The following is a 128,301-nucleotide window of genomic DNA, read 5'->3' as shown; positions in this document are numbered from 1 at the left end:
ACACCACCAAAGCATTCCTGACATATGCCTGTCAAGCCTCTGCTTAAAGACCTCCAAAGAAGGAGACTCCACCACACTCCTTGGTAGCAAATTCCACTGTCGAACAGCTCTTACTGTCAGGAAGTTCTTCCTAATGTTTAGGTGGTATCTTCTTTCTTGTAGTTTGAATCCATTGATCCGTGTCTGCTTCTCTGGAGCAGCAGAAAACAATCTTTCTCCCTCCTCCATATGACTTCATTTCATATATTTGAACATGGCTATCATATCACCCCTTAACCTTCTCTTCTCCAGGCTAAACATACCCAGCTCCCTAAGCCGTTCCTCATAAGGCATCGTTTCCAGGCCTTTGACCATTTTGGTTGCCCTCCTCTGGACACGTTCCAGCTTGTCAGTATCCTTCTTGAACTGTGGTGCCCAGTTCAATTTCTCCTTTCACACGTGGCACTCAAGACACCTTCCCACCTCACTCACATTTGAAACCTCCCATTCACTCAGACATACACTAGGCACATTCATTCATCATTCCATTCCATTTTCCAGCTCAGGACTGCTTATCGTAGCAGGGACACGGGGCTAGCTCAGTTGGTAGAGCATGAGACTCCTAATCTCAGGGTTTGAGCCCCACGTTGGGCAAAAGATTCCTGTATTGCACAAGGCCGGACTAGGTGGCCCTGGTGGTCCCATCCAACTCTACAATTCAATGATTCTATGAGCCTTCCAGGGGCCATGCGCCAGTGCTGGGCTGGGCCAGAGGCAAAGGGGAGAGAGGAATAACAAATGTGACTCTTGCCGTTGTACAATGGGCTCCGTTCCTGCTGTGTAAAAGCCAGAGGTTTCTACCCCAACCCCCACAAATTTCTCAATCCTGTTAAGCAAGAAGCACCATCGCAGCTCAAGTAAACATTCCAGCCAGGGGAGAATTCTTGAAGTGTGGAGGGTGTGGAGTAAGGCTAGTGATGAGCACAGCAAAGGGTGCGTCCAAAGGACCAGATCAAACAGTCAGATAGAAGGCTGCATTTGGCCTGCAGGCCAGGTTTCCCATTGGCAGCATATGCCCGTGCTGCCCAGGGCGGGTGTGCTCCCGAGGGTGAGTGGCGTTCTCCAAAGGGGGCGTGGTGTGGAGGGTGCCCTCCCAGGTGTGGGATAGCTGCTCGGGTACCCGGAGTGGGGCGCGCACCCTGCAGCCGGGGGTGGAGCGAGTCACTCATGGGGGCGGAGCAAGCTGCCCATGGAAGACATTCGACGCACCACCCACCCTTGACTCCCAAGCCTCTCCCAAGCTGAAGGGGGAAGGGGGGATGCCGCTGGCAAAGTGGCACAGCTCCCCCCCTTACCCCGACAGCTCGGGGTAGGCTTGGGAGTCGCGGGTGGGCAGTGTGGCATCCGAATGGCATCCCCCTCAGTGAGGGCACCCGGGGCAGACCGCTTCCCTGCCCCCCTTCCTATGCCCCTGCTTACATGCAGAAGATCCCACGTTCAATCCCTAATATCTCTGGCTAGGGCAGGGGAAGACACTCTGGCTGAAAACGTGCCGTGTCTCTGCCACTCAGAATAAACACAGTACTGAGCTAGATTGTACAATATGGCAGCTTTCTGCATTGCTAAACTTCTAGCTGAACTCAATAGGTTGGAATCTACATCAGAATTCTCACATAATTTTGGAACAGTCTCTCTCTTTTTAAGATCCTCACCATCAAATTGCTGCCTTGTAGAAAGGCACCTTGAAAGGAGATGAATTCAGGCATCCCCCCAGCCCCGAATTCTCAATGAGAATTCACATATTTTCTTCTTCTAGTGCTTCGCTCAGCATTTTAGGGGCTGCATATGCAATCAGGCAGTGATTTGTGTGAACAGGACTGGCACAGATAAGTTTCAATGTCACTTGCTTTTCCTCTGGCTGCTCTTAGAGAGATTATCTAGAGATTTTCTCGGCAGAATTCTTAGCAAGTGCTCCCTTCCTCCAGTCTTTTACTTACGCTCAGAATTTCTCAATTCGTTTTATCGGAGTCTGACATTTGGTCTCATAGCTTCTTTGGGATTCTCCAAACGGTTTTCTGATGCCAGAAGAGAAATACATTGGCAGAATGAGAAAGGTGAAGAGAGGTGAGGTGCAAAGGAACCTGGGTAAGATCACAGACACATGCAAATCCAGACCTTTAAAACAGGGATGGGGAAGCCTTCTGAGCCCAAGGACTCAGCTATACAGCTGCAAATAAAACATTTTAAACATGCTGTAAAGTGCAATATACAAATGTGACCCCAGATGGCAACAGTGAGCTATGCCAAATTCAATGTATTTTTCAAAACTTTTTTTTAAAGCATTTTTATATGTGTGAAGATTCCACCTATGTCTTGCTTTCCATGGTGGGGAACATTTTGAGAGCTGTGGGTCAGTGACGGGAAGGGGCAGAGGAAAACGAGGGCAGATCAGTGTATTTGATTCTTACCTTCACACACAATTCACTACTTTCCTGTCATGCAACGGACACCCAAACTCCTTCTAATTCTTTATTAGCAAAAAACAGGATCTGCAGAGGAGTGTCAGGCCTAATGAGCACAGCAACTCATCTCTGGCAGGTCTTGCGCTGCCCCCATGAAGCCATTGCTGAGACTGAATGTCCCCACCTTCCCACAGATGCCTAAGTCCCCTCCTCTCCAGGGTTTTCCTCAAGCAACCTGAGACTAAGCTTGAGTGAAGCTAACTTCTCCTCCGCCCTCTTCATGCCTCTCCTGATTCTGGGAGACCCAGAGGGAGGGGAGCTTGTCACAACAGGAGAGGGACAGCTCTTCACCAGCCTGACTCATCTCTGCCTCTTGGCCTCTCTCCTCTCCTGCTTCAGCTTCCGCTCCTGATTCTGGACTTCTCTCTGCCACAGATCCCCCCTGCCCACTAAGCTCTGTTATCTCTTCAGTTTATTACAACTCCTCCTCCCAGCCTTCTCCCTCTTCTCCCTCCGGCCACTCATTGTGGCAGGGCAGGGCCTGGCAACATCTACAACCATCCCATCTTATGGTGTTTTCCCAGCATGACGGATTGGGTGGGAGAGATAAAGAGAACATGTATCCTTCACAAAAACGGGAAGGAGAGATTAAAAGGGATTTCCCCTCGGTTCCTCTCGGACAAGTTATAAGCATCACTTCATAGATTTGACAGGAAGCTTAGGGCTTTGCAGGGAAGCAAGGAGGAAACTCAGTCCTCCGACTCCTTACACACAAACCCTGGATCTGCCATATGAGGCAATTCCCTTGTGTGGCAATGTCCCTCCCCATGAGAATAAAGACACACAACACATCTGATAGATTTAAATGGGCAAAAAGGCCACAACTTTATTGGTTACGGATGTTGAGCGGTATTGGCTTAGGCATTGGACCCTAACTGTCTATGTCCGACTCCAACCCGTGTGTTGGATGTCTGGGAAGAGTTAAGGAGCCCAGTGATGTACATCAACCAGAACTCCTCCTGTGATCACCATTAGGGGCGTGCCTTACGGCCCTAACCTCCCCAGGCTACCGGAATCCTTTAACGGAATACTCCTCCATTTGCAGGACAGGTGATGGCACTACCTGCCCTCCTCAGCTCTAACGCAATTTCCAATGCCTAACCGCCAAAACAAATAGTTGTGACGAATTGCTACGAGTTAGGTGGAAAAAACCCCTTGGCTAGCCCAAGTGGAAAAAGTCCTACCAGGCCCCCTGGCCAAGCGACCAACCGAAGCCCATAGCAAGGTCAAAGCTAGCCTAAAGGGTGCTTCGCCTGCTTAAAGGAAAGCAGGACACACACCCCGGCCGACAGGATTGGTCGGCCCTTGACTGATGCGGGCGGGAACCCCCCCCCAATCACTCCGGGGCTGAGCTCTCAGCCCCTGCGCGCGTGATCGGGTCGTGACGCCCACAACTCCACCTCCGACGCAGGCGCGGAAGTGGTTTTACTCTACCAATTGATAGGGCCGGCTTTGAGCAGCAGCAGGCAAATACCTCCAGTTTCAAACCAAACAGAACCAGTTCTTTCCTCATATTGGCATCCTTCATTTTTTAAAAGGCCAACAACAGAATCTTCTGCAAATGGGAAAGTGACGAAAACACACACGCAGCTGCAGTTTATTGATGGGAGCCTGCCGGCAGATGATCAACACAAGAAGTTATGGCAACTTGATTCTCCCCCGCCTGCCCTTATTCTTTTTTACTGATATTATTTTAGTGGCTAGAATCCCTCTTCCATTTCTCTCTCTCTCTCTCTCTTTGTTTTTTGGAAAGGGGACCTTGGAACTCATTTTGATATATATCATGAGCACTGCCAAAATGTGACAGCTACTCTATAGCATTTAAAAGCATTGCTCACCTGTCTCCAGGATAATGGCTCACTGGAGATGTGCGGATGAAAATTGAATTTGTCTTCCAATATGTTTCTTGCCCAGATCAGATGCACCTCCTTTTCCAAACCTCAGCACAGGCTGGTGTACTGCCATAAATGGGAGGAGGAGGAGGAAAGCATGCACACAAATGATGGAAAGGTCTTTCCAATGACCTTCGGGAAGGCTTTGGAAATGCAAGCTAAGCATCAGAAGCAGTGCTGGGTCAAGGAGGCTTCAGTGGGATGGCAGAAGATGCTGCGGTCGCTTGCTCCCTCCTGATTTCAAACCACACGTGATTGGTTGGTGGGAGATGGGGCAGTTACAGCTCAGGGGGAAGAGCGTAGCACCCAAAACAGGACATGCCAGGATGGCACCTGTAATTCCGGGGTGTCCTGGTCAAATCGGGATGGTTGGTAAGTATGGGAAAGTGCAAAGCTAGGCTAATAAGGGGTGTAACCTGAGGTCGCTGATCCTGGACTTACAGGGTTGTTGTAATAACTAAATTGTACACATGACACATTTTGAATGCTCGGAAAGTGTTCTACAAATGTCAAATGTCGTTTGTTTTATTTTCATGCCAGGGAAAGCTTCTCTGGTGGCTGATGCTATAGGCCAGGCATGTCCAACAGGTAGATCGTTATCTACCGGTAGATCACTGGAAGATTGTGGTACCGGTAGATCACTGGTAGATCAGCTTCCCTCCTCCCTACAAAAAGCTTAACAACTTTGACCTGAACCCCCCAGAATAAAGCTCAACAACTTTGATCTGAACCCCCCCCCCCAAATGGGGTAGATCACTACCAGTCTTTAACTCCATGAGTAGATCACAGTCTCTTGGAAGGTGGCCACCCCTGCTATAGGCAAAGAAGTAAGCCAAGCTAAAAAAAAGAAAAAGGTTGCACACTCTATGGCAGAGTTGGAAAAGCTGTGTGTGTGTGTTCCCTTCTGTGCAGCCTACTGAGGGCCACATGCCAGTGGTAGGTGGAACCAGGAGTAAAAGTGGGTGGGGCAACTCATGCAAATTTCCCTTTTGTAGTTCCCTTGCCCACCCCTCTGTATCCTCCTTCCAGCCTGCCGAGAGGCAGCATCCTAGTTGAAGGACGTATTCCCACCTGGCAAAAATGGGGGGGGGGGCTAAGCAGGGCCAGTGAGGGATGTGTATTGGGGAGGGTTATGAGGGCCGTGTAGAGAGGCCTCAGGGGCCACATTGCTCCCCAAGCCTGAGGCTCCCTCTAAAGCAGGCATCCCCAAACTTCGGCCCTCCAGATGTTTTGGACTACAATTCCCATCTTCCTCGACCACTGGTCCTGTTAGCTAGGGATCATGGGAGTTGTAGGCCAAAACACCTGGAGGGCCGCAGTTTGGGGATGCCTGCTCTAAAGCATAGCTGTCAAGTTCTCCCTTTTTTAAAAAGGGAAATTCCCTTATGCTGAATAGGCTTCCTCGCAAGAAAAGGGGAAACTTGGCAGCTATGCTCTAAAGTTCTGATCTACGTTTCCTCCTGGAAACATTTCAGCGTTTCCTTCTGATCCCTTCTTTTCCGCGTTTTCAGTCTGTTTTCGGCTTTCTTCATCCTTGCAGCTACTCGTGTCAGTGCTTGGGAGAGAAAAGGGAAGAAAAGCTGTCTGCTGAAAACAACCCTGACTAAGGGGCCAGGAAAAGAAAAAAGCAATAATTATAGGGACCGTTGCCCAGCTCAGCAGTGAAACGCAATTTCTCAGCCAAGAGGGCATCTTCATACAAATATACCGGCGCAAAATCGAGTGAGTCATGCAGAGGGATGTTTTTGATCTAAGGAGAGAGTGTGTCAGGGATAACATGGCAAAATGCAGGGTATGTCAAGGAGCGGGGGGGGGCTTCAGTTAGCGTGAAATTTATGCCACCTATCAAGGCAGGTTAGCCGTTTGGTATTTGGGAGTCAGGATTCCCTCTGCTAGCGAGGATGATTTCGCAAGGCATTAGCATCAGCGGCGAGAGCTTAAGGTCACTTACTGAAAAGACTTTAATTAAAGCGGTGATCAATTCTGTCAGCGTGCTAACAAAGCACATTCTGTTCCCTTCCTGAGGGAAGACACGTCCCACCACCCACTCAGGGGCTTTTCAAAGAGGTGGGAGGCAGGGCTGCTGTGAACTTGCTAGAAATTGTGGGATGCCCTGATAAGCTGGTCCCACTCCTTTAAACCTAAACTGCATGCCTCTCTGCAGCCTCATCCTTGGAGGGGGCTGGGGGCTGGGGGGGGAGAGAAGGATAGGAAGGGGTGCGAGAGGCATTTCCTCCACCAGAGGACTGGTTTCTCTCGCAGAAAGGCTTGGGCTGCAAAGCTCCCCGGCGATTCCTTTCCATTTAAAATTTTGTTTAGAAATTTCCCAGAAATGCAATACAATCAGTTCCAGTGTCCAGTGTCCCTTAGTGATAAACTTCCCTTCTATGGTTTCCTCAATAATTACTGTATTTTTCACTCCATAAGACACACTTTTTTCCTCCTAAAAAGTAAGGGGAAATGTCTGTGCGTCTTATGGGGCGAATGTGTGGTCCCTGGAGCCGAATCGCCTGGGTGCAGTGAGCGCCGTTGCCCTGCCCTCCCGGGTTGCCGGCAGTCTCCCCTTTCCCCTGAAGTCCCAGGAAGGTTTGGGAGCAGCAGGCAGGCTGTTTGCCATTGCCCCACACTTCTGGGCTGCTCTTTTCGAGAGAGGCTTTGCCTCCCCTTTCCCCTGATGGCTCTAGGGATGTTGGCCGGAGGATGGCGAGAAGAGGCAGCTCCCAAGAGAGGGGAGGAAGAGGACATAGAGGAGGGGGACTGAGAAGCGGGGCGAAGGCAGAGGAGGTAGGTTGCCGCAAGTGGAGAGTCATGGTAGAGGGCAAAGGAGAGGCAGCAGCAAAGGGGAGAAATTGCAGAGGTCACCTGAGGAGTTTGGGCGAAAGGAATGGAGGGGAAGAGGCTGGAAAAGGGGCCTGTGCTGCTTGGGGAGGGGGAGAAAAAAGTGGGGAGAAGGAAAGCCTCCCCCTCTGCAGGGATTGCTCTCCTCCCGAGGAGGCTGTAATTCAGAATATTTTTTTCTTGTTTTCCTGCTCTAAAAACTAGGTGCGTCTTATGGAGCAAAAAAAAAAACCAGTATCTATTACTTATGGATATTATTCTATTCCAGGCATCCCCAAACTTCGGCCCTCCAGATGTTTTGGACTACAATTCCCATCTTCCCCGGCCACTGGTCCTGTTAGCTTGTGATCATGGGAGTTGTAGGCCAAAACATCTGGAGGGCCACAGTTTGGGGATGCCTGTTCTATTCCGTCTTTCCTCCACCTGAGTAAGACTCTGAGTAAGACCTCCTTTATCTATGATGAGAAGGCTGATCTGGTGGTCTGTATCCCCGAGACCTGGGTGGGTGAGCAGGGTGGAGCTGGTCTCACCCAGAAGTGCCCCTGGGTACTCAAGGCAGCATCAGGGCAGACTTTAGGGTTGGGAAGGGAGAGTTGCTGTGGTCTATAGAGATTTCCCCCCCCCCTCTGTATTAGGGGCAGTAAAAATAAAATAGAGACACCAATACTCATAAATTGCTAAAAGTGCCACGGGTGCCGGCACAGGTAAAAGAGCTCTCCGATTCCACCTACCCCCTGTCCTGTGTGCTTCAAAGTCAGTATACTTTTGTATAGAATATAAAACCAGCACTGCATCTGTAGCACAAATATGCCCATAATTTTCAGAAGCAACTGTGGCTGTTGACCTTCTGTTTCTTTTTTCTTTTTTTGGGGGGGGGAGGTGGGGAGCAATATTTTTCAGCGTATGGATCATGTTGTTTCAAATGGAAGTTGACCCTTTCAGGCCTCCGGGGGGGGGGGGCAAATTAATCATAGCCTGTCAGTGGAAAAAGATAACCTTGGATGCCTTTGTCACACCTATGTACCAGCCTCGCTCCCTCCCTCTGATCGCTTCCCTCTCCCAGCCAGAAAAGGCAGTGCCTGGTCATGTTATTATTGTTGGAAAGGACTGAGGTGCTGGAACTGTAAGGAGAGCAGCAGATGGCTTATCTCATCCATTTTTATACTGTAGCTCTCTGGATCCAAACTGACCTCAGAATAGCTTCTTTGCTGGTTTACACAGCCGCCACGCCAAGTACGCAGGGTGTAGGGAACAAGCCCTCTGTGATTGATATTGTCCTGAGTGTGCTGACACAAGGAGGAAAATTGCTTTGGTAATCTGTTTTGCCTCTGGGTGATGTATAGGGAACCAGGAGATAGCAATGAGATGGGCTGGTGGGAGGTTTATTTTATTCTGTGGTCCCCCTTCTGGTTGAGCCTGTGGTTGGCATCCAGAAAGATTTTACTTAGAACAGACCCACTGAAATGAATATGACGAAGTTCAATCCATTAACTGGAGTGGGTTTGCTCTGAGCAAAATTTTTGTTGAATACCACCCCTGTGAACTGCAGCTGATCAATAGCTTGTAACAAGAGCCTTGCCAGACTTCTAGAAGACATCTGAAGCTTTTAATGTTTAATAGACCATTGTATTTTTATATTTTGTTGGAAGTCGCCCAGAGTGGCTGGGGAAACCCAGCCAGATGGGTGGGGTACAATAATAATAACTGCATTGAATTGTTCAGATGCACCATGACATCTCTTCTCTCTGCGATCCTCCCAGCGGCCATTCCTCCACTGGCCACTGCTGTGGTTGCCTGACCTGTCTGTCTTCAGGCAGGCACTGCAGTCACTTGCAAGGAATTTCCACATGGCAAGGTTAATGTTGCCAGCCTTCAAGTCAAGGTTGCAGACATCTTTGTATTGCAGACTTGGTCTGAACAATGGGCCTGGTGCCTGAAGCTAGCACCCTGTGGAGGATCCTTGGGGATCCTGCCATCTTCCTTTCTGATGAGGACACAACCTCTAAGGTTTTCCTCATAAAGCAAAGGTTCAATTAAATGGCTGTTGTTGTTGTTGTTTAGTCGTGTACCGACTCTTTGTGATCCCATGGACCAGAGCACGCCAGGCACTCCTGTCTTCCATTGCCTCCCGCAGTTTGGTCAGACTCATGTTGGTAGCTTCGAGAACACTGTCCAACCATCTCATCCTCTGTCATCCCCCTTCTCCTTGTGCCCTCAATCTTTCCCAGCCTCAGTGTCTTTTCCAGGGAGTCTTCTCTTCTCATGAGGTGGCCAAAATACTGGAGCCTCAGCTTCAGGATCTGTCCTTCCAGTGAGCACTCAGGGCTGATTTCCTTCAGAATGGATAGGTTTGGTCTTCTTGCAGTCCATGGGACTCTCAAGAGTCTCCTCCAGCACCACAATTCAAAAGCATCAATTCTTCGGCGATCAGCCTTCTTTATGGTCCAGCTCTCACTTCCATACATCATTACTGGGAAAACCATAGCTTCAATGGCTAACCAAAGGCAAATCAACAGCCCATTCAAATATTCCCTTTGGTGTTCTGTATATACAGAGCTTGCCCTAGTTTTCAAATTGCACCATCGAGCATTGGGAAGGGCTCTCCCCTTGGAAACCCTAATTTGAAGCCTAAGTTAACTGTCAGCTGTCTTGGGACTCTTACAAAGACTTTTAGATAAGAGGTTTACTAACTATCTGAGTTTATACTTCAACAGTAATAGCCAATCAAGCTTTTAACATACTGGCTTTTGATGTTAATTCTTGAAGACCAGTTCAAATTGAGTAACTGTACACTGTCTGCTTATACTTTCTCCTTGGCAAACTCAATTTATGCTCCCAAGGAGGAAAAAGCCTTTAACTGCGATGACATGGTCCTTCACTAGGATGTTGTACATGACCATAAACCTCATGGACAATAGCAACGTCCCTTCCATTTTTCCAGTTGGGTTTTCTTGTAAGACACATTTCCCAATATACCTGCTTTATCTTAGGTTTTCCCCTGTGGAGACAACTATTCCTGGAAAGTACGGTAGGTCTGGAATGCTGGGGGTGCGGCAAATTTTGCAATCTGTGCTTAAGATAAAAAGGGCAGCAAGTTTTCGAGAGATTTGTTTCATCTTTTAATTCCTCTATGCTAAAGTGTTCTTGGTTTAAGGCATACTTAAGTTCTGCTCTGGCTATTCGTTTTACAGCACGGCAAAGTTACTGAGAATGAATATAATCTGTTAAAGTGCAATCCTATGTATTTGTTTACTGCCCGGAGAACTTTGTTGAATGGGAAGTATACGCCTGTCAATGATAAAAATAAATTCGCGCAGAAGCAATTCCCACTGTGTTCAATAAATCTTACTCCCAGGAAAAATATATTTAGGAACATAGCTTAAATGACTTTTACAAGATCCTGGGTCTAAAATAAAGCAAAATTGTGCAGCCACATCTGTCTCAAATTACTCCAGCTTTGCCATTACCGTGAAAATATTTGGAGAAGCAAATGTTTGGTGGCAGTGAGCTTGATCTGGCACTTGGTGTCCATGTTAAAGCTCCTGGCCTGTTTATGAAGTTATGCCCTGGTTGTATCCAAGTGAAAATTCAGCAAAAGAGGTCAAAGTATAATAGCATTTATTTGCTAGTACTGTATACCTCATTTCAGTGATGCCTTTGCATTAGTAAATTGTGGTTCAGGTCCAGCCTCCAGCTCTCACCTGCTCCCTAAATGCTGCAAATAAATTGACAGCTTTTCAGCCAAGCGCTGTGCCTAGATAGAAGAGGGCAGCTTAATTTAAACTTCCTGCCTTTGCACATACTCTTCACTGTCACTCTCTGTGTCTGAGTAGTGGATTCATGTAGATTCTTCTGTGATTGCTGTTATGTCTGCAGTGCAACCTGGAACAAGTTGTGCATGATCAAATCCGCACTGCTAAATTTAGAGGGGCAGCCATTAGTCCGTTGCAGCAAAACCAATGAAGAATCTTGTGGCACTTTAAAGAGCAAAATGTTTATTGGCAGCACAAGCTTTTGTGGACTGGAATCCACCTCATTGATGTAGAATATTTAATGCCAGAATTTAATTCCAAGTTCTCACCCCCTCCCACCTCCATTTTTCTAAGCCACTTAAAATATATTGCAACAACTTCGTTGGGGTGTGTGTGTGAGAGAGAGTCAACAGTCCTTAAAAGCTTCTGCATTTCTAGAATAGAATCCTACATAAATGTTTTTCCGGGGCCTGGTCAAAATGCTTGTGTTTAATACTGGCAATGCCCCATTATGCCCCCTGCCCAAAAAGAATAAGAAAAGAGCTTTCCATTTGCACTGAGGTAAACAAAAAGGTTAATCAAGACTATTAATACCACTCCCATCTAGCTATTATTTCCAAGACAAGCTGCCTGCTGTCTACTGCACTGATCTGGCCTTGACTCCACTGGATGACCCTTGGGCCAAAGGAAAGAGCAATGGAACATCAGCAGCAATTACCACTCTTTCTGGAATCTCTAGTCAGGAACTGAAAGACTGCGGCAAGTTGCAGGAAGCAACTTCAGGTGCTGATACATTTCTCGTCCTTGGAAGACCACTTAAGAGTTGCTGTTTGTATTGAGGTTGCGTATTTGGTTGGTTGAAAGTGAAACATAGAACACAGCGTTGTTCTTCCTATTTCAAATCATGTCCTGGTGACTTTCAAACGAACCAGGCAGGCATGAGAGCCCAATGTATGCTTGACCAGAGAAAGAAGACAGGAGCACTGGGTACTTTTTAAAACCTTCCTCTTCTGCTTTATTGACAAGTAAATTGTTCAAAAATGTTCTCACAATTCAATAATTACAAAGACCTCAGACTTACATTTAAAAAAAGGAGTAAAAACCAGAAAACCCCAAAAGCAGTAGTGTCCAGCTCAAAACTGAGCTTCATTGATCAAGAATCTGAGAAAAGAGCAAGTATTGTCAAACACTTAATGTAACAGGATTAAATGTTGACTAGAGCCACTTGATTTAAAACTAGGGATAAGTGCATGTCCTATACAGTGTTTCAGGAAAGAGTATTAGCCATTGGTATAGCATTAGCCCATAGAACCAGATTTTTTTAAAAAAAACAATTGACATCCAACTGTCATCAAATTGGCACAGAAGGCACACTAATGTGACAATGACAAACTGGATATGCCAGCCACAGAATTAATTACACACGCTTTTTTAAATGAAACATGATCACAATCCCCCCCCCCCCGAAGGGTGTGTGGAGAGGTGGAGGTGGGGAAGAGGGAAAATTACTAAATGTATAATACATGGAAGCATGAGATTAAATATACACGCAATATGTCACCGCTGCACTTGGGCCGTAGCAAAATATACAGGAGTGTGCTGTGCATTTTTTTCTTTTTTCTCTACATGATCAATACTTTTGATTAGCAATCATGGGGTCTTCATGCAGGCGAGGATACAATGAACTGGGGAAGGTGGTGGTAGGGAGAAGATGAGGCACCCTCATATACACATCCTTCAACATTTCCACTTTGGTTACCAATCAAGATAGACCGATGGTTTAAGTACTACTACACAATCCCATCACATAAGCAGCCTTCAAGGGAGCGATCCCAAGAGAACGCTCGCTAGCATATTTTATTTTATCTTAATGTAGTGTATCTTTAATGCTGGAACAAAAGCAAAACAAAAAAAGGAATTACAAGAATGTCCGTGAAGATGGTAGGAGGAAAAGCAGAGTAAAACCTGTTTCACAGCAGTCTTTTTTTTCTTCTCATCTTTTTTTGAAAGCCCTGCCCCGGCTAATGATGAACTGAAGAGGTCTAAAAAAGCAGGGTAAGGATAAAACATCACCGGCAATAGTTTTATGTACATGACTAAAAAGTTGGGAGAAGGACATTTACAAAGCTGAGAATGTATGTAATGGCTAAATAAGTTAAAAGGCCACAAACTAGAACCTCGGTTTTCAACTTCCTGACATATTTCTACTGATGCTGGGAATGGCCCTACAGCTTCCTATCATTCTCCTAAAACTTGAAAAAACACACAACCAGAATATATTTTGAATATATTTAGCCAAGGATGCAAGTAGCCTGCTTTTATAGCCTGCTTTTTACTTCCAACTCAAAAGGACCATCTCCCCCCCCACTAAAAGGATTTCCTGTTAACGAGACATTACATCATCCTATAGAAAAATATTCCTGACACCGCACTGTAGTAAAAAAAAACTACCAGCGACTCTTCTCTATTTTCTTTCCAACTTAAATATGAAGACCGTTTACCAAAAGCCTGTAGTGTATGTCACATTAATATCACGTCTGTGCAGAAATTGATCCGCCATAGGGTTAAGAACAAACAGTTTTGCATAAAAAACAGTAACAACTTGATCCGTGTAGTAATAAAGAACTCGCTCCTCCTTTTTTTAATTCCCCCAAATCTACACCTCTAAACTATAGAATTTACTTTTGTGCAACACTAGAAATTCAGTATCAAGTCTTGGCACAGTTGTTGGGAGACGGGCATCCTGCTCTTGAACACTCCGTGGAGTGTTCCCAGATGCCGATGGTCCCAAATAGGATTTGGGGAGGGAGGGGGGAGCCGTAGTGTTATGCATCGCAGGTCGATTGGTCCAATCCATCAAGCGTCAGCTGATTCCTATGTGGGGAGTTGGGACTTGGGGGCCCGCTTGGGTTCGAGCTGTTGGAAGGAGTCGAGTGTTTGGTGGAATCTGAGTCAGGCTGCAAAAAAAAAAAGGAAAGGGAAAATACTGCATGTCAAGCATCTGAAACCACTAGGAGACAGAGGCAGTGCAACAAGTGCTCCCGAAAGAACTGTGCCCAAATTACACCTCATCACGCTATTAGTGCTGACAGTGTGAAAAGAGGGAAGGGAGAGATGGGAAGAGGAGGAAGGATGAAAAGAAAGCCTGTCTTCCTTCTCAGCATAGTCCTATTGCGGAAGGTGTTCTCAGGGGCTGACTGAGAGCAAATCTTCTGAGCCATTTAGATGGTCTTGGGGGAAATTTCCCAGAGTTTCTGGATTTGGGGGCAGGGGACCCTCAAGCCAACCTGAGGAGAGCTTTGAAAGACTAGCCCATCTCTAGTTCAAGCAGCTGCCTTGTAGGTTTCTATGCATTAAACCCGTCTTCGGTCAGAAGCCAGAGCTCATCATTTCCCAAGTCCTTGCACAGAGAGCACCCAGCCTGCTGTCTTGATAAACATGAAGCCAAAACGGGAGGAAAAAGTGTCCTAGGAAGAGGGGGAAAGAAATGGCGGGGTGAGGAGTGTTCAGCACAAACACCCTCCATAGATCCTTCTGTGCTTTATGCTGCAGCCTTCCTACTTTAGAAAAGTTTGAGGTGAAGTCACTTGAAGAGGCAGGCTTGGATCCTAAGACAAATTAAATTAAGGAAGCTCATGGAAGGAAAGTTTCCTGTCTTTTTCTCCCCCAGAACTCCATCCTACGTTGTTCAGGATGGTGCCCTCATGCTTCCAGAGAGGCTTCTCAAGGGTCACAGATTGCTGAAGAGGGGAGGAGAGGATGAGAAGCCTTCCTTCCATTGTTTGAACTTCTCTTGGGGTCCAAGCTGCAAATGTAGTTTGGGCCTCAGCTTGTTATGGAACTTGGAATAGTCTCTCTCTCTCTCTCTCTCTCTCTCTCTCTCTCTCTCTCTCTCTCTCTCTCTCTCTCACCCCCCCCCCCTGTGTGTGTGGCATAGCAGCACCTCTTTCATCCACAGGGAGAAAACATAATGGGCATACATTCACCCCCACAGATGGGAAAGGAGTGGGGCAGGATTGGACAGTATTAAAGGCAGAGTATCCACTCCCATCTCTCTTCCTGCTCCTGACAGCAGCCTTGGATGGCTGTTTTACATTAAAAGCAACAACAGCAACACACCACCACCACAAACCCCCAGATAGGGGAAAGAATCACTCAGTTGTGAGTAGCTTGGAATAGCAGGGGCAAAGACCGTTATGTAAAACAGCTGATGAATTTGTCCACTGGTTATTTATGTTATGTCCTTGACAGCAAAAAAAAGAAATTGAAGGTTTCTGACTGCAAATGGTGTCAGGGAAGACACAAATGGCAGCCCAAAATGAGGAATTCACTGGACAGTCAGTTGCGCCTATCCAGCCAGCATTATTTTCTAGATTTGTTCTTGATGGCTCTGTGGTGTAGCCCTTCCCTTTTCGCTTCAGCCATTTGCTTGGACATTTTCCCAGCATTTTGGAATGCAGTTAGCTCTTTGCAAAGTACAGCAGAACTGTTGCTGCGCCAGCCCATTTAATTGGGGGAAGAAGAATTTATATTTAGCCAACAGATTAAAAGGCGATATCGCTGAGAAATACCATCAGCAAGGTTTTGCTGTGGGTGTAAACAGCAACTTCAGACAATCATTTAGGCAAGATCTGTTAAGGGAGAGCTGTGACAAGGCAAGGAGCCACCGAGCAGAATTCCCCCGAGTTTCACAGCACACTGTTGATATAAACAGAAGTACAAAACATCAAATGAACAGGCAATAGCTCGCATGCTCTGATCTTAACTATTGGAAGCATAAACTGAAGATGCCACGTAAAAACCTGACACTTATGGCAACCTGCTGGGCAATTCTCAGGGCTACAGCTGCAAGCTTCGCCTCTTATTTGGGTCGCCATGGATGGAGTCTGCAGCAGTGTGGTTTCTGCAGTCCTCATGGGGCAAAATCAACAGAATGGGTTCTTGTGAAACTCCTCAATACATGTTGGACTGCTGACCCACGGTGCAAATGGCAGAAATTTAAAAAAACAACAACCACCACACACCAGTGACAGCCCACAGCTCAAAGAGTGCTGGATCTAGTGCAGTATTCAGTAGAAAAGGGGCAAGGGTCAACAGATATTTGGGGAGTTTTTAGTAGATGCTTTGAAGCTCACTTTAACCCTTTCATATGCACCTTCCTAACACATGCTTCTTTCCCCCACGACACCCACCAGGCACTATTGTTTATTTAAAGGTATTTTTTTTATTCCACCTCTCTCAAAACGGGAAGCACCACCATTAAAGGAAGGAACAGGTGGGAAGGAATAGGAGGCTGAGGGAAGCAGATGGGCAAACATGACCCTCAGAGCCTGATGCAACTGGACTGCCTCCCCCGACATGGGCAAACTGGAACATAGGACGCCAGCTCCCACTCCAGCCTGTCTGTTTTGCTTTGAGCATGTCATTTGTGGCATACCCTTCATTTTATAAATACTATAAACCACTTTCATGACTATAGTTGAAAACTGATATATAAATATACTACCTTAAATTTTGTTTACTATTGGCAGTTACAGTACTTTAGTCCCCCAATGGCTCCTTCACTAACAAAGAGGCTACAATCACTACGTATTCATAAAACAGCCTCATCACTGCCACTGCTAACAGTGCTAGAGGGTATCGGAGGAGGAGGAGGAGGAGGAGAACAACAGATTTAAAAGCTGCAGGCTTCTTAAAAAGGTCCAGCCAACCAGTGACAGCTGTATTCTATGATACAATTGCAAAAATGATTTTGCAAGAGATGGAAGGAAAGCATTTGTGTGAACCCACAAATTAGGAAACCACTGCATGGCTATGTTCGCTCCTGATTTCAGTCCCGGAGACATCCTCCACTAGGACAATCGTCTTCCTTTGATTAGAAAGGGCTGTAGCTTTGCATGCAGAAGGTCCCAGGTTCAATCCCCGGCATCTCCAAGCAGGGCTTGGAAAAACTTGACTGAATCCTGGAGAGCTACTGCCAATGAGTGCAGACAATATAGAGCAGATTAGCCAATGGTCTCACTCAGTACAAGGCAACCTCTTACGTTCCTTGTACATGTCATTAAAATCAGCCATAGCAGCTCCTGGGTTTTCATGAATTAGGAACCAATTTCAAAAATGCAGTTGGTACTGTTTGATAATCTCTCTAACACTCCAGGAACGTCGCTAAAAGTTTATGCAAGGTGGCAGACCAACGTGCTGGCAAAGAGTGCTAGGATAAGGAATCCAGGCTGTGTTCTTCTAAAGCAGTGCTTCCAAAACTTGGGTCTCCAGCTGTTTTGAACTACAGTTCCCATCCCTTGCTAGCTAGGGATGATGGGAGTTGTAGTCCAAAAACAGCTGGAGTCCCAAGTTTGGGAAACACTGTTCTAAAGCTTATCACCTATTTTGGATCCTCAATTATGAACTGTTGCCAAGTGTTTGAGTGTGTGTTTCTTGGGAATCAGAGCTTTCAAAACATATCTCCCCAGTATTTTGTAGTGAAGGAGTCTTCTAGAATAAAGATTCCTGAAGGTCAATGAAACCTGAGATCTGGCACTTGAGATATACACAAACAACCAAACAGCTGCTGTATACATAGAAGGCTCTTTCCAGACTGCACCAATATGAGGAAACCAAAGGGTGTCTACAGATAGATCTCACCTCTTTGTCAAACTCCTGGTCTGGATCAGACATACTCCTCAAGGGCATAGCTGCTCCTAGGTCACTGCCACCTGTAAAGCAAATATGTTTGAGACTCTCCACCGAGAGGTTTACAAAACTGCAGGTTATAAATAGATCCATTTCTACTGTTACCTGAAGATGGCCATGAAATGTAGCTTTTGTTTCTCTGAGGTGCTTGGCGTGAAATGTTGGTCGTGGGAGGACAAGCCTTTTCATCTTGTGAAGGAGGTAAGACGCTCTGCAGCAGAAATGTAGCCACAGACAATTAGACAAGACACTTTCAACGTTATTTTGTTTTTCAGTGAAACATTTAGCAAAGTTTTTTTAAAAAACACCGAAGGAATACTGCTTTCAGAGCTATTGTATGGTGGTACTTTTTACAAACTAAGCTTCGCTTGCTAAAGAGGGCCATTTAACACAAAGGCACATCATTGAAATAACCGACAAGGGGGCAATTTATCCCCCCCCCCCCGCCTCCCAAAAAGCAAGCGAAACAAAACTGAGTCATCAGTCTAAGTTCCTTCCAAGTGCTGGAGGCAGGATAACAGAACTCACCAGTAAACCAGACTGTGGAAAAGAAAAGAATGGAGTTTGACTGCAAATCATGCCTCAAGGTTTTTTCCAATTACAAACATATGAAAATTGTTTTTGAGCTATGGTATATTTGACACCCGGAACAGTAAATACTGCTTTCAAAGTATTCTCTAGTGAGCTTTCCCTTTGCCACCTGCTGTTGGAAGGACCATAATCTAGTCCAGGCATCCCCAAACTTCGGCCCTCCAGATGTTTTGGACTACAATTCCCATCTTCCCTGACCACTGGTCTTGTTAGCTAGGGATCATGGGAGTTGTAGGCCAAAACATCTGGAGGGCCGCGGTTTGGGGATACCTGATCTAGTCTGTGTAGGGGTTTAGCAGGACAACCTGCTAACTCAAGTGTAGGATTCAGAGCAGCAAGCACTAGTTTATATATATATATATATATATATATATATATATATATATATATATATATATACAGGTTAGTAATTCCCTGCAAACTGCTAGTGCCCCCTCCCAACTCTTCTTTAATGTTGGCAGAGAGGCATAACGCCCACAGTCACCATCCAGTTCCTAAAGAGCTGCTCCTACCCTTGCTACAGAAGCAGAGGAGGGACAGGAAGAGGAGGAAAGCAGTGAGGAAGAATGGTCACTCTGGAGAAAGATTTCAGCAGAGATAGGGCTCATGTGATAGACGTGCTCAAAGCCTGTTGGAGGTGATATCAGAGCAGAATGTCGGGAGAGTGAAGGGGAAGGAAATTCGTTCTGTTATTTTAGACAAGACAAACAAGAAAAAGGAAGGAGGAGAGAATAGTTATTTAGAAAACACTATTGCACTCTTGGCAGTGATGCCTGCTTGCTTTCGGTGTCGTGTGCGTGTGCTGGCATTCTCAAAGAGAGTTTTCACGCTGCCTGCTCAGGCACCTGCCTTCCCTCCCCTTCCCCTCCTGGATAAGATTTGTTGCAGGGGTTGGGCTTGCATGCTTGGTCCTCTCACTATGGAAAGACCAGGGGGGGTTCCTAGGAGATACAACCCTTTTTAAAAGGGAGTTTGATTTCCCTGGGTTAGAAGACATCCTACAACTGAATAACTATCCTGTCATTCGCATCACCCTACCATGTAAAGCGAGCTGAAGGAAAGTGGAGAGAGAGCAGGCATGGCCAGGGCCTCCTCCTGATCCTTTCCAAAAGGTATATTAGGCTTGATTAAACATTGCAGCTGCCCCCTGGAAAATGAACAGCCATTCTGTTCAAGCTATAAAGTTCTTCTGCCAGCTTGTTCCCACGATTTGTGGGTTGTGGCTGAGCCTATCTGCTTTCCCTAGGAACAAGAAGTTTTACCAGTGGGAGATCCATGAGCACTTGCATCCCGTCTCCTGGTCCCATATGAGCCACGTGGTTGAAATTGGTCGGATTGGAAATCATTTTGGATCGGAGCTCAGGGTCTCGGAGCATCTCCCTAAACCAACAAAGACATTAAATGATGGTTTGCATAAGTAGAGTCTCCTTTACCACCAATTGCGGTGTGTGTGTGTGTGTGGGAGAGAGAAAGACAAGAGAAATAGTAAAGCCACACCTTCTTTGCTGTATTCTTTCTTCTTCAGGGACTTTAAAGACAAATCTTCTCTTGCTTCTGGTGCGAAGCATTTGCTTTTTGCTGTTGTCGGATGTCTCCGGCACGCTAAGGGCAGCTCCTGCTGTAACAAGACATAATGCAGTTTATATGGGTTCTTCCCCTCTTCAGTATATCCTCACAACAGAACAGCCCTCAGGTAGGTTAGGCAGAAGGTCTGTACAAGCCCTGCTGCGATGTAGGAGACTCATGCAGGAGTTCTTAATGGAATCCTTAAGCTTTTTTTTTGCAGAGGAACCTAGGAATTTACAAAGCATCAGGTGGACTCTTTGCTGAGCGAGGTGGGGTTACAGCCCTCTCTTATCTGATCTACAGAGTTGTGCCCTGCATGCACACGTGGGGAGTGTGGGCTAACCGCATCCACTACCTGCACACAGCCCCTAGAGGGCAGGCTGATGTTGAATGTGGCCCTTTGGACAAAGGAAGCTAGCCACCCATGGGTGCCTCTGTAATTTTTTACATGTGGCTGTAATTCTACACAGGCTCTACTTGCCTTCCCTACATCCCCAACACGTTACAACCACTCTTCTTTATCCCTTTTCCTTTGTGCCCCCCCCCCCACCAAACGCACTAACCTGAAAACTTGTTCTTGAAATAGATCAGTCGAGGAGGTTCACAGTTAAGGAGATTCAGTGTGCCCATCACATTTAGGGGTCTGATCTGGAGACAAAGCAAGGGAAGCTTAAAATTCATCCTCAACACACTGCCAAGAAGTTTGCAGTAAACGAATAAGGGCACTGTGTTTTACAGTACGGGCAAGCTACTTACCCTTCTTAAGCCGATAGTCTGAACCCATTCCATGGTGCTGACATTAAATACATCAACACCGTATTCACTGTAGACCGTTAAATAGAATGGACTGCAGCCTAGAGAGAAAATACGAACGCTGGTTATGGCTGCATACTTCTGAGATAAAGCTGAGCACCATCATTATTTCAACTGTTACTGTTTCTCAAGCCATCTCTCAGGTCTAGTTCTCGCTGATATAAGAAAATGAAAAGGCATTGGTTCTGGCAGTCAGCATATTAAGAACTCTTCCTCCTGACATTTAGCTTTCGGTGTGGGGTAAATTTATTGTAAAGGGAGCATTCCATCATGTGAACACCCTCACCCTCACCCATCCTGCACTGGTACAGCCCAGACAGATTCCTATCTAGGTATTTGTCTATTTGAAACCTTTTTCATACCTCCCATCATTCTATATAGATTTTCAGCACAGTGTGCCATCAGTTATATTGTATCTCAAAGACACTTGAAAAAAGGTCGTGAAGTAGCTTGTAGATCAGGCCTCTCTGGAGCAAGCAATTTTGTTGCAGATATTTCATTACAGATCACCATCACTTTAAATCTGCAGGGTCTTTTCCAATAGCCCCTCTCCACCAGCCTGCAAGGCAGGTCATCCTTCCCATTTACAGACAGAAAACGGAGGCTGGAAGATTTCTCCCAGGCCCAGCCTGACAATCCATCCTGGTGTCTACCAGCTATGCCTTCAAAGGGTTAATTCTTTGAAGATGGGAAGAGAGTCTTATTTTTCAAGAGAGACTGGAAGGCTACAGGAAAGCCAATATTGCTTCATAAGGTGCTTTTGAAGGCACAGTGCTAGATATGTCTAGCAACATATCTAGAACAAGAAAAATATGTTTTTAAAAAAAGTTAGAGATACACAGAACAAGCTATGCCACACACATTCATTTCTGCCTTTTAGAAAAAACAGCCCATTGCTGTAGGTGTTTTGATTTATGGCTTCCAAACACCAGCTGGCTACAACACACTTTTTGGGAGATGCATTTGACTTGCTTTCTGCTGTATAAAAGACACCTGCAAAGAACAACAAGACTGACAAGCCCTTTTACACGGTAGCAAGGCAGAAATACCTATTCCACTGGCAAGATTATCTGCGTAAATACAGAGGAAGAAGGAAAGACATGGTCAGGCCCGTCACTTCCACGAGGAAAGCTAAGACAGTTGTCTCAGGCGGCAGGGAAGGTGAAATGGCATCCCCTGGGCTCTCCGCCTCACCCCCTCTTCCATGCCTTGCTCCGAGGAAGGGTCAAGGGGGACCGTCCTCAGAGGAAGGCATTCTGGGTATGTTAGAAAAGTTTAAACAGAATTTCCAACTGCTCTGGAAGAAAGAAAAGGGGGGAAAGAAGTAAGGAGGAGGAGGAGGTGTGGCATAATCTCTTCTGCTGCACCTGGAAGTGAGGGAAATAGAAAGGTCATTGCACTCAGTTTCTGAATGAGGATGGTGTGAACTCCAGAAGCTATGGGGTTTTCCCAAAGGGAAGTGTGGTGTTCTATGGTCATAGGAAGTTGCCTATACAAGAAAACCCCTTTCAGAAATGATTAAGAGGAAACACAGCAGACCATTTCTCCCCACACGTGGTTGGGTACCTCGTGAAAAAGAGCCCCTCCCCAATAGTTCCAATGTGCAATGGTCTTTACCAATGGTCTTTCAAAATGGGGCACCTGATAGCAACAGTTCTCCTATTCCCGCCTCCCCCCCCCCAGCCTCTAGCTAACAACTACTGCAGGGATGGTACTTTTGTTAAGGACAAGCTCCTGTGCCTTAAATCGTTGAATGAATGAGATGTGCAACCGCTGAAGTATTTCCCATTACTGGAAAAGGTATAGCTGCTGCAGCTATGTTTGCCATACAGCTGCTTAAAGCATAGAAGACTCAGGTGGTGGTGTTTTTTTAAGGGAGAAAAAGAAAAAAAGACGTGGCACGTCTAAGCCACTCTTTAATTTTGTTGACTGTCTTACTCACATTTCTTAAATGTTTCAAGTGTTTAATCTCTCCCTCCCCGCCCAAAATAACTTCCATGATGTTATATAAGCCCACTTTCTTGGAAGCGGTCGCTACAGATCGCAGTTGGGAGGGCAAGCAAATTGCAAGAGAACAAGCCCAGACAGGACTAAGCATGCCATAAAAAGGTCCACGGACAAGGCTGACAAAGGTTTGCAAAAATGTGGGAGGGCAGGGAGGACCCCCTCTGTGCACTAGCACTATCAACACAACAGGGTACACATTCACACAGTACAGTGATTAGGAGAAGATGGGTTAACAATCTGCCTTTTAGAACAAGACATTTGAAAAGGTCAGTCAGATTTTTTAGGGAGTACACATTTACACACTATGCTTGAAGTTGACCGAACTAAACTATTGATTATCAACCTAAGAAGTACATGTTTTAGGGGGTGGCTCATATCTTACAATTAAGCCTTTACTACAGGCATCCCCAAACTGCGGCCCTCCATATGTTTTTGCCTACAACTCCCATGATCCCTAGCTAACAGGACCAGTGGTCAGGGATGATGGGAACTGTAGTCCAAAACATCTGGAGGGCCGAAGTTTGGGGATGCCTGCTTTACTAGGGCAAGAGGCAGCATGTCTGATTGTCAAAACGTAAGAGCAACCACCTATTTTCCCTGCCCATCTCACAGAAAAGCATTTTGCTCTAGCTTGTTAAAGCCCATGTATTGGAAGCACAGAATCTTGCCCTGTCCCTTTTCTTGTCATTGGCTTTGCAGCTAAACCAAGGAGACGCTTGGACAGTGCAAGTGGAACACAATTATTACCAACTTATATTGAAGGTTGTTTGTGTTTTATAACACGTCAAATCATGAAGTCTGATTGCTATACTCTAATATAAGGAAATGATCTACAAGGAGGATGTGAAGAAAAGTAGATAGAAGCTTCATGTATTTTAAAGGTTAATACAGTGGTACCTCTGGTTACGAACTTACTTCGTTCTGGAGGTCCGTTCTTAACCTGAAACCTTTCTTAACCTGAGGTACCACTTTAGCTAATGGGACCTCCCGCTGCCGCCACGCTGCCACCGCGCGATTTCTATTCTCATCCTGGGGTAAAGTTCTCAACTTGAGGTACTACTTCTGGGTCAGCGGAGTCTGTAACCCGAGGTGTTTGTAACCCAAACACCCTATACCACTGTGTAGGGTAACCTGCCTTTTGTACTCACCTACCTCTAAAAGCTCACAAGCAGAATTATCATTACGAAATTAACAAAAATGAGGTAAAGCAAAGTAAAGTGGAACTTACATTGCTATTATGGAATTAATTAATAATTAAATGTGTTAGTTGCTTTATTCTGCCAAGAACAACCCAAAATGACCCACAGACAGACAGACAATATACATATTACTGACAATATACTCTAAAACTCCAGATGACCCCACTCAGAAGTTTTATTTCGATGCCCAACAGCAGGGGAATAAAACGGAACCCTGAGGGAACCCCCAAACTGAAGGCTCCACATGGCTGAGAAGCACTTCCCAAGCATCACCTTCTGGAAATGTCCACATAAGTAGGACCACAAAGCAGTGCCATCCACCCCCCCCCCCAACTCAGACAGCTGCCCCAGAAAGATGGTATGGTATGGTATGGTATGGTATGGTATGGTATGGTATGGTATGGTATGGTATGGTATGGTATGGTATGGTATGGTATGGTATGGTATGGTATCAAAAGCCACTGAGAGGTCGAGGAGAATTAACAGGGCCACATTTTCCACCTCTCTTCTGGCACAGGTCATCACACAGGGCAACCAAAGCAGTTTCTGTGTCAAAACAAGGCCTAAACCCCAATTGAAATGAATCTAGAGAATCAGTTTCCTCCAAGAGCACCTGGATTTGGTCTGTGAACACCTGCTCAAGAACCTTGCCCAAGAAGAGGAGATTGGCAACTGGCCGGTAATGAAGGTTTCCTCCACTGCTTCTCACCCAGCCATCTAGCAGCTGGTATGTAGAGCAATGCAGCCTTCACTTAGCTGTCATAATTAGTAGGCACTGAAAGCCCCATTCAACATGTATAGGTCTATATTAGCTCCATCAAAAACAATGCTGGTATAGCGCAATTTAAAACCATGATGGTTAAAACAGTTATTTGCAGATTATTTTTCAGGCAAGTGAAGCAGCAACAGGAAAAAAAAAACATATACATACTACAGGCAGCAGGAGTTGCAGGCCACATTAGCTCTTGCATGCGTGACCTTCGACCTTGCGCATCAACGTACACTCCCAAAAGGCTGAAGCAAAGCAGGTATTCCTCATTGCTGAGCTCCACAGCACAAAGGGCGTCAAGAGGCTGTTGTGAAAGGAATGCAAGCGATGGGTCATTGGGATTTACCAGGTTTATAGATTGTCCATCACCCTGGATGTTCAACAGAGAGAAACCAGATGGGTAGCCAACACAAAGCCTGTCTTTGAGCACTGTCATCCACTGTATGCTGCCAGGTGCCTGGATTTCACTGAACTTTTTATGGAAAGGTTTAGTCCTATGAATTTCATAGCACAGAACCTGCCGTTTGACTGCCACAAACAAACTTGTTGAAGAGCTCTTCTTCAGTGTCCCAGTTGTAATGAACTGGCAGCCTTTAGTTTCAGGAAGCTTAACATCAAGAGTGCCTTCAGATCCATCCAGAGAGGAGCAGGGATACAAGTGAACATGATGATTCCGGCCACAGATAAGGATAATGATTTTCTCTTTGGGAGCCAGCTCTATCTGGTAGACCTTCTTGCAGTCAGCAGCTCGGACTATCACTGTGAAAACAACAGGTCAATGTGAGTAAGTGATAGGAGTGCAGACAGGCTGAGCCATATTAAGTGTTAGCAATGTAATTACTTATGATATATGCATATTTCCATAGTGATAGCAGCCTTTCTCAATCTGGTGCCCTCTAGATGTTGTGGTCTACAACACTCACCAGTTCCATGTAGCATGGCCAATGGTTAGTGATGATGGGTGTTCTAGTCCTCAACTTTTGGAGGGCCATGGGTTATGGGAGGCTGGTGGTAGGAAGACATAGTTTTGACCCAGTCTCACTCTCAACTTTCCCTTAAAACTGTACACTAATATTGCAATAGAACTTGTTACAGAGAAAGAATATTCTGACCTCTGCTTTGCAAAGCCTATCTTTTTTTAAAAAATGCAATTTCCATGGACCACTGGTATGTTTTAAACATACAAAGCAGGAGTGCATACTCTCATCTTTTAACAATAAGGTATAACTAAACTGTCTCAAATGATCCTATATTTCCCTTTCTGGATTAGCCCATTCAATCCAGTATTTTTGTAGGTAACATAGTACTATGCTTCTAGTTACAGGTAGGTAGCCGTGTTGGTTTGGCGTAGTTGAAACAACCAAACAAAAAATTTGCCCCTTCCAGTAGCTGCTTAGAGACCAACTAAGTTTGTCATTGGTATGAGAGAAGTTGCTGAACTGCTGGTAGTTTTTTTTCAGATCCATGAAACCAAGGGTTTCTTGAAGAGTGGTTTTATCACTGCTGCCTTTAAGCAGGAGGGACCACCCACTGGCAGGGAGGCATTAATCACCTCCCCGGCCCAGCCAACTGTCCCCTCCCTGTTAGTTTTTATCAGTCAAGAGGGGCTGATAAAATCTTCCTTTGTTAACAACAAAATTATAGCCACTTCTTCACAGTGATTGCGCTAAAAGGCAACTTTCTTGTTTTCCTTACTTTCTCTGTCTAGCATTATAAATACTGCCATAAATTTCATTCTGCTGGTTCTGTTTTTTGTACAACTCATTTCCTTGATAACAGAAGCAAACCTATACAATTCCATTGCAGCAGTAGCATGACACTGCTATTGTTCAGTTTAATCACATGCAGAGAAGCCAGAACCGTTCTCTTGAGTAAGGCTCAGGAAAGTATTCTACTTTTCTTTGGTAGAGAGAGAAATGTGATAGAGTTTATACTTTGCTATTCATTAGTTTGCCAGAAAACATGGTGCATCATACAATTATTTTCCTCAGGGGCATGGAAGGTGCATATATAAACACACTCTCACTAATTAATTCTAGTATTTAATGAGACTGTTAGAATAAGGAGAGTCATATTGACATGCAGAATATGGCCACAAGATGTACCCATAAAATAAAAATAAAATAAAATAGCCTCTAACCAGGGAAGAATAGATACTGATGTCTATAGACTAGTTATTCACTTGAGATAGTCAGTTTTCTGAAAGCTCGTTGACAAGCCATGAAGATTTTTCACTTCTACTGTAATAAATGAGAGCATGAGAGGAGAAATATTTGTCTGAAAATCATCACTGCCTTCAGACAGCCAAGTGAGAGAAAAGAATCATTATTCCTGTAACCCAGAAAAAAATGTACCTGTTTCTAATTACTCAAGTCTATCAAGAGTGCACATGGAGCAAAAAGCCAGCAAATTTCAATGACATTTCACATGCTTTCAGAAGTCATGTCTACTCCATGGCACTAGCAATCAATGCTGGGTGAACTCAGCAGAGATGGCCTGGACAACTTGTGACTTACAAAAACAACATAGGGCTGACATCTATGGTTTCACAAAGGGCTCAATAAATCTTCTGGTTTTGTTGCCTGCCTGAGATTACAAAAATGGTGTTTGAGAGTAATACCTGGCAGGTCACAATATACAGCTGGTAGGTGTCGATGGGCATGGTGCAGGCCTCCATTAAAGTTTTTATCACCACCACTTCATTCCCCTTTCACCGGTGATATGTGTGTGTGCTCTATTTGCTATAATATGTAGCAATAAAGCAGGTCTGCAAACTATTAAAACTTTTGCTTCGTGTGCAACGAAGCCCTGCATGGCAAACATGCCCAGCGTTAGCACAAGAGTCGACCACAGTTACATTCTTAAACTGTATTACGCTGCTGCATATTTTGGTTTCAATGTTAGCATGAGCATGGAAGCGTGCAGAAAGAGGCAAAATAGTAGATACCTTTTCTGGCTCTTTCATAGCTGAAAGCTCATCTGTGGAAACTGTATGGGGAATCCTTGGATGATCATTCTTCTAGGTGTCAACTGCCAGGGGCATGTGAATGCTTAGTACTGCAGGAACGCCTTTGCATTTATGGAGTTTGGAAATGCACTTAAAGGGACTTCTAAGGTGTTTATGGGGAACTGCAAACAATCCTTGCCTGCCTTCAGTGGTAAGATGACCAATGAGATTCTCTTCCGCCAAAAAGGCAACTGAGAGTGGCCAGCTTTTGTCAGATAAACAAGTTTTCTGTATAGGATGGATTGTTGTGTAACCAACTTTAAAACGGAACTTTTAAGTGATGGGGCTCAATAAAAAAAAGTGCTGATTGTAGAAAGAACTTCACTTACCATCACGGGTCACGTCTACAACATAGAGGCCTTCTTCAGCACCAATTGCTATTCTATCTCGATCTATTGGTAGTGGGGAGAGGGGGGAGGGAAACCACTATTAATATAAACAGTTTTGCAAATTGTGAGCTTCTGCTGTTCTAATGGAAGGGACCCATTTGACAGTGAAAGTGAGCTGGAGGGAGTTCACAACTCTACCAGCTCCCCAATTTATTTCTGGGCACCAACGAAAAGACATTATTCTAACCTTTGAAATCTCCAGTGGCCAGTTTATCTAATGGAACTAACATTTCTGTATCAGACTCCATGGACGCAGAGGTCACTAGAGGATGCTCTACTCTAAATTCCTTCTCTAATTTAGATTGGTGGGGGGGGGGGAAGAGGCTTTTTTCTGCAGCAGTGCCCTCCCCCTTTACCAGGCTGGTCTCATCTTCACTTTCTGAAGCAAGGAAGCAATTTCTATCCCAGCAAGCATTCAGAGGGCGAAGGGGATTATTGTTTTAATCAGCCTGATAATTTACATTGCTACAGCTATATGCTCTGTGGTTTTAAGCTGCTCTTAATATTGCATTTTATTTATTGCTCCAAAACTGTTTTTATGTGGTGCCATTGTGATAATTTTGGTAGCTGCCCTGAGGCCCATTGTCCAAGAGGCAGGCTATAAATATGAAAATAAATAATACCCCCAAATGAGAAGGCCTGTAGGGAAAATATGCACAATTGCATTTTAAGGCATCATTAGTGTATGAGCTAGCTGTTTTTCCTTAAGCCAAAAAGCAATGGGCATAAGAATAAGACAATCCATTCAAGCACTGCAGATGCCTACTGCAAACAGAGTTAATCATAATTAGCTTTTAAAAATCAATTAGTAAATTTCACACTACTAAGCTTCTCTGGGCACATATGCAGATGAGGAAAAATGCACGAGGATAGCAGCACAGGCAACACATTAGCTCCATCTGCAGCTGTAACAGCAAACATTCAAATGTCTCATTATATTCAACATACCTATAATAGTAGCAGCTAAACTGGCTTTAATGAGAGGAAGTGTGCTATCATAGGCTTCCTGCGGAATATGTACAACTTGGTTTTTGAGTTTATTTTTGTGCAGAATAGATTGCAGCCCCTCTAGGATTCCAACCCACTTTCGCTTCTCGTTCTCATTTTCTGTTAGGATCAGCAGAGAGCAGGTCTTTGAAGGCGAGCCTAAGAGAGAGGCTGTCACCTTGACAGCAAGAGGAAGCAAGATGAAAATATTCAACTGAAATTTGCTGCCTCTCTATTGCCGGAGAAATACATTGGCTAAAGCAAGTGGCAAATACATCACTTGTAACGACTTCGTAAAAGTGACAACTTCAATATACACAAGCCCTTCCACAGTTCCCCTTAAAGTCTTATGTGTAAAATCCTGTTTCGTGAAACCCTCAGTCATGCTAACATTTCCCTTAGTACAATGATTTGGAAATCTTTGCAGAATCCATTTTAATGTTGAGCTAAATTCTCACATTTACGGTATTTCGGGAAGTGGGTGTGGTTAGTTCATAGTACATTACTTTCAGCATGATGCACGTTTAGGGGGATGATGTGCATTATCTTGACCACATTTTAGATAGAAATGCAAGGTTGTGGGACATTAGAAATATTTTCATGAATTTACATTAAATGGGGCCAGTGTCATTTCTTGGCAATGCAACCCAAATCCTGCCTGGGGAAGAGGCAGTGGCAAAGTTGCACCTGCTGCTCAAAAGATGGTGGTGGGAGCAGGCAAATCACTTCAGAGGTGGGGCTGAGCCAGCCCCACTACTGTCACATGATACCACCAGCTTGCTCATATGACTGGGGAAACCAGCTGGGAGAAAAATGTTAATCTTTGTCTGGAGCCTCACTCCTTATTTCCACTGCTTGGCTGGTATGCCGTGCTCCACAGAATATTATGCAGTGGGCCAAAAGCAGCTGGGGGGAACAGACTGCACACTTCTGAATGAGAAACAGTAAAACAAGGCATGTTTCTTGACACGATGCATACTGACCGGAGAATAGGAATATTGCCTGGAGAATGCACATAATGCTATTGAGATAGGCACATTTCCAAGGGGCCTCTTGGAGATTATGGATGCTGATCAAGAAATGTCCACAATTCCTTCTTCATGGATGAGGCCTGGCGGCACGATGGCCAGTTGCATTAATCGTTCAACTTACATTACCCCTAACATGCTTATTATAAAAAGGCATGAAAGTCCCAAATGTGTTATGACCCAAAGCAAACAAATGAAAGGTCGGTAACATCTGTAGTACCTATGATAAGATTACTAGTTGTTGCTAGGGAGGTATATGCAGGTATAGGTCCATTCAATCAATGTATAGGAATCATTAATGAAAAGAGATGCAGTCCCATACAGCAGGGATGGGGAACTGTTGGCCCTCCGGATGTTGTGAATAGTTTTGATTAGTGTATCTAACTTACTTTTTTACATTTTAATAGGCTTCTTTAAATTGTTTATTTGCTCTTTTAAAAGGTGGCCCTTATATGCCAGTTGTCAAAAATTACAATTGCAAGGAAGAGACGGCTAGTTTAGATGCCTACCTGCTACTAGGCAATGCACCCTGCTAATATATTAGACAAGGACAGCAGCCTGGTCTAATGCACGTGTATGGTAGAGTTGTGCAAACCAGGGGTGGGAAACCTTTTTCTGCATTCCCTCAGGGGTAATCTGTTGGGGACCACATACTGGTTCTGATGTGGCCAGAGCCCAATATGGGCAGGGACACCCTTTTTCTCTCCCCTCTTCCAGAAGGTTGTCGGGGAAGGAACATGTATCTTTTGCTAGAAGTCTGAAATGATTGTTTTCAAAGGGATTCTCTTTCCTCCCGTGGCTTCGTTAATTTCAGCATTCCCACCCCTCCCCTTTTCCCTCCTCCCACTCTCTTCATCTCCCTTGGTGCTCCTTCACTCATATGAAATTAGGGCAGGGCGCTGCAGGTTGCCCACCTCTAGCATAAACCACCTTAATGTATTTCAGCAGTGTCCCAATTTTTTTGCCAGATAAGAGCACTTAATTTTAGTATCTGAAAGCAATAATTATTCATATAAAAATTGTAAACACACAGCCTGTCCTTCACAGATCAGTTACAGCGAATTTATTAATCTTCAAGAAACTCCTCTACCTACATGTTAAATGGACGTTTTAAAACTGAGATTTATACTAGAGACAGACAATACAATTATTTATCAATCATTCACTGAAGCAAGGTATGAGAGTAAAATAAAAACCATATTTGAACAAACAGATCAAATAGTCATACCCTGAATATGCAAGGAATATCTTTGCGGGTTGCATGTATAACATCCGATGCTAGGACAGAGCTCACGGAAAAATCTTCATCTCTGGTAAGAAACCAAATAATTCAAGTCACTGGTGTTGGATTTCACACCTATTTAAAAATACAGCTAAAGCAAAAGCTGACAGCCTCCTTTCCCTAGGACGTTAACACATGAACTGGTGTTAATTCTTGGTTGAGCAGTTCAGGCAGACCTTGGGTACAGATAAGCTAGTTATAGCAACAAGGGAAACCATTAGATTTTAGCAGGGAGAGGAGGAGAGGGAACAGACAAACACAGCAACAACATGTGCAAATGCAAGGCTCACTCTAACGTCATTTTGCAGACCAACATAGTCCTTTTGTCAAAAAGTTCCCTGAAATAACAAAGCACAGTACACTATTTTGATGAAGATTAAGGAGTTGTATGCCAATTTCTGATTGCTTTAATTGTATCCCAAAAAAATCCAGCATAAATTTACCATGCAAATGGGGGGGAAATGGGGTTTATCACCAAAAATGCCTACACCAATACAAACCTGAGATCTAGGACTTGACTTGCAACCACTCCCGGCTGGGTGGATTTCCCCTCAGGTACATCATAGAGGAATAGTTTACAGTCACAGACAACTGCATAGGCCCGCTGCCATCCTTTCTTAACTCCTGTTGGCTTTGGAACCTGTAAATAAACAAAGGTGCACATACACCATTCACATCTTAGCAGATAAAGTAGAAGCAGGACCCTTGAGCACATTTCCATGCTACATTTGACTCTGATTTTTAGTGCTACAATTTTTGGTGCTGTAATTTTTTATTATAGTGCTACAATTTCTTGTACAGAATATGAGTTCCATGAGCTTAGATGCATGTGCAAATGTATTGAGAATTATGCTATAAACCTGATGTGCTTATTGAAGGACTTATGACTTCCATGATGAACTCTGGAGTGCTATGGATCATGGAGCTATAAGAAACCAAACTGCATGCATAGTCATATGTGAATTCAAGCATAGAAATGCTAGTGTGTCTGGAAATATACGTAAAGAAACTCCAGGGAAGACAGATTTTTCTAAACATTCCTCTTTTACAAAACATTCCCCTTTTAAAAAATTAACTTCAGGATGTGTGCACTTCAGCCTTGCAACTGGAAAATATCAAAGAGAGCATAAGATGATGAGAACATTTAGCTCTCCCATTTAAAATTTAGCTAGAAACAAACCTCTATCACCTTTCCCAGAATTCTTTCTCAACTTTCAGTCTGTGGCAATCCAGCTGCCAGTTTCCAGAACTTTTTATCAAATCACCTGCTGTGCTCACTAGTATAAAGATTAGCACTAAGGGGATTACTATGAATTGTAAACAAAGCCTCAGGGGCTTTATCATAATTTGGGAAGATGGATGGATGGAGAGAGAATGGGTTTTTGGCACAATTCTAGGGAAGATCCTCTTATGCAGTTTGCCCCTTCTAGCATGTCAGATACTAGTGCAGAAGATACTAAGCCGTACGCCAAAGGAAAAATATTTTTGTAATATACTAAGATTATCAAATGCCTTCCAGCTACTGCTGCTGTAAAGAAGCAGTACACTAAAATGACACAAAGCAAGCATTTTGTTTTCTTCCCTTTAGCTTCTGCATAAAGTTTGTATTTTCAGTTGGGACTTTTCAGCTTGGAATTCTAATGCCCCATCTTATGTGATATCAAACACACACAGATTCTTTTTTCATATATACTTGCGCGTCTCTCAAAAGCAACAGCTATTTTTTACCCTAGCCTGCTGCTTAGTTAAGTGACAAAGCTATTTACATGTGCAACTTTCCATCTAGCTTTGATGCCGGGTGGGCCTCACGAGTTCATAGACCACACCACAATTACAGTATGTTTTTTAGGAGATGCAATAGGAACCAAAAGCATACCAAAACCATCAGGAGATACAACAGGAACCAATATACACAGATGAATTTGGTACACCGTGTTCTTTCAGTACCCTTGCTTCCTGTTTAACTAAACCAAATCCGTTTTTCTAATCTCTACATTTTGCTGAAGTGGGGTATGAAACCTGAAAGAAAGGTGATGTCTTTCTAAAGCAGTAAAGAATAAAATGTATTATATATCTATGACCTGAAGTGCAGGTCAAATAAACAAAGCTCTCCTTTCAGGTTTTATACCCCACCTGAGCAAAATGCAGTGAAGAAATTATTACACAATATACTGTGCTTTTATTGTACACTTCCAAGCTTGAAGGTTATTATTTAATACGGCACTGAATGAATTAATTGAGTTTGTACCTAATAACCTATGCCAATCAAACTACTGATTTTGGGGTAAAAACACAGTAGTGTTTTTAAAGATAGGTGGGGTTCAATTAACACTACTGTTAGAATCATAATTCTCTCCCTGCTTCTGCTCCTGTATAATTTTCCTACCTTGACGTAGCCTTTGTAGGCTGTTCCTATGCCTCTTTGAACATCTACCCCAAGGGGTCTCTTGGCTTGCTCTGGAGGTATAGGGCAGACTTGTGGTGCGCTGTCCTTGCAGGAAACATGGCATGCAAATGAACACACTAAGAAAGAAAAGGTGAACTTGTCAAAGTTCTTTGCTGTTACACAATAAAACCTAAAGTTCAGTTAAAAATAAGGAGCACAGCATCATACAAGTACAGTGTATTGCTATCATGAGGCTTTCCGATTAAAACAGCTGACACATGTGATTGGTAACACAGCTTCAACTCTATGGGTCGAAATGGAATTGGAACCCCTGCAATCCTCTCTTAACTCTTCCTGAAAATTTTATGGGCTCACATTAGTAACATAAATACCGTAACTTTCGCTCCATAAGACCTACTCCCCCCCCCCTCCTTAAAAATGAAGGGAAAATGTCTGCGCGTCTTATGGAGCGAAGACACTGGATGGCAGCGGGATCCCTCGAGCGGAGGGATGCCTCTGCTGCCGAAGTCATGGCTCCCAGCGGTGGCGGAGGGATGAGCAGCCAGGAATTGGGCTGCTCCCCCCTCCGCTGCCGCCGCAGACAACAGCAGAGGGGCGGGGGAGGGGCAAGCAGCCCGAAAGCAGGCTGCTCCCCCCGCCGCCGCCACCGCTGACAGCGGCAGAGGGGCGGGGGGAGGGACAAGCCAGCGGCATTTATTCAGAATATTTTTTTCTTGTTTTCCTTCTCTAAAAACTTAAGTGCGTCTTATGGTCAGGTGTGTCTTATGGAGTGAAAAAATACAGTAACTCGTTTCTACAGCTGACCCTTCAAATGGCGCAAATGACAATCACATTCAGCTCCTTTGCAATCGCTTTTAACTTCTATTTTACATCACCCAGCCTTTTGCTTTAATGAGGCATATAACCATTTCCTCCAGGTAACTGTCTTGCTGCAATGAAGATGTAAACATTATGCTGTTAGGTCTCTGAGTACTTAGAAGACTTAAGCCAACTTACCATCACAAGCGTAGCCCTGTCTAATCAATCCCACCATGAGGGAGGTGCAGTGGCTGCACTGTGTGGGGCTTGAAAAGGATTTGATACTGAGTTGATGAGCTTTAGGCTGGAATATAAATTCAGGGTAAATAACATTTTCAAAAGGTTAATAAAATGACAAGTAATTGTAAAATTGTATCAGTGGCAGAAGTTCCCACTTCAGTGGACCATGATTTGAAGAGGTGGCCCTGGTTACGCCTTCATTTACTTGAAATGGAATTTCAACAGAAACCATTACTCCTGAACTGTGTACTGAAATTATTATTATTATTAATTGGGCATCTTTTTGAAATAATATTCAATGCAACTTACAAAATATGTAGAGATCTAGCAGTTCAAATTCTCCCTTGTTAACCACAACGCTTGTAGGAAGTAATGCTAAAAAATATGCTCTCTAGACAAATCACACCATTTTCATTCCTACACTTAGCTGCATGGTGGAAGCAGTGGACGACACAGTTCTGAGACTGGGACTCCCTTGCTCTGCCACCGGGAGATGATCTCACCACCTATATGAGGGCAGAGAAGTTTGCCCTTATATACGTGGCTTGGGTTAGTGCTACATCCGAACCTAGGCCACTGGTTGCTTTGACTTGTTCTAGATTTCAGCCAAGGTGACTTATTGCTCATGGTTTGTCTAAGGGAGGCAAGCCACAAGCCCATGTTCAGATGCAACTCTATGCCATACCATGACTTAGCTAAGAACGTGGTAAGAATACTGCTAGGTCAAGCTAAATGCCCATCTAGTCCAGATGTCTGTGGAAAGCCCTAAGGGAAGCTCTGGGTAGAGTGGAAGCAGCAGGACCAGGACAGGAGTGAAGTGATCAATATTTTTTACTAAGCCTTGGTTTTGTTTAGTATTATGTGTACAATGATCCACTGTGTTGAAGTTGGTTCTTTCCATGGTTTTTCAGCACTGAAAGCTCTCTCTCCGGTGTGTGTGTGTGTGCATATTTGCTACCCACGCTTCATGGTGACGGGTGTGTAACAATTTTAAAATGAACACAGAAAATATATTGTGGTGGATTAGCATTGAATAAAATTTTGCATCGTGGCAAATTTTAACTATATGTAGACCAAGCAGACCAGACCTGCAACCTAAAGGAAATCTACTCCGGCACCCCAACAAAACTAAAGCAATGACTAAGGACACAACACACAGCAGTGTTTAATCACAAGCCTGCACAACTTGCAGCCTACAAAATCATACCCAGCTGATCTGCACCATACTGGCTTGCTGTGTGCTTAACAACCCCATTGTTTTTACAGTCCCAAGGAGACAGCAGACCTGTTGGGCTGCTACACCTGGCAAATGGGTTCCATAAGGCTTTGTAACAAGCCATGCAGGACCAATTTAAAATAATCCTAACAGATGAAAATGACGAACTCAGACAAAATTAACATACAGATGGCTTATGTATGGGATACAATCCTTTTCATATCTACACCCCCCACGAAAAAAAAAGTTCTAAGCAAAACAAGTCAACAAGTGCCCCCTACCTTTGGTACAGCTAGAGAAATGGACTGAATGGTGGGGGAAGGAGCAGCAGGCATCCTCTGAAGCCGATTTGGTTCCTGAATTGCAAAAAACTACAGTTGAGCAATTAAAGACTTCCAGGATCCAATATGCATTTGGTTTGGCAACAACTCGAGTATCTTTTTTGAAGGTGAGTAAGAGCCGATACCACAAAACGCAGCACTGTTCCAAATTTACTAGAAGCAGGTTTGCAGATCAGAAAGACTCATAGGAAAGCCTGCACTCTAGCAAGCAGCAGAAGGTAAACAAGGAAGAAGATGGAGCTCAGCGATACACAGGGACCCAGGGAAAGGGGAGCAAAACAAAAGGGATCTCACAAAGCATGTACATTTAAACACTGGCGCAAGTCAACACAGAAAGAAGCTGCGAGGAAAGAAAACGTTTTCTTGCAGACTGATGGCTGTAAACATACATTTATAAATTTAGGGCTCCCCAAAATGCTTTAATCTGGATTAATGAAACAACGGCGGCTTACTTCTTGCTGCTGCTGCTGCTCTGCACTCACAACAGATGTCGATGGCGAGACCTCTGCTTTAGAACCCTGCGCCTCCTGCTCACTAACGGAATTTGTCTGCAGAGTGGATTGGAGGAGAGGAGAGAGTAAAGGAAGTTAGCTTCCAGCAACGGATCCCTGAGTAGCAGAACAAAATCAAGTTCACCTGGGGCACAAGAGCCTGTCTGCTCAGAAAATGCTTTGTGTAGAACATTCTGCTGAGCTCTGTAATGTCAAACTAGTTAACGCCTACACTCTAAAAGGAAACCCTCCACCAAAAAAGGCCACAGCTATATTATATAAGTGGAGTTGGCTAATGCTGAAAACCCCAAAATTGTGAAGTTATCAGTTCATTCTGAGATTAAGGTACCGGTAAAGTATTATACATGGCCTTCAAAGACCTTTGAAGGTTACTTCTAACTGACTGTAGGAACAGACAAAATCAGATCTGCCTGGCAAGGACTTACCTCCATACAGTAGGTGTGTGATTACACTGTGTTTTTGTCTCTCTGTATGTGTGTGTATGCACCCACCCAATCACCATAAAATAAGATTTACACAGTACTGTAGCTACTTTGTTCATTATTGTTAAAGGCTCTTTAATGACCATTAGATATGGAGATGGTACACTAATGATTTCTGTATTTTAAAACAAAATGTTAAAAGATGAAATTTCTGGTGGGGAGGGGAGAACAAAACCAAAGACTTAGGAGGAAAATGCAGAAATGTACTATTATGTTGCATCTAAATAAAGGAAATAAAATGTTATAAAAATAACCCTTATTTTGCTGAACTATATGGCTTACTCATTTAAGATTTAGAACTGGGTTAGGTAATTCACTTAACAAAAACAAAAACAAAACACTGTTCAGCAGCTAGAAGATGTAACACACACAAAATTTCATTCAAATTTTAAATGGGAAAATATAGCTATTAGTAGGTGCAGAGCTAAGGTGTATTTAGAAGAATCATTTTTTGAATCTTAAATAATGGGCCTTTAAAAAATGCTAATATTGTTACCAAAATGAAATTCCGCACTTTGGAGCTCTGAAATCTTACATAACAGAGCTAGTCTTTAATAATAATAGTATTTAATAAGATGCTGTTAGAGAAAGAAAGGTCTTAGAAAATAGGTATGCTACAGTAGAGTCCATGTGCTGTTCATCTTATAGCAAGTTTCAATGGAAACAGGAAAAGTTTTGGCCCTGTCACTATTCTGCTGTCCATAATATAAATTGCTTTAAAAGGCATAAAGCACCTTTAATATACATTGTAATTGACACAGCAACTTTAAATGAGCAATTTACAAGAGAACTCTTAGGAAATGACACTATTTCTATTTAGTTGGTTAATCTTCAGTATAATTTAAGAAGCACGTATAAAGGAAACTAAAAAAAAAAGGTCACTAGTTTAGGATGGCAATTTTACACATACAGGTTACAGATTAGGGAGGTAAAGCCATCAGCATGAACTTACTTCTTCCCAAAAGGCTAGCAGAGAAGATGAAGACGAGGAAGAAACATTGTCCTTGTTGTAATAGATATGAGAGGATAAAATTGATCACTTTTTACCCAGCAACAAACCATCAGAGGGGTTATTAGCAAACTAACTAGGTAAGTTAGTAGTTGGCAAAGTTTGCAGACTGCAAAGGCAACATTTTCCTGATATTCCCAAACTGTGCATTACCAATATTAAATATTCCTCATAATACATCTGAATAGTGTTTGCTATCGAATACAACCAACAAAATGTTGCGAGAGAAAACAGCAGCTCTGACTCAGTGAGTGGCTTTGGGGAAGCTCCTAGCACTCAGCCTCCTTTTCCCATCTGTAATACTGGAATATACTGATCTGCCTCAGCTGCTATTGCGAGGTCAAATGAGGTAAGGAACTCAAGAGTAAGTGCAACATACAATAATAAACATTGCCTGCAGATGTATATAATGAAGGCAGATATTTGATCTTCATAAAAAATTCAACATCTCACTATAAAGGGCTTTTAGATCTAATATAGTAAAGATCTTTCTACTTCCCAGCTAAGGTTTGGTTACAGGTAGGTAGCTGTGTTGGTCTGCTGTAGTCAAACAAAATAAAAAAAATCCTTCCAGTAGCACCTTAGAGACCAACTAAGTTTGTTACTGGTATGAGCTTTCGTGTGCATGCACACTTCAGATACACTGAAACAGAAGTCACCAGACCCTTATATATAGTGAGTGGGTGGGGAGGGGTATTACTCAGAAGGGTGGTGGGAATGGGTGATTGGCTGATAGGTGTGGTAACCTCTCAACGACTGTTAACGACTGCAATTGGTCTTACAGGAAAAAGCAAGGGGTGAGATGGCGAAAAAATAGCTTTATCATGTATAATGAGATAAGACTCCAATGTCTCTATTCAGACCAGGTCTCTCCATGGTTGTAAGTTTGGTAATAAGTTGCAATTCAGCAACTTCTCTTTCCAGTCTATTTTTGAAATTCTTTTGCAATATGACAGCTACTTTGAGATCTTGTATAGAATGTCCTGGGAGATTGAAGTGTTCTCCTACTGGTTTTTCTGTCTTGTGATTCCTGATGTCAGATTTATGTCCATTTATCCTTTGGTGTAGGGTTTGGCCTGTTTGTCCAATATAGAGAGCTGAAGGGCAATCACCCATTCCGACCACCCTTCTGAGTAATACCCTCCCCACCCTCTCATTATATATAAGGTCTGGTGACTTCTGTATCTGAAGAAGTATGCACACACACAAAAGCTCATACCAATAACAAACTTAGTTGGTCTCTAAGGTGCTACTGGAAGGAATTTTTTTCATTTTGTTTCAGCTAAGGTTTGGCACAACTTGTGTTTGCATTCTAGTTTGTTTTCAAAGAGGCTGCAGAGTGGGTGGAGAGCAGCACACAGCACATCCTTCTGCAAGAGCAACAAACCAGCGCCCACTTTCTGTGAGATACAAGCAGCCTTTCTACAAAGACTTGCAGCCAATTTATCTTTTCCCTGGCAACCAACATGCAGTTTGAAATGGAAATAAGGAAAGCCAGGAAGTCGCAAGAATAGATATAATTGTGATCGCATGTGAAATCGTAGACCCAAACTCCATACAGGTTTTTATCTGAGCTGGGTTGTGACACGTATCCTCTCTGGGCTTTATGAAATTCCAGATGCAGATGACTAGGCACCTGCAAGTAAGTCATACATCCCCCGAGGAAAGCAAAGTGGCATACAGAATTAGTCATGTCAGGTTAAGCACTCTTGATTTCTACTGACTTGGGAGTTTGTTCTATAAAACATGCAGAGTGGTAGAGAATAAAAAATACTTTCATTAAGATTTCCTTTTTCATCGTGAATATGAATGTGCTGAATTTGTAATATGACTGTACACTGCATTTATTATATTGCTATTATATCTTGTGACCTTCTCTAAGCATTTGGCTTGCAACTGATGAATTATTTGATCGCTTGGTCTGATCAAGCAAGGCAATTGTTAACATTCTTTTATCTGTTTGTGACGGTCATTCCAATCCCATTTCAATCAAGAGATGAATTTCCATGCAATAAAACAAATACGCAACCCATTAAGTATAGATAAGGACACTGAATGCAAACTGTGCTCAAGTATGTGTGTCTGACAAACACAGAACTCATTAGTTTAAATAGGTGAATTTATCAAGAACAGAATATTTATATATTTTCCCGTGTCTAGCTACTAATCTTCAGTCACATCACCTAAAAGCTGAAGAAAGGGCCTATTTTTCCTGTCAGGCAAGCTGTAACTGACAGGTTTTGCAGTCTGCTTGGTCTGCTGGATAATTTAGTGGAGTAGCATAGCTTCGGGGATGCTCTTGTGATTTTATTTTTCTATAACCCATCCGTCTTTTAGTAACACCGTCATGTATCCCTTTTCCAACGGAGAGAGAAATAAATGAATGGAGCTGAGGAACATGTGGCCCTCCAGATGCTGTTAGAATACAACTGCTATCATATCTGGCCCATTCCCAAGGTTGCTGGGACTGATGGGTGTTGTAGTCTAACAACACCCAGAGGGCACAGGTTAACTACTCCTGCTGTATGGGATGAAACACACACACACACACACACACACACACACACACAGAGAGAGAGAGAGAGAGAGAGAGAGAGAGAGAGAGAGAGAGAGAGAGAGAGAGAGAGAGATGGAATACAGATATGAGAGGCCCGAAAAATGGGCACAGGTGGGCTCTCCCTTTGTTTAGCCTTAATGGGAGGTGGGTTTAATAGACAGCTCAAGGGAGGGGAACAGAGGCTAAATAAGCACGTTATAGGTCACGAAGAGTCGGACACGACTAAACGACTAGACAACAACAACAAAATTAATACTGCAAGGTACCCCTGACCGTTAGGTTCGGTATCCACTTGGTTGCATACACTGTTATGATGTCTTACTTGCCTTTCCCCCCTAAACTAAAAAGGCCCAAATGTAACTCCTTGGAGTTACACCAGGCCCTTGGTCATCGTGGCTGCACTCTTCTCAACCTTCTCCAGGTCTAGCAATATCCTTTACAAGGTGAGACAACCGGAACTGTTAACGGTATTTCAAGTGCAGTCACACCATTGATTGATGAAATGGAATTATGACACGGGCAGTTTTATTTTCAATCCTTTCCCTAACATGGAATTTACTTTCTTCATGGGTGCTTTGACATCTTCACTAAACTATCCACTAAGACCTGAAGTCATAGAATCATAGAATCATAGAGTTGGAAGAGACCACAAGGGCCATCCAGTCCAACCCCCTGCCAAGCAGGAAACACCATCAAAGCATTCCTGACAGATGGCTGTCAAGCCTCTGCTTAAAGACCTCCAAAGAAGGAGACTCCACCACACTCCTTGGCAGCAAATTCCACTGCCGAACAGCTCTTACTGTCAGGAAGTTCTTCCTAATGTTTAGGTGGAATTTTCTTTCTTGTAGTTTGAATCCGTTGCTCCGTGTCCGCTTCTCTGGAGCAGCAGAAAACAACCGTTCTCCCTCCTCTATATGACATCCTTTTATATATTTGAACATGGTTATCATATCACCCCTTAACCTTCTCTTCTCCAGGCTAAACATACCCAGCTCCCTAAGCCGTTCCTCATAAGGCATCGTTTCCAGGCCTTTGACCATTTTGGTTGCCCTCTTCTGGACACGTTCCAGCTTATCAGTATTCTTCTTGAACTGTGGTGCCCAGAACTGGACACAATACTCCAGGTGAGGTCTGACCAGAACAGAATACAGTGGTACTATTACTTCCCTTGATCTAGATGCTATACTCCTAGCATCAATACTAGCTCAGATCCCATTGGCATCTATGCAAAATTAGGAGTTTTCTCCTCCATGTGCTTAACTTTACACTTGCTAATGTTGAACTGCATTTGCCATTCTACTCCTCAATTCCTCCTTCTGGACCTCCTTTGGACTCATTTTTTTGCAATTCTGATGGTACCATCAGAAAAACAGAGTTACCTCACTTCTCACTCATAACTTTATGTCATTTATCAGTATAGATCTGGCTATCCTTCTTGCTCCACGCTCCTTTGTAACATCCCAACTCACTATGTTTCGTGTGCACTGCGTTAGGCAAAGGTTTAATGGTGCCAATACTCACTCTGAAAGTTAGATCATGAGCAAGAGGTGATGTATTGAAGTATTCAAAAATAGAATCCTGGAAGTCTGAAAGTTTGAGACCTGGAAAAAGAAAGCACAATTAATTAGCCATCATCCTGCTGTTTTAAATTATTTTTTTTAATTTGCAACTATCATCATGGGGGTGGAACAGTATTAAATAAAATTATATTCCTAAAACAACTACAAAATGCATCACAAATTAGTACTTCAGAGCAAACCATCGGCATAGCTGGATCACCCCTCTGGGAAAGCCTGGGTGAAAAGTTGAGTTTTAAGCAGGTGCTTTAATGCCAATACTGTAGGTGCCCACCTGACGTTTGCTAGAAGCCTACTCCAAAGCCAGGCCTGGCTGAACCTTGTCTGGAATGGGTCTAGATAATGCGTATCTTACAAGAATGTCTGAATCTTGATCGCCTTCCCCCAAACAGGGCATTTTCAACTAGTGGAAAGCTGTCACAAACTGCTTGTATTCGGGTGACCTTTTTTTAAGGAATGGCCTCTTTAAGGGCAGTGGAGTCCACTCGTTTGTGTAAAGGCATGTAAATCACCTCCAGACCCAACCAGTCATACCCTGCTGTCTTGATTTGATTAGTCATGAAGGACAGTGATTGAGAGGGCACTTAGTTGGATACGTAACTGCAAGCAGTTTGAGGCCTCGTAATCTGAAACTGACCACACAAAACAGGGGAAGATGTTGTATTGGAGGCCTCACTAGGAACTGTCATAGTCATGACATCAAGGTGAGTGACTTTTATCCTCAAAGTGCCATGCACAACAGACCTCTGAGGGATCCAGTGTTGATTCCTCCATGGACAACTGTTAGGCCACCCTGTATAGTTCCACTGGAAGACTATTTGAGGATGCCATGGAGGCACAATGTATGTTTGCTGTCCTCACAGCCACACCAGGTAAGAATGATTATAACCAGTGCTTGGTTGACCTCGAAGCTATTTCTGCCACCTGTCTTCTAGTTGTCATCTGGCCTTTTTCATTGCTTCTGGGTCCCCAGAGTACCAGGGAGCTGTACAGTGACAGAGTATCTGAAGAAGTATGCATGCACACGAAAGCTTATACCCAGAAAAAAACTTAGTTGGTCTCTAAGGTGCTACTGGACCATTTTTTAAATTTTTATTTATTTATTTAGACTGCATCAGACCATCACGGCTACCTACCTGAATCTAGTGACAGAACAGTCATATCTACTGTACATTCTACAGCGAGACAAGGGTCTCAACAGGATTTAGTGTCTACATTACCTGCATCCGTCCTGTATTTCTCTTCCAGCTTCTTCTTTAAAGCTTCAACTTCTTCCAAGAGTTCCCGATTTTTTGTTTCAGATTCCTTTAGTTTGCTAAATGGTGAAATGGAAACCTTGAAACATTTGGAACATAATAAAGCAAAACACTTTTCTTTGCCCTGGGGGGGGGGGGCTCCAATGGATGTGGATTTGCTCAAGCTCTAGGTTGCTACACTGCCCAGTTTCAGAAAGAGAAGCCACGTGTCAGATGTACAAAATCAGCTTCAAAAAAGGTTGCCAAAATCGTGACACTTCCTAACAACATGACACTTTCGTGACCCATAATCCTGCACATGCTGGCTGGCTGGAGGAAGCAACAGACATGCTGCAAGTCTCTAACAGGGAGCAGAGATGCCCCAGGGCTTGCTGAAAACAACGACAGGCTATCCAACAGCCCCCACTCCCCTCCCGCATGCACTATGACAAAAGTCAATGCAAGAGCTCTTGGCTAGAATGCCTTGGCTTCCTGGCTGGAATTTGACCTAGGGTCTTATGAGGAAGGAAATGACTGCTTGCTTGGTCACCTTTTTCCTCCGTCTCTCACAATCCCAATTCTTCCTCCTACACAGGAAATTAGGAACAGGGCTACTTCTTCCCTTGAAAGAGAAGCAGCCATTGTGGTGCAGGTGCTGATGGAAGTGATATGGGAAATGGTGCGGAGGTGTGGGGAGGTGAAAGGTGTATTGGGGAGGCGGGTAGAAAATATGACTGGATGGGTTCTGTGCTCCATCCACCCATCATGACTTACAACTGAGAAATGAAAAGCAGGCCATAGAATTACATGCTTCTTTCCCCCAGCTTATGTTGTGTGCAATTCTTCCTCTCTGCCCTTATGCTAATAGTCAAAAACCATGGGCTAAGCGTTATAACCATACAAATGTTAACCATGACTAATGCTTGCCCATTTCAACCCCTGGTTTCAAAATGGTTGACATCCCTATTGTTAAAGCTTAAGAAGGTGTTGCAAGAAAAGCAGGGAGAGGAGGAGGAGGAACCCACAACTTAACAGTTTGCTTTCTAAACAGACTTAAGGGCATTAGCCAGGATACAAAAAGTTACGCAAATTCACCAAAGGGCTTTTTACTGTTGTTTTTGAGAGCGACAACCCCAATGGCAAATCCCAAACTGCTTTTCAAAGCTTCCTCCAGTTTGAAAGAGTTCCTCGTTTTCCCCTTGGGAAGGAAGGAACTAGCTGCATTGTTCTTTGGATCTAGGTCAATCTTCCCCAACCTCTTGCCTTCTAGACTTTTTGGACTACAACTCACCCCTAGCAAAAACTGTGCTAGCTGTGGCTGACAGAGGCTGGTAGTCCAAAACACCTGGAGGGCACCAGGCTGGTCAAAGGCTAATCTAGGCCGCTATGCTTACACTGTAATGCAAGGCAAAGGCTTTGGGCTGCTAGACTCCCTGTCACATACATGTACTTTCAGAAATCTGCATCAAAAAGTCAATTACATAAAGAATTACATGAATGCCATATTTTATATTAGAAAAGCAAAATTAAAGAGTGATCTGAAACATTACCTTTCAAAGGACAAGTTGGCATCTTTAACCTTCCTTAACTCTTCCTGGACCAGCTGTTTGGCACGTATTTCGGCATCGAGAGCAGATTGCAGCTCCAGCCTTGCTGACATATCCAACTTCTGACTACGTCTCACTTTCCAGAGTGGGTCCTATTGCAAAAAGCAATGGTTAATACTGCTAAAGAATTTATCACATGTGTTTAAATATTAAAAGCGATTAAAAAGCTTCAGTTGTATTCATCATCGTTAGCGAGGTAGGGGTGGAGGGGAGATGAGATCTTAAAAGGAAGACGGCATTCAGGGAAGAACAAGATTTGTAATGCATTCCAACTTGAAAATTGGGGAGGTGGGGGTAGAATGCAGCTGGAAAATGTAGCTGAAACACAAACCAAGCAGAGAGCAAAAAGCTGACCAAAAAATCCCCAGAGAATGAATTAAGCAAAATATTGCCCTTGAGGGCCCCTGGTGGCCTGGTAGGATGGATGTAAATACAGAAACAAATAAAGCCAAGGAAAAGTTTAAAAACTTGCTTCAAAGGTGCTTCAAAGAGGCAATTATTGGATTGATGATTTGCCAAAATTCATTTCACTGTGGAACTATCTGCTATCCGTTGTAAACAGATAAAATCACCATTTTCCCATTTTAGCTTTACATTTGACATTTTCTTTCATATTCTAATGTTTTTATACAGATTAGACTGTTACACTAGAGTCTCTAAAGAGCAACTGAGGCAGTAAACAATGACACTGTCCAAAGACTGTACGAGAAAGGAAACTAGCTCTGGGACTCACCCTTCCCCTGGCTTCCAATAGGAGAAACAATTCCTCTCCCTAGGGCTAATTCAGCTGTAACAACCAGCATGTTGAGAAGGGAGATGGGAATGGGCAAAGGCACCAGCTGTTTAAGCCAATCTATTTCCTGAGAAGGGCTGCTTCCTTCAGCTATTGATTGCCAGGGGCAACGCTCTATCCTCATTTGGAACTTCTCTAAGCAGGGCTGCCATGCTAGATACCATCCCATTCCTGCCTTCTAAAATTCACTGAATGATGTGGTTCTTCATTTTCATTGATTCAAACTTTGTACACTCCTCTTCCTTCAAAAAGGTAGCCCAAATTGGGTTGCATTAAATAAGTAAATACAGTGAAACACAGATAGAAGAATAGCCCAGTAATTTTCAAAAAAATACCCAAGGAAATACCCATTGTAGCACAGGAAAAAGTACATAAAATAACATCTAGAACTATCAGGAGGCTGGGGCACCTTTGCTATGAAGAAAGGCTAAAACATTTGTAGGGAGGTTAGTTTAAAACGACATTACCTGGAGAAGGGGAACATGATAGATATTTATAGAATTATGTATGGCATTGGGAAATCAGTAAGAGAAATGCCCCCCCCCCCAGCAGTACAGTACCAATTAAACTTATTGACAGGAAATTCTGTGCAGAAAAAAGGAAGCAGTTCTTCACACAGTATATGAGTCATTTGTGGAACTTGGAGACACAAGATGTGCTGACTACCACTAGCTCAGCTGGCTTTTAGGTGAGTCTATCAATGACTACTAGTCAGGATGGCTCCACGTAACATGACACTGAATAGCAGCTGTTGGTGGAATATCAAAAGGAAAGGGCTATAGCTGCTAGTAGGCTGGCTGTTGAGGACTACTGGCCTGATCCAGCAAAGCAATTTTTATGTTCTTATGGAGAATGCGGGAGGGAGGCTTTGGGGGAGGAATGGTCTGCCTTTTCTCTATATATAACAAAAATATAAGAATGTCATCATGCAAGCGCTGTGGGAGGATCTATAGTGCAGCATCACAATTCTGGATTTGCATGAAGTCAGGATGGGGTAGGGGAGCAATATCAAAGGCAGGTTGCACAACAACATTCTAGATTCATTGAAGATATACAAAATTGGAGGGACCTCAAATTGTAAAGCTTTCCAGTTAACCAATTAAGTTATTCATGCTTACCAATGTTCTTGATCCCAGACTGGAGCTTCTTAAAGATTCAAGTTCTTCTGTCATCTTAGAAGCTAAAGCTTGAAGATAGCCACGGGCATCTTTCTCATCACTCACCCTAGTGCACAATCATAAAGAGTCACTCCTTTATATCGATAAAGGACACAGGCACACACACGCATTCAATAACATATTATCACCAGTCCCAGTGTTTAAGCCATAAAATGTTGTTTTTATTGCATGAAAATGTTCAGGATTAAAGTCAGCAGACACAGCCAGGGTAGTTTTCCCTACAACCATCCTAGGGGTAGACCTATTGTAACACTCGTGCTGTGGAGATAATTGCATTCTGCCAATACTTAAGCAGTAAAGTTTATTGCCAGGGGAAATTTGGAGTTTGTGATGGCCTGTGAATTCCCATCTCTGAGGTACTAAGAGTGGGCCAACCTTGTTTGATGAGAGCTACTCTTGATGGGACAGGCAGGGTCATGTGAAGAGCACTGCAAAGGGGATGAGCTTCCCCTTTAGTTCACGGAATGTATTAAGAACTTGTAAACAGCCCAAAGCAATAATAAAATAACAATTTGCAAGAACCACGAAAGAGCCTAACTGAGATATTGCTGCTTAACAGGCAGTGCTAGTCTGGGAGCAAAGGGAGAAACCGTTTTCTTTGATATTCTTAGTCCACTTGATAGCTCAGTTGGTAGAGCATGAGACTCAGTAGAGCATGAGACTATCTCAGGGACGTGGGTTCGAGCCCCACACTGGGGAAAAGATTCCTGCATCGCAGGGGATGGACTAGATGACCCTCATGGTCCCTTCCAACTCTACAATTCTATGATTCTTTGTGACTCAACAGAAAGAGCTCTTTCCATCAGATAAGACTGCCCTACCCTTACGGAAAATGTCATTTTTTTCTTCACAGTGTGTGTTGAGATTGTGCCTATGTGGTTGTTAGGAGCATTATAAACTCCTTTTGGAAAAGGCTGTGTCTGTGTTATGATGTGAATTTTTTAAAAAAATCTTTGAAGGATATACACTGTCTCATTTATAAGTCTAGCACAGGACTCTTAAGGTTGTCTTTTTTTTAAAAGAAAGAAAGAAGAAGAACGGAAACAAAGAACTGATGAACAGCCAGGCTGCAACCTTTTCATTTAATACAAATTAATTTTTAATGCATGACCTAGACATTCTCACTTTGGTGAAATCAGTTGACATAGAAGGTTAATAAAGTTCCTGTAATGGTAATAAAAACGAGGCAGCCAGTATGTATCAATCAATATTTGTGGCAGGGTGTGATTTCTGAAATGTATCATCTACAAGATGACACATTTCTGTTCTATGGGAGCCTTCCTTCTGCTAATACAGCACTAATTTATTTTTCAAAGGATCCTCAAAATGCACATACCACTGAATAATTTCTGCAATCTGAGCTTCCCAGTGGGCAACAGATTCCTTCTTTGCCGCCAAATCCTGAAGTTCATCTTCTAGCTGCCTGTTTTGTGATGTTAGTTTATCCACAAAGGAACAAAGCTGCAATGAGAAAGTTAGAAGTTTTCATAACTGTAATTTAATGTAACTTTCAGCCTCCTGCAGCAAATGTGTAAAACCTCCTGCAACATTTTGTTTTCCAAACAGTCAAATTAAGCCAACCCAGTTAAGTGGCAAACTACATGTATAAGCAGCACTGAAGGTTTCTTCAGTTTTGATAACAGAGATTAAACACACAGATTTTCACATTCGACATGGAATAGTCAGACTTTCACACACAATTAAAACCACTGTATTATTTAAAAATTATTTGTAGCCTCTCTTGAATTAGGAGCAGGGCAGGGAACTCTTAAAATGGTATTTGAAATATATAGAAATAAAACATAAGATATCTTGGGGTAGCCAACGTGCCCCCCCAGTTGTTGTTGAACTACAAATCCCATCACCCCTTACCATTTGCCATGCATGCTGGGGCTAATGGGAACTGAAGTCCATAGCATCTGGAGGAAGCCACGTGGGCACAGGTTATGACAATTTACCTTCTCATTTTCAGTTGTTATTTTCTTGTTATCTTCAAAGAGCATGGTTCTCTCTCGCTCATATTTCTCTTTCATAGTTCCCACTGTTTCCTCCATCTCACTGTGCCTACAAGCGTGAAATAGTATCATGTAAATGCCATTTCACAGAACAAAGAAACTGTTGCTGCCTTTTATGGAGTTGAGTACATAAATCTTATTTAGTTTTTGGATGCCACATTATTTATAGTGACATTGGGGGGGGGGAAGGATGTTTCCAAGAAAGCAGTTGTACACAGAACTTACTTCTCCCGTTTGGCCTTATCCAATTTATCTTTTAACATCATGATCTCTTTCTGCAGTGCTAGCTGATGGCTTTCTAAGTCATGCACCTCCTTTTTCACATTTTTTACTTCCAAGACATGGGATGCTTCTCGCCTGACCAGCTCCTCTTCGTAAAACAAGATTTTCTTCTCAAGCTCTGACTTCATTTTGGCCAGTTCCTGCTGATGCTCATGCATGGCCACGCCAGCAGCACGACCTCCCTGCTTTATCTGCACAAGAGCAGAAAAAAGCCAAACAGACAATACCACAATACAGTACATTCAATATTAAGAGACTTTAGTTTTGTTCACAGTGACATAAAACACTTTTCATCTCCTTAATACCATGAGGTATAAACGCATGCATATTTATTTGTTCTCTGCATAGCTTAGAGATCTCATTTGCTTCATCATAATCTCTCTGAAAGCCATGAACTGAGAGCAGACTAAAACATGCAGAAAACAGTCCACATCAGACTGCAGGGGAGGGAACTGCATACTTCATTCATTTTGCCTTCATGTAGAAAACTAGCATGTCAAAGGAGAAAGGTTTTACTCTAGTCTCATAATCATGCTGACTTTCCACTTTCTTTAGAACCATGAAGCACACACGAACATACATTATTTGCATCCTGAAGAATTACAGACCACTATTTGGGCATCATTCTTGTTAGGTGTTCCCCATTTACTGAAAGTATTTTTCCCAGCACCAGCCATTTGCAGGAGTCCCAATCTGAACATATTGTGAAAGCCAACTTTTAAATGGCGTTTCCCCCCCTTTAATTACTATTTTAATTAACATATTGTCTTTTGCGCTGCACTCCTGGGCCTGAGGGCCTGAAACACCTAAGCAAATCTATTCACTGTGGTACAGATTTAGGTTTTTTGGGGAGTGGGGCGACCGTGTAAGAGGATACAGCAAATAAATCTTGTCTGGGCTGTGTAAGAGGCTAATTCTGAGCTGGTACACATGTGCTATGTGAGGGTTTTTCCTGCACTACTCCAAACTTCCCAAGAAAAACCCATAACCTGTATGGCAATCTAAAGGTCTACCAATAAAAGAACAAAATAAAGTAGTCAACCTGTGATGGGCATGAGAAATGTGTCAATGTCAATGGTTGCTTCTCAAATTAAAATTGTGAGACAGGGAGGATTACTACCTATCCTGCCTAGATCCAAAAATATCTTGTTGGAATGCCCAATATATGCTGAAGAACCAAATCTCGGGCCTTGTGCATTCTGGCAAGCTGTTTTTCGGAAATGAGTAAGTTGGAACTGTCATGGGACGCCCTGGAGATCTGGATTACTACCCCTTGTCAAGTGAAGCTGTTCTTATATGGCTTAGACGCTTTTCAAATAATGTCACCTTTAGGGTCTCCAGTTCACTTTCAAGCTGCTTAGAGAAACTCTCACTGTGCTCTCGAAGCTTACGCTCTTTTGATGCCTCTGCTGCTGCATCATCAAGTTGGGCTTCTAGCTATAAAAAGGAAAACAGGCCTGGTTATTGAAACTGCTATAGCTTAACCCTTATTATTTTTATGACTAGAGCAGCTACAAAAAAACAGAAAGGGAGACATATGCTCATCTTGAGGTTTACAATCTAGATGACAAGGGTCACAGAAGAAGAGGAGTAGAAGATAAAAACAGTTTTGGAAGATGATATATTCCCAATCCTACCAACTTTCAGAAACTTCCAAGGAACACACACACACACACACACACACACACACACACGTGTGTCTTTATGACGCATCCTCATGCCTTAACCATCTCATGGATGCACTATATTTTGTAGCCGGCTAGGAGCCAGTTACTTTAAAAAGGGAAACATGGAATCCAAGATCAACAAGACAGATCTGGGTAGCTAGGAAACTTCAGTATAAGGAAAGAATGACTGCAGCATTTAACTATAAACATAATAATTTACAGAAAAAAGTTAGTGCTTCTGGTTCTTTCATTGCTTGCTTTCTCTCCTTTACAGACAGACGAAGGGAAGGAGGGAGAGGGAGATGAAAAACAGGAAGCTCAAATTATGGTCCAGAACGTGCTACTGTGATATAGCAGGAGTTTTAGCAAAGTGAATCCATGGAATAGCTGGCTCACACATTATGTCTCTCCACACAACCCCACAGGGCAGAGGGGGTGTGGAAGGACTGCATGAAGAAATAAACCAGCTGCTTGTATGTGTGGAACCCAGCCACAGTAACTATTTCAAGCTAAAATAGCAGCTGAAATCCATTATCCTCAAGTACCCTGCCGAGCTACCTCTTTTCTCGCTTTCTCAGATTTACGGATTTCCTGTCTCATGGAGTCAATTTTCTGCATGATCACTTCCACTTCTTCCTCTTTGTCACGGAGCTGTCGAGATAGTTTCTGCTTGTGGGAGCGCAAGTCCGCCATCCTCTCGTTCAGCTCTGAGAATTCCTGCATTGCTAGCTTTCTTTGTTGATGGGCATCCTTTAGTTCTTTGGACTGTGCCTTTAATCTTTCAGACGCTTCAATGAGTTGCTGGTGAAAAGAAAGGTCCAAACAAGTGTTCAGAGATCAACACTCTTGAGCATGAAGTTAAATCTTATTGCAAAATCACATTTTGACAATATACGTCCTCATCCCTACCTCTCCCCATCCCTGCTCTCAAAATAATGACAGGCATTTTGGCAGTATATAAGCAGTAGTATTTGTATATCATCACCTTGATATCCCAATGTATTGTATGCTTCCATCCTCCCACCTTCCTCTATTCTCCCTCCCCTTCTTTCATACATCCGCCCTTTCCTCTTCTGTCTCTCATCATATCTCTTGAACCACTCTTCCCAGCATCATCCCATTACTTCTCTTCCTCTTTTGTCATCTCTGCTTCTTTCTGTTCTCCTTTTCTCCATTTCCCTTCTTCCCTACTCCTCCCTTTCCTCAATCGTACTCAACCTTCTAAAAAGAAAGAAAAAATAAATAGGATAAATTCTTTTATCCCTGTGTGTGCTTCTGCTTTGCGGTGTTCACTTGCATGTGGTGGGGATCAGAGCCAGTCCCAGGGGCAAAAGGAGGTTATAAGCTGGTGCTTAAGCTTCTCTTGAAATCCCTGGCAGAAGGACGGTCACTCCCACGAGCCAAAGGACACAAAAGGGTTAAACACCACAGGGAACAAGAGCTGATTACTGCTAGTGATTACCCTTTTTCTCTAGAGAGGACACCAGAAACCTGAGCAGCGCTTTAGCAACTCCACCCTCCCTCAAAGGGAAAAGGGGCTGTGAATAGCTTGGGGAGCCCTTATACACAGCCTACTTCCATCAGCCCTTTAGTTTTCTTGTGTTGCCTCTAGCCTTTGCAGTGTATGTCTGGGGTGGGAGGAATGCTGCTCTCTTTTATATGGCTCCATTTTATTTTATTTTGCCTTAAAAAAAACAAACCCTAAACGATGTGTGCTTTATTATTATTATTATTAAACACTGTGCATAATAGGGACAGAATGGGACTGATACTGACACAATAACCTATCACAGTTCTCAGGGACATTCTCAGTGGAAAAAGTGCTACTGGTCAATCCCTCAAAAGTGCTTAGAAATTCTGCCCTATGAAGCCATTTTCTCATCTTTTCCCCTCTATAATCCTTTTCTTTAAGTTATTCATTTACATATACAACATATCAACATTTATATTCCATTATAATAAAGTCAACTCACAACTTGCACAGGGCTTATGTTCTGGAGATTGTGTGTACAGCCCAAATCACATATAGCCGGAACAGCCCCCACACAAGCATCCTTACCTTCCCAGAAGCTTGTGTGTCGAATGGGTCTTGCCCCCTCCTCCCCACGCAAGGTGGAGAGCTTCAATTTATGTGTGTTTAATTTCTGTGATTGCAGTTGGACAGCTGCCAAGCGCATAATACTACAATCACACAAGTTAAATGTGTGCAAGCTGCAAGTTTGACTATATTTCAAACCTAAACAAAACCAGAACGCTAGTATTATGAAGAAAATAATTTTGTCCTGCTAAAGAAACAAAATAACTAATTTCATCTAACACTATTTGGATACTTGGGCATTACACTTGACCACTACCACTACCATTTATTTTTGCTGTATTCAGCAAAAGTATTCCTTCTCATTTGAAACCTATCATGCCTTTGTTTTTGTTGTCTAAATCTGAGATTGTGGGTTAATTTGGACACAGCAGCAAATTCCCAAAGTTTCTCCATCCATTAAAGAATGGATGTGTGTTAGCTGATCTCCATGACTTGGCAAACAATATTCTTGCTGCAGTTAACATCTAAGAAACTAATGCTTTATGTTTTCATACCACCAAATCTTCCCACATAATTCAATAAAAGGAATCCTGGATGGAGAGGAATTCCATAACCTAAGTTCTTTTTTGTTTCTTAATTTTCTTCCAGTGCTTTTTTGACACATCACATCCTTGCCATCTTTTAAGGACCCAGAGGTGGTTCAGTTTTTTTGCATTACGGTGTATTATCCAATGCGGGTTTTGCTGATGTGAAACCAAGAGTAAGCAAGCACAAAGTATCATGTGATGTCTTTGTGTGAGGTACACATTCAAATAAATGCTCACTGAATCCAAACGTAATACTGAGATTCACGTGGGAAGAAAACAATGGTATGAGCTGGATGCATGCATTCGCTGCATTGTTGGTGTGCAGCCAGCAGTCCCTATAACTATACACCTACAGCAACTGCACTAAGTACCCTATTTGCAATGGCGGGGCCCTTCCCGAGGAGCAGTTGGTAACTGGTTTTCCCCCCGAACAAGTTTAACTTGTGCCCCTGCCCAACAGTTTTGGGGGAGGGCTATAGCTCAGTGGCAGATGTTTCCAGATCCAATCCGCAGCATCTTCAGGTAGGGCTTGGGAGTCCAACTGGGAGAGGAGCTGTCAGTCACTGAAGACAAGACTGATCTAGAGAGACCAATGCTCAAATCTGGTGTAAAGGCTGCTTTCCCCCATGTCCATACTACAGCACATGTGGTCAAATGGATGAGGAGAAGTGGATTTGGCTTCTGATTGTTCCCATGAAGCTTGGTAGCATGGACATACTGAGCCTAGCTTATACTACAAATTACAGGTAGGTAGCCGTGTTGGTCTGACGTAGTCAAAACAAAAAATAAAAAAATTCCTTCCAGTAGCACCTTAGAGAAGGTGCTACTGGGAGGAATTTGTTTTTTTATTTTTTGTTTATACTACAAAGTTGATGCAGTGGTAAAATGGGACAATTGCATGTATGCTGTCCAGAGCTCCATGAAAGAAGGACAGGATACAAGTATGACAAACAACAACTCTCTATAGTGAGAGTTCCACATAATGTTCCACATTGCTAGCAATACCACTTTTATACTTGCATTCCCTAGTCAACACCCATTTCTTTGGACTGAAGAATTTTCTATACTTCATACCTTATGGAGATCCTCTTTCTCTTGCCTAAATATCCTGCACTGCTTTTCAAGTCCTCTTAACTTGTGGGTGGAGTCTTCATGTTCCTGCCGCAGCGTCACCGCATCTTCCAGTTGCCGCTCTAGCCTATTTGAGTCTATAAATTTTAAAAGGGAAAATTATTCCATAGCGTTTTTGCTCAGTTGGCATATGCAGCAGTTCTGCATTCTTCTCTGCCAAGAACAATTTACACTGGGTAGTTCAGAGCGAACTCAGTCATTCTTCTCTCTAACATAACACACACTGGCAAAACCCCAAGTCCCATCCACAGCTCAACGTACACGGTGTCGACAAATACAAATACAATCCAAATTCTACCTCAGTCCCAGTACCAAAGAATTCCAAGTTCTGAAGGCAGAATAAATTATGCAACATAAGCATTTTTGCCATCTGCTTCTTTCAACAATACTGAACCTGCTTTCAATACTCATGTTTTCAAGGAATGAGATCCAAAAAGCTATTTTAGATAAGACCACTGTGGCTTTGCTTGAACAACAGTCCCCATCATATCTCAAATTGCGCTTGAAAGTCCCATAGCTTTTGAAAGCAGCTTGTCACATGACTTTTAAGTAGCTTTTAAGAGACACACACGTTCAAAACCCATTTGTGCATGCAGAGCTAGAGAAGAGGGAAGGGCAAAGAAGAGGAAGGGCAAACATTAAGGTTAGGGTCAGATAAGCAGTACAGGTCATTTAAAGGAACAAGAAACTAGTTCAGGCAATGTAATCACAGCTCCCTGCCTACTCTAGTCCGACTTAGCCTTAACCTCCCTACCACCAAAGAGACGTTTCATTGCTGACTTATTTTCAAGTTTCCATGCTAGCACAATAGGACTAGAAACCTTAAAGGAAAAAAGCAGGAGTGGGTATATAAAATAATGCGTCAGAAACTCAAAGTACAATTCATTTTCTCGAGTATAAGAGGGTGGACAGTTTTGGCAGAAGCAGAAGCCCCACCGGATTGCCCCTTTGGAAACAGTTATCTTTCCTTCCCCAATTTTAGCTGCTGCCTATGAGCAGATATAAGCAGGTTACATGATATTACTGCGGTCCTTTCTTTTCTTTTTTAAAGAAAAATTGGATCTTGAATACTCGAAGTAAAATAGAAGATTACAGTGGTGCTGGTTCTGTGGACAAAACTTGCAGGTTTGTTGTCTGTGGATAGCTGTGGGAAAATGTCAGCCCTTCCCCTACCCCCAGTTCAGAAAACGGTTGATCCCTCAAATTCCATCCATCTGATTTTCACCCAAATTTACAACTATGGCTACTTCAACACAGCTAACTATAAACCAGCAAAAAAAAGTTTTATTTTTCCAAAGTTGAAAGGTACCTCATGGGAAATACCTCTACGTGGGGGGGGGGGGGGAGAGAGAGAGAGAGAGAGAGAGAGAGAGAGAGAGAGAGAGAGAGAGAGAGAGAGAGAAACAAGACTACAAGTCTGGTGAGTGTTTACTTGTTAGCAACAGCCACCCCTTGGTTTCTAATACTGCAATGTAGCCTATCCACTCAAAAGCAGCCACTTCATAGGAGATTCAGTATTGTATGCCGCCATTTCTTCCGCCTCTGGGGAGTGTCTCCTCGTGAGCCAGAGGGGCAGGAAGGGCTTTGTTGAGCTGCTCAACCTCCCTGTCTAACAGCTGATATGCGGGGCAGCACAGCAGCAGCAGTTGCTTCCCTGCCCGTCAGCTGATTGGCTCAACAAACAAAGATAATGGCTACAGGCTCTGGAGAGGGTCTCCTCGCAAGACAGGAAGTGCTCCCCATTTCCAACTTCCACTTCCAGGTTCCCAGCACTGAGTGTGTACGCAAAGAGGTCATGCATAAATGGGGAGTTGCCTGTACAATGGTGCCAATCAGCCTGGCCTGTGGATCTGACTTGAGCCTCTGAGCAAAATGATATGTAAATTATAATTTAACGTTATTTATAAATTAAGATTAATTTAAGGTGTTGAATATATTCAATAACCTTTGATTGTTTTGTGTCCCTGTTAAGGTTGCACCTGGAGCAGGTTCTCCTACTGCCCCGCTCTAGTTACCCTACTGTCTCACAAAAAGAAACTTCAGGTGCATACCGTGGATACCTAACTAACTAACTAACTAACTAACTAACTAACTAACTAACAAAAAGAGAGTCACCAGTTACAAAGGCATAACCATATAAAACTGAGGGTTCTCAGAATGGTGAATGGATGAAGGACCACATCAAACAGCCAGTTTCTCACATTTCCTCATAGCTGATGTAGACATCATAAGCGATATATTGTACACTGCATCTTAAAATTTTCCAAATGAATGGCACTTGTACAAAGTTCAAAGCTTGCCCCTTTCTGGGGGAAAATATTAGAAGAGGATATCCTGGGATTTTTATAGAAAGGATAGAAGTCAAAAGAATTATCTAAGTGAAGCCGAACAAATTGCTTTTTATTCTTGGCTCCCCAGTGGGAATAATCTGCTATCAAGTAAAGGAAGCTTTAGAAGAAAGATAAGCTTTTGTTCAAAAATCTAAATGCTGCTTAAGGTTGCACCTGCCACACTTTCCAAAGCTGTATCATAATGTAATATTTCATGCATTTACACACTGAGCCATCTTGGTATTTGAGCTAAATATCCAGAAGTAAAAAAGAATGAGGCTCACATCTAATAGGCTGCTATGATGATTAGCATTTTACCACTGGACTTACTTTGGTTTTTTGTTTTGTTTTGTTTTTTGAAAAATAGAGAAAAACTTATTAAAACATGCCAGACACATACCTGCTATTTTGTTTTTCAAGCGCTCAATTTCCTCATTTAGCTTTTTAATTTCTTTATCCCGGTTTGTGTTTGCTGTTATGCGAGCAGAACCATGAAGGGACTGAACAGCCTGGGTAGATTCTTTAAATTGAACCGGAAGAACAAAGCAAAACAATTTGTTTAGTCCAACCTGGAAAACATTCTGTTGCTCCATCACAAAGCAACATAAAAGGAAAGTGAGAGGGCGTACCTTGCAACTTCCTGCTCAGCTCCAGCTTCTCCTGCTCCAACCTTCGTATTCTCCTTTCGTATGCCTCTATTTGCAAGCTGTTGTCCAAGTCACGCTGCACATCCTCATCTTTGGTTATACCACTGGACTGCATGACACTCTTTAGCGAGCCTCTATCAGAAAAACAACTGGAAACCAGAAACATTGGAGAACACGTTTTAATCAATTTATGCTCAACCCTAAGTAGCAGTTTCCTGTTGGAAACTCAACAGAAGCAGAAACCTTGGAACATCTGTGAAGATTATATAACAGAGATCCTTGCTTTAGTACTATCTGAGCTGGCCTGCAAGTAAAATGGCAGCAATGTGCTGTGTGATCTGTTTTCTCTCACTCCAGCCAGCACAGGCTAGCTTATCGGGGAGGAAGCAGCAGCAGCAACTTTTAATTCAGGAGAGACTGGAAATGGAACAATGCTGCTGTTGTGACAATTCTTCCTTAAGTTTAAGAGTACTATATGGACACACTACATTTCCCAGGAAGGACAGGTAGACTGCCTTTGAAAGCTGAAGGAACCACAGCTCAGAACAAGCACTTTTCAATAAAAAGTAGCAGGTTGAACTCCTAGAATCTCCAACTGAAAGGATCTCTGCCCCAAAACCTGGAGAGCTACTGCCAGTCATATCAAAGTGCAATGGGCTAGGTAGAATGATGATCTGACTGAACCTCTTATAAGCTCATGTGCATCTATGATATCAGCCTGTCCAGGCCTTTCACCACTCCATATGCCCTTTGATCCGCAAGAGAACCACCTCCTCAACATTATTTTCACTACAAAAACCGGCTTTTAAAAAATATTCTGCAACTCTAACCACATGGAAAGCCAGTCTATCACGCTTCCATTATCACAGCCAGTGTAGTATAGTGGAGAGAACCCAGACAGGGAAATCCTAGTTTAATTCCCTGATCAGCCCTGAAGCTCACTTATAGGGAAGAAGTATGGTGATGTTCAATTCACCTTGAGGCTGGAGACTGCAGATGATGGATTCTCTTTGTGTTTAGAACTACCGGTTGGGGCACCAGTTAAGTGATTACCTTGACAAAGCGCTCTCGCTCTCTATTTTATTGCTCAACTCCCTTTGTCCTCGTTCCCAATTTAAATTGTGCTTAAATATGTGGAAGTGTATTTGCTTTAATTTACCCTTTTACCTTACCTTGCCCCTTCCTCACTTTCCCAGCTGCTGAATTGTAGATTTCAAGCTCCCTGGGGCAAAGACCTGTCTTCTGCTGCTCGGATTACTCTTTAAAGCACCATATCCAGTGATGGTGCTCATATAAAGAAATCATAAGCAACAAAAAAGCACAGGAGCCCAAGACACTCAGGGGCAAGCATTTTAAGCTGCAGTAGAATACGTTAAGAGAAAGGCAAATGACGAGATCTGAGTGTGGCCCTTTCTCATATGCCCATATCCATGAACATTTTTCACCTACCTCTCAGTTGTGTAGGTAAAGCCAACAAATGGTAAATGCAGTCCAGAAAAGCCAGTGTGAGAACCAGGTGGTATCATTTCCTGCACAAAAAGGAATGCAGGATGAAAACCAAGTTGAATCTGGAAGGACATGTTGGCTTTTTTGTCCCTCGCCTCAGGGACAGGGAACAGCCACCACGCTCCTTCATCCACGTGTACACTGTCCATCCCATGTAAAAAGGGCCATAGTCATATAAATGTTATTTAGGAAGATTAAGTATTCAGATTTATTCATTTAAAATAGGAATACTTCACTCTGGACTTTATCTGTCAGTGTTTTCACTATGCACCAAGGAAATATCAGTGAAATGTTCAACAATGGCAGAGCACAGCCACAGGTGAGCATTGAATATGTTCTCAACTGCATTCAGTTCATGCAGAGAAAAGATGAGGCCCAAGAGAATTAACATTAACCTGGTGTGCACATTAGAACTCTCCCCAGAATCTCCTGGGACATACAGAAGTCCTGTCAGTGATGAAAAGGTTTGGTTCAAAGAAGCAAGTTTGAAAACTATTGCCTTTAGGAAGAAAATAAATAATCACTCACAGGGTTTCTTAATACATCGTCGTCTACATCAAAGTTTGATGTGTCCGAAGGACTGCTAACTTCTGGAATGTAAGGTGCTTCTAAATTTCGGATATTGTCCCAATTTAGCCCTTCAAAAAATGCATGCGCCTTGAAGTCTTCTATTCCGTTCTGCCCCAGACGACGTTCCCTACTGCAAATAAGCCTCTGGATTAGGTCTTTTGCCTCTTCAGACACATCACTAACATGGGATGGAAACTGGAATCTCTCCTAAAGAAAACAGAACGGGGAAGGGATACATGGTTTCAGACTTCTACAATGAGAAAAGGCTAGCTAAGGGACTGTTTTTGAATGGGCTTATGGTAAGTCGGAATGCAACCGAAAATGTTGTGGAAATTTGAACAATAATAATAATTAGGGTTCACAAACTGTGCCTAAGTTTGGTAGCCAACCATTATTTACACACCAGAATATAATTGTGTTTGAGCACACACAGTTTCCTTTCCATGGGAAGGAACTGCCCATCCATACCCACACAGAATCAAGGACAAGGTCTTATAGAAGAGACAACAGAAGTTCTTCAGAAATTAAACATTGACTCCACTTGTACTCCATACATTAGGGGCAGACAGACCTCATGCTTGCATAATCTACTCCTGTGTATTTACTAGAACTATCTATCTATCTACTGCAAAAATCCCAAAGCTTCCAAAAACATATATGTTCAAGATATAGTTAGTACATAAGAGGAATGAGCATTTTAGTGAATGCATAGTTAAATAGCTCTTACTTCATGATTCATAATCTTCCCGTAGGTTTCCACCAGCGACTCTGCATAGAAAGGTGTTTCACCATACAACATTTCGTACATGCAGACTCCCAGGGACCACCAGTCACACTCAGGCCCGTATTTCCCCATGCCATCCTCCATCGCTTGCAGTATTTCAGGGGAAATATAATCAGGTGTGCCCACTGCAACTGAAGATTGCACCTTCAAAGTAAAATAAATACCCAAGTCTTAAGATTAATTCATCTACACACACTACATTAACTATATCCTAGCATGAGAGAGGGCTATGAATCCCTGTGTAACAAAATGTAATGAATTGGATTCCGGGAACCATAAGCAGTAAGGGATTTTCCCATTCTATCTACGACTCCACCCAGCAGCCCCATGTACCCCCTGGAAAGCCTCTCTAGAGGATCAGGAACTCTCCTGGACAGTGTGGGATGGGGTTCAGGCAAAGGCACTTTGTGGGAGTGTGCAGAGGGCTTCAGAAGGGAGGCTTGCAGTTTTCAGGATCCAAGCCCATGTGGCTGAGTTAAGTTCTTAAAATCTTCATTTTGAGTGAACACCTTACAAAAAAATGTCCTGGAAGCATGTTAAAAAATTTCCTCGCCCTGAAATCTTTAGTTTTGTTTTCAGTTATTACATACTGTATCTTCCCAAAAAATATGCAGATTAACATGGAGCAATTATGCCACAAAAATGCACAAAGTTCCATTTGAAATAAGTAACCTAACATTTTATTGATACGTACAGTGCCATCTTCACTCATCTTCAAACACGATCCAAAGTCTGCCAGGCGTATATGGCCGTTCATATCCAATAAAACATTGTCGGGTTTTATATCTCTGATTTGAAAAGAAATTATTATTTTCATACAGTATGTACATTAGGTCAAGCAAGAACTTTACTGAGCAGTTAGTAATCTAATTTAGAAATAAACCATATATTTTCTCCAGTAATGCATTCTGTTTACTTGGCTATAAATGAAAATTATACATACCTCTTTATGATGGTACTGGGCATTTAAAAATGGCATGCACCAACTCACATTGGTTGGAAATATACCCAACTTGCCAATTTCATGGAAATATGTTAATGACATTTAACTAAATATGCAAATATGTAGACTACTGATTACTTTTGAGACATCCTCAACATTAAAGAAATTGCCTTTTCTGTCTTTGGATTAAGAAACCAGGTGTATGCTTCCCATACTTCATAATTCCATGCGTAAGATAATTGCTTTTCATAGTTTTCTGAGGTGGAAGGTCAAAGCAGAAATGACTATATAAATTTCCAATATGAAACTACTTTACTTTTCTTCCAAATTAAAGAGATAATGCAATTAATTGGGGGGGGGGCAGTGTCACTTTCCATTTTCACATCATACTGAGGCAACACTGATCAAGTGTTTCGCCTTCTGTTTACCGAAGATTCTTCTGGAACATGCATTGCTAACAGCAGTTCAACAATAAAAATGTACAATGTGTCCTTTGCCTTCCATTTCCTTCCCACAGGAAGCAAGGTGATTAACTATTGGAGAGTGTCAAAAATGAATTCTTCTATTTTTTAAAGCTTTTCTTGAACATGCAGGCACCGCCTTTCCTCACAACCAGCATGCAAAAACAAGTTTCTTTTTAGTAAAATTAAATACAATCAAGCAGGTAACAATGTTCTTAGACGACTACGTTATACATCACATTACAGATTCCCCTCCCCCGTGGCATTTTACATTTGTTTACTCAGAAAACTTGACTTAAATGCCAATTTTCTAGCTAGCTCAATCCCAGACAAAGTCCTAAAGTGATTTCCTGAGGGAGCAGTAATTTAGAAAGGTCATTAAAAGCCATGTTATGTTTTGCAAGATAAAAAAATACTTTAATGACAAAATCATGGCACGCTCATCACAAAGAGATGCTAACACAATGACCAGAAGTGACTTTAAAAAAGGGTTAGACAAATTCATGGAGGATAAGTCTATCAATGGCTATCAGTCATGATGACTGTTATGTTACCAGGATCAGAGGCAGCATGCCTCTGAGTACCAGTTGCTGGGAAACAGCCATGGGAGAGAGATAGTTGCCCTCATGTCCTGCTGTGGGAAGTTACCCTCATGGTATACTAAACTGTGTTTTAAATCATCCCAACATGAGCCTTGAGATTCAGTATGCTCATAAGCATCTGGATGACCACTGTGGAAAACAGGATGCTTTAACGCCTTTTGTGTGATCCATGTACTTCCTATGTCTCTCACATCCCCACCAGTGGTGGGTGTTTTTTTTTGTGTGCAATCGCTTCAAACAGACAGCCATGTTGAAATTTGTCTTATAAAAGAATTCAGAATGGGGGCATCTACCAAATGGCAGACTCGATTTTTGATGGCTGCCATGTTATACCAATATATACTGAGCCACTTCCCAAAAAGAAATTCCATATCCCAACAAGTACGACAGAAGAATACACAATTGTCTAATTGCCCCAGATTGTAATTAATCTCTATTAGTTGTTCTGATATTCTTAAACTGTAATTAAGCATGCAAACATGGAGTTTACTTATCAGTAAATATTGTTAGGCTTAAGCTGTGACATCAAAATACAGAGGAGTGCATATTCTATATACATATGCCCCAAATTAGTTTGGTAACTTCCAACTCTTCAGATGATCTTGTAGTAACCCCAAATTATTATTTTTTAAATTGCCACACGGCCTCAGAATCTGTGGGCATTTCTATTAATAGAAAATATTAGCTGATCTGTAGTTTGAGCTTCCTTGCTCACTAATCATGTAGTGATACACATTAAGAGGTTTTTAGATGAGACAACTTGACATTTCTGATGCCATGCCGTTAATTTTTCTTTCTTTCTTTTTCTGCATTGATTGTGTTCCAAATGCTATTATTTGCTATTGCAAGAATAAAACCATCAAAGCTCAAGAGCACTCTAGCTATCCCCCTCTGTTTCACATATTCAAGCTTCCTTCGTATTATGTACAATTTAACATTCTGGGTGTTCACCCCTAACTAAATGGGGGTCATTTTCTTATATGTGTAACTTTACAGTTGTGATTATTTGTGCCAAGTGCACACTGTAAACACTTCCACATAACGTCACCCTTCAGTATGAGGCTCGCCTTAGTTATAATTCTTATTTTTCTACTTATTATTAATTGGGAAAAGAAATATTATTTAGAAGTGCATGAAATGCATATAAAGAGTTGCAATCTGGAAGTACATATAACGTGTTCTAGTCAGGCTAATCTAATTCTCAGGATCAGAAAATCTGTTTTGCTGAGTCATAGCAGCTGCACAAAGTAAAGATTGGCCAACATCTATAACGTATCACAAAACACTCTCCCCTGGAGAAAGACTTGCAGCATTTAAAAATTTGATGGTGTGTATTTTTTAAAGCAAGTTGGTGAATTACATTTTGACTGTTTAAATATAAAGGCTATGTTTTGGAAAGCTGAAAACATGGGACAAAAAGGACATGACCGACAACAGAACTGGTGGTGGAACCATTGCTACATATGTCTGGAAGAGTTGCTAAGTACAGTGGATGCTTGGGTTGCGAACGTTATCCATGCAGGAGGCACGTTCGCAACCTGTTTGCACACACACGGGTCACGATTCGGCGCAATTTAGCACTTCTGTGCATGCGCGAGCGCCGAAACCCGGAAGTAACCTGTTCCGGTACTTCCGGGTTCAGCGCGGTGCGCAACCCGAGAACACGCAACCTGAAGTGTCTGTAACCCGAGGTATGACTGTATGTCTATCATTGTGAAGACAGGAAGGAAATAAAGATCAACCCACAGGAGGGATATCATAGCTATTCCTGTTTTTACTACATCAATCTTATATTTATTTCTAATCTTCAGGTGAACATGTCAATGCTTATGAAGCCAAAACTGTACCACTCAAAATAAGAGAAATTTATCAGCAGACTTGGTATAGCCACAATGAATGGAGATGTATAAAATGTTTGGTTGGGGGTAGGGGGTTTTCTGTTTTAAGAAAATTGCTTACCCCTAAGTTGTAAGGGTTTCCTCCACAATGTTATTTATTTATTCACAACCAACAAGACAGAATCCTTACCTGTGCACATAATGTAGCTGATGAATGGAATGTATAGCAAGCACCATTTCCCCAATGTAGAACCTGGCCATATCTTCAGGAAGCTTGTCTTCAAACTTGCTAAGTAAGGTCAATAAATCACCACCCACATAGTAGTCCATTACTAAGTACTGAAAAAATGTGAAAACAAAATAAACAACACGGGTGAGAATCAATGCAGAACCCAATCCAACTGATCACATTCAGCAACTGCACAACCACAGCACAAAAGATGTGTCTGCAAAAAGAGGAGTCAAAGAGGCTAATGTCTTTAAATTATTACTATCCAATTTATTACCGGCTTCTTCACCAGCAGGTCCTAGGAAGGGTTGCAACAATTTAAAATTCAGCATTAAAAGTTAAAGCAAATCAGAGCCATGGAAATAAAACACAGAAATATCAAAATGTATTTAAAATGTGCTTTTTAAATTATTAAGTAATGCAGTTACAGGAAAGATGGAAAGTTAAGCTATTTCAAGCTTTCATACAGCCAGTTGCTAAAGTGGGCACAAGCCATCAAACATTTCTCCTCTGCAAGCTTCAGTGAAATATGGGAATGTGTGTGTGAGTGGCATGGTCCCAGGTCAAGAACTGAAGGAAGATGACATTAAGCTAAGCAGCTCTAAGTCTGGTCAGTTCTAGAAACCTACGCTACCTTGAGTCCAACAGATGAAAGGTGGGATGCAAATGTAGCTGAATAAATTGATCAAATACTTGAGTTATAATGAAGGTGCGTGACTTACGGTAATTGCATCCAGTGAAAGTTCTATTTATTAACTCATTGTAGGTAACTGAATAGCTTCCAGGAATATTTAATTTAGAGCATTTACACAGAAAATTGAGTGGCAATATTTTGCTATGAAAATAGATTCCAAGAGCTATGGTTATAGAGTTGCCCTTAGACTTGTAAAATGATGCCTTGGAGACAATCTGCTGGGTCAGAAGTTTGGTGTCATCAGTTCTTGACAGGCAGTTAACTCAAGAGAGAACAGCTTGAGAATATGGGTCAGCCAACAGTCAAAGATACTGACTGCTTGTCATGTAAGAATTCTGGGTCTCTTGGTCAGTACTGACAAAAATGCTTTGTGGAATTTAAACTTTTTTAAAAAAAAAATTGCATTATTTTCTCTGTGCTTTCCTGTCTCCAAACCACAGGACGATCAGCGAAGAAAGATTTTCAAAAAACAATACTTCAAATTAAAAGATACACAGAATAAAATTAAATGCAGAAACTGCGCCAAAGGTGAGAAGGGTTAATTTGGTTTGGAAAACATAACTGTAAAAAAGTACAAGAAAATAAAAGTAAATTTGGCTACTCAATCATTTGGGTACAGTAACTTTGACCAAGGTTCCCAAGAACTGCATCCATTTCATATGGATAAAGTTCCCTTGTCTGTGCATGTCTGTTCCTCAATAACTCTCTTCAAAGACACAAGCAAGGTATTTTTTTTTGCTGCAATTTCTCTGCAATAGCCCTTGGACAGTACAGATGCCCCCTGTTGAGCCCAAGCACTCCAGGGCCCTCCAAACATATGCAATGGCGCTGCAACCCTAGGCATACTTACTAAGAATAAATCGCTTTTAAGTAAGTGAGGCTGGCTCCTGGAGAAGCATGCATAGGATTGCACTCTAAAGTTGTCTGTGTTTTCTCTCAAAAATATTTCAGAGCTGTAACTCAACATTCAAAAAGCCACAGGTGGCCCTCAAATCAGTCGTGCCACCCTGGGTTTTAGCAGAAGCCTTGGGATCTTGTGTATAAAATAACACAATGCAAGTGAGCCAAGGTAAATAACTAGAGAATAAAAGCATTTAATGAACAATCATCCATCTAATTCAATTCACTCTAGCTCATTACGTTTAATGGCAAATCAACATATCAAAAGAGCAAAATAAAGTGTATATGAATGATGTTGGGAATTTGTTTTTCTTCCACAATAAAGACACAAGCAGGCAGGCAGATAATGCTCGAGATTCAAAAAAGGTACCCAACTGAGAAACTAGGAGTCAATGCCCTATTCCTTTAAAGAATTGCAGCTTTCACATACCAAATAGTTTTCATCCTGAAAGGCATAGTGCAATGTAGTAATCCACTGGCAGTCTCCATTCACCAAAACGTCTCTTTCTTCTCGGAAACAAGCAGTCTAAAAAGGGAAAGGGGAGTACTTTTAAATATTTGACATCTTTGCAGAAAACACAGGTGCAAACACGTTTACACCAATTCTGCAACACACCAATATTCATAGCAAGGAACCATTTACTACTTACAATATATCAAACTAACATTTCAAGACAAGTCCAAAAGGCTCAGTATCTTATTATATGAATATTTATAAACAACCAAATTATTAAAAAAATTGCAGTGTACAAGTTACATTTTTGTTTTACAAAGTCAAATATTCCTTTGATCACAAAACTCATTAACCATTCCCAACTGACCAGTTTATACAATGGGTCTGATATAGCTTCTTAACTACTTCAGAATTTTTATTTCTATATTTATTTCCCTCAAAGGGCACATGAACACAGCAAACCCATTTATAAGCCACCCAGAGTTTATATAACAACAACAACAACAACAGTAATAATAAGAATAAGAAGCTAGCACTGTTCAACAGATAGTAAAACCAAGCCATTCAGGGTAGGGAAGGAAATGGTGTCATTTTCCTTTCAAGCATCTGAAGAAGCCATGGAATAGGGAAATGACAGATTCCTAGCAGCAGCTAGGAATATATCTATGGGTGCAGAATAGAAACTATTTCCCGGGACTTCTGACATGAAAAATAAAGTGGTAACTTAAGAACTGGAGAGCTATGGAACTCTTAGATTTATAAAGGTTGTATTGTACCAGAGACTGGATATGGTATCTCTACAATGCAATGCAGTATCCAGTCACATATATGTCTGTCCAATGAAAACTAGGCACTACACTTATATGTGAACTTTGCAACCAAATTTCCTTTATACTTCTGAGAGTTCTTGCTAAATGTCATATATGTCTTGTTATAAATTATTATTGTTTAGTTTTTTGCTAATGCATTCTTCACTGATTCTACTGTGATGCGTACTATGCTAAGATGCTTTCTTCAGCATATTGTGTCCCAGTCTTTTAAAAGGTACAGTGGTACCTCTACTTACGAATGACTCGACTTATGAATGCTTCTACTTACGAATGGAGCTCCATCTGCCATCTTGGATGCTGTTTAGATAGGATTTTTTCTACTTATGAATTTTTAGATAGGGTTGCTTTGACTTACGAATTTTTTCTCCCAATGCATTCCTATGGGATTCGACTTACAATTTTTTCCGACTTATGAATGTGCGTTAAATTCATAAGTAGAGGTACGTTAAGGGTCTATTGAGGCATTTATAAAATTTCTGAACCAAGTATTACATTTATTAAGGGATCAACACTGCTTCAGTGTTTTCCTTTCACAAATACATTCTGATCTTTTTTAAGGAACTAAAAGAATCCTCCCTCAATTAACTATCCTCCTTGAAGACTTGAATTTCAAATTGCACAAACTTACATTCTTTGTCTTGAATAATGCATTTAGCATGTGGTTCTGTATGTCATAGCAACTGAAATCTGAAGCCTCCATGTAGTCTTTAACTTGGTTTTATAGTAAACAAAAATCTGGCCAATATAATTCATGGTAAAAAAAACTAGGGCAGACTGTCTGGTAAACGAATACACAGTATTGCTGAGAACAACAGATGCCTCGAAGGGACTGTCAGACTTGATTGCATTAAAGCATCTCACTTGGGGGGGGGGATTGCAGGGAGGAATCAAGCTCCTATATGCACATGCAGTAATTCTTTCTAATCTGGCAGAAGTTCACTGTGATTTTCTTTTTTTAAAAAAAGAAAAAGAAATATATGAATTGGAAATACTGCACTTACCTCTGCCCTTTTAAGCATTTCCCATTTATTTAAAATCTTCATTGCATAAATGCGCTCTGTGCACTTCAATTTAACAACTGCAACCTAGATTTTAAAAAAAGTGAAGTCAATGACATTTTAGCAATTTTGAATGGATTGATAACTTCTGAAACAAAAGACATTTTCTGATGAAGAAAGAATATCACAATATGAATGTCATCTTACATTACACCCTACTGTAAATTTGGGGGAGATCAATAAGCTACTGTTAATCAGTTTCATATTTAAATAAGGACTACTGGGGAATATACACATGCAAACCTGCACATCCTATAGGTAAACAGTGTGTCACCAAATACTTATGAACAAATAAATGGGAAGCCTTTTATATGAAGATGTGGAGGGACTATACAGACGGCGACCGTTTCAGGCGCGATTACCAATGTGGGTGCTTCTGGACCCAAAAGGAGGCTTAATGGGGCAGGGTATGCTTATACACACTACCGATAAACGTGGTGGTCAGGAACACCTGAGAATTCTTTATAAGAATTCTTATAAATAAATAATTGGGGGAGATTTTTGTGTGTGTGTGTACGTGTCGATTCCCACTTCCCCCTGCTGTTCCCTGAACCACTTCCAGCAGGTTCTGGAAGGAATCCCAACCTGTGGAATAGATTTTCAGGGTACAGGGGGCTGCTATAATGAGAAGGAATTGATGAAAATAATCTTCCCCTGCTTTTCCATTAGCAGAAGTATCTGCTGGATAAAAGGCCCTTCTGCAAACAGAAAAGCACAACTGGATCCAGCCCTATGCCTCTAGGCGGGGGAGGGGGGACTGGATCTGGCCAGCAGGTCAGGTAATTATTTCCACCACCCTTTGTGGGCCAGCTGTAAAGCACCTGATGTCACAATATTGGCAAGTGGCCTGTTTCTGCATGCACGGTTTGAAATCAAACCACACTGGCAAAGGCATAATTCACGAAGCACTGACGATTAGCAGCTCATTAGATCTTAAGAAACCACCTGGTTATTGTAGCTTGTGAAGCCACAGCAATTTGCATAAGGTTTTGCAGGTACCTGCACACCTCATTCTGGCTCAGCTGCACCTTTACCTGTGCCACTCCTGATGTTATATATGACTTCAGGTGTAAGGCAGATGGGCATGGCTTAGCCAAAATTCCCTTGGGGCCAAATGGGGAGGCCTGCAGGACCTAATTAGGTCCACCAGTTGGAAATCACACTGCTCCTCTAGTCAATAAGAACTTTATGCAGAGTAATCACACATAAAACAAGAGCTAGAAGGAAACAAATTAGACACCAGTTTGAAGGGAGCCAAATTAACCAAGTATTTGAAAGATATGCACATAATGACCTATATGTGAGTATTTAGTAGCAACATGATTTTACTACAAGACCAATAGAAAACATCTGTCCAAGCTTAGGGTGCACACTCCTAATACGGATCTGCAACCTTTATCACTCTATCATACACAGTTTAGGTGGCTGAAAGAGCTGTAGAGATTATGGACCTGTCCCCATTTTTCAGCACGTGTCAGAATGGCAAAGCACTGGAAACTCCTAGATCCTAGGGCAGCATACAATTTTTAAATGCCTAAGATTTTTCCAGCTCCAGCTCCATGTTTGCAAATTGTACTTGAGAATTTTCTTTAATGCTATTGACTTGAGTACAAGCACAGATAAGTTATTTTAGATTAATTCAATTATAATAAAAGTGATCACACACACACACACCTAAAATGAGCAAAGCAGACAAAATGATAAGAGAAAAGCAAGTTGTGACCCATGGATTCAAATCTGGCTCTAAGCAAAGACCTTGGACGCAAGGAAACATGTTTTATGTTAAGCACCTTAGTTTCTTTCTAGGATTCCTTTGCCCTTGTCTCAGAAGGAATGGTCAGCCTTTTGGCCAGCCTTTCTGGTCACAGCTAATGCTGATAAAGAAGGGATTCAATTCTTTGCCTTTGTCTTCGATTTCACAGCAAAGTCAGCATTGCTGGCTCTCCATCTCTTGCTTTATTCAAAATATGATTCCAATTAAAACTTAGTTACTAACCCAGGACTTAAAGGATGTTTCACTCATCTCCAACAGCTTTACTTAGAAGGCACCAGGAAGCAAGTGATGCAAGAGACTATATTGGGTTAGAAGACCAAATAATTTGACCTGAAATGTGGAGGTTCCCTATATTCCATAGCTCAATAAAAACAACTGTGGATGTCCTGTCAGAAAAAGAGAAGAGAATGCTCTTCAATGAAATGCATTTTAGAGATACTTTGGTGGGTGGGGTGGGCGGAACCCTTTGGCTACAGCTAATGTATCATTCATAGGAAGTTGCCTTATACTGAGTCAGACCTACTGGTCCATCTAGCTCAGTATTGTCTTCTCCAGGCTCCCCCAAACTTCAGCCCTCCAGATGTTTTGGACTACAATTCCCATCATCCCTGACCACTGGTCCTGTTAGCTAGGGATCATGGGAGTTGTAGGCCAAAACATCTGGAGGGCCGCAGTTTGGGGATGCGTGGTCTACACTGACTGGCAGTGGCCCTCTGAGGTTTCAGACAGGGAGTCTCTCCCCAGGCCTACCAGAAGATGTTGGGGATTGAATATGGGACCTTCTGCATGCAAGGCAGATGTTCTAGTACTCAAGCTAGCTCTGCCTCTAGCTACAGCCCTCCCCCAATGATGTTATTTCCTAGGCTAATATCATCACTTCTCCTAAACGAAGTTAATTTCGGGAGAGAACACACACACTACAGCATCTTAAAATCTGGGTACCGTAGCTAAGTGGGAGTGAATCAACACTGTAATGAGTCTTGGCACCTTGACAACTGCACGTTTTCTAGAAATCAGTGAAGCAAGCACAAGCAGGTTCTAAAGAGCAGTAGAAAGTAGGATTAGTTTAGCTTTCCACTAGTGCTGACATACAATTATAAGCAGGGCTGCTTATTCTATGAAATTTCTAATACCAACTGCTTATCTGGTATACGACTGTTTTCTTTTTTTAAATCCAGGTTTCATGGTTGCAGAGCTAAGTTCTAAAACACAGAAGCCACAACTGTGTGTGCCAATAGAAAACAACAAAATGCACTGAAATCCAAATACTACAATTCTTAATAAAAAAAGCTACTTAGCAGTTTCCAACTATATTCCTTTATCCCTCCCTAGCCTTGCAAATTTATTCATTCAAATGTTTATACCCTGGCCCCATATAACACTGTAACTCTACTGACTAGAACATGGGTAGGCAAACTAAGGTCCAGGGGCCGAATCCAGCCCAATTGCCTTCTAAATCCAGCCCATGGATGGTCCGGGAATCAGTGTGTTTTTACATGAGTAGAATGTGTACTTTTATTTAAAATGCATCTCTGGGTTATTTGTGGGGCATAATAATTCGTTCATTTATTTTTTTCTCCAAAATATAGTCCAACCCCCCACAAGGTCTGAGGGACAATGGACCGCCCCCCTGCTGAAAACGTTTGCTGGCCCCTGGACTAGAATGATTTTAGAGTACAGGACAACAAATCAGGATCACTGAACTTAGGAACTCAACTCTGTCTTTGAGACCAACAGTGGTAATCGGAGACCCTCTGAACCAGAGGATGGTAAGTTCAAGGCTGCTGGTGTGGATTCTATATCAGCAGAGTCCATAGAACCAGAGCCTTTGCATCTGACGTTTTTCAACTAGTGGGGTGCAGTGCTTTTCCCCCCTAGAAAAACGGGTGCCACTACTCACCATGAAGTTGTAAAAGTTAAGTGTCACACTTTTTAAGCAGAGATAGATGTGTGCCAGTACTGCGTGCCCTCTGATAAAAAAACAACAACACAGGAGGGGAAAACTGGAGGCAGAGGCCCAAACAATCATAGGTGACCTCTAGCCCTCATTGGAGCAATTTGCTCCATCGAAGCTCTCTATGGTGCTGAAGCAACCAGGCTGCCTTGATTGGCCCCATGGACTCCCCTGGAGCACCAAAATACGGAGGAGCACCTCCGCCTGGCCTGCATGGTGGAACCCAAGTCCACATCTTCATTCAAACTCTTCCAGCAGTTCACTATAGATATTAAACGACATGGAAGACATAACAGAATCCCATAGAGATTCCCTCAGGGCAAGGGAATGAGTAGAAGTTCACCAGCACCACTTTCTGGAACAGCCTCTCCAGAAAAGAATAGAAGCACCATAAAACAGTGTTGTTAAGTCCCAACCCAGCCAGGCTATGCAGAAGGATGCAATAATCAATGACAGGCACTAACAGCCAACAAAACCAAGAAAGGCACACTCCCTACTGTCTGGTTCCTGGAGTAGCTCATCAAAGCGAGACTTGAAGCCAGATTGAAATGGGTCTACATATCATCCAGAAAGGCCAGGAATTAAGCCTCAATGTCTCAGTGTTTCTCTATTTTACATTTTTAAAACTTTTGTTCCTGTTATATTGTCATGTTATACAGGCAGCCCGTTTACACACATTCATTTGTGTGTGAACGTGTATACATATATTGTGCTGAATCCAGAAACGTCATAAAGGTGTCAATGAAACATCACTAAAAGGGTGGGATGGGGTGCTTGCAGGCTTTTTCTAGGGTTTCAATTATACATGATTTCACCGACACATGCATAACCCCTTTGCAAACAGGGGGCTGCCTGTAATTGAGCGTGCTGTATTGACTAGCTTGCACTAGTGCATGCAGTGGATCAGTAGTGTATTCTTAATTCAGTCCTATGGCCTAGCTGTTATACAAACTCCAACCCCAAAATTTTGGAATTGTCCCCAGACAGCTCATATACTTTGTTGGGTAGCTGAATGAGAATTAACTCCTTTGTATTAAGATTATTGCCTATAAACCAATTGAGGAGCATGGGATTATAGCCCTCCTCGAACACACACAATTCCAACATAGGAAGATAACAGAAGAAGTTACTGTAAGGGGTTGGGATAAGGGGTTATGCACAATAAGGTTTTAGGACCCAAGAGGTTAAAACAAAACAGAAATTGATGGATGCTCTATGCCTGTTTCAGCAGCAACAGCAAATGTAGCAGTACAGTACATCTTCCATAGCCAATGTCTAAATCTGGGCACTAGATCAGGCAGTCATTACTGCTTAGATTACATGAGGAATTTTCATCAGTATCTCATTCATGAAAGAACTACACCTTTGCACTGTGATTGGGCACTTAAGGCATGATCTGTATGGTTCATTATCAGTTTTCTGGCCACTGAAAAGCAATCCAGAAAACACAAAAGCATTTTTAAATCTGTCTTCATACTGAGAAAATGGAATAATGATTAGCTATACTGAACTCTTGGATTTTTGCTCTTATTAGGCATGGAATGTACTGTTGCAGAAGTGATAAATAACCTATACAGGCAGCTATCCCTTTATATGATTCCCTGTTCAATCCAATCTGCTGCTTAGTATTTTGAAAAATATACTATTTTTCACATTCTGTATGTGTGTCATTAATCGTTTAAACTGACAACCAAGCTGCTGCCTGTACTTTGAATAAAAATCACTGTCTAGACTAAAATGTGCAAACAACAGCTACCAAGTGTCCTTATTTGCTCACAAAATATATAAGAGTTCTTTTGGGGAGGGAAGAGTCATTCTGCTCTTTATTCTATTGGGGGGGGGAATCAGATTCGAAGTCATTTTTTCCTCTATGTCCCTGTCCATTTTGTGTGACACAATGGACTTGTCAATACAAAGCAGCTGTGGCTTTTAAGGAAGTGGAGCCATGGCTGCATCACACAATCAAAAACCCAAATCCTCTCTGTACCAGAAAATAATGTTTAGAACTTATGGCAGCAAGCCCAAATACTAGGTGTAAATTGAACATTGTGCTTTAATGTGAAGATTGGGCTGTACTGTTTAACGCGGTTGACAAGAGGGGGTAGTTCTGCTTGTTGTTTTTGCTGCAACAAACTTTTGAGCTTTGAAACACTTAACATTTTCTTATGGCAAAAAACAGGGACCAGATTCAACTACCAGTAGCAGGCAGCTCAAGGAATTCTGCTATTGCAATGGTGCTTCCCCCCACATCTACTCTGGAGGGTCAGGAAAAACCCCAGAACAGTGGAATAGAAAAGCTAGGAGCCAAATGGCTTCTGGGACCTGGGTTGTGGGCACCAAAACGGAATGTCTAGTAGCCACAGGGGGGGGGGGACACTTTTTATTTATTATTTTAGTAAGCATGGATTAATATGCAATTAACATTGTTAATATCAGATTTGTAGCCTAAATTGTTAATACATGTTTAATTTGGTGTTTACATCATGTTGGTACCGTACTTCAGTTTTCAAAGCACTCTACTCTTTATTGTTAAACTCCTTAACATATTGTCTATCCTTAACATATACTTCAAGGTTTCAAAGGAAATACATTTCATTAATTCTTGAATGTCAGCCAAACGCAAAAAAATGACTTTTTGAGGTGCTCACAAACAGAAAATATTTAGGTGCAAAATGCACCTGGTGCCCTGCTAATTTCGAACCCTGCCCCAGAATAGTGTGTAGAGAGATGAAGGAGGAAATTGTTGTGTCAGGCAAGCAGAAATGTTTGCACTGATGAAATGACCTTTGTTACACTGAATTCCACCTTATGTATTCAAGTTGCTGCATAATTCTTTGTTTTAATATAATGAATTTGTTTGCCTTTACCATGAAATAATGAACACCAATAAACCTAAAATTAGCCTCAGTGGCTTATTTATATAAAGCATTGTTCTGAAATATTTCTTGGGGGTTTGTGACATTAGCAACTGAAAAAGCCAACATGGGTACACCAACCTTTTCAAAAAATGATTATCATATTAATGCATATTAATTTTCAGCCTTTTTGAACAAGGTTAATTAATTAAGAAAGCTATATAAAGTAAACTAGCACTTGCATAGTCTAAAACTGGTCTAAGCATTTTCACAAACATGCTTTACTGTTTTACTGCATTTCAGAATATATCTAACTTGTATGTACTATATTTGGAGGAATCCTTAAAATACTTCTCAGGCTGAATAAATTTCTAATAAACTAAAACTATTTAAGATTCCATGGATTATAGATGTTAAGACAGCTTTCCAGATTAAAGATTAAAGTACAGCAAGAAAACCTGTCTTCCTGGGTTTGTGGACAGAACTTAAGTGCAGAGTTACAATGCAAAACCTCTTTCAATCAAGGAGAGGGATCAGTTGGAGGACTGTTCCCCACCCCCCCACCCGGGTTAGGGAAGGTAAATCAAAACTACAGTACATGTTCTGATATTTTAAAAATCTTATCATCAATAATAATAAAAGAGGTATTCACTCAATTAATTAATGGAAACAACAGAAATGTAGAATAACAGGATGTCTTTCTCTGTTCCTTTCCCCAAATCGGAAGCCACTGAGAGAAAACACAAAGAGAAAAAGAACATATTCTGTTGCAAATGCTATATGATAGACAAATACATACACCATATACAAGCCAGGAGCTGGTAAAGCTCTAAAATAGGATACAGGAACTCCACCAAATTAGAACAATCAGGGACATCAGGAGCAAAAAACTGACCGATTGCTTCATTGATGGGCTCCTGTTTAAATAAATTTGAAGCAAACCCTCTTTCCAGGACACATTCTACATACTGCATTATAAAAATAGACCATGTGATTGTAAACAGAAATAAAATATATTGATAGTATAGGTAACTGTGGTCTCTTCTTAGTATTTTCTCCTTTATCTAGTCTCCTTTCCAAAACACAGCATCACACATGGCACCTTCTACAGATGACCCAGTGGGGCCCATTCTAAAACACTATAGCACCTAAAGTTAGGTAAACACAGCCACTCTTCATCCATATGGCAGAAAGAGACCATTCCCTTATTGACCAATCAGAAGTCAAAGCAGCACATCATTACCTATACCTTTTCCTAAACATGCAATGCGCATGCACCTGGACCTTTAACAGTCCCACATATATACAAGACATGCACCTGTCCTTTGCACTTTGATGTAGAGAACACCAAAGCAACAACAGTATCATCATCACAGCAAATTTGACTGTTGGGATGGGAGAACATGCATGCTGCTTAGCCACACCATATTAAGCAACATCATTCCACAACCCAAAATGCCATTTTTATTCATTCAATAGTGCTGTAAGCAATAGTTTCTAACCCAAGGCTGAGCTTCCCATTCTGAGGATTATGTAAACTTTTTATCTAACAAAAATACAATGCAATGGTCTGAATTAAATAGTAATAGCTTATTTAGAACAGTGCCACTGCAGGTTCAATCCCCAGCCTCTCCAGGTTGGGCTAGGGAGGGGTTCCTGTCTGAAACCCTGAAGAAGAACAAATCAGTAAAGACAGGACTGAGCTGGATGGACTAGTGAGTCTGATTCATTACGTAAAAGGCAGCCTCCTAAGTGTTCCTGAGGGCTGGAAATGTCCCTTTATAAATTAAAGACCTGATTTGACAGGGAACCGATACCAAGCAATAAACAAAGGCTGTTAACCAAAGGGTGGACTTCCAGTTCAGGGTCTAGGACTGGAAATATACTGGATATACAATTTTCCATTATCTTTCCATTCAGCTTGTGTTTCCAGAAATCAAGGATGCTGAGGCAGGTCAATAATCAAATCTCCCATGGAAATATAATACCAATGCAAGAGATCCAGTTGCACAAGCAATGCCCTTGTTAGTTCAGAACTTAGCTGCCAAGTATCCCGTTTTTCACGGGAAACCCCCGGATTTTAATTCGTTTCCCGCTGTTCTCACGAATGGAGAAAAATCCCGGAAATCCCCCGGATTTCCTACCTGCCAGGGAGCCTCCATTTTGGGTGCCGCTCTGCCCATGTGTGGGCACCGGAAATAGGTCAGAGCAGCACCAGAAGTTGCTTCTACGCATGCCTGGCGGCCACCACCAAAATGGCCACCGGGCATGTGTAGAAGCGACTTCCGGTGCCGCTCTGCCCTATTTCCAGTGCCCACACATGGGCAGAGTGGCCCCGGAAGTTGCTTCTACGCAACTTCTGGTGCCGCGCTGTTGCTGATCCCGCATTTTTCAGCGGGAGACTTGGCAGGTATGGTTCAGAAGCAGCTCCTCATGCTTCCCAAGCAAGTGGTAGCTCCAGCAACTTTTAAAACCAGCTTCTGATGCATTGTAATGAGTTGCTATTGGGAAGGGGGTAGGAAATGAGAACTCCCAGTTCACATACACAAGCCTAGGAAGAACCTAAAGGGATTATGCAACTGCAGCCAAATTCTGCTGATGAATCCAAAGAACACCCTGAACTCTTTTCAGCATGCATTCAGCAACATTCTCCTGGGATCCAGTACAATTAGTTAAGTGCTGTCTGAGAAGGCAGAAGTATTTGCCCAGACACCGAGATAGCCCTTTTACCAAAATAAATCTCACAGTGCTGTATATGACTGAGAAGGCTCTTAAAACATTTATTCCACTCCCATTTATCATGGAAGCATACATTTCCTTGGATTTAACAGGCTGCTATCTTCAAGACTAAACATTACCGTGTTTCTCACATTTTAAGACGTCCCTATAAAATAAGACATGGCACGATTTTCTGGAGGCAATAAAATATAAGGCATCCCCCAAAAATAAGACATGCTGAGTGGGAGCAGTGGTGGGAGCAGGTCTGCATGGCGGTTTTGCAGCGTGCGCCTCGCCGAGCACTGCTGTTTCTCCCGGGTCCCGCTCAGTCGGGACTCTGCGCGGTGCGCACTACTGTCCTTGCCGGCTCCCGCTGAGTCGGGGCTCGGCACAGCGCACGCAGCTGTCTTTGCCGGCTCTTTCTTGAATGAATCCCCCACCCCGAATTCGACCAAGCCCAGAACAGCCTGCCAATCACACCGATGAGCAACCGACGTCGCTTGCTCCCAGCGGTCATGAAGGGGCGGGGCTCCGCTTGTGAGCAGGCCGGGGGGAGGGTGAGAGCAGAAGCGGCCATTGGGTGAGAGGTGTTTCGCGCCTGAAATGGCCGCCGCCGCTGAACAATGGACGAGCCTATGGCAGGAGCAGGGCCCACCGCGGCCGGTCCTGTCGCCATGGGTGGGGAAAACGAGGCTGAAAGCCGGCAAGGCCCCGCAGACCGGGCCGACGGAGAGTCGCGGCTCAACCTGTTGGACACTTGCGGGGTGTGCGGCCAGAACATCCAGAGCCGGCGGCCCAAGCTGCTGCCGTGCCTCCACTCGTTCTGCGTGCGCTGCCTACCCCCTCCGCATCGCTACCTCATGCTGCCGCCTTCCGCTGCACCTTCGCCGGGCGCTGGCGGCCCCAAAGACCCGCCGCTGCCTCCGCCGCCGCCTTTGCTTCAGCCTTCCCCGGCCCCCTCGTCGCCCGTCGCCACGCCGCCCTCGCCGCTGCACTGCAACCCGGGTAAGGAAGCCCGCGCGGCGGCCGTGTCACGACTGGGGGGTGAGGAGGAGAAGGGCTCGTAGTTATCTCAGAGAGGGAGAGCCCCGACCCAGCGGGAGCCGGCAAGGGCAGCAGCGCGCGCCGCACCGAGCCCGACCCAGCAAAACTCTGAAAGCTTAAAAAATTAAAAAGCTTAACAAAAAAAATAAGACATCCCCTGAAAATAAGCCATGGCGGGTTTTTTTGGAGTAAAAATAAATATAAGACATGACTTAAAATGTGAGAAACACGGTATGCATTATGTCTCTTTACCATCACTTTGCTAATTTAGCTACTATCTTTAGATGCGAATTCCAAAATCATGCCACAATAACTAACAAATAATTCTCCACATTTTTCACAATATATCCCCATCAATAAAAAGCTAGCATTTTTTCCTGTGCACTTTTATAATTCAGATTACTAGCCACTACAAACTTTTTGCCTCATGGTAGGCTAGCAGGAATTTGTACACATTATGGGTTGTACCCAATAGTGTCATGGAAGCATCTTTGATCTAGAAGTGGAGGGGAGGGAATTTTTTGCCAATTTCTCCTTCTTCTTGCACATGCTGTCTTTCAACTCTCTGGAGCAGTTTTTTAGGGTTGCAAGGAAAATCAGTGAAAACTGTATTCTCTCCTCTTCCATTAGTGAAAGCCTCCACTGGGTCAAAAGCCCTTCCACAAAATGAAGGACACAACTGGATTCAGTCCTATATGTATGAACTGTTCACCCCTAGGCTACGGCAGCTATAGAGTTAAAGATTCTAAAACGGTGGGGGGAATTGGTTTAATTTAGCAAATACAATAAAGATTCCTGAAGCACCTTAAAACCAAGCTATTTTATTGTGCCATAAGCTTTTGTGGTTTGGAGTTCACTTAGTCCAATGAACTAAAAATAGTTAAAAGAGAAAGAGTTTGAAAGCAAAGCATGCAGTGTATTTACCAAAAACTTACAATAGACAATGTATCTAAAACTGAGCTCCAATGGCATCTTACCTCACCAAATGCACCTCTCCCAATTACTTTTATGATTTCAAAGTCATCTCGATGAAGCTGCATTTCTTTCACCAGCTGAGTAAATGGTTTTGCTGTTGAAAATAAAGAGAAAATCACAAATTAAAGTCTATATATTATCCCAACCTTGCAAGTAAACCCACAAAGGTTACTGGAATGCCATCTCACCTATATTAGCAACCTATGGCATTTTATCACTAATTTACAAAAATTCTCCACCTGAACATCTTCTTTACCTGATACAAGTAACCAGTCATGCAGCTCTTTACAAGCTAACACTACCCAGTTTCAATCAGCATTTTGTTTCTAATGTTACCTTGCATTAGAAATAGCAACAGAGGCTGCAGGGCCAAATCCAGACCTCTGAAGAGTAACACTTTGCCCCCCCCCCCGCCCCAGTTGTCTGCAGGATTATTAAGGAAGTGATTGCTAACAGAGAGCTCTAGGAATGAAATTTGAGTTCATGAGGAGTGGGGGGAACAGGTCTGACCTACTATCTTTTAATCTCTCACAAAAACTAGCTGCAGATCAGTGTTGTACAGAGACTAGTCAAATCAGTGTCCAGAAAAATTGCCTTAAAGCATTACATCAGTCACATAAAATACAGAATGAAGCTGTACTTAGAACATTTCAAGTTGTGCTTAGGAATAGGTTTATGCCCTTTCCCCTATTACAGATAGTGTATGTTCCAATAGGCACACATTCATTCACTCCCTCAGACAAGCACACAAAAATAAGGTCCTACGGCAGGGGTCCCCAAACTAATGCCCGGGGGCTGGATGCGGCCCAATCACCATCTAAATCCGGCCCGCGGACAGTCCGGGAATCAGCATGTTTTTACATGAGTAGAATGTGTCCTTTTATTTAAAATGCATCTCTGGGTTATTTGTGGGGCATAGGAATTCATTCATATATATTTTTTCAAAATATAGTCCGGCCCCCCCACAAGGTCTGAGGGACAGTGGACCGGCCCCCTGCTGAAAAAGTTTGCTGACCCCTGTGCTACGGGAAGTGTCAAAAAATAAGGCATATCTATCCCTGGGTGTAGCACAGAAGTCAGCAGCTTAGCCAACAGGTCTAGCACTTTTCTGAGTGTCCTGTCAAAGTTCTCAATTCAAAAGCAATAAAAGCACCACTATTATGACAACTAAACATATGCATTAAGTACAGCCCATTGTTTTTAACCACAATGGCACTAGGCAATAAATTTGCAATACAGACAACTAAGAAATTACAGGAAGATGCTAGGATCCAGCAACTGTTGCCGCCTGAGCATATTTCTTGTTGTTGTTTAGTCGTTTAGTCGTGTCCGACTCTTCGTGACCCCATGGACCATAGCACGCCAGGCGCTCCTGTCTTGCACTGCCTCCCGTAGTTTGGTCAAACTCATGTTCGTAGCTTCGAGAACACTGTCCAACCATCTTGTCCTCTGTCGTCCCCTTCTCCTAGTGCCCTCAATCTTTCCCAACATCAGGGTCTTTTCCGAGGATTCTTCTCTTCTCATGAGGTGGCCAAAGTATTGGAGCCTCAGCTTCACGATCTGTCCTTCCAGGGAGCACTCAGGGCTGATTTCCTTAAGAATGGATAGGTTTGATCTTCTTGCAGTCCATGGGACTCTCAAGAGTCTCCTCCAGCACCATAATTCAAAAGCATCAATTCTTCGGCGATCAGCCTTCTTTATGGTCCAGCTCTCACTTCCATACATCACTACTGGGAAAACCATAGCTTTAACTATACGGACCTTTGTCGGCAAGGTGATGTCTCTGCTTTTTAAGATGCTGTCTAGGTTTGTCATTGCTTTTCTCCCAAGAAGCAGGCGTCTTTTAATTTCGTGACTGCTGTCACCATCTGCAGTGATCAAGGAGCCCAAGAAAGTAAAATCTCTCACTGCCTCCATTTCTTCCCCTTCTATTTGCCAGGAGGTGATGGGACCAGTGGCCATGATCTTGGTTTTTTTGATGTTGAGCTTCAGACCATATTTTGCGCTCTCCTCTTTCACCCTCATTAAAAGGTTCTTTAATTCCTCCTCGCTTTCTGCCATCAAGGTTGTGTCATCTGCATATCTGAGGTTGTTGATATTTCTTCCGGCAATCTTAATTCCTGCTTGGGATTCATCTAGTCCAGCCTTTCGCATGATGAATTCTGCATATAAGTTAAATAAGCAGGGAGACAATATACAACCTTGTCGTACTCCTTTCCCAATTTTGAACCAATCAGTTGTTCCATATCCAGTTCTAACTGTAGCTTCTTGTCCCACATAGAGATTTCTCAGGAGACAGATGAGGTGATCAGGCACTCCCATTTCTTTAAGAACTTGCCATAGTTTGCTGTGGTCGACACAGTCAAAGGCTTTTGCATAGTCAATGAAGCAGAAGTAGACGTTTTTCTGGAACTCTCTAGCTTTCTCCATAATCCAGCGCATGTTTGCTATTTGGTCTCTGGTTCCTCTGCCTTTTCGAAATCCATCTTGCACTTCTGGGAGTTCTCGGTCCACATACTGCCTAAGCCTGCCTTGTAGAATTTTAAGCATAACCTTGCTAGCGTGTGAAATGAGCGCAATTGTGCGGTAGTTGGAGCATTCTTTGGCACTGCCCTTCTTTGGAATTGGGATGTAGACTGATCTTCTCCAATCCTCTGGCCATTGCTGAGTTTTCCAAACTTGCTGGCATATTGGGTGTAGCACCTTAACAGCATCATCTTTTAAAATTTTAAATAGTTCAGCTGGAATATCATCACTTCCACTGGCCTTGTTATTAGCAGTGCTTTCTAAGGCCCATTTGACTTCACTCTCCAAGATGTCTGGCTCAAGGTCAGCAACCACACTACCTGGGGTGTACGAGACCTCCATATCTTTCTGGTATAATTCCTCTGTGTATTCTTGCCACCTCTTCTTGATGTCTTCTGCTTCTGTTAGGTCCTTACCACTTTTGTCCTTGATTATGGTAATCTTTGTACGAAATGTTCCTTTCATATCTCCAATTTTCTTGAACAGATCTCTGGTTTTCCCCATTCTATTGTTTTCCTCTATTTCTTTGCATTGCTCATTTAAGAAGACCCTCTTGTCTCTCCTTGCTGTTTTTTGGAAATCTGCATTCAGTTTCCTGTATCTTTCCCTATCTCCCTTGCATTTTGCTTGCCTCCTCTCCTCCGCTATTTGTAAGGCCTCGTTGGACAGCCATTTTGCTTTCTTGCATTTCCTTTTCCTTGGGATGGTTTTCGTTGCTGCCTCCTGTATAATGTTACGAGCCTCCATCCATAGTTCTTCAGGCACTCTGTCCACCAAATCTAAATCCTTAAACCTGTTCCTCACTTCCACTGTGTATTCATAAGGGATTTGATTCAGATTGTATCTTACTGGCCCAGCGGTTTTTCCTACTTTCTTCAGTTTAAGCTGGATTTTTGCTATAAGAAGCTGATGATCGGAGTTACAGTCAGCTCCAGGTCTTGTTTTTGCTGACTGTATAGAGCTTCTCCATCTTTGGCTGCTGAGAATATAATCAATCTGATTTCGATGCTGCCCATTTGGTGATATCCATGTGTAGAGTCGTCTCTTGTGTTGTTGGAAGAGAGTGTTTGTGATGACCAGCTTGTTCTCTTGACAGAACTCTATTAGCCTTTGCCCTGCTTCATTTTGAACTCCAAGGCCAAACTTGCCAGTTGTTCCTTTTATCTCTTGATTCCCTACTTTAGCATTCCAATCCCCTGTAATGAGAAGAACATCCTTCTTTGGTGTCATTTCTAGAAGGTGTTGTAAGTCTTCATAGAATTGGTCAATTTCACTTTCTTCAGCACCGGTAGTTGGTGCATAAACTTGGATTACTGTGATGCATATCTCTCTCCCAGGCCTAATAGCCTACAGCAGGGGTGGCAAACCTTTTCTAGCTTGCTAGGTCGGTATCACCCTACCCCGTCAGGTCAAATTTGACAGATGGGTGGGGTTGCTGACCTGCCAACCACCTGGTGTCAGCAGTGATTCCATATATCATGTGGTTGTAGCCAGTGCTAGTCCAACTCAGAACAGACCCACTGAAATTGATGAACTTAAATTAGTCATGGCTCTCCTCTAAGCTGGACTGGCCAGGGATAAAATCCAATGTATTTATACTTCAAAATGAAGTTACTGCTGTGGACTCATCTTATTAAATACAAAGAGATAACTTATTGGAGAGGCAGATGTACTCTGTGCATGCTATTTATTTCTGAGGCTCCCAATTTTAATTTATATATCTCACTGTTCAATTTAAACTCCTTAGACTCTATTAAATGCTTTGACTAGGTAGAATATTACGTGCAGGTTTTCCTTCTCAGTAAGCCAATTGACAAAAGCTTTGTATGACACCTTTTTTACAAACAAATCAAAACATCCCACCAGAAGATCTGGAATGTTAACTAACTCACTCTGTGCTTCCCTCATATTTTCAGACATAGCCACATTTATTTAGGTGAATGAAAAAGGGCCCCACAGACCAGTTCCGCTGTTGCAACCCATACAGACAAGAAGAGCAGAGGAAAGTGCAGGAACCAAAGGCTGCTGTGACTCATTCTCATTAATGCTAAGCCATGGCTTAGCAGTATAGCTGAACCAGATCACTGTGGTCTGGTTCACAGTCAGAAAAAAATTTACTCTTCTTACCGTACAATGACTGGTAACATAACTTTGAGTGGGTTTTTAAACACCTAGGGTCCTAGGGCAAATCACACACACCCCTTTGAGCCCAAAACAGTAAGTATGATAATATGTTCTTCAGGCTTTAGAATGGAGGTGAAGCTTAGTGGAGCCTCCAAACATTATTGCAACACTATTTTAAAAGGTTAGGCTCTCTTGTGAGCCAGAAGGGTACTACTGGAATCAATGTAATTGCACAGATGATAATGTTGACTACTATATAAACTTATATACCACCCTTCATCTGAGGATCACAGAAGGGTTACAGTATAAAAACACAAAAATGCATAACAACAAACAAAACAACCACCCCTTCCACAAATGCAGTTTAAAAAGCCATAGATTGTTTAATTAGTCAAAGGCTTGGGAGAATAGAAATGTTTTCTCCTGGCACCTAAATATATGTGATGAAGGTGTCAGGCAAGCCTCCCTGGGGAGAGCATTCCACCAATGGGAAGCCACCATAGAAAAAAGGTCTCTTCTCTCCTTGCTACCCTCCTCAGCTCTTGTGGAGGGAGCACAGAGAAGGGCCTCAGAGGTAGGTCACAGATTCAGAGACTGTTCATATGCAGTGCACAGTCATTCCTATTGAATTATATGTACCTAGGAATAGCATAACCTAGTGCAACATGCAACCAATCTTGAGACAGAGAGCAGTCTTTGCAAATAATTTTTTAAAAGAGTTTTGCAGTCAAGCCAGAGCTACATATGCAAGACTTTAGGAACCAGTGCAGGACCGCATTAAGACTCTGGAGGCTGATAAGAATGCTGAACAGATTCTGAGGCCGTGGAATTAATTAATACTGGGTATAATACCTAAAGTTACAAGAGATTTCAGGGGAAAATATTTTCTGCTTTAACAATCAAAGAACAGAATGCTGCTTTATGCTTTGACTTCTACTGTTACCCCTTCAGAATACTTCAGATCACTGGCCAAGCCTCTTGTTTACATCATATTTTAGTGTGCTTTCTTTTTTAAGAATGTGGAACAGCAGCATCCACAGTATGCAAGATTAGATAGCTGAGTAGGTCTTAATGGGTCTGGCTACTTCCCCAGCAAGGCATGCTACAACAGCCTGTTCCATGATATTACAGTTAATACTTTCCCCATCTGCACACAGACTCACAAACCTGAAAGTCCAACCCTACCTTCTTGCACATGTGGTATTTTCCAGACACTAACTTGCCTCCTAATTAACATAGTCTAAATCCTAATTAATTTAGCCTAGAAGAGTGAGGTGGTAGGCTCTTGAAATGGTGGTATGAATTGCACCACTCCAGAGTACAAGCAGGAGACATTTTTGACTGCTTCGTGGCATGAAAGACTTCCTGCAAAAAGTAAACTAGTTCACTCCTCAGAAACAGCTACGGTAAAACATTTTCCCCTCATGAACTTATTTAGTTGCTGGGAGACAGGAAGGGAGAGAGAAATGAAGAGGTGCGGAAGTAGATTTAAAACATTACCTTAAGTAAAGGTAAAGGTACCCCTGACCATTAGGTCCAGTCGCGGACGACTCTGGGGTTGCGGCGCTCATCTACCTTTATTGGCCGAGGGAGCCAGCGTACAGCTTCCGGGTCATGTGGCCAGCATGGCAAACCAGAGCAACATGCAGAAACGCCGTTTACCTTCCCGCTAGAGCGGTACCTATTTATCTACTTGCACTTCGTGCTTTCGAACTGCTAGGTTGGCAGGACTGCTAGTAGCACAGTTCATTCTACAACCTGAAGATTCTGCCATTTCAAACTGCTGCATGTATAAGATCAAACTATAGGCAGATCATGATTTAGGATAGAAATCATTTTCCAAGGCATTTCTCCTAGACTTAATATGCAACAGTGATAGCCAATCCCTGCGCTTAACTGTCAGCATGGCATACTGACATTTTTTTTTTAACATTATGTGCATCCTCCCTCTCTTTTGGTATGTACAATCATTGTCAACGCAAGTTACAATGAAAGCATGTTCAGTTCTATGCTCATTTTAAGAACCTTAGAATCTCAAATCTGGGTTCAATTTATCACATGCTACTGCATGATAAGACTGGGTGACCACACCATTTTATAAGTATGCATTATGTTCTCCCTCAGTTTTGTTCTAAGTATTATTTTTAACCCTTTCCTAATAAGGAAAAGTAAACCAGTTGTAGTCCCAAAACATCTGGAGGCACACTGGTTGGGAAACACTGAAGTAAACTATCCTGATCATTTCCGCAAATGAAATGAGACCATCACATATGCACACCTACATTCTAATTAGGAAATACCATGCTGTTTACACAGAGTGATACAGAATGTTAAATTTGTAACATTACTAAGTGGCCTGGATATAGCTGCATATGGTACAAATTCAATCAAGCCTATCACACTGAAGAGATGTTAACTTTCCCTCTCCATACCCACACTCAGTGTGTAGGGTGTCTGTGTATATCTTACTGATCTGTACAGACAACACAGAAAATTATTTAAATAATTTTAAATTAATTAATAAAAAGAGAACAAAGTTTCCCAAATTTTTCCCAACTTCGTCTATCTTCCAAGTCATATCATTTCTGTAAAATATGACATTGTGGTGACGTACCATACTTTATTGAACCATTTGTACTCAAAACTATGCAAGTTCACCATTCAGCTGGTTTTAATAATTGAGTGTTGATGCTATAACCTAAAAGAATTTATAGAGGGCTCACTGATATTCTACGAAATTTTAACTTTTATTGCGGTTTCAGAAAGGGTGAAATAAGATCATATTAGAGAATGTATGCTATGAGGAAGTATCATGGAAACTAAATCAGAACAAAAGATATACACCTTTAATCTGAGTCTCCTTTCCAAGAAGAAAAACCTCTCTCTTTGTAACCAACTTGAAAACTGAATCAGGATTTCCTGGATCTGTCACTGCATCAGTTTACATCTAAGCAACCAACATGCCTACCTTCAACAAACTGCATGCTTAAAAAAATACTGCAACAGTACTTGAAAATAAAGTGAGAGATAAACAACAGAGGGCAATGTGAGCTGTCCATGCGGCATTATAGCTACTACAGTGGTACCTCGAGTTACAAATGCCTCAGGTTACAAATTCTGCTAACCTGGAAGTTACCTCGAGATGAGAACTTTGCCCCAGGATGAGAACGTAAATTGTGTGCCAGCGGCTCAGCAGCAGTGGGAGGCCCCATTAGCGAAAGCACGCCTCTAGTTAAGCTCAGTTTCAGGATAAGAACGGACCTCCAGAAAGAATTAAGTTCGTAACTAGAGGTATCACTGTACTGAATGACCTGAATATTTTCAGAGTGAACTATAGACACATTCATGCTAATTAAGGAATTAACTAGTCCTTATAAATTTAAAATACTGTTTCAAAAGGAACTAAAAGAAATTTGCAAACAGGACTAAGGAAACCCTCACCAATGTTAGCACAGCTGTCCCAAGTGTGTGTGTGAGGGACAGTATTTTCAGTTCTTTTTTTTTACTGATAATAGGAAATTTGTCTTATACCAGATCAAACTCTCTGTCCACCCTAGGGCACTAGGTGTATACAGATCTGCAGCAGTAACTTTTGCTTCTCTTATAACCCTCTACCTGATCTTTTTAACTGGAGATGCCAGCAACTGAACACATAAGGCCCCAGTTTCAAAGAAGCAGCTCCACAACTGAGCTTTGGGCTCTCTCTAGAGTGACTTTTCTAAATTCACATATAGGAGGAGGAATGTACTCATTTTTTTTAATATCCGGGTTGCCAAACCCTTAAACTGATTGTGTTTTGTGGTTATCAGAGGCATAGCATGCCACTGACAATATACCTACTGCATTGTAACTTGCCATAACCTGCTTTAGTTTAATAACCTATCTGATAAACAGTACATCTATACTCATTACTAGTAGCTTTCAAAGCTGTACGGCAGGCAACTCTCCCTACAGAGGCACAGACAGCTGCCAAGGGAGGCTCAAGCTCCTGTGTATGTCAAAACACCAAACCTTATGTTGATTTATGCACTAGGGTTCAGCAGGAAGGCATGTAACATCTTTGCTCCACCCAGCACCTCCTGTATAGTGTACACCTATAGCACCTTCACGAGGCCCGGGGCTGTGAGGGACATAAAGAGCACCCACCTAGTAAGGAAGTCATGGCCTATGTGGGGCAAACTTACAGCTGCTTCAACAGCCAGAAGATTCAGCTGCAGAATGGCATGTGCTGAAACAAAGGTATGGGGAACTTACCTTTGCCCTGCTGGTAGTGACTGTTGCATCACTGTTTATTTTATTGTGTTTTAGAGATATTGTAAGCTGCTACAAGAACTTCAGTTAAAAGGTTGGGGTATAAATACTCCTAAACAAATAGAACAAGCAGCTGTTTTAAAGCTTTCGGTTTTGCACTTTAAGGTACAGTATGTTGTAAGAACGTGGAATACTGCTTACTTACGAGAGAGAAAACAGCAAAATGAACCCGCAGTTGTCTCCAGCCACGACTGTTTGCTATGAGGAGTGGCATCCTTGTGGAGAGTTCCACATCCCTTTAGTCACATCATGCAGTAAAACTTGCTGCATTAGTTCTAGCCACCACTTAAGACAGCTCCCCAGACCAGGCTCCCAGTGCAGGCTGTGTGACACTCCTCCCACAAGTGCCCCAAATAGCCCAGGAAGACAGGGTGGGAGGCTTGTCTCCAGGGCCGGCTCTAGGTAGACTCCCGGTGGTAGGGCCGGTAGGCGGGGCGCTGCGCGGAAACCATGCTGCGCCCTGCGAGGGTGGGGGCGCCGGAGCGATCTCCGCCCCTCAGCGCCAGGGCGCCCGACCTGCTCGAGACTGCCCTGGTTGTCTCCATGTGCTTTGGCAGAGACATAACAATAAGCCTAGCATCTGACATTTGGTTAATACTGAACAGTTCTTTTCTCTAATTAATGAAATCTGAGAACACTTCACTGACAGTCTTTTAATAATAAAAAGAAGAAGGTGGCATTTGGCATTCCTTCTGGACTGAACTGATGAGGAATTCTTATGTTTGTATTTTTTGTGAAATATAACTTTAAATTAGAAATGAAGTTAAGATTGCTTTTTGTAAAAGAGGCAAGAGAACTAACTAAGTAATTGCTGAATAGATTTTCTATAATAGCTGGGAATTACAATACCACTGTCCTGTGCTATAAATATAACTGACTTTCTGAACAGGTGGATACTTTATGCTTACAATTCAGTAACACAGCACGATAAATCTGAAACTAGATGTCTAAAGATTTATATAGAACTTATTTTCTACTAAAGATAACTACCAAAGAGCAATGATCAGAGAACATAGGTGTGGCACACCTTTCTGTTCACTGTACTTTCTCTTAATAAATGGCAATATACAACCAGCCATCTTCAACTCTGTCCCACACCCTGTTTCATTTCCTTAAGACAGAATTCTAACTGAAAGGTTTGTGAAAGTCAAACCTTTGCCTTGGGCAAAAATCCATGAAGACACATGAGAGGCACTCACTGCGGCTATTAGCTGTAATACTTGCAATGATGAAAGCTATCCGAAGACTCCAATTGAGGACTTAACATTGATTAATATTGGCCAAATAAAAAGTTTTACAACACTTTTTGTTTAGCAAACTGCAAGTTCTACAAGAGTGGTGTCCCTTTCTGAGCGTACTTGTTCGTCCACCATTCTCTGGTTTTCATGCTGGCCTACCATTAAGAAATGTTAGCTTCATTGCTGTTTTTATTGTACATTGCCTTAAGACAATTCTGCAGAAGGCAATTAATAAATTGGTGGTAAATTATGTGCGGGTTACATTCTGGGGATTGCGCCTAAAGCCAAAATGGCATATACTCAAAATATATCAGGCTCAATGACAGTGGGGTTGTCAAAGTCATTTTTCCTGGAACCCTGGCTCCCTTTCCAATTTTTTATGTATTTTTTGCCACGCGCATAAAGCTGAATGTGCGTAAGTTAAATGTGTATAAATTGCTGCCCTACCGTACAAGGCAAGAGACTCTCTATTGTAAAGTGAACTGTAATGGGAACTCACAACGTAAGAAAATGACATTCATTTTGAACAGAAAAGTAACCTGAACAAATTATTCAGAATTGCTTAAGGGGTCTTGGTTCTTGTGAACATGCAAATTTTTTAAAAAATAAATTAAAAATAGTAATAATGCGGAGCTAAGCATAACTCTTTACAGGGCACTGTGATGCATGCATTTACTCTAGAAGTTGCCCTTCTCCTGATGAGGGCACAAGCAAGCATTGTATTTAAAAAGAAAAGGTGATGGCAACTCCAACACATTTCACTACAATGTGCAAGAGCCACAGAAAGTACGGCAGCTGAAAGACTTACTAAATTATCCAGAGATGAAGCTAGCTACTACCCAGTTTAGAAATACTGTTGCTGTTGTTGCTTGTGCAATCAGAAGAAAGAAAAAACAAAGAACACCGTTCAGTGTTTGAAGCTGTTCTGCAAACCTTGGTTAAGAGGGAATTCATGGCTAGCAACAAGCCATGTTTAAGCCAAAAGAGGTATGGAATACTCCTGATCTCTTAACAATGGGTAACAAATGGAGAATATTCTGTTTTCGCTAGTCCTTCGAATGGACAGAGGAGGAGATTCAGGGACTATTCTGTAACACACCTCTTTTGGGAACATTGCCAAAGTTCAAATATTTTCAGGAAGCATTATGAGACTTTTCTATTTCAGCAGGTTTTTAGCAGCTAGGATTAAGCCAGCAAAATTATACGAGTTCACAAGTTCTGGATGCAGCTGGATTTTAATTGAATTGCAATGGGATAATTACATGATTCATCTATTTCAAATTTACATACACAGAGAAAGAGAGAAGCAACATTTTCCCTCGTCCTCTTTTGTTTTCCACAATTCCTTCTCCACACATGATCAGAAGGCAGCAAGAGCATGTAGGATTCAACATTATTTGCATGTGTGTTTGTGCACTAGTCTCTTTAGAGCATCACAGATTTGCCCTAACACTTGTTCTTAGTATACACATCAATCCTGGAAAAGCTCTACGGAACTTGAATATAGCTGAGCCATTCCTAAGTTCCTAGCTGTATGATCCAGAAAACTTTTCACATTAAATTAGGTTTAGGAAAATGCAGCAAAAGAGCCATGAAACCAATGTTTAAGATTACTGCTCAGTTACTCTAAAAATTTGTGGATTAGATAACTAGTCTTTCTTGCCTTCCTACAGCGATACAGATACTCATTTGGGTGCAGCTCAGTGATAGATCATCGTTCTGCATGGAGAAGGTCCCAGATTCGATCGCTAACATTTCCAAGTAGGGCTAGGGAAAAACTCCAGACTAAAACATAAAGAATAATGGCAAGAAGGACCAATGGCAAAGAAGGACCAATAGTACTAAAGTACTATTTGAATGGACAAGGGAGAAGCACTTTGTACATGGACAGGAACATAGGAAGTTGTAAGCTGACAATAGTACTTTCAAATAGTACTTTAGTTTGGCCAAGCTCTTCCTTGCATTTCTGGTGGGCAGGGACTCACAAGTACATAAAAAAGGGTTATTTTGCATTTGGAAGGGGGGAACCAGGTGTTAAGTTGATGGCAACACACAGGTTGTGCAATACTTATATATTATGAGTTTTCTTAGTTTCTGCCTCCCCGTTGGCAATTCAAAAGAATGTCCACATGGAATTTCCAGAACCAAATGCCCTTTGTTGTCATGACTTCTTTAAATGAGCTTTCATTCCTGTCCCCAATGCAAAACATGTTCTAAAGGTGTCACAACAAATTTGATGCTCTCAGTTCCAGTAATGGTATTGTCTAGTTTCCAATCTAAGGGCTTTGGATTAATGAATGATCTCATCTTATTTCAATTACGCTTTTCTTGGAAGTGACTCCCTAGAAAGCTGGCTATACTGACGAGTTTCAGCTTTTCATAAGAGGACAAGAAGAAGCTAAATTTCCAAACGCGGTATATTAACACTATCTGCAGTATTATAGTATGTGTTAGAGAGCTCAATGTAGGGCTGCCACACATCTGGAATTCCCTGGACAAAGACAGGCTTCGTCTGGCAAAAATTGCATCCAGGCGAATTTTTCAAAAATCAGTTAAAATGTCTGGGGGAAACCCGGGTGTATGGCAGCCCATATTGGAAGTCTTATTGTTTTTTGCCAAATTTTCTAAAAAAATACATTAAAAACTTACTTTTTTGAAGATTTTGCTCAACATCTGTTGTGTCCAGATTGTCATTTTTTGAAATATAGCAACCCTAGCTCAATGAAGAAAAAAAAACCTATTCCTAGACAGTATATATTATTAGAGTAAAATTAATTCAACTGATTCTACAAATTGTTATATCTAATGCAGCAATGTCCAACCGGTCGACCGCAACTGACAGGTAGATCCCCAGGGTTCTGCAGGTTGATCGTGGGAGTAAAAAAAGAGATTGCCCAGTTGCTCCTTAGCGATCTCAATGCCCCACCGCCAGCACTATTTTCACTTGCTGCCACCGGCACTTTTTTAATGTTTTTATTCCCTGCGTGTGGGGGAAGGAGGGAGTGCTGCGGACTGTTTGGTGAGCTATTTTATGCAACCCTTCCCCCCAAAAGCTCAAGAACTCTTGCCAATCCTTCATAAAAAAGCTCAACAACTCTGGTATCTCCCCCTAAAAAAAGCTCAACAACTATGGTAGATCACTGGCAGTTTTATTATACTGGGAGTAGATTGCAGTCTCTATAGAGTTGGACATGTCATATCTAGTGAATATATTATTGTGCCTACATTCATTATATGTAAAGAAGCTTTTTTTATCTTTCTCACTTAAGACCCAGGAAGAGTATCCATCCACAAGGATTTTCAAGAGGCTGAGAGGGAGGATGCATCCACTCCTCTTCCCCCAACCAAGAAATAATCCATTATCTTCTACCAGCTGTCACCCACTTCAGTCTTCACCAGATGAGCATTTTTGCAGCGGCCCCAGAGACATTTCTTCTCAGGGCTTTCATTTTAACATATATTTTGCAGGTCTTAAACACACCTATGCACTTAACACTGGCACCTGCGGAGTGAAACTGCATGCAATTTTAGAGATTTACAGTATTAAAAAATGGAACTGACTTTTTGGAATGTAAGCAGCAGGAGAGATTCTAAAAAAACAGGTTCACTGTCCTAAAATGAAGAAACTTAATGTATGCAATCTACCAAATGAGGAGGGCAAATGTTGTTCCTATTTTCAAAAAGGGGGAAAGAGAGGACCCAAACAATTACCGCCCAGTCAGCCTGACATCAATACCAGGAAAGATTCTAGAGCAGATCATTAAGCAAACGGTCTGTGAGCACCTAGAAAGGAACGCTGTGATCACTAAAAGTCAGCATGGGTTTCTGAAAAATAAGTCATGTCAGACTAATCTGATCTCATTTTTTGACAGAATTACAAGCCTGGTAGATGAAAGGAATGCTGTGGATATAGCCTATCTTGATTTCAGCAAGGCCTTTGACAAGGTGCCCCACGATATTCTTGTAAAGAAGCTGGTAAAATGCGGGCTAGACAATGCTACCATTCAGTGGATTTGTAACTAGCTGACTGACCGAACCCAAAGGGTGCTCATCAATGGCTCCTCTTTATCCTGGAGAGTAGTGACTAGTGGGGTGCCACAGGGTTCTGTCTTGGGCCCAGTCTTATTCAACATCTTCATCAATGACTTGGATGATGGGCTTGAGGGCATCCTGATCAAGTTTGCAGATGACACCAAATTGGGAGGGGTGGCTAATACCCCAGAGGACAAGATCACACTTCAAAATGACCTTAACAGATCAGACAACTGGGCCAAAGCAAACAAGATGAATTTTAACAAGGAGAAATGTAAGGTACTACACTTGGGCAAAAAAAATGAAAGGCACAAATACAGGATGGGTGACACCTGGCTTGAGAGCAGTACATGTGAAAAGAATCTAGGAGTCCTGGTAGACCACAAACTTTACATGAGTCAGCAGTGTGATGCAGCAGCTAAAAAAGCCAATGCAATTCTGGGCTGCATCAATAGGAGTATAGCGTCTAGATCAAGGGAAGTAATAGTACCACTGTATTCTGCTCTGGTCAGACCTCACCTGGAGTACTGTGTCCAGTTCTGGGCACCACAGTTCAAGAAGGATACTGACAAGCTGGAACGTGTCCAGAAGAGGGCAACCAAAATGGTCAAAGGCCTGGAAACAATGCCTTATGAGGAACAGCTTAGGGAGCTGGGTATGTTTAGCCTGGAGAAGAGAAGGTTAAGGGGTGATATGATAGCCATGTTCAAATATATAAAAGGATGTCATATAGAGGAGGGTGAAAGGTTGTTTTCTGCTGCTCCAGAGAAGCGGACACAGAGCAATGGATTCAAACTACAAGAAGATTCCACCTAAACATTAGGAAGAACTTCCTGACAGTAAGAGCTGTTCGGCACTGGAATTTGCTACCAAGGAGTGTGGTGGAGTCTCCTTCTTTGGAGGTCTTTAAGCAGAGGCTTGACAGGGGGTTGGACTGGATGGCCCTCGTGGTCTCTTCCAACTCTATTATTCTATGATTCTATGATTCTAAGATATTATAAAGCTGAATAATCAGATCCAACTGAACAGCAGAATGAAAATGAAGGGTGCTGGCTGCTGTTTTATACCCTTGCTCCAACACTCCTGCAAGTTCCAGCATGACAGGTTACACTGCACCCATCCCATCTATGAACTGTTAAAAAAACACTTATTAAGGCAAACATGGAATTAAGACCATTGTGCTGCCTCAAAAATGTCCAGTTCCACAGTAAAAATAGAACAAGTACAATGGCACTTAAATTATATTATAACATGTTATCTAGGAGAGTACATTATTCCTTTATTTCTGCATTTCAGTACAAGATATTGCCATCTGAACTAGACTCTTTTTTAAAAGCTCTTGTAACCCATCAAGAGTCAGTTTTCAATTATCTAAGACCTATTTCTTCTAGCATAACCACCTTACACTCTTGGGGGGAAATGTAAGAAACAGTTTTTCAAGCCTAACAGAAACATGAGATAGGGCATACTCACAAAAAACACATATGTATATATGAAAATTATTACATAAGGAAAAATGTACTTGTGCAACATTCAACATACCTATCATCTCATTTAAACTGGATTGCCTCACCTGCATTTGCAGTGTAGCACACTAGACAGTAACCGGGTGTGCAATTTAAATGTTAAGCTGGCCATGTGGCACACAACCACAAAGGTAATTCTTAGTTAAATGTAACCCTGAGCTTTACATCTAACTAAGCAGTATGAAAATGCCTTCTTAAATTATAGCTGTTGCTAGGAAGAAATAGATGTAGCTATCTGAACGTGATCATTATCAAACTGTATCATTGCTTTCCTCACAGAATGGGTAATCACTGCTATTTTCCAAGAGGAATTAGCAAAATACAAGGAAAAATAAAGCAAATATTTTTATTTACACTTCTAGTCTTTTGACAAACATATAACTCAACCTTTGCCTATACACAGAGAAAAATCTAAGTTCTACTTTATTAACGGTGGGTTAGATCCAGAGTTCCATGAGTGGGACAATCCTTCTGAAAGGATAAGGGGAAGTATTTTCATCAATTCCTCCCCACAACCTCATGCCCCTATAAAGCTGCTCCAGAGAGTTGGAGGGCTCACCAGAACCATATTCGAGATGGAGTGGGAAGAACAACAAATTTACAAGCAGACTCCCTTCACCCATCTCAGTTAGTTTCATTTGCTGAAAGGATATTCTGTCCATTCCAGTGTGTATGTACAGTGGTACCTCGGGTTACGAACGTGATCCGTTCCGGGTCGCAGTTCGTAACCCGAAAAGTTTGTAACCCGAAAAGGGCCCGAACCGCTGATTTGCGCATGCGCAATGCGCTATTTTCATGCTTTGCGCAAAGGCGCGCGGCGCTTCTGCGCGCGCACGCGCGGCGCAAATACTTCCGGGTTTGCGAAGTCCGTAACCCGGGTTGTTCGTAACCCGAGGTGTTCGCAACCCGAGGTACGACTGTATAATTTTATTAATATCTTCCAGTATATTTTGAAGCAGTGCTTCATTATAAGAATAACCTCATTGTAAATAGGAAAATTGACATGAATCAGATATAAGACATTTGATCATGTGCTCTTACTTGAGATAATTTAATGATATCAGAAGAAGAAAGAATAGTGTTCAATCATCTGTTTATTCTAATTGTGTGAACTACTACTTATTTAACTGTTTATACATTTTAACTCTTCACTGTTGAAAGTCTCTTGCAATCCAGAGAAATGTTCCTTTATAAACACCTCACCAATCTGAAATCACCTACACACCCATTTTGCAAATATCAGAGCAATAAAATTAAAAATAAATGTGAAATATAGACTAACAGTAAGTTTCCACAAGAAAGGATTTTGCAGCATCATGTTTCAATCGGCTTTTAAAGGCATCCAAGCTGGTGACCATCACTACATCTTGTACTAGTAAATTCTATACAGTAGTTTAACTACATTCTGTGTGACTTCCTATTGCTTGTGCTGAACCTTCCAGCATGATCCAATGTATGAATCACCATAAAACATTTCCTTGGAAAAGAGTTTTGCAAACTTCAGAATTTAAATTTAATAAATAATAATGAAGGCGGGCATTGTTTTTGTTTGTTATTATGGTTTGTATATATTTTTTGTTTTTATATTGTAAACCCTGTGCTCTTTGGATGAAGGGGAATAAATAATAATAATAATAATAATAATTCATTATTTATACCCCGCCCATCTGGCTGGGTTTCCCCAGCCACTCTGGGCGGCTCCCAACAGAAATAAAATGCACTAATTTCTTAAAGATTAAAAGCTTCCCTAAACAGAGCTGCCTTCAGATGTCCTCTAAAAATCTGGTAATTGTTTTTCTTTTTGACCTCTGATGGGAGGGCGTTCCACAGGGCGGGCGCCACTACCGAGAAGGCCCTCTGCCTGGTTCCCTGTAACTTGACTTCTTGCAGCGAGGGAACCGCCAGAAGGCCCTCGGCACTGGACCTCAGTGTCTGGGCAGAGCGATGGAGGTGGAGACGCTCCTTCAGGTATACTGGGCTGAGGCCGTTTAGGGCTTTAAAGGTCAGTACCAACACTTTGAATTGTGCTCAGAAACATACTGGGAGCCAATGTAGGTCTTTCAAGACCAGTGTTATGTGTTCTCGGCGGCTGCTCCCAGTCACCAGTCCAGCTGCCGCATTCTGGATTAATTGCAGTTTCCGGGTCACCTTCAAAGGTAGCCCCACATAGAGCGCATTGCAGTAGTCCAAGCGAGAGATAACTAGAGCATGCACCACTCTGGCGAGACAGTCCGCAGGCAGGTAGGGTCTCAGCCTGCGTACCAGATGGAGCTGATAAACAGCTGCCCTGGATACAGAATTAACCTGCGCCTCCATGGACAGCTGTGAGTCCAAAATGACTCCCAGGTCCTTCAGGGGCACAGTTACCCCATTCAGGACCAGGGAGTCCCCCACACCTGCCTGCCTCCTGTCCCCCACAAATAGTACTTCTGTCTTGTCAGGATTCAACCTCAATCTGCTAGCCGCCATCCAACCTCCAACCGCCTCTAGACACTCACACAGGACCTTCACCGTCTTCACTGGTTCTGATTTGAAAGAGAGGTAGAGCTGGGTATCATCCGCATACTGATGAATACCCAGCCCAAACGCCCTGATGATCTCTCCCAGTGGCTGCATATAGATGTTAAAAGGCATGGGGGAGAGGACAGAACCCTGAGGCACCCCACAAGTGAGAGCCCAGGGGTCTGAGCACTCATCCCCCACCACCACTTTCTGAACACGGCCTAGGAGGAAGGAACGGAACCACTGTATGACAGTGCCCCCAGCTCCCAACCCCTCTAGACGGTCCAGAGGGATGTTATGGTCGATGGTGTCAAAAGCCGCTGAGAGATCCAGCAGAACTAGGAAAAAGCTCTCACCTTTGTCCCTAGCCCCTCGGAGATCATCGACCAGTGCGACCAAGGCAGTTTCAGTCCCATGATGAGGCCTGAATCCCGACTGGAAGGGATCCAAATGGTCCGCTTCTTCCAGGCGTGCCTGGAGTTGTTCAGCAACCACTCGCCCAATCACCTTGCCCAAGAATGGAAGATTTGAGACTGGACGATAGTTGGCCATATTGGCTGCATCTAAAGATGTTTTTTTAAGAAGCGGTTTAATAACTGCCTCTTTCAGCAGGTGTGGGAAGCATAGCTGCCAAGTTTTCCCTTTTCTCGCGATGAAGCCTATTCAGCATAAGGGAAAATCCCTTTAAAAAAGGGATAACTTGGCAGCTATGGTGGGAAGGCTCCCTCACAGAGAGAAGCATTCACCACCCCACGAAGTCCATCGCCCAGCCCTTCCCGGCTAGCTTTTATAAGCCAGGATGGGCAAGTATCAAGGAGACAGGTGGTTGGTTTCACTCGTCCAAGCAGCCTGTCCACATCCTCGGAGGTAACAGATTGAAATTGATCCCACACAATTTGACTAGACAGGACTCTAGCACTCCCTCGCCCCGGCCCTGATCAGACGGTGGAGTCTACCTCTTCCCGAATCTGAGCAACTTTATCTGCAAAAAACTGGGCCCCGAAGGAGCAGGTGGTTTCGCTAAATTGTGAACCAGCTGAAAGAGTCTCCTGCTGCTGTTTTCTGCAGATGCAATAGAGGCAGTGAAGAAAGTCTTCTTCGCCGTCGCTACCGCCACTTGGTAGGCTTGACACTGAGCTCTAACCTGTGTCTGGTCAGCTTCAGAATGAGTTATCCACCACCAGCGCTCTAGCAGTCTCAGCAATTGTTTCATTGCCCTCAGATCTGTGGAAAACCACGGGCCTGTCTGGGCTCCATGCAATCGGAGAGGGCGCTTCGGAGCCAGACAGTCAATAGCCCTGGTTAACTCCACTTTCCAGCGGGCCACCAGGGAACCGGCTGAAAGGCCATCAACATGGGATAAAGCATCCCCTACCACTCTCTGGAAACCATTTGGATCCATTAAGTAGCGGGGCGGACCATCCGAATCGGTCCCACCTCCCTGCAGAGGGGAAGGGTTGTGGAGAAGTCCAGTTGCACCAGGAAGTGATCTGACCATGGCACTTCATTAGTTTCGCTTTTATTTAGTGTCAGATCACCAACATCCATTGAGGTGAACACCAGGTCCAAGGCATGTCCGCGGCTATGAGTTGGGCCAGACTTATTCAGGGACAGTCCCATGGAGGCCATGCTTTCCACGAAGTCCTGAGCGGCCCCTTGTAAGGTCGTGTCGGCATGGATTTTAAAGTCCCCTAGGACAACCAAACTAGGTGTCTCCAGGAGAACATCCGCCACGACCTGAAGCAGCTCGGGCAAGGAATCCTTGGTGCAGCGGGGAGGTTGGTACACCAGAAGGAATCCTGTACTGCCCCTATTGCCCAACTTCCAGAACATGCACTCAGAGAAGTGAGTCTTCCCAATAGGACGCCTGGTGCAAACTAATGACTTCCTAAAAATCACTGCAAACCCCCCTCCCTGCCCACAAGGCCTGGGTTGCTGTGCGTAAGAGAAACCTGGTGGACAAGCAGCAGCTAAAACACGCCCATCTGCTTCATCCAGCCAGGTCTCCGTCACATATGCCAGGTCAAGTCCTCCATCCACGATCAAGTCATGGATGGCAGTGGTCTTATGAATCATTGACCTGGCATTGCACAGCAGCACCTTCAGGTCATGTGGGTATCCCTTGCTGATTCCAGTATCCATCCGGTCAGGACCAGACCCGGAGGCAGGGATAGTCCTCAGACAAATAATAATAATAGTGATTATGTTTTACGCAAAAATCCAACACAAATATTTTTAATTAGAACTTTAACATATGATTTTAAATTAAATGTATAATGATATCAAAGTTATGTGATTGATAATCTGAGCTTTATCCGGCATTAGTTTAAGATGCTCCAAACACTATCTTAATAGTCTCCCTTTCTCACCACTTTAGTCTAGGGATTTACTTCCTTATGGACAACACCAGCTAAATCTACCATGGTTATATGGTGCTGCGCTTTCATTGGTTTCTATTACATTGACGACAGATTTCCACAAGACATGGAAGCAACCATTTCTAATGAAGCTTAAAAATAAAATGATGGTGATTTTAGCATTTGTTCACATTTATACACCACCATCATAATTGTCCCAGCAACATATGATATAAAGTTTGAATAATTATGGTAAGATGATAACTACATTGATTCATGTAAATAAGTATGGTCCAACATATTAAGTAAAAAGGTAATTTCTCAGACAAGGGAAATACTGATGGCACTTAGCCCCAAATCTCCTAATGACTGCCTCCAGGAATTTCAAAAGATATTACACTGCACTGGAGATAAAATAGTGCTCTTCCATATCCCATAGCAAAACTGACAGAGGGCCCAAAAGTACTTTCCCAATGGCACTGTCTGAACTTGGCCATATTGATAGGACTGGAACCACTGTAGCACAGTGCCTCCAATTCCCAGTCCATGGTCTATGTTGTCAATAGCTGTGGAGAGGCTGGGGACCAAGGTCACCCTCCCCTTGTCCTGCAGGGTTTCAATCCCCACCCAGCCATGAAGTTCACTGGGTGACCTTGGGTCAGTCACCATTTCAAAGCCTAACCTATCACACAGGGTTGTTGTGAGGATGAAATGGGGAGGAGAATCATGTACACCACCTTGAAATCCTTGGAAGATAAAGGTGGCATATAAATCTAATTATGTAATAAAATTAATAAGTTTCCATATATTGCTATGCATTACGACCATCCCAGTCATCTAAGCGTAAGCGCTGTAAGTGGGAGAGCCACCATAAGATGGTGTAAGGTGGAAATGACAGCCACAGTCTCATTTTACACCAACTATTGTGTAAGCTTTGTTTATATGTTTATGTTATATATTGATGGTTGAATCTTTTATGGCTGTGTACTTACCTTCTTTTTAATGCAAATTACTGACAACTACTTGAAGAAAATGGACCTGGGCTCTGTAACTCATACTCTTAGTTATAAACCTGTTTAGGGAAGCTTGTAATGTTTAATAGATTTTTGTATTTTAATATTTGGTTGGAAGCCGCCCAGAGTGGCTAGGGAAACCCAGTCAGATGGGTGGGGTACAAATAATAAATTATTATTATTATTATTAAACAGATTGGACTACTGCAGTGCTTTCTACCTATGGCTGCCTAGATAAGAAACAACAACTTGCATAAAACACAGCTGCCAAAATCCTGGGTCATGCTCAACAATCAGATTATAGTGTAATGACTCTGTGTCCACTGTTACTTACACATTTCAGAGCTCAATTTAAAGTGCTGGTACTCATTTTCCATTCTTAAGGAAATCAGCCCTGAGTGCTCACTGGAAGGACAGATCGTGAAGCTGAGGTTCCAATACTTTGGCCACCTCATGAGAAGAGAAGAATCCTTGGAAAAGACCTTGATGTTGGGAAAGATGGAGGGCACTAGGAGAAGGGGACGACAGAGGACGAGATGGTTGGACAGTGTTCTCGAAGCTACGAACATGAGTTTGACCAAACTGCGGGAGACAGGAGTGCCTGGCTTGCTATGGTCCATGGGGTCACGAAGAGTCGGACACGACTAAACGACTAAACAACAACAACTCATTTTTTAACCCCCTTCATGATCCAGAACAAGTTTACCCCCAAGAACTGCCTTCACCTACCCAAATCTTAAAGATGCCCTGCTCTCTATCCCATGAACTGGACAAAACTGAGGACAGGACCTTCTCAGTGATGGCACCACAACTCTTCCTGGAGAACTCTGATAGGGATCCTCTCTTCCCAGTTTTAGGTGGGTTGTGAATGCTTCTTTATTTAGACAGACATTTGCTGTGCAAGTTTTCTATTTTTACCTGTTCCAAGTGCTTTAAAAGTTAGCTTTGTTTCTGTTCACACCATTTTTAAATTGGTTGTGTTTTATAATAATATTCATACAAACAATATAGATTATTTTGGTTTGCTATTTCTGAGTACATTTTATGTAGGAAAGCAAGCCAAAATGGCCTCAAATTGCTACCTTTTAAAAAAACAACACTACTATTAACATAAGCCTCCAGACCATAATTTGAAACTATGGCATGAAATGAGCTTTCAAGCTATGGTTTGAAGGTTAGCACTAACCATAATCTCATTGGGACATCACAACAAGTCTCCTGCTGCACAGATGTGTGTTCAGCTATGATTTGGCTTAGCAGTTCATCCAAACACAGGCTTATAGTCTGTCTTATAGTCTGTCTCACTCCAGACAAGCCATCAACTGCAACCAAGCTTTAGGTTTACAGTTCATGGTTTGTCCAGAGAAATTCCAACTATAAGTCCAGGAGTAGACAAAATGCTAAGCCACAAACCATGCTTGAATCACAGCAAAAGGAAGAGTGGGAGAGAAGCACAGCAGCCATGCTCTCCTCACACTGTGCAAGTGAACTGTATTGTGAGAGGGAAGGAGGAAAACGATGGAGCAGGAAGGCACATAGGGTACTCCCAATCTTCCAAATCATGGATTGGACAATCAGAATGCAACATCTAAACAGGCCAATGTATATGACACCTATAAAATCCCAACATACTTTGTCTTTTCTTGCTTTCTGTGGGTCAGAGTTTCAAATAAGTAATCTTTAAGTACTAAACAGATATGTTGCTGTAGATTTCCAAATTCTCTTAAATGGCTTAAATAGCAGTTGAGCTTTCTGTGCTAGACAGATGTTAAATAATGATGCTACACTCAGCTGTATCCTCCAAATAATGGAAGTGGAGATAACCCATCTCATCAAACTATTTTCTTTCCTTCTGCCATCCCCATTCATGTGTATGCCATTCCACCCCGTCTCAACTTCCATGCTCCGATACACTCAGATGGAAAAATGAAACATTTTCATGCCTTTGAGTCAACCCTTGCAGAGTAAGAACAACGTAGACTCAAACTGTGCTTAGGCACTGTCCTTCCCCAAAGCACTTCATGCTCCATATTTTAACCTACGTACACAGAAGAGCTCCAAGTTCTGTGTGCATGCAGAGGCTACTCAAATCTTCAACATGAAAATAATAAACACTCAAATCGTGTAATAGTTTATAAAATCAAGCATCAGTTTGCTCATCTTTTTTTGAATGCTACCACCTGTTCCAATATGCACTGGCTTGGAACCCAAGCTACCTTTCTGCAAAAGGAAAGGTGCCTTCCATTCACATAAGGGACTCTAACACAGAAAAGGCTCCAGCTGGCAGAAAGGGAGGAAATAAGTTTTGCCAGTTTCCTTTTTTCCCTTGCAGCCACCTCCCATGCTATTCCAGAGGGCCCCTGTCCTAATCTCCCAGAGGAGATTTTCATCAAACCATGAAGAGAATCCACAAAAGTCATCCTATGCCTAGCAAAATAGTTCCACTCATTGGAACTTAGCAATCAAACCCCTGGGTTGTTGTTTTTAATAACTGGAGCACACTTGGGACTATCAGTAATAGCTTGAAAAGGCCAAGATCAAATGTGAACCTTATTGATTCATTTTGCTCAGCTCTGTCACCCTAACATTCCTTTCTCCTGGTTTATTCTATTACCATGTTGAAACCTTGTAACTCTTACAAAAGTAATTCTAACCTCAACTAACAAATCCAGAGCAACAATTGATATCTACATTCTGCTTCTATGAACTAATAAAAAAGCTGTTGCTAGTCATACACCTGAACATACGAAGTTGTCCAGTATTGAATCAGACCATTCATTTAGTCCAATATTGACTAAATGCAGCTCTTGACTGACAGCAGCTCTCCAAGGTCTGAGGCAGGAATAGTTCCCAATCCCGATAACCCTTCAGTTGTAGCATACCAAGGACTGGACCTGAAATCTTCTAAATGCAAAGTATGTACACTTCCACTAAGCTATAGTCCTTCACTATTTGAAATATCTTGGCCGCTGGCATCAACCATCTGAATTAATGTTCAACTATTTGCTAACTCTGCCAGAGTGAAACTAAAACTATATGTAGCTACCATTTAACAGGTGAAGTAATAGGTTATCAATAAGGTATTTCTTCTAAAAAGACAGAAGAGCTTCGCTAAGGGTTTGTGGCCTGTCACTAATAGTTGCATAGTAGAGTGTTGACAAATTTCAGGATGTTCAACAACTAGGAATTTCCCTGTTGTTTCCTTATAAGCACTAGTAGCCTAATGGAAGATGGCAAGTCACAGAAATAACTTGGGCTTTTAATAGAAAATTCTGTTTAGGTATTAGGATAATGGTTTGAAAAGTTCTTTTTTGTAACGGGCTTTAAACACATCCAGTTATCCTGTATAGCACCATATGGTGGTTCACACATGCATTTCAATTGCTTTTAAAAAACTACTTTCACTCTGATGCTATAGTCTGCTAAACAAGGCAAATGTGGGTAGAAATGGGTGCTAAGGGTCACATTATGGGTCACTGCCCACATCAGAATTGAATCAGGATGTTGCACCAATGCAAGAGTTCAGGACAGTGTTAATTAACTACACACTAAAACATGATTTTTGTGTGTGGAAAAGCGGCATACAAATAAAATGAATGAATACCTCCAATTCTTTCAATAACTGCAGTCTTTCTAAATGCTTCACAAGGAACTTTACAGTGAAGATAGTCAGTCTATAAAAAAGGGAACTCCGAGGTTCCTGCAGCAAGTAAGATGGAGTCATGGGTGGTCCTAGGCAGCCCTTATGCTTCTGTTCAGAGATTACTGCAGAAATAGCAGGAGGCAAGTGGAAGCTTTGTTATGCTGCTAGATCTGCCCCAGACTGCTGCAGGTTAGGAGACAAAGAACTCTCCTCTCTTTGCTGACACGATCAAACAAACAAAAAATTAAGATTTACTGACATAATAGTATTATTGGTTTAATGTGCTATTTAACCAGCCTTGTATTTAAACAGTAGCCTGATAGTCACAAGGAACTAGAAATTCCATACAGACAAGTGAGTGGACTGGCAAAGGAGGGAAGATTCTTTGCATTTCTCCACCACCAGTCAGGCTCAGTTTCCATGCTAGTTGTGGGGAAAGCCCATCCCTGAGCCCAGTCCCTCCTTGGCGAACCTGTTTTGTAGAACACTTTTAAAAAGAGCTGCCTGCTAAGAAGGCAGCATCCTGCATTTCCATGCTGAACATGGAAAGAGGACTTTCCCTACTTTCCAGCCAGCAGGGAAACACAGGCTGCTGGCCTCTTATCAGGCTACGAATTTTTGTGGGCTTATTTACAAAACAGCATTGGATTTCAGTAAAGTGTGTAATCAGTTGACAATATTTCACCAGTTGACTGAAGGGAATGCCAAACCTAAACACAGCAGAATGCAAGTATTATTAATTTTCACACTCATATATACTTTTGGTGGCCAAGAATAGAATGTGTGTAGGGCAAGGTGGGAGTTTAATCAGTGTAATTCATTTTCTTGATTAACCTATGACACTATCACAGAGTCTTTAGGATGTAACAAGTCATATATAAAATAAAATCAGTTAGCTAATTTTTATTTCACTAAGTTACTTCGTTTTGAACTGTAGTAATGGCATTTAAAATAGTAGCTGTAAATCTTTTCTACTTTTTTAAAACATTCATCAGTCATACAATGATGATATGGAAGCTACTGCACTGGTATCGGAATATAAAGGTGTTCACTTCCAGAAATATGCCTGTCAATTTCCTCTGTCAACCAGTACACAAAAATGACCTGCACATGCAAGAACACTTTTACCTTCATGAAATTATATTACAGCAATTTATCCACATCAACTGGTTTACACAAATACACAGAACTCATGATGGAGCTGCACCATATTTCTGCCACAAAACAAGCAATCAATGTGGTGGGCTTCCAAAGCAGATGTTGGACCTTGTTTAATTATTCAGTTGGCAATTATTGACGCCAATACAGATGACTCCAGGAAGTGAATCCTCTTAGTTGGTTAATGTATAACAAAGAGCAATGGTCCCTACAGAAATTGAGAGCCAGCTGTTCACATTTTAGAACACTAAGTCTGAGCAAAAAATACTTCTCCAAAATTACATGAAGCTCTTTCTAGGGAAGTTCTGATACTTTTTTAAATACTGTAAGTCTTCCAACAAAAACAAAGTAAAACAACAACAACCATTAGGAAGAAAGGGAATAGTTTTTGAAAGAAGCAAAATGGAGCATTAATACTCTTAAATGTTGGTTCCCCACCTGACAACTTTTTATTGAATGGAAGTTAGTTGTCCTTAGCGATAAATCTTGGTCAAAAACAAATTTTGAAACCATTTCCAGTTTCCTTTGGACCTATCTAGAAGCAGACAAAGTACTTTCAGAATCAAGAAAATGTAACGTGCAGCATTTAAAAACAGTATGCCGATTTATATTTCTATTATTATTATTACAAAGTTAACTTAAAAAAATAATTTCTCTGTCCTTTTTTCCTGCTTCAGCCTGTTTAATTGCTGCACACTTTTCACTGTCAGCATGCTTAAAACTATGATCCCAAAACACAATTATTGTGTATTCTGTATAAAATTTAAATAAAGTTAGCAAAAAATATCATGAGGATTGTGGAAAACTGACTTAGTGCATTGAACATTTACTCACAAACATACCCCTAACAAACCTGACAGAATACGATATGAAATACTGTTGAAACAGTGGAACTTGAATGCCTACTTCTCCTTTCCTCTCCCTCCACCCATTCCAGGTAGAACAGGCTAAGAAAGGTCATGGGATTAACTTGGCATTTCAGGCTAAGCTTAGCCTGGCACCAAGCCGAGGATATTTCACTGCTGTGTTTTCTACGTACATTTTTATTTATCTTCATTTTTTTTATTCCTTTTGGTGCAAAACACTCTAACCAGTGTTAAATAACATACAGTACCATCGCAACAACAGTGTCAAAACACAGAAGAGCTCATCTGAAAGCATGTACTGTATAAACAAAAGCTTTTTTTTCCTCCACATCATCTATAAGTTTGCTCAGCAGCACCTCAGCTGTAGGTGCTATACTTCTGAACTGGCTTGCACCTAACACCACCCACCCTTTTGAGCATCCCCCTCAGTACCATATCCTGGAATTTCCCAAGAAGGGGGTTTATGAATTTCATCTCTCTCCCCCCCCTCCTGTCTAATTCTTGCGGATAGGCAGACTCATTATTGCATCCAGGCAGGTCAGCTGACATAAGAAATCACTTGGTCAGTTGCCACATGACCACCATAATTCGTGGAATCTCTTCCTACTTGGAGAATTTGTCACGTGTAGCCTCCAGATCAACTTGCAGCCCAAAACTGCAGACAACCAGACTACACACAGTTAGGCCCACATTGTTTCAAAACTCATAAGTAAACCAATTAGTTAGTGATGCAACGATGAAATCCAGTCCATCAAGCTGTGCTCCAAAAGTTCGATCTCAACCTTTTTTAAGTCACCTGCCTTCAACTGATGGGTAGGGACCCACTACTGGATTGTGATCTGATTTAAGGTGGACTGCAACAGGAGCACTTCCACCATGCAAACATGACAAGTATGGTAAGAAAATGCGCAGTTTGACTGAAAGTTGGGTCCCACATCTGTAAAAGTTGAAAACTACTGCTGTATATCAAGAGGTCCATTAGCTACAATAGCTTAACTCCCAATCCAGAATGCTGGCAAATGCTACCCTCCTGCTCCCCAATTTGGAAAAGCATCTCTTACTGTAACCAAACGTCAAGAGGGGTTTTTCTTCCCAAATTGGGGGAGGGGAGATAATCATTCATCTAGATTACTGTAACAATATGAAGGCTAATCCTGAATTTACTCTCCCAATATGCCATCCAACTCTGCTATGATAGAATCAGGTTCCCTCACTTTAGCACTTTATTGGCCTGTAGGTGAAAATCTTCTTCTTACAGGCACATATATATTTCTGCCTGTACAGTATTTCTGTACTCCTACAGAACAGTAGTGTACTTCCTTGCTGGGAGCTGCCTCTGCTATGCAATAGCATCAATTATCTCCAATACAATATTTATCCAAACTGCCACCAGCATGCAGCATTTTCACAAACCACGTAACATATTCTCCTCAAAAGACCCTCCTTGACTATGATCTTGGCCAGTCCTTGCTCCTACCTGGATCGCGCATTATTGTTCCATATCTCGACAAATTCAGCTATACAATTCCAGCCCTCCACACCCCAGCAAAGTTCCTGTTCCTGATCCTGCATATGCATCATTATCTTTCTTCCATATCCTTGCTACTTCTATTCATGAGTCAATGCTCTTCCTACCCCACCCAACTTCCTCACCCCACCACAAGCAAATTCATAGGCTGACAAAACCCACTGCCAGACACCTCACTGACCGATTCCTCTTATTTCAAGGCTTGCTCTATGTTTGTGCTACTCATCACCTCCTTAATAACATTTTCTCCCATTTCCCACTGCAAGCCCAAGAGGTGCCATTTATACCTTAGCTGCTCATTTCTCCATGTGCAAGATTTTATACTTACTGGTAATAATCTGGAAGTATCCCCACACATACTCCAAATCTAGATACCACCTCAGCTTTCACTTCCTTTATGTACGCTGTGCTTTATATTTTGATGTGTCCTCTGCTTGCCAAGCTCCACTAAACACTCATTCCCTCACCCTCATTGTTGTCACCACTCCCAGAGTCTCCTAATGGAACAATCATCAACAGGCTATGATGCCACCCTCCACACCAATACCTGTGTCTGTGGCTAAGCTAGGCCCTGCAAGAGCAGCAGCTCTCCCTGCTCAATCCCAACCAACACTTCCTTCATGCAACCACCATGCAGGCCCTGTTGTTGCACCATGCCCATTGTCCCTTCCCATCGCTGTCAGATCCCTCTCCCAATCCGCTCCCTAAGAAAAAAACGATCCCCGAGCACCCGGAAGCATTCTCCAACTCCCAACCCGGTATTATCAAAACTCGCCTTTACTTAAAAGTTTGCTCTCTTCCTTACCCTCCCCCCACCTCCGAAACTATCCCGTCCTCTCCAAACAGACCTGGGCCCAACCCTCAGCTGACAGGTCTCCACAAAGTCATCTGCGTGGGTCTGTGGCTCCGTCGAAAACTCCCGTAAGCAAATGTGCGGCGGGCCAGGCACCCACCCCCACCCCCCCCAAACACCCTGCGCTCCCCACCGGAGATTTCCTCGTTTGTATTTCTTAGCTCCCAACAACAGATTCAGGGCCCGAGCCTCCTCGAGAGCAAGCCCTGGCGATCCCTGCCCAAGATAGCTTCCCCACCCCCACCCCTCGATTCCCCGGCTCTCACCCCACTCGAGGAAGTCGGAGACGAGCCTGTCTCTGCGGAGCGGCGAGTCCCGGCTGCACTCGGTGTAGAGGCCGACCAGGAGGTCCAGCAGCGCCTCGACGCTCAGGACGCTCTCGCTGCGCCGCGGCCCGTCCAGCAGCAGCTGCTCCAGCTTCTTCAGCCGCACCTTGGCCGACATGGTGGCGGTGGCGGCGGCCGCTGCTACTGAGCGGAGCGGCTGGCCGAGCCCACCAGGCGGGAAGGAGGGAGAGGCCGCGAGGCTGAGGGAGCGAGAGAGAAGCGAGGCAGGGGGGGAAATACGAGAGAGAGGAGGGCGACCGAGGAAGAGGGAGGAAAGGAATGAGGCGCCGCCTCAGGCTCTGGGCAGCAGCAGCATCCGGCTGGTTCCTTCCTCAGCGCTCTCCGGCGAGAGACCCGGCGCCCCGGGCCCGGCTGCGGCGCTGGCGACGGCCACTGCGCCTCCGCGCTACGCCCGCATTTCCACAGGCCTTCCTCGGCGGCGGCGGCGGCAGCAGCTCCTCCAAGCTCGGCTCCAGGCCCGGCTGGTCCATGGGCCGGTCCCTCCCCCTTCGGACCCGCCCTCTCGCTTCGCCTGGCAACCGAGGAGGAGGAGGAGGAGGAGGAGGTGCGTGTGTGGTTGTGTGCAGAAGAAGCCGGGCGGGGAGGGAGGGGAGATTGCGGTCGCCGCCGCCGAACCGGTGGTCTCTTCCCCACGGTCTGAGGGAGCTGCCACTAACGCCGGCAGCGTCTCGCTCTCTCTCTCTCACACACACACACCCCTCCCTGGCGCGCCCGTGCGCACGCGCGCCTGGGATCGCGATGCGTTGGCTGTGGCCATCCGGGCAACGGGAAAGGAGGGCGAGGGGCGTGGTCGGGTGGGGCGGGGCTGTATCGTCCTGAGGAAGCTTCCCTCAGGTTGGCCGCTTGCGCAACCGTTGGAAGCCGTTGCCCGGGGAGAAGTGAGCCGCCGAGTCATACTGTATCTGATTATTATTATTATTATTATTATTATTATTATTATTAGGGCTTCTTACCTGTCCTTCACTGCAAAGTCCCAGAGCGGGCTGCAACCATGTAAAAATGCAGTATTAAGGTTAGTTAAAAACAACTACGCCTCTGACATTCGGTACATAAAATGCAGTATGAAAAGCACTTTGAAGGACCGTTGACATTTGTACGGCGCTTTCAAGGGTTTTAAGCGCTTCAAGGGCGTTATTTGTTTGTTTTGTGAAATTTTTACGCTGCTTGATTTGTCAAACAAACAAACCATCGCAAAGCAGTTTACGGAAAGATAAAACATTAAAAATCAAGAGAAGTTTACAGCCCTGTTTGGAAATACCAAGACAGATTAAAATCACCTCGGTTTCCTAGGTTGGCATGTCTGAACAAGGGTGTTTTAGCAAGCGCTGAAAACGGTGCAGAGAAGGCACCTGCTTGGTATTGATAGGCAGGGTTATGCCGATTTTTATCAAAGGAAAGAGGCTGCTGTTTTATGGAAACAATACAGTACAGTGGTCTAAGGTGTTGTTTTTTACCTCTCTTCCACTCCTTGTAACTTGGAACAGCTGCATCAATGGTGGAAATTTTGACTGGGTGGGAGCAGCAGCCTCTCCCACCACAGACAGATCACTTACCCTCTGCCCCCTCAGTTGCCTGAGGTGAACTGTTTTCCTTTCCTTTCCTCACCTTGGGGTGAACTCTGCCGTTGCAGGGTAGGATGGGGTCTTGTAGTATGCCCAGAGACTTGGGCTGCAAACCCATATCCACATGTGGAGATTATAGAATCATAGAGTTGGAAGAGACCACAAGGGCCATCCAGTCCAACCCCCTGCCAAGCAGGAAACACCATCAAAGCATTCTTGACATATGCCTGTCAAGCCTCTACTTAAAGACCCCAAAAAATGAGACTCCACCACACACCTTGGTGGCAAATTCCACTGCCGAACAGCTCTTACTGTCAGAAACTGCTCTTACTGCCAGAGCAAGCATGTGTGGAATGTTTCTACCTGGATTAAATGTCATTCATATCCACACTGCACATTTAAAGGGAAAGGTAAAGGGACCCCTGACCATTAGGTAGATCCAGTCATGGACGACTCTGGGATTGCAGTGCTCATCTCGCTTTACTGGCCAAGGCAGCCGGCGTACAGCTTCCAGATCATGTGGCCAGCATGACTAAGCCACTTCTGGCGAAACCAGAGCAGCACACGGAAATGCTGTCTACCTTCCCGCCAGAGCGGTACCTATTTATCTACTTGCACTTTGACATACTTTCGAACTCCTAGGTGGGCAGGAGCTGGGACCGAGCAATGGGAGCTCACCCTTTCGCGGGGATTCAAACCGCTGACCTTCCGATCAGCAAGCCCTAGGCTCAGTGGTTTAGACCGCGCCGCCACCCGCGTCCCACACTGCACATTTAGAGCACTCTAAATACCACTGTAGCATCCATTGATTCCCAAAAAGGATTCCGTGGGCGGGGGGGGGGGACGTTTGTAGCTCTTGTGTGGGGTGTGGGGTCCTAAAAAGTCTTGAGAGTGAAATTCCTGCAATGCAAGGGGTTAGACTAGTCAGGGTCCCTTCCAAGTCCACAATTCTATGATTCTATGAAATACCACCCACAAGGACATAATAGCTCTTCTGCATCAGGCCAGTGGCCCAACTAGTCCTATTCTCGCAGTGGCAATCCAAATCCGTGTGGGAAGCCCACAAGCACTACATTGATTTTTCAGTGTGACTTTCCTTAGTGAAAAGAGTACACCTTGAACTGTTTGAGCATGCCCCCCCCTATTCCCAGGGAATAAGGTATACGACTTGAACGTTTTGGCTCCCAAACGCCGCAAGCCCGGAAGTGAGTGTTCCGGTTTGTGAACATTCTTTGGAACCCGAACGTCTGATGGGGCTTCCGCATAAATGTATGTGGGGAAAAGATTGGTGCCAGAATTATTGTAATCTGGAATTCTCCACAGGAGCCCAGTGCTTCCTGGGACCCAGATTAAGGTTACATTGGAAAAGCAGGAGCATATCTATTTTCTGCATTCCCTATTTTTGCTATAATGGCCAAAGTAGAATACAGATTGTCCCTGTAGCAGATTCTCTGAGCTCTAGAGCAGCTGTGGGGAACCTTGAGCCCTCCAGATGTTGCCAAAACTCCCATCATTCCTAGCCATTGGCCATGCTTGTCATGGTTGATGAGAGCTGCAGCACAGTAACATCTGGAAGGCCAAAAGTTCTCTACCTCTGCTGTGAACACAGTTTAATGAAGGCAAAAGGCCATAACAAATATTTACGGTAAATACAGTTTTAAAATGTGACTATCACCTCTAGATTTACAAAGCCAGAGCAACAGTTCTTCTTTCGCACATCACCAGCGTAACCCACTTCTGTGGTTCCAACAAAATAATACTGCTAATGGCATATTTGTCCTTAGCCTACTTGAAAGTAATATAGTATCTGTGTTGCGCATAAAATATTTATTTCACTTACTATAAGATCAATAAATCACTGTCTTGGAGGTACATATACGCTACATGCTAAAATGTAATGCAGAGGTTAGTGGACTACCAACTCCCATCATGACCCTTGGACATGCTGACTGGGGCTGATGAGAGTTGGGAGTACACCAACATCTGGAGGACCACAAGTTCCCAGTTGTGGCATAATACTGTACATCCTACCTTTTATTACTGGTGCAGCACAGACACATAATCTGGCCCCTAAGTGTTTTTTACTGGGGTTTAGGTAGGGCATGCCTCTACAGTGTTACCCACCAAGCCAAACACAGGTCCCCAACCATATAGGGCAGCCCAATAATATTATTTTGCTTCTGCAACTAGCCTGGGACTGATGAAAATAAAGAGATTCTCAGCAGCCTGCATTCAACCTGGTGGGTCACAAGTTGTACTGGCCTGGGGTAGGTGTTGTCTGTCTTGAGGGACGTGCTAAAAATAAAAAGTGACTTGACTAGAGGGAAAGAAAACATGCCCTAACAGTTCCTTTTTCCTGCCTGATGTCTTGGTGGAAAAATACAGACCTCTCTTCCTCACTCCAGTCCTATGAAATTATGTTCAGTTGTTGCTTTTGTTGAACCAGTGAAAATGAAGAGACTGCTACAGTGTTTTTCCTGAAATGACCCTTAATATGCAACATTTATGTGAAGTAAAACTGGAGGAAATACTCTAAGCCAAGATGCTTGCCCAGGTTTCTTGGCATTGCTCCAAGAAATGGAGTAGATAGCACAAGAGGAATATCCTGTGTTAGATTTTGATGGCAACAGGAAATGGCTGTGTCACTGCTTCAGGAAAATCCACCCAGAGATCAGGGGTTTTGGACCAACAAATGTAAAGTAACCAATAAGGAGAAAGAAGAGTACCGATTCTCAAAATGTTGGTCTAGCTCATGCTGTGGAGAGGCTGTGGTGAATTCAAGACAATCATTCCTGGAACTCAGGAATAATGTTGGTTCTAGGATTGGAGGGCAGTCTTTGGCACTCTCAGTGGGACCCCTTAATCTGAAAGAGAGAAGGCGTGCAAACCAATAATTCTCTCTTAGGTCTGAACTTGGGTTCTCTGTGCAGAATAGGAACAGGAGCATTATTAAGGGGGCCTTGGCAAATGCCCAAACTTGTCATTCTCTGGAGCTCCTCCTGAATAAAACCTGCCAGGGGGAGACGCAGGGCCACTTCAAGTGGTTTGATGAGTCAATTAAAAACCTTTCAGCCAGCAGAAAGGTGATTCAAGGCAGCAGCAGACTTTGTTTTTATTCATTTGTTCACTTGTGATCTCCCAATAACAGTGTTCTCTGAATGGACTACAACGGTAGAACACTGAAACATAGTAACCACCAGCAATCAATTTGAAAATCAATAAAACAATTAAAAAACAGGGTGTGTGCTCTTTCTATATGTGATATGAATAAAAAAACCAATGAAAAAATCATAAAAGGATCAGTTGTACCAAATTAAGATGCACAGCATCACTAAAATCTGGGAGAGTAAAAATGCACAGATATCGGAAGTGTGGCCTGATGCCAGAAAGAGAATGAGGAAGGTGCCAAATGAGTCTCTGCGTAACTCGGGTGCCCCAGGTCAAAAGGCATCTCAGTGGGGACACCCAGAGAAGGGCTCCAAAAGATGATTTCAGGGTCCAGGTAGGTCCATGTGGAAGGCAGTAATCCTTCAAGTAATCTAGTTCCAAGCTGTCAATACAAGACTTTCAAGAACTATGGTTGACTTGCATTGCCTTAAGAGAGGCATTCTTAGAATGGCTGTGGCTCCCTACTCTGCAAAAGAAAGCTCTCCGTTTGAAGTCATATTCTATTTGGACAGCTGTCCTTTCCAAGGAGATGACATGAAGAGCAGGAAGGATTTTGAATTGGCCCCCCAACAGCGGGCAACTGGGCAGCAGCCTGAGCAGGCGTACAGATCTATACTCCCTAAACTTTGGAACATGTCGATGCAGCCCCTTGTACTTACTCATTCTCCACAGTAGGTCAAGTGAAGGGCTTTAAATCATTCATTCATTCATTAATTCATTCATTGAAAGCATTTTGACAAGAAGAGCTCTCCTGAGCGCCTTACAGATCAATAAAAAGCAAGAGACTCCCTGCCATTAGCTTGACAATCTAAAAGAAGGAAAAGTGAAAGCAAGCTCAAGCCCCCAGATCTCCCAAGTTACAGGATTCTAATAATATTGAGATGGGGTGGAAACAGTTCGGCCTTAGGAGATAGGGAACAACTGAGAGGGCTAAAAGAAGCTAGTTTCTCAACACAGCTTACCTTCTCTTCCTCCGCTCAGCAGCCTGATGGAATGGGTTTGAACTTGGGGGTGACAAAGTTTCACTAACACAATGAATAAGGAGATGGTCAGTTCCTCACAGAGAGACTGTACCATTCCAAGTTTTGCTTCGAGGTGCATTTCACTCGAATCCCACCTCAAAACCCATCTTCTCAATGAAGCTTTTGGCACACCCAGTTCTCATGCCGCACTGTAACGAAACCTAAGTGGGCATAAATTAAATTATCAAGCATTCTTCTGCTGGGTCAAATGTTAGATTGTAAGTTCTTTGGGGCAGAGGCCTGCACATTTCTACTCTGTCAAGTGCCGTGCCCATTGATGGTGTTATATGAATGAACGGTTTGAGAGCACCCCTATCTAAAAACGACTCCTGTGTCAGTAATTTGCCAGACTGAAGAGAAGGCCATGTAACAGCACGAAGCCAGAAAATACTGATTAAGAAACATGTGAGTTGATAAGATTGAACGACTCATACATTTCTCCCTCATTTTGGTCCTGAAGTAAGTACTGCTTCATACTAAGAGGGAAGAAGAAGAGTTTGGATTTGATATCCCGCTTCATCGCTACCCAAAGGAGTCTCAAAGGCGCTAACATTCTCCTTTCCCTTCCTCCCCCACAACAAACACTCTGTGAGGTGAGTGGGGCTGAGAGACTTCAGAGAAGTGTGACTAGCCCAAGGTCACCCAGCAGCGGCATGTGGAGGAGCGGAGACGCGAACACGGTCCCCCAGATTACGAGTCTACCGCTCTTAACCACTACACCACACTGGCTCTCAGGAAATTGTTTGTCCATACCTGTTTCACAACGTAACATATAAATCATATAGATGTAATAACAGATGAGTCTGTTTCTCTCAAGTAGAACTTTGAAGTCTAGCATGCTTTCCTGCCTTCCCCTGGTTTGTTGTATATGTGTGCAATGGCATGCAGCCCAGGAGACCAAGAGTGACCATGATTGGTGGAGCAGTGTACAAATAAAATCCACCATCTCCTTTGCCCTTAAAAGTCAACAGCTTCCACAGACGTCTGTTGGGTGCCACAACATAAAAGATATTGTGCCAAATCACCTTGCCTTAGAAAACAAAAGACATACCCTTCCTGTGTCCCTATTTTCCAGTGACAGTCCTGGATTTACAGAAGCCATCCCAGTTTCTGATTTGATCCTGTTCCTTAGGACGTCCCTATTTTCACTGGAGAAATGTTGGAGGGTATGCAAGGAGCTACTGGAAGAATCTTAATACCTGGGCAACTGTGTGAACAGAGGCAATCCTTGAAGTATCCTGGTCAAAACCAGTACCTCAGATGGGGCCCATAAACAGACAGGGAGCCACTTGTTTTTTGTTTTGTTTTTTTCGTTTTTGGTCCTTGCAAGATATGTCCCACCCGCCCTGTGGAACGCCCTCCCACCAGATGCCAAAGAGAAAAACAGCTACCAGACTTTTAGAAGACATCTGAAGGCAACCCTGTTTAGGGAAGCTTTTAATGTTTAATAAACTATTGTATTTTAATATATTGTTGGAAGCTGCCCAGAGTGGCTGGGGAAACCCAGCCAGATGGGCGGGGTATAAATTATTATTATTATTATTATTATTATTATTATTATTATTATTATTAGCCCAGTCCCAGTCATGAACCTAGTTATCTTAAAACAGCTGTCTTATGGGGAGAGGTTCAGTGGTAGAGCATATTTACACATAGAAGGTTCCATGTTCAATCTTCAGCATCTCCTATTAGGGCTGGAACACACCCCTACCAGGGTAAAACAGCAGTCCTAGCAAGAAGATGATTGGCAGCACTTCAGGTTTGTTTTCAACAGCTACTCAGGCACTCAGCTAAGGCCACAGGTGCTCTACAGCACCGCCCCGACCACCTTTAGGAAGCTGCCTTACACCAAGCCAGAACTTTATCTAGCTCAGCATATTGACTGGCAGTAGCTTTCCAGGGTTTAAAGCAGGGGTCTCTCCCAGCTATACCTGGAGGTTGAACCTGAGACCTCCAGCAGGAGCTCTGCCACTGAGTCCTTCCCCGACAGCCGTTAAACATTTCCCCCGTTATCACAAACCTCATGTTGTCACCTCTCTGGAATGGGCCTGCCTGACTTGGCAGCTGTCACGCAGGCGCCAAGACTCTAATCAGCCCTTGGACTAGAAGTTCAAATAAATGCAGGTTTTTAAAGGGGTGTTTTGTTCCGTCTAGAAAGGTGAGACCGAGACAAGAGTGTGAAGAAGGATGGCAGGAGCACTTATACTGCCTCCGGCTCCGTCGCTTGACTCAAGGTGGCAGCGATTGGCCCGAGTGAGCTTCATTGCCGAGCGAGGATTTGAACCCTGGTCTCCTAGGTGCTAGTCTGACAGTCTAACCAATATGCTCCCTGGGATGCACTTCTTCACCCCGGCCTTTGACAGCCAAGTTATTTTGTTTTGTGGGAACCCACTTCTTTTGCTGAATCTGTACTGTTCTCTTTGTATTGGGAAAGTTTGGCCATTTTGCTCACGTTTTTGTAACTCACCCTGGGACCTTATGTTGAAGGTATGGTCGGAAACCTCCCAAATAAATAAGCCAAGGCTTTTTTCTTTCTTTTTTTCAGCCAGAGCTCACTGGAACTCCTCCTCACAGCACCTCTCAGGTGGGCGCCATTGTCATTCTAAGACAGGCATCCCCAAACTCGGCCCTCCAGCTGTTTTGGGACTACAACTTCCATCATCCCTAGCTAACAGGACCACTGGTCAGGGATGATGGGAATTGTAGTCCCAAAACATTTGGAGGGCAGATTTGGGGGGTGCCTGTTCTAAGAGAATGAAGGAGGTGTTCATGGTTAGCTCTGGCACCTCTTTCTCTAGAAAAATAGCACTGGAATCAACAAAGTGCATTTCTTCTGACAGCAAACTCCTGACGCCAGTTTCGACAAGTCCAAAACGTTTGGATGCAAGAAGAAGAAGAAGAGTTTGGATTTGACATCCCACTTTATCACTACCCGAAGGAGTCTCAAAGTGGCTAACATTCTCCTTTCCCTTCCTCCCCCACAACAGACACCCTGTGAGGTAGGTGGGGCTGAGAGACTTCAGAGAAGTGTGACTAGCCCAAGGTCACCCAGCAGCTTACCTTCCAAGTCCCGGACTGCAGAATCCGGGACCGGCAGCCGTGTGACACCGGAAGTTGCGTCGACGTAACTTCCGGTGTCGTTTTGCCCTTCTATGGGCACCAAAAATGGCCGCCGCCGGCTTCAACAGTCGCTTCTATGCATGACAGGAAGTGCGTCGACACAACTTCCAGTGTCGCTCTGCCCATCTATGGGCACCAAAAATGGCCGCCAACGACACCAGAAGTCGCGTCTATGCACTTCCGGACATGCGTAGATGCGACTTTGAAGCTGGCGGCGGCCATTTTTGGTGCCCATAGAAGGGCAAATCAGAAAGAAAAAAAATGACCGCCGGCAGGAGAAAATAACGGAGAAAAATGGGAGACGAAGTGATACGGGGGATGCCTCCGGCAAAGTGGCACCCCCCTATCCTGATGGCTTGGGGTAGACTTGGTAGTCGCAGGCAGGCTGTGCGCTAAATGGCACCCTCCTCAGTGAGGGCACCCGGGGCGGTCTGCCCCCCCATTCCTACGCCCCTGCCTCTAGGCACATAATGTGACCTTTTGAAAGCTCTGCCAACATGCTGATGAAATTAAGACACACTCTGTACGATATTCCATTCCGCTCTTGAAGCTTTCATTGTAACAGAGGAATCCTAGATAAGCTTTTAATACGAATGATAAGCTTGACTCAGGAAAAGGTGCTAACATACTTAGAAGGCTGCTTTTTGTGTTGTTGTTCTCCCATCTGAGTCGGAGGTGGTGGGAAATAAATCGTCGTACTTTGGCCAACTCTCTCTCTCTCTCTCTCTCTCTCTCTCTCTCTCTCTCTCTCTCTCTCTCCACACACACACACACACAGTGGGAAACACTGTATGAAAACCTCTATTGCTTGTTCAATTGGCTGCCTGTTGTGAACTGGCATAAGACCATCCATTGTTGCTGAAGGCACATAAAACACATTATGGATTTAAAGGAAATACTCATAAATGTAACAGGCACCGAGATGTGCCTGTCTTTGATGTGTTTACTCATGGCGTTATGTAAGAGTAAATGGATAGCATTGTTTTCCCCTCACCGGAAGAGAATGAGCACAGTTTTGACATGTCCGTTCGAACAGGCCTGCCAAACTCATTGATTTACTTCCGTGGATCTGTATCCCACCTTTCCTCCAAGGAGCTAAGGCAGCCGACCTGGTTCTCCCCCACCCCATTTTATCCTCACAACAATCATGCGATGGAGGCGAGTCTTGAAAGCGAAACATTTGGGCACAAGTGACTGACCCAATGAGCATCCTAGCTGAGTAGTGATTTGAACCTGAGATCTGATAGGCATGCTAACCACTGCATAACACTGCCTCTCCTTATGGCAGATGTGGGATATCAGTCATGTATAATGTGTGTGTACTTCATAACACACACTTACTGGTTCCTTTTTCAGTCAGCCCTTCTCCCAACAAAGAGGTGTGTGAGAAAATGCAGATAAAACCGCAACAGTCATAATAAAAACACGAATAGCACAGTCTTATGTATGCTTAATAAATAATAATAATTTTATTAGTTATATGCTGCACCACTCTGGGCGGCCTCCAGAAAAATATAAACATACAATAAAACATCAAACATTTTAAACTTCCCAATAACAGGGCTGCCTTCAGATGTCTTCTAAAAGTTGTGTAGTTTTTTTTATCTCCTTGACATCTGATCGGAGGCATACCTGCCAAGTTGCTGTCGGATAAATAAGGGACCGGTCGGAAGTAGCAGACCGGAAGTAGCGCTGCCGCCATTTTGGAACTGGGCGGAGCATGCTCAGAAGTGACTTTTGATGCTGCTTTGCCCAGTTCCAAAATGGCCACTGCGCCAGAAGTCGCACTGCAGCCATTTTGGAACTGGGCAGAGCAGCATCAAAAGTCGCTTCTGAGCATGCTCCGCCCAGTTCCAAAATGGCCGCCGCGCCAGAATAAACCGGGGAAAAACAAAAACATCCGTTTTTTCAGCTAGGAACAGCTGGAAAAATGGGGATTTCCCGGGGAATACGGGAGACTTGGCAGCTATGATGGGAGGGCATTTACAGGGAGGGCGCCACTGCCGAGAAGGCCCTCTGCTTGGTTCCTTGTACCTTCACTTCTTGCAGTGAGGGAACCGCCTGAAGGCCCTTGGAGGTGGACCTCAGTGTCCAGGCTAAATGACAGAAAGATTCAGAAATCTCCTCCCCCCCCCCCAGATATAGAGCCATAATGTATATCTGTATATATCTGTAGGACTGTATTCCAACAGTTCACCAAAATTCATGAAATCAGTGTGTTTTAATTATGTATTATGCCACTCCATATGCTTCATGGAATAATCCCCTTTATCTTTTCTTCCCCCCCCCCCAGACTCTGACATCATCTAAGTGGTGGTCCCTCGCATTGAAGGGGAGCAGGTCCAAGGACCATGAATGTAGTATTCCATGCTTTGCAACACCTTTGTGACTCTTGAAGAAGCCCTTTTTGCGCTGTTGGCAAGAAAAATTAGGAAGAAGGAATTGGACGAAATAGTAAGGGAGATTCAGAGGTCTAAACTGAAATGTGCTCTGTGTAGTTGTAGAGGAGCCCCATCTATAGTCTCATTTGCAAAACATGGTTCTGTTTGTTCAAGTAGAGGTTCTGATTTATATTTTATACTGCCTGCATTGTATAGTTTGACCATGTCCTTTGGCTAGCACAACTTTCTGAACTGAACCGAACCGAACTGTTTTCATATTTAGGCAAACTAGAAAAGGGAGGAGCAAATTTGTGTGTGAGCAGGTCAGGGGTAGCACGCAAGCCTGCAAGCTGCCCCCAGTTGCCTAATCATGGTTGAATTGTGACGTCTGAACTAGGCCGGTGTGTCTGCCACCATGCAAAACAGTCTTGTGTCTTTAAAGACATGAAATCTAAACAGTAAGTCATACCAGTTTCTTGACCTTGTGGTTTCTATTTGTGTTGAGATGAAGATGTATCGATTTTTGGCTGGACGGCTTTTATTTCTGATTAAGGAGAAAGAAAGAAAGAAAGAAAGAAAGAAAGAAAGAAAGAAAGAAAGAAAGAAAGAAAGAAAGAAAGAAAGAAAGAAAGAAAGAGCAACCATAAATCTCTGGAAGAAAGGAGAGAACACAGCAACAAAGGCTTCCCTTCCATGGACCATCTGTGGGTGCAAGGCTCCCATATGTGAGTCGCCTTCTGCTTGCTCACACCAGAGCAGCCACAAAGTGCTCTGTCGCACTTTTGCACATGCGCAAAAGCGCCGCTCAGGTTGTGGACTTTTCGGGGTGCAAACAGCACCCTGGAACGGATTGGGTCTGCAACCCGAGGTACCACTGTAGATAAATCCCGCTCCGGCGGGAAGGTAAACAGCGTTTCCGTGTGCTGCTCTAGTTTGCCAGAAAGCAGCTTAGTCATGTTGGCCACATGACCCGGAAGCTGTACGCTGGCTCCCACTGCCAGTAAAGTGAGATGGGCGCCGCAACCCCAGAGTCGTCTGCGACTGGACCTAACGATCAGGGCATACCTGCCAAGTTGCTGTCAGAGAAATAAGGGACCGGGCCGGAAATAGCAGACCAGAAGTAGCGCTGCCGCCATTTTGGAACTGGGCGGAGCATGCTCAGAAATGACTTTTGATGCTGCTTTGCCCAGTTCCAAAATGGCCGCCACGCCAGAAGTCGCACTGCAGCCATTTTGGAACTGGGCAAAGCAGCACCAAAAGTTGCTTCTGAGCATGCTCCGCCCAGTTCCAAAATGGCCGCCGCGCCAGAATAAACTGGGGAAAAACAAAAAAATCCGTTTTTTCAGCTAGGAACAGCTAGAAAAACGGGGATTTCCCGGGGAAAACGGGAGACTTGGCAGCTATGGATCAGGGATACCTTTACCTTTACTGCCCGAAATCAGCACTGATGCCAACAGCACTTCTCCACCGGTGGCAGAGGAGAGGGGTGCCCGCGGGGGCTTTGCTTTTGAGTGCCTCCCCATCACTTTCCTTACAGCTAACAGTCTAATTGTAGGTTTATTGCACGGCAGCACCCAATCCACAACTACAGGAGGTGAATTTGCCAGTGTGCAATTGAATCCCATCCACAAATTAGCAACAAGTCTTGACCCTACTTGTTTTTAACCCCAACAATGCTGGAAATAGTTGCACCATCCATCATTTTCCAGACAAAAGGGTGTCACCTTTGTATCTCTAATGACCTGTATATCATTGGTTATTGGCGAAAATTCAGAAAAGACTAGAGAATTTCACAAGTTTCCAGGCCTGTTCCCATTTCCCTCTTCTGGATATAAGATATGAGCGGCTCTTTTTCACGATGCGGATGCTGAATGGATTGAATGGAGAGGGATGGGAGCTCGTCCTAACACAGATTTGCGAATGCTTAGAATTTTGGTCCAGCTCTGTAAGCAACCAGCAAAGAAGAGGCAAAAGGCAATTCCCAAATATTGTTTTGTGACTGCAGTGGGGGGGGGGAGGGAGATCATGGTGAGAAGAAGCATACATTCCTTAGACAGAGAAGGGAGAACATCTTTTATATGCTCTTTCAAGTGCCAGCTAGTTTCCGGAGCACTTCAGGCATCTTTCGCTGAGTGCATATTATAAGGCTAATTCGTAGGGGGGGGGGGCGGGGGCGGAGTTGGGGGAGTGAAAAGAGAGAGGTTGGAGATGTACCATTTTGCAGCAGGATGATGCCTGCTAGTATGCAGATGTAAGCCAGCGGGGCAATGGTAAATAATGCAATCTGATGCGATCTAAGGGAAATAATCAGGATATTTTAATTATTATTATTTCATCCCCTGTGAAGGTGCTCGTTAACGTTTCATGATGACATTGAAGGAGCTAATTCGATAAATACCAGTACCAATTAGTGACAATGGCCGGGCAGCTGGCGTGTGGGGAGAGAGGCTTACAAAGCTAATCATAATTGCCTTGCTACTACCTTGTGGTCCTCTGGGCTCTTTGTTCCGTCCATCTGTTGTCTCTCCGCAGCGGCCACAAGGCTTTTCGGGAAGTGACCTCAGCGCTATTCATGTACAGTACCTAGCACAATGGGGACTCTGGCCGGGGCTTTCAGGTGGCAAAAACAGATCAATTGGATGACTCACCTTTTGGTCCCGGAAATGCTTACAACTTGTTGCAAGATAAAATATAAAAACAAAAGCGCACACTCTCTCTCTCTCTCCCTCCCTCCCTCTCTCTCTCTCTCTGTGTGTGTAGAAAGGGATTGACAAAACCAGCAGATTACAAGAAGCAAAAGTCTAGTTAAACTTGTAAAATAACTCAAAAATATCTCAACCAGCTACCAGAGAGATCCAAATGTTCTCGGAAGGAAAACTTGTTTGTTCATGACACTGGAATAGCAATGCATAGTTCTGGTGCGCGTTACGAGGGTAATTTGTCATTTAGCATTCTTGGAGTCAGTGGTGACGGGTGCCTTTTCCCAGCTTTGGCTGGTTAGAGCATAAGAAAGAGTGCTGGATCAGGCCAATGGCCCACTTTATCCAGCGTCCTGTTCCCACAGTGGCCACCCAGATGTCTGCGGGAAACCCTCCAGCAGGACCCAGGCGCAAGAGCATTCTCTGTGGTTTCCAGCAACCAGCACTCAGAAGCATCACTGCCTCCGACCATGAATTTGTCCAACCCCTTGTAAATCCATAGTTCCCCAGCCATGTCCTTTCCTGAAAAAAATCAGATATTGGCAGAGTCATTCAGGCCCACCATAGCCCTCTGTGTGGGGGTGTGTTGAGTGGTAGAACATCTTCTTTACATTGGAAGGGCCTTGGTTCAATTCTTGGTTCAATAGTACCACTGTATTCTGCTCTGGTCAGACCTCATCTGGAGTACTGTGTCCAGTTCTGGGCACCACAGTTCAAGAAGGATACTGACAAGCTGGAACGTGTCCAGAGGAGGGCAACCAAAATGGTCAAAGGCCTGGAAACGATGCCTTATGAGGAACGGCTTAGGGAACTGGGTATGTTTAGCCTGGAGAAGAGAAGGTTAAGGGGTGATATGATAGCCATGTTCAAATATATGAAAGGATGCCATATAGAGGAGGGTGAAAGGTTGTTTTCTGCTGCTCCAGAGAAGCGGACACGGAGCAATGGATTCAAACTTCAAGAAAGAAGATTCCACCTAAACATTAGGAAGAACTTCCTGACAGTAAGAGCTGTTCGGCAGTGGAATTTGCTGCCAAGGAGTGTGGTGGAGTCTCCTTCTTTGGAGGTCTTTAAGCAGAGGCTTGACAGGCATATGTCAAGAATGCTTTGATGGTGTTTCCTGCTTGGCAGGGGGTTGGACTGGATGGCCCTTGTGGTCTCTTCCAGCTCTATGATTCTATGATTCTATGATCTCCAGGTCAGGCTGGGAATGTCCCCTGTCTGAATCTCCAGGCAGCCAGTGTCAGAGTAGGCAATACTCAGCTGTTATTCCTGCATTGCAGGGGATTGGATTGGATGACCCTTGGGATCCCTTCCAACTCTAAATTCTATAATTCTATGAAGCAGGGGCGTACCCAGGATCAAAACTAGGGGGGGGGCAAGGGGCGGAACCAAGGCACGGGAGGGGAGGGGCCACAAAGTGGGGAAATGGGTGGGGCTACGGAGCCCAGGTGAAACTGACTCTGGTCTCACCTAGGCGCCACGATTTCAAAACTTGAGATGGCAGAGCCTTCAACCTTCTGCTTAGTGAATGAAATATACTCGGAGTCGGGAGTGAATTTCATGCTCTTTATTCAGCTCATAGTCATCAGGAGAAGAAGAGAAGAATGGCTCTTTTCCCAAAACCATCTGCTTATATACATTATTTACACAATGGGCCTTGCGTGATTGGCTACTTCAGGGCTACAACTGTGGGCCAATCAGGTTGTGGACTGACTTCTGCCTGCAGCCTGATTGGCTGCTCCTACAAGCCAATCAGGTTGCAGATTCACTTCTGCGAGCCGCCTGATTGGCTGCTCCTGCAGGCCAATCAGGTTGTGGATTCACTTCCACCTGGAGTTGGATTGGATAGCTCCTGCGGACCAATCAGTCTGCTGATTCTGAATCCTATTGTTCTAGGATTCAGCTCAGTACATAACACCGAAGTTAAGGAAGGTGGTGAGACTTGGCTGTGGCCACGCCACGTGGGCATTCTGGGACAGAGCTAAGGTTTTCCATCCCAGGGAAGTTGATGGGATCAATGGAGGAAAAGTTTACTCAGATTGCAATCCTGCTCCAGAAGCGATGCCAACTATTAGGTTGTATCAGGAGCAAGTCTGTGTTGCCAGCTGCTTTAGATTCCTCTACCCTTCTTCAAAAGAGAAACCTTTCACACACACACCCAACAGGCCAGAGAGCCTCCTGGGTTCCCCCTTAAATATGTGGTATAGCTTCTCTCTCCAGCCCTGATCATCCAACAGGGTCACACGATGCCCATGCACTTTGGGCCAACTCAATCCTGGACACATAGGGTTGGGAGAGGCAACAAGCCTCCCCATTCCTTATCTGTAAGCTCCGCCGAGCTCTCCCCACTTCGGCTGCACAACTGCAGTGATGTGAACTGGAAGGGAGGGGGGGAGAGAGGTTCTGCAGCAGCAGCCGCAGCAGCCACAGCCGCAGCCGCATCTTGAAGCGGCTCCTCCGCTCGGCCCGCTCTCCTCCTCTTTGCCTCGGCTGGGCTGGCACGGCGTGGCACGGCCGACGTCAGCCAGCCCAGCCTCGCCTGTGTAAGGAAAGGCAGCCTCAGCGTGGCGCAGCCCTGGCGCACTCGCCCGCCCTCCTCGCCTGGCTGCTGCTGCTGCCGCGAGCTCGCGTCGCCCCTTTCTGCATTTCAATTTTTGCCATTAGGATCGGCTGAGCGATGCGATCGCTCGCAGCCATCGCTGCTGCCATGTGGCGTGGCGGGCAAGGGCAAGGGCTGAGCAGAGCCAGCGGGCCCGGCGACACCGCGGCGGCTGCAGCGGCCACATGATCTTCACTTTATTATTTTTATTATTATTATTTGCTTCTAGGGGGCAGCTGCCCCCCTTGCCCCGTGTTGGGTACGCCCATGCTATGAAACCATGGCCTAGTATTAAATTTCATAGAATCATAGAGTTGGAAGAGACCATAAGGGCCATCCAGTCCAACCCCCTGCCAAGCAGGGAACACCACCAAAGCATTCCTGACATATGGCCGTCAAGCCTCTGCTTAAATACCTCCAAAGAAGGAGACTCCACCACACTCCTTGGCAGCAAATTCCACTGCCGAACAGCTCTTACTGTCAAGAAGTTCTTCCTAATGTTTAGGTGGAATCTTCTTTCTTGTAGTTTGAATCCATCGCTCCATGTCCGCTTCTCTGGAGCAGCAGAAAACAACCTTTCTCCCTCCTCCCTCCCATCCTTTTATATATTTGAACATGGCTATCATATCACCCCTTAACCTTCTCTTCTCCAGCTCCCTAAGCCGTTCTTCATAAGGCATCGTTTCCAGGCCTTTGACCATTTTGGTTGCCCTCTTCTGGACACGTTCCAGCTTGCCAGTATTCTTCTTGAACTGTGGTGCCCAGAACTGGACACAGTACTCCAGGTGACGTCTGACCAGAGCAGAATACAGTGGTACTATTACTTCCCTTGATCTAGATCAGGCATGTCAAACCTGCGGCCCTCCAGATGTTTTGGCCTACAACTCCCATGATCCCTAGCTAACAGGACCAGTGGTTGGGGAAGATGGGAATTGTAGTCCAAAACATCTGGAGGGCCGCAGGTTTGACATGCCTGATCTAGATGCTATACTCCTATTGATGCAGCCCAGAATTGCATTGGCTTTTTAAGCTGCTGCATCACACTGTAGACTCATGTCTAGTTTGTGGTCTACCAAGACTCCTAGATCCTTTTCACATGTACTGCTCTCAAGCCAGGTGTCACCCATCCTGTATTTGTGCCTTTTATTTATTACATTTATATACCACCTTTTTCTTCCAAGGAGCTCAAGGTGCCGTACATGGTTTCCCTCCCCATTTCATCCGCACAACAACCCTGTGAGGTAGGTTAGGCCGAGAGACAGTGGCTGGCCGAAGATCACCCGGATTCAAACCTTGGTCTCCCAGATCCTGGTCCAACACTCTAACCATTACACCACACTGCCTCTCTGAATTGGGCCTGGTAACTCAGTGTGGTGCTTTTCCAGAGCCAGCAATGCATGTTCCCTTCAGGTTGCTCCACTTGCTATCCTGGCGCCCGCATTCTGCACTAGACGAAGCCTCCAGAACTGTCTTCAAGGTCAGCCCCATGTAGAATGCACTGCAGGCATGAAGTCAACAGAGCACATAGCACTGAAGCTAACAAGCACCTTCACGGCGGATGAAATAATAAGAAT

The 128,301-nt window shown here is 43.3% G+C and overlaps 1 protein-coding gene across 4 annotated transcripts; it reads right to left on the bottom strand.

Annotated features, from left to right (window-relative positions):
- Positions 1-11,971: 11,971 nt before the first annotated feature.
- On the bottom strand, positions 11,972-110,853 carry CDC42BPB (CDC42 binding protein kinase beta). Of its 4 annotated transcripts, none has more exons than XM_035105453.2 (38): positions 110,093-110,853; positions 80,152-80,243; positions 68,773-68,856; positions 66,918-67,013; positions 64,855-65,003; positions 61,515-61,608; positions 60,764-60,964; positions 59,995-60,243; positions 59,410-59,489; positions 57,943-58,109; positions 57,714-57,833; positions 54,927-55,060; positions 51,786-52,028; positions 50,887-50,997; positions 49,504-49,751; positions 49,222-49,327; positions 48,600-48,724; positions 47,204-47,309; positions 45,236-45,384; positions 43,671-43,765; positions 42,395-42,474; positions 38,260-38,310; positions 36,766-36,861; positions 36,254-36,328; positions 34,715-34,820; positions 33,698-33,834; positions 31,812-31,951; positions 31,258-31,339; positions 28,963-29,179; positions 27,955-28,017; positions 24,781-25,377; positions 20,587-20,684; positions 20,394-20,478; positions 19,762-19,882; positions 19,527-19,644; positions 17,779-17,884; positions 17,626-17,696; positions 11,972-13,940 (listed from the first exon to the last, which is right to left on the bottom strand). In XM_035105453.2, the coding sequence occupies exons 1-38, from the start codon at positions 110,268-110,270 to the stop codon at positions 13,809-13,811; spliced, it is 5,202 nt and encodes a 1,733-aa protein (XP_034961344.2). In that variant the 5' UTR covers positions 110,271-110,853; the 3' UTR covers positions 11,972-13,808. The 4 variants fall into 4 exon arrangements, with proteins under 4 accessions (XP_034961344.2, XP_034961353.2, XP_034961362.2 ...); XM_035105462.2 differs by having other exon boundaries at positions 19,762-19,879; XM_035105471.2 differs by lacking the exon at positions 38,260-38,310.
- Positions 110,854-128,301: the final 17,448 nt, after the last annotated feature.

This window comes from Zootoca vivipara, chromosome 1 (assembly GCF_963506605.1).
Source record: "Zootoca vivipara chromosome 1, rZooViv1.1, whole genome shotgun sequence".
NCBI classification, from domain to species: Eukaryota; Metazoa; Chordata; class Lepidosauria; order Squamata; family Lacertidae; genus Zootoca; species Zootoca vivipara.
The sequence above is the reverse complement of the archived record's forward strand: the minus strand, read 5'-3'. Positions and strand labels throughout refer to the sequence as shown.

Bases quoted from the DNA above. Each gene is read 5' to 3' on its own strand.
- CDC42BPB (XM_035105453.2), bottom strand. From the start codon at position 110,270: ATGTCGGCCAAGGTGCGGCTGAAGAAGCTGGAGCAGCTGCTGCTGGAC. The intron at 55,061-57,713 runs GTATGTGTCTGG...TAAAATTTATAG, and splicing joins CTTGAAAAACAAAATAGCAG to ACTCAAATAGGCTAGAGCGG. The intron at 31,952-33,697 runs GTAGGAAAATTA...GTTTATTTACAG, and splicing joins CCTACAAAGGCTACGTCAAG to GTTCCAAAGCCAACAGGAGT.